The sequence below is a fragment of the Lagopus muta genome, chromosome 17 (assembly GCF_023343835.1).
Source record: "Lagopus muta isolate bLagMut1 chromosome 17, bLagMut1 primary, whole genome shotgun sequence".
NCBI lineage: Eukaryota > Metazoa > Chordata > Aves > Galliformes > Phasianidae > Lagopus > Lagopus muta.
Window position 1 is genome coordinate 309,388 of NC_064449.1, and position 143,606 is coordinate 452,993.

General features: G+C 48.1%; 1 protein-coding gene across 9 annotated transcripts; it reads right to left on the bottom strand.

Moving 5' to 3' along the window:
* Positions 1–42,209: 42,209 nt before the first annotated feature.
* TBX5 (T-box transcription factor 5) lies at positions 42,210–104,726 on the bottom strand. 9 transcript variants are annotated; one of them, XM_048964251.1, is made up of 11 exons: positions 80,480–80,820; positions 79,362–79,499; positions 78,106–78,170; positions 75,541–75,716; positions 74,239–74,333; positions 71,543–71,662; positions 70,841–70,988; positions 68,809–68,961; positions 61,417–61,508; positions 50,470–50,696; positions 42,210–43,246 (listed from the first exon to the last, which is right to left on the bottom strand). In XM_048964251.1, the coding sequence occupies exons 3-11, from the start codon at positions 78,122–78,124 to the stop codon at positions 42,663–42,665; spliced, it is 1,614 nt and encodes a 537-aa protein (XP_048820208.1). In that variant the 5' UTR covers positions 78,125–78,170; positions 79,362–79,499; positions 80,480–80,820; the 3' UTR covers positions 42,210–42,662. The 9 variants fall into 9 exon arrangements, with proteins under 9 accessions (XP_048820208.1, XP_048820207.1, XP_048820213.1 ...); XM_048964250.1 differs by lacking the exon at positions 80,480–80,820 and having other exon boundaries at positions 79,362–79,578; XM_048964256.1 differs by lacking the exons at positions 78,106–78,170; positions 79,362–79,499; positions 80,480–80,820 and adding an exon at positions 104,710–104,726.
* Positions 104,727–143,606: the final 38,880 nt, after the last annotated feature.

Genomic DNA, 143,606 nt, shown 5'->3' on the forward strand with positions numbered 1-143,606 from the left:
ACCTCCTGAGTCTATTTCTTCATCATTCTTTTAGCTGTGGCAAATGGGATTCTGCTCAAGGGTGCTGCTGGGGAAAACAGAAGCAAGAAATCTCTGACTGTTTTCCTCTGGAGATGTGAGCATCAGCTTACTGTGGTGATCCCTCAGTCCTGCTCTCCACTGGCTGCTCCCACTCAGAAAGTGAAGCAATGCAATGCTGCTCTTCCTCTGCCCTATCGCCTCAACAAAGGAAAACTTCAGGTGCCAGCGTGGGTGCAAGAGGACTGGATTAAAGAAACATGTGGGTTCTCTGGATCTCCACGGTTACTCCTGCACAGCAATCAGGTCTGCAACAGAAGCAGGGGAGAATCCCCTGCAGCAGAAAGCAAGCAGCTCCTTGGTTATGTAATAGAGGTGTATGTAGTGGGGAATATAAAGAAGATTGAAGCCAAGAGGAACCCCAGGTGGAGAAAACTCACATTACTGCCTGTTCCTGAAAGCTGAGGTCCTCACAGCCAAGCTTCTCCAGCCAGGAGACAAAGCAGTTCTGCCACTTCCCCTCCATTTGGAATGGGAAAATCAGACTGGAAAACCAACGGGCCAGATCTCACTGCTTCTATTATGGAGCTGTTACCGTGCTATTCATGCAAGCTGAGTGACCAACTGCTGGATGGCTTCCAAGGATTATTTAAACTTTTCCATATTTTGTAGGTCTTGATGTGAACGTGTGATTTTGGCATTGATTGATGTTGCTAAAAATGCTAGCAACCCACCCTCCAGAAAGTATGTGTTTTGGAATGTCTCTGCATTACGCGTACTTCCAATCATGTGCTCCTTGCTGGATATCACCAGTGCTTGTTGTTAAAGTAAGAGGATTACTTCAAAAGGTAATTCCCTGGGATTACCACACACTCTGGCTGCCATCTGGGAGTCTGAGGACAGAAGGCAAATTTTCCATGCTTGTGAACAGTGCAAGGAAAACACAAAGGTGTTCCTTAGCTGCTGCAGCCTTTGCTGCGCCTTTGTATCATGGCTGCAACATCTGCTGTCCCATAAAGCAGCAGCTTCAGCTGGAGCTCTGCCCAGGATTGGATCATTTTATTGCATCTTCATCCTGCACAGTTCCCAGGGCTTTAACATGGGTGGGACCACCAGAGTTCCTTACTCATCACCAGGTATCACTGCTTCTCCGTGGCATGTCCTGTCACAGCAGCATCAAATGATTGTCACACCTAATGGTCAACAGAGAAGTCATTGCACCTCTGGGTGGGAAGGAAGAAGCAGCACCTTCAGCCGTGCTATGTGGAACTGAAGAGTGGGGAAAAATGCTGAAATGGTGCAGCAAGGGGTTTTGAATCTGGGAACACAGAATTTGTTGCGGGACTGTGGTTTCCCTGAGTATAGGCAATGCAGCATCATTCAGCAGAACGGAGCTTGGAAAGAAGCTGGGCTCTTCTGGGAGACAATTAAACCTGACCAGCAAAAACCTGGGGTTTGAACTTCCAGAATTCAAAGCAGAGGTTGGATCTGAGACATGCTCATGGAAAGAGAAGTCCTACCAGCAAATGGCTGCTGTGCAAGCTGGGAATGGCAACCTTTCTATTTACATTTGCTGCTATCTGCCCGAAACTACATGTCAGCAAACAGAAAATATCCATAGTAAGTTCTTGAAGTTGGTGAACTTGAGATGTCAACACACTCAAGGCACAAATTCAAGATCATTTGCAACACTGCAAGACTCAAGGAGTAGAGTTCCAACAACCCTGATCTGCAAGAGCAGATTGCAAAAACCACGACTTGAAGGGAAGAGAAAAATTGAAATACAAAATCTAAAGGTAAGGTTTTCTTTATGTGGCTTCTGAGCTCACAAGAGGTCACATTTTCTGGCTATTCTCTGAAAATATGAGTGTTAGAAACAAGCTTTATTTAAAGTAAATGGAAGCTCAAGTAATTACAAGGCTTCAGGAGCCAGGGCTCTAAGAAAAACATTGAGTATTTCAAGAGCTGGCAACACTGCCTGTGGAAAAGGAGTGAGTCATGGCGTTGTTTTGGACTCCTGGGTGGGTGAGAGACACCAGCAGAGTGCTCCAGCTTGGTGGGGAGTTTTCTAAGCTGCTCACGTGGCTGCAGACCTACTGACCACCCCAACACAACTGTGATGGGGCCAGGGCCTGGTGTGCCCTGGTCCCATCACAGCAGGCTGGTGATGATGCAGGAGACCTTGCAGGACCAGGGTAGGCATCATGTGTCCCTCAGCTCCATTAGCATCCTCTACTGGGAAAGCACGGAACCAGTAGGCCCTGAGCTTTGCAGGAAGGTAGCAATCCCCTTCTTTCTTTTTTTTTTCCTGTGCAAAAACTTCAAAATGCTGAATTGCTCCTTTTTTAAAGGGACGCAAACAGAGCTATCCTTCCTGGTGCTTGTAGGACTCCAAAGCTTTGTGATCCCCTTGTGATGGTGAGAAAGAGAGGGCCTTGAGCCTATACAGGGCTTTAGGCACTCTCAAGTGGAGTTTGTCTCTCTCTGTGGGCTGTAGCAGGTGCTACAGCAGTAAAGATCCTCATACAACACATTCCTTAGGTGCATGAGCTACACTGGGAATAGGAAGACGCTGCCTTTTCCATGTGGGGCCGCACCAGATTTATCAGCAGTCTGGTTGTTGGCCTTGATGCAGGATCGTTAGCTACATTTGCCACTTTGCATCAGGCTCCACATGGTTTTCAGGAACCACAACGTGCCTCAGTTTCCCCATGTGTTAGCTGGGAGCACAGAGCAGATGTTACAGGGAGGATCAAGACATTAAACACATGCAGCACAGTGGGGGCAGGAGTATGTTATACTTTGCTTGAAGATTGCAATCAATATTTCAGCAGTTTCAAGCCTGGCTTGCTGTTTTTCTTGTACCTAATGTCCTTCCAGCCCACTGCCTTCCTGGCCCTCCTGTTCTGCTTTGTCCTGCAGATATCCCTGGTCCCAGTGCATTTTAGACAAACCACTTTTCCAAAGTAAGTAAGGCAGCTTGAGTGTGTCCTTAGCCCAGCCACACGCTGTTAGAGCATCTGCAGCAGCAGAGCCCTCTGTGGGCACCCAGCTCCCAGGCCGTGCTGTAATGCGTCTAGAGGAGATGTGGAGCAGCTCATTACAGGGATTACTTCCAGCCAGGCAGCTGCAAGGGTCAGTGAGCTCCTCATTGATTTCTGCCTGCCCTTACTCCCAGCAGAGGGAGTTTGGGAGATACTTCTGCATTGATCCAACCTGTTGTTTCCATAATGGGGTTTTGGCCAGATGAAGTTCACAATAAAACAAGATCAAAACAACAGCAAAAATCACATTATTTTCAGATGTGTTTAAGCTACCACTGCTCCCAGGAGCAAGCAGTGGCACCACGTCAAATAGATGATCCCTTTTTCCTTGACAGTCCAGCAAGCAGGGCGACAGCCTCACTCCTCTGGTATAACCATGTCATTACTGGTTCTGCCCAGTGAAATCTTAACATCTTTTAGGTCTGCGGTAATCAATGGCTATAATTCTATGAACACACCAATGCAGAATCAACCCAGAAATTCCCAGTGTCCTTTGTGCATTCAGTTTGCACACTCATGCTAGACCTGTTTGCAAAGGCTGGCACCAGCACCGCTCAGCCCAGGCATGATGAAAACAAAGGCATCAGAGGACCCCAGGGATCTTCGTGGCTCCAGTGGTCCCTGCACATGGGAAGAGTTGTCCCAGCAGAGCTGCTGCAAGCCTGAGGAGCAGTCTCCAGCCAGGAGCTGGATGATTTCATTGGGACCCTATGAAGCGTGCTCTCTAACTCATGTAACTCATGCAGTTGTTCCTTACTTAGACTAAACTAACTTCTTCCCTCATTTCCTTCTTTACCCCCAATAGGAGGGAGTGATACTATTATTTTCTGCTCAACAGAGTTCTATGTCTGTCTGCTCATATAGCAACCAAAAGCACTAACAACCTAGACTAATTGCAGAGTGAGCAATCCCTCTATAAGGAGAACAAGAGATATAATGGCATTATTTATGCCACCTACCTTGCTCCACTTGATGCCTGTGCCAGCTCCATTTGCTTTCTTTAGCAAGTACATTTCATTTCACACTCCTCACTGCCATCCCCCTTGTGTGTATCATTCAGAAAATTCACCACTTGTCTCTCTGATACCTGGAGACACGAATTAGCAGCATCAATTATGCTAATAAAATTTTCAGAATCATTAATTGTCCTCATTATTATTATTTACCTTAGCCTGAAGGCAATTCTTGCTAATGCCTCTCCCCTAAGAAGGATTTTAATGGCCTTACTGGCTTGGCAACACAACTACAACACCTTCTGCTGAGTTTCTTAATGGGGCTGGTTCTGCGTCCCTTGGTCTGGGGTTCCCTGCAGGGTGGTGTGCAGCCTGGGCTAGCTGTGCCTTCCTCAGTAGGGGCAGGAAGAAGTGCTTGGGGTGCATTTCCTTGCATGCATTGCTCCCATCACTGCTGTTGGATCACCCAAATAAATCCTGTGTCTCCCATTCTGTGTGCAGGAAAGGCCACACAGACAACTTGTCTGGGATTTTCAGGGCAGTTAAGCCTGCAAGTGTGAATATTTTTTCCTCTCTGGTTTATCTCATGAGCCACAGAAGTGAAGGGTCTGTAGAAGCAGTGCATAAATAAGCAAACAGCCTGGCCTCCTTCCTCACCTACCTTTCCTCATCAGGAAAGACAAATTTAGGGCATAATCTTTCACCAAAAATCTGGAAGCGATCTCTTGCTCCTGGAGAAAACCCTGAACAAGCAGCCAAGGTGAGCATTCCTGGTTTGGATAGAGTCCCTGAACTACAGCTGTACAACGGCATGCAGCCCAAAAAGCCAGCCCTCTCCTTCCCTGCTGCCAGCCCAGCAGCATCTCTCCACCCCAGGTCTCTAGGATGCAGGCACAGAGCTGTGCCAGCACCAAATCCCTAACCTTTAGTTGTGCCTGGAGTCTGTAACCTCCCACCCTCTCCTCCCGAACACTGTGTTCAACAGCCTATTAGTGGGAGAACAGCCTGTCCCCTGTCAAAACACACAAGGTGCCACAGTCCCCGCAAGAATGCTGGCAGCTGCTGACAGCGCTCTGGCGTGCCTGCCGGGTTCCCTGCCTGCACCACTGGGCCTGGGGACAAGGAACCAGGTACCCCTGGAGCAGCCCAGCACTCTCAGCTGCTCCAGATGAGAAGCAAAACAAGCCCTCCACACTTCTGCAACCTATTTGCAAACAGTAAGATTTCCAAATGGTAGCAGGAATATTTTTGTTGTTTGTTTCAGGGGAAAAAATGCAGAGAATTGGAGGTAAGCACTGAACCCCACATGATGCACTACTGGCAGACACCCCAAAAAACCCATAACTTGAAAATTATTCATTATTTCAATAAAGACATGGCCACACCAGAACTGGGATATGTTGGCCAGCATGTTCCCATGCTGGAACCCAGGTAATCAATAAGTCAACATTCATTTCCATGCTGTTAAACAATTGGGAGGTGAATGTCACCTGTCCAAGCCTGTGGTTTTATGAGGCTACGGTGGGACAAACACACAGTGAGAATCTCATGTTCCATTGCTCAGACCTTCTCCATCCCTCCAGGCTCTGGAACAGGCATCCAACAGAGCAGTCCCTGCAGCTGTGCTGCTTGTAACTCTTGGCCCAAAGTAGGTCTGATGCCTTTGTGGGGCTCCATCTCTCCTGTCTGGTCCCAGTAGTCCAAGTTTACCATAAGTTGGGTTAAATCCCATTAGAACTGAAACTCCTTCACTGTTTTTCCTCCACAAAGAAGCTTTCCTGTCCAGCTTCCCCCTGGGATGAAGCAGACCAGGTTTGATCTTAGCCCCAAACTGAATTTTTCAGTGATTCATAAGGAATTGTACCGACCCTGTGCGTCACTCAGCTCCCCCCAGTAATAATTTCAGAAATTCACAGTTCTGTTTCAAACAACTTGGATGGAAAAAGACCACAAAGCATTTGGAGTTTGCTAGGTTTGATGTCTGTAGGCAGCTGGATAAAATTCTACCTTTCTGCCCTCGCTGGAAGAGGGGCCACAGCCAGAGCTCAGCAGCGCTGTTAGATGCTGGAAAGGGCACATGGGAGAGAAGAAATACTTGAAAGGCTCCAACCTCAGGAAATGTTTCAATCAGAGCTCACACCTTATTAGGCATGTGATAATCCAACCGCGAGACACTGAGACACAGGAAACCAAGCTCTATAAGCCCTACTCCTCGCGGATCAACTTCGACCTTAAAAAAACACCATGAAAAGCCCTTCATAAAACAGAGACTTCTGGAGCAGGCACTTCATAGCCCTTCTGCCACAGCTGAGATGTGCACCGGGACTGCTGGGAAATGCAAACACCACCATTAAAACTAAGAGACACGTTGAAGAACGACAAGTGGGATTTCCATCTAGATCTAAAGAGGCACAAGGGTCCACTTTAATGAGACAATGCATCTCACAATCTTGGAGAAACTGCAACTACTTCAGAATGACTTTGTTTGAGAAGCAATTCTTGCCTTTATGTTTATCGTGGTTTTATTCTATTCCTGTGAAAGATGTTACATGACTACTGAAAACCTGGAATTCACATCACAGCCCCATTTTTTTATCTGGAGAAGGTCTCCTTTGATAGCATGCTAGCTACAAGCCAGTAGCTATGTAGGTTTGGTTAATCTGATCTTGATTAAGGCTCAATGACATTTTTTGGCCAGTCATGTTTGGAAGCAAAATAAGAGGAAATTCAGTCAGAGCAAACCATTCTGTTGTACATTTTTCTAAACACAAATAATTTGGTAAACTCAACAACGGCGAAGACCAAAATAATTTGTTTTGCTATTTTAAAGGACAGCCTTTAGATATAGTCCAGTCCTAATTAAAAATGTCTTCCCATTTTCTCTGAAAAATGATTCCCAGTATTTATTGAATGCAAACTGAAATGCATTTCAAATTGAGTAGAAGATTCTTGGATGAAAAAATATTGTTGCTTATTTTCTAAGTCAACCCAAAACAGAGCTCTGCCATCAGTCATTTTTCTGCCAACCAAACAGACACCAACTCTTCCCTTAGCTCTGCACTGAAGCACCAACAAACCCAAAGCCATAGCTAAACAGTAAGAGCTGATATAAGCTCTCAGGGTGGCCAAGTAGGGATTTGAAATCTACTTCCAATGCTATTTATTCCTCTAGCTGATATGCATGTATGCAAATACGTTGTTATGGGAGGGAGAGAACACAGGCTGATATTTTCATTTACTATGCCACTAACCTGAGGAGGCTTAGGAAACATGAGCCACGGCCTCCTCTTTCACATGAAGCAACCACCGCCAGGAATTCCCTCTGATTTCCTACTCCAGCCACTTGATTCCTCCTGCTTCCTTTATTAATACGTTTAACGATCCCTGACATGCTTTTGGCAACCTCCTCAGAGATAATCAGGTTGTAGCGCTTGAGACCAGCTCCGCTCAGATAAAGAATAAATGAGTGATAAAAGCCAGTGATGTATTTGCAGATCAGAGGCTGGGCAGTGGAGAGCACGTTGTGTTTTAGACTTTTGATCAGAAGAGAACGTGCGTTCCTCGTTACTGCTGTAATATGGCAGGCACAAGATTTTTCTCTATCAATTGTCAAGCTGGAGTTAGAGCTGGAGCCTGCAGCCCTGTCTGCGAGACTCAGCTCCTTCCCTGGTGTATTGTACACAGCTCCTATTTTCTACTCTCACAGATATTTCTCAGCAGAAATCATGCCAAATGCATTACATCCTTGTAGACCTCAACTCTCTCACAACTACCCTTCAAACCATAGCCTTCCCAAGGGTTAAATCTGAAAAGTTTTCAACAGAACAGAAATCTTAGAGGGGGAAAAAAAAGAAAAAAAGTAAAAGAAATAGAAATATGATCAAAAATAAAAGAAAAAAATAAAAAGAGGAGAGGAGAGGAGAGGAGAGGAGAGGAGAGGAGAGGAGAGGAGAGGAGAGGAGAGGAGAGGAGAGGAGAGGGGAGGGGAGGGGAGGGGAGGGGAGGAGAGGAGAGGAGAGGAGAGGAGAGGAGAGGAGAGGAGAGGAGAGGAGAGGAGAGGAGAGGAGAGGAGAGGAGAGGAGAGGAGAGGAGAGGAGAGGAGAGGAGAGGAGAGGAGAGGAGAGGAGAGGAGAGGAGAGGAGAGGAGAGGAGAGGGGAAGGTGGAAGGAAAAAAGGCACCACCACAGGTTTTCTGAATCTATGAAGATCTCCACAATGAGAGAACTCTATTGATTTCTCTACACCTCTGCTGCCTGACCCATTAAGCACGGCTCACTGGCAAAGTGTGAGATATCCAGTTGCACTTTGTTACATTCTACAACATCTCTTCTGTTTGGAGATACTCAACACCTCCCCAGCTTTTAAATGTTCTTACTTTAACAGAGCTCTGGGTGAGAGGGATTTGTACATAACCCAGTTTGAAGATTCTCCATTCTATGTCTGGACTCATGAGAGCTGGTGCTGGTTGGGAGTCATGCACATAGCTTTGGCCATCAACATTCCCAGGTCATGTCTGCAGGCAGAGGGAAGGAATGGGCTACTCAGGACATTTTTCTTCCCACCCAGCACTGGCTTGAAAGCACTGATCACTCTCTGCTGGTTACAGATGGAGTGTGGAAAACAGTTAAGAGGCAAAGGGAGTTACTTGAGAAGAATTGCTCCTCTTAGGCATAGCCAGCATCTCAGCAAGGGGCTCCAGAGGAGCTCCCAGATTTTTGTAATCAGTATACACTGGGACACACCTCAGGGTTACAAGTGACAGTCTTTCCTTCCAGTCATGATTACTGCCTCTTTCGGGGAAGGATTTGCTCAGGCACTTTTCCAACTATATATCTTTCCTGCAAAGAACTGGCCCTGTTTCTGTGCCTACATCTTACCTACATGCCCTGGGATGATGTCCGGTTTTCCAGGACATCAGGTAAGCCTCAGTATATCTGCAGAGAAAGCTGGGATCTCTGCCTCTGACGCAAGCACAGGGCAGGGGATTATCTACTGCTTCCCAGCAAGTGCGTGGTCCTGCACAGAGAGGCAGTAGGCTGACCCTTGTCCTTCCTGAGGTCTGGCTGTGCCCAGGACCAGTGTGATCTTGGTGTGATGTGATGGCCCAGAGCCTGCAGACTTTATCTCCAGCAAGATATCCAGAAAACCCAGACAGATATCTGTAAGCTCGAAACACATTCAGGTATCTTATGGGGAGAAATAAAAGGAAAGATATGGGCTAAACCTAACTGTATGCTAATTCAAGGATGTCCCACTGGTGTCCATTTTGCTACACTTCTTGGTGCACATCAGTGCCCTGCAAAAGGGTGCACCTGGATTGGGATTTCATTGGGACTGAAATGACAACAGTGAAGCAGAGGCAGGTACCTGCCTGGCAGGGAAGTACTGAGGCAGAAGGAAAATCCACCAGCTGCAGAAATTTCTTGTTTTAAGCTCTACCTTTGCAAAGGGTTGACATGAAGTCTAGTGCAATTCCAGTATCCTGCGTGCTCTGAAGGTAGTAAATCAAGGCCTTCTCAGTGCTGTGATGAAAACATCACAGGAGAAAACTCTTCCACAGCCAAAAGTACTTTGGAAACACTTGCCCTTATTCTGCAGCACATCCCAGAGCTTCCAGTGGGAGAAATGATCTGTCTTACCCAATTTTCATCCCAAGCCTCTCTGTATAATTTCCAATACATGGCGCCTTTTCCTGGAAGACGGTGAGGTCACTGGTTTTCCATATAGTTGATAATCCAGCCTCATGGGTCAACGCACAGATCTTTATCTCACAAGGAGTTCCCATCAGCCTGGCAGCTGGAGCTCTGGCTACCCGTAATGGATGTGCCCTGGCTGGTTTGTCAGCTCCACCCCCCCTTTTTATCCAGTGAATTGTTAGCAATGGTGAAAAAAATTAAGTGCATTTATCCTGTGGGCACGATTCTGGTAAAGGGCGCCATAACAGAAGGTGCTGGCTCACTGCAGGATTTGGCCTTACTGCATTTGGTCAAAAAATAGTTGTTGATAATACCTAAATTATTACTTCTGACTTCAAACAAACTATGACATGAACGAGGACAATTTGAGAACTGAAGGCCTTCAGTAATGCACACTTACTAGCATGCCCTTACTTGCAGAAGCGTAATGAGGTTTTTACACCTCAGACAGCAAGGTTTGAATATCATATTATGGATACTGCTTATCACTGTCCAGGGTCAGACACTTTGCAGAGGGAGACTTTTCCAGGCAGAAATCTGTATTTCCTTGTTGACTCCCCTGTTGGAAAGTCTCTCTTTCTTCCATTATTTTGGAGCTTCCATTGCTAGTCTCACCCAGACCCAAGTACTAGAAAAACTCTTGAAGCCTGATATGAAGGGCTGCTGTGGCTCTGGGTGTAGTTTACTATGGCTCAGCCTGCTCTAAATACACAAGGAAAGAAGAGGGAATATACTGGTTTTGCGACACCTGCTGTAATCCACCCTGGAATGCTCCTGAAGAGACGCAGGAGAAATTCTTAAGATATATTTCCCTCAGACCACAATATATTCCATATGCCCCAGAAGTGGAGGAACAGGGAACTGGTACGCTGAGCTAACTCTGGTAAATGTATCATTCCCAGCTGGGGGGACCAAGAGGAAGGGGGGCAGGGAGCACTTATCAGTGTTTTCTCTGACTTCACAGCTGGAAGAAATTTACAGCCAAACACACTCCTGTTGCAAAGGACAGCTAAGCCCTTCCCAATCGTGCCTACAAGCCGCTGTTGTTATCAGAGGATCAGGGGCTTTGGGCCCCCTTTCTTGCTGACCACCAAGGGCTCTTCTGGTGCCCACTTCTTGCAGAAGCGCTAGGCAAACTTCCCCAGCATGGGGCTGGGACACTGTCCTGCCATGCTGTTGGGGAGCATATCCATGAAATTTAGGTTACCCTGAGAAAAAACCATTTTGAAGAATAACCATATACATTTCGTCCCCTCTGTCTGATGCTCCCGTTTCGCAAACTCAGCCAAATAACTTTACCTGCATGCTGCAAAACTCCTTCACCTGGAACCCTACGTCACTGTTGCTTTCTTCTTTGTGTGACTTAGAAGCCAAGCACATCTAGGACACAAACTCCAGTAGCTTCACCACAGAATATTCTGCGTTTGTAACTTGCCTCCTGCTTTTAAAAAATTGGAAACCATCAAGGACTCAGCTACAGCCTTAATTACTGATAGGCATTAAAAATGCAGTGTGATAGGTTTTTTAATTACTTACTATTCAGTAGCTTTTCCCAATAATCAGTTTTTAAAGCCATTGCTGAGCGCTCAGCCCCATCACTTCCCATCAAGAGGATGATGGCTCAGGTGACAGAGGCTGAGACTGTGATTCCAACCTGCTGGCAGCTATGGAGTGCTGAAAGATAATTGTATGTTACCCAATTAATGACATATTCACAGTTAATTTAATCTTAACTTGTTTATATTTAATTAATCATCAATTGTTATCTAAATTCAAAGTAGGATAAACGGTGCTTCAAATCTTTGCATCTCTTCAACTCATTTCTGCCATTAAATATTGGACTTCACTAAAACTGAAAAAGTAAAAGGAAAAAAAAAAAAAGAAAAAGAAAAATATTTCACATGCACTGTTTTCCTTCAGGATAAATTTTTCTGCATTTAAGTTTGTCCAGCTACATAAAAATCCTTCATTGCTGATGAGTGACTCTGGGAAGACAAGCCTGCTGTATACCTGCACGTGGATGTGCCTCAGCATCCCCAAAAACCTGTTTGCCTGTAAGCGGGCGTTTGCAACCCAGGCTTTGTGAAAGCCAAATATGAAAACAAAGTGTGTTGATAATAGAAGAGAAAGTCCGTGAGGAAGCAGATGTAAAACTCCAGCTTTCAATTGACTCTAGCAAATAACCAATGAAAGAATAATGACTTGAAAGACGCCAGGCCAAGCTCTGCACTGGCGCAGCTCCATCAGAGCTGGTGGAGATGGGCCAGCAGCGGATGTTTCCCACTTCGTCAGTTGAATATGAAGAGTTTATTTTCCAAGTCACCCTCCTCTTAATTCAATCCCCTGGCATTGATCGATGGGTGTCCCAAAAACTTTGAGTGGAGAAATCTGCTGCTTACAGAGCTGGTACTTTGCTGAATGAAAACAAAAGGTCTCTGGTCTGGAAATGGCAAGGAGATTTCTTCAAGCAGCTGCCAGAAAAACAGATAAGAGAAAAATCATAAGCTAGAGGCTCTGCTTTCTAAGCACAGTGCCAATTTTTTAAAAGAATAATCCCAGTAGATACAGCATTATGTGACAAAAGTCCTGCTGTGGAAATACTGCCAATTTTTCAAACATTGGCTTTTTATCTCTTGGCAATGATACAAGTCCAACTGTGCTTTTGTTTTCATTTTTTTTCGCAGAAAATAATAACATATTTGCATACTTAATAGTAGCAACATATGTTCTGAAGAAGGTTGATTTGCTCTGCAATTAGTAGTCATTGGCCTGCAAAGCCACACACATTTAACAGGGACCAAAGCAGCAGGATGTCACTGCTGGCAGAGATGGAGCAAGGAGAGGGAGGGAACCTCTGCCAAACATCTGGATGTTTCAACCTGATTTTCTTTCCAGAGCAGTTAAGAAGGCAACAGGTTAAATCCCATTTTATTGAGACAAAACCTCTAGATTCTAAAATATGAGACTCTGATACTTGAAAATGATATTTAGCTCCTCTTATGTGTACCAGCTCTGGCACAGCTGAGCAAATAAGTCACCTTTTAAGAAGAGCTTAAGGTACTGGGAACCAGAGATGAGTTGGGGCAAGGCTTTCCCAAGCAGCAGAGAATGAAGTCACCAGTCAGCAGGAAGGAGGGTGGATGTGCTGGTGAGAGGTGAGGGATAGAGCCAAGGTGGAGATCTTGGAATGACTGAGAACACTGATGGGGCACTCCAATCTAAATGAGGAAACAAACACCATTACTTATAAATGTAACAGTCAACGTTTGGTAACGCATGGAAACGCATGGCATTATGGCAGTACCATAACAACGTAGGGAATTACTTGGTACAGACATACACATTTTCATCTGCAGTACATAGACCAAGAAGGAGCAGTATGCCTAATTGTGGCTCCCGCCCACAGCCTGCCTAGGACAAGCCAGGCTGCTCATTACCAAGCCCCAGCCCTCCCATCTGGACAGGCGACAGACTCGTGGGATTGTTCACCTGTCATTTTGGTTTCCTCCAAGCCTTTTGTACAAATGGGCAGGGCTGGCCACAGGAAGCTGGGCTTTGAAAATGGGCAGCCTCCTGCAGTGGGGATGGAGGCACCGGAGCCCGGTGCCCGCATGGCATCACACAGGGCATTCAGCTGGCAGGGAAGCAGCAGGAGCTGGAGAGCAAGTGAGCAGAAGGTCAGCAGGGTTCGAAGATGGAAGCTCTGCAGGGGGAGGGGACCATCACCGCTCTGCCTGGCTGTAGGATTTCCTGGGTCTTTTATAATGGTGCTGTTGCCCAGGGTTGTTCAGCTTTAATGAAGCAATTCATGTTCAGTTTGCTAATTGTGTTGGGGAGGTGTGGAGCTGCCTCCAGATCCCAGATCTGGCTTTGGGGATGGACATTTTCCATCCTAGCTGAAGGAAAATGAGGTGGGTTAGGCTACTTGTGGTGCACAGCCACTACCTGTGCCCAGGTGGTTGTGCAGAAGAACAGCACTCTGTCCCCAACAGGCCTCAAATGTCCAGAACATCAAAATATCTGATTTGTGTAGCTGAAATTGCTTGTCTGATGTTTATCAGGAGAAAGGCCCCTTTGGAAACAGGCTGACCCTGGGGAATGATTTCCAGCCTCCTGTTAGGAGTGGTTGGAATAATTTGAGTCTATAAAGCTTCAGCAAATAAAATCATAGAATCCAAGAATTGTTTGAGTTGGAAGGGACCATTAAAGGCTACTTAGTCCAACGTCCAGTAATGTTTTGTTCCCAGTTTGGCTGCAGTGGTAGTGCTGGCAGTGCTGGGACTTTGTCGTGGGCTGGCAGCCACAGCAAAGCTCTGGATGGAGCAGGAGCTCAGGGCTGCAAATCTCATCCACCATTCACACCTACCAGGAGGCAGCTAACTAAGGCCATGCAGCAAGAAAAGGCTCTGCACAGACCTGCGTCATCATCTACCCAACCTTGTAGAGGGACACAGGGAGGGGACAAGTCCCCAAGGGAGCACACCCACGTATATGGCTGCAGCAGGGGTCTCCCCACTACAGTGCATCCCCAAAATGACGTGGATTAGCAGCTTGCTTTCAGTCAGGCTGAACTATGAGCATAGTGCTTTGCTGGACGTTTTACATGAACCAGAAGATGCGTTATCTGATGAAAAATGCTTAATTTAATACCCTGGCCTGACAAGCAGTGAACTGTACATCTCCTGGAGAATTTGCCAGTGCAGATGATTTTACTTAGCTAGAAGGATTAAGGCAAACCCCTTCTTCTCCCCAAGTCTTGTGGCAGAAAGTGGCTGAGGTGAGCTCTTACCTGCATTTTGCCACTGTCACCACAGAAATAACTGCCTCGGAAGGGAGATAACCAGTGCCAAGAAGCAGATAGGATCCAGCCCTCAGAGCAGCACTGGTGTCACAGGACATGTGCCCTGCTCTCTGAAAACTAAACTCCAGAGGCAGATCATCCCATCACATTGCTCCAATAGATGGGAAACCACAGGACTGTTCCTCAAAGCAGGATGAGCTCCTCCTCACCTCAAAGAAAAGAGTAGGCTATTAATTTCCCAGCAGAGCTCTCCAGCAGAGCAAGGCTTTCCTGCACGGTCCTGGAGTAACAAGCCCTAGGCTAGACTTGCTTTCGTGAGGAAGTTCTCTCAGGCTGAGCCGAAACTGGGGAATCCACAGGCAGGTTTGGAACAGCTGCAGAACTGCTCCTCAAGCCTGCAGATTCACGAGGATACAAATGTCACAGGAGAAGTATCCATTACGCTGACCTTTCCCCTTAAGCACAAGAGACCACAGCAGCCTTGCAACAATGAATAAACTTTTCCTACCAACTGCTCCGGGGAAGAGAAAACAAACGGACAGCTCTGTGTAAGCCAGATCCTGACGAAGCACATGCCATCAGGCAGCTGAGAGATGAAGAATCCCGGACAGCAAACCTCTTCTGAAGGCCTCGCCATCAACTCATGGCACATATCTCCTGCACTTTGCTATCAGGCTCTCAATTCTGCAGGCATAATGCACAAATGTAATTATGTAGGCTTTATCCATGTTGGCAATCTCGTCCAGATGCAAGGCTTTTATTATAATTGAAGATTGGTATGATTTGTGGTTATGTTTTTAAACTGCACATAATTAAGTGGCAGAATTCATTGTCGTACAAAGTTGTGGAAGCCAAAAGCTTAAAATGGGTTCAAATAGAAATTAAAGAAGTTGAAAGATCCATCAAGGGCAGTTAAACAGAGGGATGCAAATATGTCAGGAAGTCCTTCAGCTCCAAATTGCCATGAGTTGGAAGGGCCATAGGAAGCAGCACATGGGACTTGCAACGAGCTTATATCTTGCCCTCAGCGTTTGCTGCTGGCTCCATAAGAGACAGAATAATGGTCTAGATGCAGCTTTAGCCTGAACCAGCATGTCTGCCCTGATGTAAGCATAGCAAGGCCTTTGACAGATCCACTCCTTCCGAAAGACAAACAGGCCAAAACAAGCTTAGGTTGTTGTTAGGTCTGAAAGATACAGACCTGACTTAGAAGCTGTATCTTCTCCATCTAGGAGGCTGTGCCAGACCCCAGTTCAGGAGACTGGAACAGCTTCCAAGATTCAGACTAGGAAGGCCTACAGAAGGGGAGATCTCACTAAATGATTTTTCATTGGCTGGGGAGAAAACCTCGAGAAACAAATGTTGCAATGCTAGTTACAGTTCTCTGATTCCCTGAGTTGGCAATGATTTAAAGAAAAGTAAGTATCAGGGGAGAATGTGAACATCAGCCGGGCTCACAAAATGCACAGCTGATTTCCCATGACTGTGGTGATCACAGCGGTCAGCAAAGCCAGAAGGGCAGGGTAGGAGCTTCAGCCTGGGGAAACACCTTCCTACATACATCTCCTGTTTTGCTGGATTCATCAAACAGTTCCCCTTCAAGGGAGAACTTGATGGATCCTCAGTCTTAAATCCTGATGGTCACTTTGTGTTGTCTCAGACAGACAAGGTGACAAAAGTTGCCCCTTCGATGGAGCTGCTCATTGACTTGGTGTAGCACTGGAGGAAAACCTCTTTAATTCTAAATGAAGTTACTAAAGAACGATACAGCCAAGCCCTTTGCTGCACTAGATCGATTCAGACATGAATAAATCAAAGAAACTACACTTTTTCATACCAGATGAAAATCTGTCTCTGGGGCATCTGTTGCTTAGCATCTGGCCTGGAGGCGACACTGACGATAGGGCAAAACTCCAGACCCACCTCCCAGTGAGCAGTGACTCACGAGGAAGCCCCCATAGCATGGTGAAAATGTAGGTTGCCTCTGCAGGGGCACACAGTACCAAGTGATGGAGCCCCCTCTCCTGCTCTCCTAGGTGACCTGAAACACTGACACTGGTAGTGAAGAGTCACTGCAAAGGGCAATAAAGGAGAAAGCCTAAGCTTCGTTTTTCAAGTGGAGCAGTAATTCATAAAACTTCATAGAGTCAAAAAGATTCCTGTTCAAAGAGCTCAAATCTTTATAGGGTGACAAGGGAAACTCAGCTAGATCCATATTCCCACAAAGGAGATGTGTCCATACGGCAACAAGAATTGTGCTGGGAACAAGCTTAGTATGTGAGATGGCTGGCAGCAGGGAGCAAAGGCTTACCTTACACCAAGGTTATGCATTTAGGCAGGGCTGACAGCTATCTTACTGCTGGGTGAGGCAGCAGCTGTTTACAGTCAGAGGAGCTCTAGGTGACCTATTAAAGTGCTTAAGCAGCCTAGAACTTCATCTGCTTGAAATAACTGGATAGAAAATGAGGCTGATTTCTCTTCAGCCACCTCTGAATGGATTAACATCGCTGTTGATACAGAAAGAAGCACAGATCTCTTGCTGGTTCCTTGTCACAGCACAAAACCAATGCGGAGGTCCAACCATAGCTGGGGAAAAACACGTCTGGAATTTCCCAGGCTCAAGGAGTTCTCCAGACACTGCAGATACTCTCTTGCACAAGATAGAAATCTATTTGTGCACAGGCATCTGATGTTGGTGAAAATGAGGTGTCTAGAAACCCTTGAGATCTTTGACAGGATCTGTTCAGCTATGTAGACATTGTGTAGGAGAATGGAGTGTGAAACCAAGCATATTTACAGACGTTTTTCAGAGCTGTAAATGATAGCACAAAACAAAGTACAAAGGAAAATCCGACCCTAAGATTCAGGCCTATGACTTTTAGTGGTGGGGCATTTTGCAAGGACAGAGATGTCATAATCAAAATTAGCTCCTCATCTTGTTCTTAAATGGAAATCAAAGGGGTAGTGTTGAGAAGGCTCAACATTCAGTCTCTGAAGATTTTCCACCCACCCACTGATTTTTTTGGCCAGCTCAGGCTTAGAGAGGACTTCCCCACAGAGTCTTGGGCTAGCCAGAGAAAGGCTTAACAAATAATAAATGTCAGACTTGTGGGTACGGAGGGATGGGATTCCACAGCACCTCCTTGCCATGAGCCCGGGAGCATGCACATCACATTAGGCAACACCAAAGGGGAGCTGACAGTGCTGGAGAGCTGCAGCAGAAGGTGGCAGGGGAAGTTGGCTGGGTGAGAGGATGGGCAGCAGTGGAGCCACAGCCAAAGTGAAGCATCTGGGTAGGAAGCAATGGCATGAGTTACGTGGGCTGATGTAGGGGCTGGCAAAGTGGACGGGACCCACTCAGGAGCGTGAGATGTAACAGACCTGAGAATCCCTACATGATCTGGGACACCATCCATGAATTCAAGCTCCCTGCATATCCTTGCTCCACATCCCCATCTCTGTCACATCTCACCTTCCCGTGCCCAGATGTCTCCTACTGAAGACCTGCGTCCAGCCTGCCACAGCCACAGTGCTCCATGCCAGTACCCCCAGTCCCAGCAAAGCAGCCTCCTTTTACCCAAATAGATCTCAGCACAACCCACCCTATCTGTGCATGGTATGGCCTGGGAGGCAGACACTGCTGGAAGCACACAGCTGCTGGAGAACTGCTTAGCAAAGATGGGGAACTTCCATTTTCCTTTTGCCGGGGATATTTGGAGAGGCCGCTTTTGTCAGCAGCTGCAAGACAGAAGCTCAGACTTGAGAACAAATATTTTGGGAAGTGAACATCTGTGGCACATAGCTGGAAACTGTAGTACTCTAGGAAGAGAAATATTTTGGGCTCATGAGAAGGAGGGTTTCTCTTCAGCCTCCCAGAGTTTGCAGATTATATTGGCCAGTTCACATACCATTTATCACCTTGGCCAGCGATTTACAACCCCACAGTCTGCTCTTTTTCTTGCTTTTTTTAGCCTAACAAAATGCTCTTGTCTTTGCAAGCCTCATTCAAATGAAGTTACAGAGCTGGCATGGGTCAATCCACCCTCTGCCCGTGCAGAGGTGCTGATGTTTGAGTAGCAGCACTGATTTCATTATTAGAAATATGCTCAGGCAAATGAGCCAGCAAAGATTTCCTATTGCTGTCCACTGCTGGGAATCATAGTGCTTCTGAAGCCATAGCTTCATAGAAGATCCTGGATGAAAAATCCCTGCTTGGAGAAGGAACGGGAAAGATTATTTTGTTTGTGTGGTGGATTTCCTCCCCTGCTTCTGATCTGATTGAACATGGAAGCAAGCTCAGTTTGTCAGAGGTGACTTTTTTTAGCCACAGAAAGGCTTTTTCAAAGGAACGGCCTTTCCCCCAGGCAGCCCAGCCATGAATTTACCCACTCCTCTCCCAGAATCAATTGTACAGCCAGATCCCTTCAGCCAAGAATGCAGACCTGTCAAATCTCAGGCACCAAGCTGGAGACATGCAATCTGCTCTGACCCTCTGCTCCCTTCCAGCACAGCCCTGCTCTCCCACCCTTGCCCCTGCCCCATGACCCCATTGCCAGACACAGCCCAATTCTGTTTGACCAAGCACCCATGCCTGGTGCTGTGCTGGAGCCCTTCTCTCTGCTGCTCCAGGATGCCTGATGCTCAGAAACTTCCATGACCAAAGCTCTCCTCTAGTGCCCTTTCCCCACCTTACGTGATGTGCATGGGTCTCTCCTTGCTGCATATCAGGGCTTGGTGTGGTCAATACTAAAGAAACCCCAAAATTTTCCTTCTCCACTTTGTGACAACTCGTATTCTATCTTGCATTGAGTACCCCAGAAAAATGCAGCTGTCTCGGGCCAGGATCATTTTTGTACAGCAGGAGAGAAGATAGACTCTTTCCCTTTCTTTTGCTGATTTATTTATTCATTGCATAATGGCTTGTCCACAAACATCCCAGCTTGTTCAAATCCTTGACATGTAAAACATTTCCAGAAATTCTTGCTGCCATCCAACAAGAAAAATGGGTAGGACTTGGCTTTTTTTTCCCCCCTCTTAAAAAAAAAAAAAAAAGATTCCTCCTCACTTTTCAGTTTTCTTCTTTCCAGTGCGACTTCATCTCTGGCTTTCCCAAAGCAACATGCTCATTTATCAGCCTTGCAAGTTCTTACGCATTGGCAGACTGCACGGCTTTCCGTTTGGCTCAGGGCTCTCAGCCACCATATGGAACGAGTTGCACGTTTTCACTCCTTATCAGAGTTTAAGATGGAAATATTTCCTTGATTCTTCTCAGGGTATTTCTGCAATTGCATACATGCTGGGAGTATTTAACCCTGACATTGCTGATGAGTAGCTGTTCCTATTAAAATGCCATCAAAGATTGAACTGAAAATCTTTAACAGTGGACTACGCCAGCAGTTTGATTCTGTTCCTGGTTACGAATAGTTCCTTTAATAGTTTTGGAGTTCCATGCGTATAACACAGAAAAATCTGGCTAGCTGTCTATTTGTCTGTCTGCTTGTCTCTCTAAAGAGAAAACTTTGTCTCCCTTTCTGCATACTGCTCCAGTTCTGCTGTAGGGCTGTTGTTACAGTGATAGTCTAAGGAGGTAAGAAGAGCTATTCCCTCTCCATCCTGCCTTTATTAAGTTAGATGACAGCTGAAGACAGACAATTTTTCAAACACAGATCTTCCATGCATAAGTCTACCACTGCTACATAGCTAGCTGAGAGATTTTTTCTCTCCTCCTGCAAGGACACACCTTGCACTCAGGGTTTATTCCAGCTCCCTTTTTAGCATGGGCAGCCAGTTGGCATGTTCATAGGATGTAGAGTGTGTGACCCATCCAAGACAGAATCAAAGCACAGAAGGGGCAAAAAAAGGCCTGGCTGATTCAGCACAGAGGAGGGATAACGAGGCACAGCCTCATTCACTCTTTAAGCTGTTGCTTACAGACAAGACCGGGGCTTTCTGTGTTAGATATCTGAGCCTAAAAGCTCTGGGCAAATACTAAGTTACACATCTTGGGTAGGACGAAGTCCCTAAATTCACATTCAAAGAAAAAACACAGCAAATCAAAATATGCTGCAAGATCTGTGTCATTGCTAGATTTACACTTCGGTGCTTGTTCTTGAACATCTCTGTCAAAGAAGTAAGGAACTTCTGCAGATTCCCACAACAAAGGCTAAAGCCTAGATCAAGTGAGTCTGCATTGCGTTTTACAGCTTGCTGCAGCTCAAATTCATCTTTGGACTCTGTAAGAGCAAACTTTTCCTCTTGTCAATTCTACTTTTCTCATTGTGATGTCTGGACATGATAAGACTGATTCGTTATCCCACAAAACTTAGTCTGCAGTGGTAAGAACGCATAGGCCTTCAGAGGGAAGGGAATTGAATACAAATTTAAGGTTGTAAGGAAGGCTGCCAGGAGATTGTAAAACAGTGTTATTATAAATGGAAAGCAGGGTCTGGCGTCCATACATCTGAAGTTGGATTTTAGCCCTCCATTTGGTTATTCTTGGTCAAATTCAATGTTTTCTTCCATATTGGCTTTACCTAATCGTATGGATGGCCTTAGAGCATTTCAGTGTGAGCACCAAGTTTTCCCATCAAGGTGAGTGTTCATCCCATGCTGATTTCCATGTCAGATCCCATGGTTTCAGCATCAGCACCACAGATTCCAACATTAGTTCCAACTGCCAGAATTCCACCTTTCCTGAGCACCATCAATCTCTGAAGTTGTTAAAAAATTGTTTCCACAGAAATCATTGTTGATACTAGTCTACCTGTCTGCTTTTCTTTGCTTGCTTACAGTTAGTATGCAGCATCATATCCTCTGCAGTAGAAGGAAGATCTCATGACCAAGGAAACTCTGAGATTGCTGGCAGAGGACAGATGGGATGGAATGGTGTAGATTCACTGAGGGTTTAGAAAGTAAGAGCACGCTTGTACCAGTGGAGCATCTACACCACCCAATGCAGATGCAATTACTCTGCTTCCCCATCTGAATTGGAGCTACAGCCAACACTGCCTGAAAATAGCCAAATCTGAGCTGGCCGAATAATTTTCCTTCTTTTTGTTTATAACTAAGGAACCTGTGAGAGCACTACAGTCGTGAACGATTTGGGCGCGTGGGCAAAGTCATAGGAAATAAAATACCAAATCATTTGCCAGCTTTCGGCCTCCATTATAGGACGGCCAAGTATTTTAAAAGTCTCATTCAGCTTCTCATGAGCTTGTCTCCTCCCACACCAGCCTGCTCAATACAGGGAGGAAACTGACCCAAGGGAGGGTTTGGGTTGAGTTCCTAGCAAGCAAATGACATTTCCCCACTGCGGTAAGCTTGGAAAGGCACTACATTAGCAATGTCCAAGTCAATTTTTTCCTTATGTTCAAAGGAAACCCTAGATGTGTTTTCTAAATCGCTTTCCAGCCCTTTCAACGAACAGGAGGTTTTGAAAACACATTCTAAAATCCTTCTCTTCATCTCAATGCATCTGTTCTTTTTCTTCACCATCTGGACAGCAGCACAGGTATGCAGACTAGACCCTGGCCTTTGGCCGACATGATCTTTCCAAGTAATTTTTGGACATGAAATGAGAAATCAATCCAAAGCTCACTCTGCAAAGGGCTTTTATTTCTATTTGAGTCCACTTCAAGGGGTTGCAGTGGGCTTAGTTTTGTTACTTTTCTCCCCTTTCCAAATTAATAGTGGATCAATCCAAAGCTTGGATTTGGACAACTATTGGACTGTTGCTGAAAAAAAAGGAGCCTCTTCACTTGTATCTCTAGAGTTGAGTCTTGACCACTAAACATACAAGAGATTAAGTCCTTACTGTCATTCTCTATTTCAAGATCAAACTCCTGGACTAACTTCAGACAGCTGCATTAGGCAGAAATAAGAGGTGGTGTAGACAAGTGATGCCGCTATTCATCCAGCAGGAACAGCAGACCTCTGGAAGTGACATTGGCTGGTACTGAGCAGGCACCTCTTGGAGGCAAGATGTGACCGGTAGCTGTGAGCTGCAACATTCATGGAATGAGGACAGGGCTGACGTTAACTTACCCAGCACAGATAAACTACTGCCCCTTCAGCAGTTACAATGCAGCATGGGGAGAGATGCAGTTGCCAAGGGGGGTGGAAAAGATAAGAAATATAGCATCACATCAGGTGCTTTAGGAAAGAAAGGATCATGTTTACCTGCAATTAAAAAAAAATAAAAGGAGGATCATCTCTGCCAACTTCCCTCAGACATCTATGTTCACTGAGCAGGTGTTTTGGCTTCTCACAAAACACTGCAGAAACTCATGGAAGGAACAAGTGAGTTGAAGTGTGGGAAACTGACAGAGCCAAGGCTTCACAGCAGGGCAGCACTGCAATGAGCTGGTAAAGGAAACCAGCCTCTAGCCTCACTGCCCTCTGCCAGGAACCTTCTTGCCAGCAGGTGACAGTGACAGCAGCACCCTGGGGTGGGGGAACTGGGCTGCTGGAAACACAGCTCTTCAGCCACCCAGGAATGAGGGCTGGAAAGGCATGAAAGAAATGAGCCTGGAGAAGGAGTGGGAAGGGAAGCACATCCATGTGTAGATGAGAAAGCGGGAGCTTGGCTTTCCAAAATAAATGCTTAGCCCTCCGAGCTTGACATCCTGCTTCCCCAGGCAGCCAGGGCACGATTCCTCCTGTCTAACAAGCCACCCTCTCTATGCACAAAATGGCTGCTCTATTCTCTCTTTTTGCTGCCAAATGACAGGAAGTCTTTACTGGTGGATTCAAAATGATCAGTGCCTTTTCCACTCCTCTTAGATTCTACCATCCCCCTGTGTGGAACCACTAGCATGACCTAAAATTAAACAAAAATTCCTTCTTTAAAGACAGTTTAAATCACTTCTTTTTTATTTAATCATTTACTTATTTTCCTTCTTTTTGAGTTGGAGAGGAGCATGAGAGGAAGAAAAACATTGGGATTTTAGCACAGATTATCAACCTCAGATCCAGACAGAACTGATTCTGCTCAAACATCAGCTTCCTATTTATTGGCCTATCCAACAGCCAGACCTTCTTCTCCTTTCACACAGTATACGGCCCGTTTTGCAGGAGATCTGATTGTGCATGACTCTTGCTGATATCCAGGTTGAGTACTAATGGTTAGTTCAAGTGCAGCAAAATTGGGAACCAGATCCTAGAAAGATTTTTGTGGTTTCTACAGGCAGCCATCCTCTTTTTCTCCCATGAATTGCCTTTCATGTTCATCTCTGAAGGCAAACAAAACCAAAACATTTCTCATCTTGATTCCGTGAAGCAAAATTTCTTTCAACTCACTTGGGCCAGCAAGAAAGTTTCCAAAGATTTTCTTACATCTCTTCTCTAAGAAGACAGAGAAACTATTCCTGGAAAGTGGTCCTTTTATTGCATGCTAAAATGTTTGCTTTGGATGGTAGAGAAACTTGTGTCAGTTGGGTGGAAAAAGGGGATTAGCTCTTCACATACAGCTATTTATCTCCAGCATTCACCTTTTTGAAAGAGTTAAGCAGGTGCATAACTGTATTTACAGCAGGAAAATGGAGGTGCATGGTGAGACATTCTAGATCAAGCATGAAAACAACACTGGTGGAGATGTAGTAGCATAGACCCTATGTGTACCCAAATCAGGGACTGTCTGCACTAATTGCCAGCTTGTGCAAGCGAATGCAGTGATCTCACCTTCACTTACTTCTTGGCCAAGAGCAGGATGGTCCCCTTGAGGCCAATGGATTTAAACAAATGTTTGATAAAAATTATTAGCATTTTTTATTGGCCTAAGGCTTGGTGAAACAAAAGTGCTCCCTAAGGCCAGTCTTTGGGCAGAGTTCTTGGCTGTACAGAGGCCATCTCCCTCTTCTGCATGCCTTGCCAAATGCAGGGAAATCAGAGAGTCTGGCACTCTCCATAGCTATGCTGGTCCAAGCCCACAGCTGCTGGAAACTTCCTCCACTCTATCACCTAGCACACTTGCCAGTCTCAGTAGATGTTGGTTTGGAAGGGATTTACCCTCAGAGGGATTAACAGAAAGAAAATGGCAGCAGTGGGAGCTGTAGCCCAAGTGGGGCTGTATCTGATGAGCCACAAGCTACACAAATCTCCTACTTTCCAAACAGGAGATTGTCTTATCTTTTGTTTATCATCATACCTGGGTGACCTGTAAAGCTTCCTGCTACACGAAATCAAGTTTGTCAGGACTTTTTCTTAAGGGCTCTGCTGTTTTTCTAATACTGTTAAGTCTACAACTGCCTTATACCTAAAATGAACAAATAGGGTTAGCCAAAACACAGTTGTGCCAATGCTGTGTGTGCCATTTACTTCATGATGCCTCGATCCCAGCACATCTGGTTAAAGCAAAGATGTTTGAATCACGACTAGCAAATTGAGCTTCTGACAGTCAGGGAGAATGGAAAATCTGCCCTTGGTTTGCAATGGTACATCGAACTCCTGGATGTTGAACCAGTCAGCCCTGGGGAAAGCCTGAAGCCAACCGATTTCCTTTTGTGGCACCATATCTCTCTTTCTATTTCTAGTGCACTTTAAAGTACAGGAGGCTGTGTGCTCCTTATCGCTCCCAAGCAGTGCTGTAGCACAAGAAGAGAGCAGCAGACATCCCATGCCAAAACATGAGTTAGGAAACAGGCCCAGTGTGGATTTGTTGTTGTTGTTGTTGTGATTATTATAGTTCATGGTCAACTTTGTCTCAGCTTTAAAAGAACGTAAGTACCACCAAGAGCAAATATCAGAATAGAAGCTGTTCTTTCTGTTGATTCAACTACTGTTTCTCATTCCTCTTTATCTTTCTGTCTAGGCTTAGGAGAGATTCAGCACAGAGGTCTGACTCTGTGCCAATGCCTTGTGATCACCCAAAGCCAGTACTTTGCCTTGCATTTCTAGGGCAACCCCATAGGCATGCACTTTATCCATATGTTTGCTGCAGAACGAATCTGTGGTGTCTCTAAGAACTAAAAGACATGCACTTTGCTAAAAGAAAAGCTGAATGAGTAGTTTAGATTCCACATCTACATTTTAGATGGCTGAAGTTAGATGACAAAGACTTCCAGCTCCAATTGCAAGGACAGTTGATCCCTCTGGGAGGCAGAGTTTTCTTGTGCAAAAAAGAATATCTAAGATGAGATTACATGGCCAGCAACCCCTTGCTGTCCCTGCAGATACAGGTGGCTGAGCACATGTGATACTGTGCTTGACAGTGAACTGCAATTGCTGGTATAACCTGGGTTATACCCAGCTCCCAAATCCTTGGTGATTACAGTGCATATGGGAATATGCATTGTCTGGATCCCAGTTCAAGATGAAGCTTGCAGGCAGGCACCCCACAAAATCTGCTCCACATGGACCTGCCCTCCTCGGGTCTTGGTTCAAGTTCGCCTCATACACAACAATCCAGAATGGAAGTTTGCTGGGAAATTTCCTTCTAGGTGGCATGAGGGAGGTCAGGACACAGATGACAGCTGACAGACATACAGGCAGTTCTCAAACAGAGCTGCAAGCCCCAAAGCATACCCCTGTTCCACATTATTGTGCCCTGTCCCTTTCTTACACTTCCACTCATTTCCTTCCAAGCTCCTCACACACAGCTGTTTTTCTATAAAAATGGGTTTTACATGCACATCATGCCTTTGTGTCCTTGTTGGCAACAGCCTCCATCGTTTTACCTCTTTGCCAGGAAGAAGTGTGGCTGCAGTTCCTTTTTTACTTACAGCCATGGCCCCAATGACTGCGAACCTCCTCCTCATTACCAGTGTGAGCCATTTATCTTTTTCATTCCTTTCCTAATTTGGAAAACCTCTAAGTCCCCTACAAGAGAATCCTTTGGCCCTGGACTCATCCTGATTGCCCCATCCGTAGGTCAGTAGCATCCATTCACACAGCCACACACATGTAGTTATTATTTCAGGTGTGCTCAACTCAAATTCTCTCCCAAAATGATGCCATACCCATATCTCATCTTAAGTTCCCAGTTAATCCCTTACTAAAGGGAATCCCAATGTCCCACATGCTTTTTCAGCCTGTTTTGTTTGTTGTTTTTTTTCCCACCCACTTCAGCCTTAGAGCTGAAGGCATCAAAATATTTGCAACTTATGCAAAAGCTTTGTGCCTTTCTCCTTTCCTTTTCATTCTAATAGTCCACCTTCTTGATAGAAAGCATTCTGATGTCTCATCACATGTTTTCAGATGTACACATTTTTATGCTGAGAAGCATGATTATTGACCAGGAATAAAGAAATCTTGTTATTTCAGCTCTGAAGAGCATTTAAGCTAGAAGGAACCTTCAAAGATCACCTAGTCCAAATGCCAGAAGCAGGTTAGTACCTTGTCTTGAGTAAGAGCAGAGGCTAGAAAGCTGTCTGCCTGCCTCACTCCCTTTTGAACACATCTTTCAAAGCATCAGTTCAGAGAGAGAAATTCCAAAAGCTACAGACTTATTGAAGGAAAGAGAACACTGCTTGGCCACCACCTGCCTCCAGAGAATTCAGAATGACATGAAAACAAGAAACTCGAAGATTACACTACAGAAATCTGTCCTAATGTGTTTGGAAGACAGAATATATCCAAGCCTGCATTTTCCAGACACATGGGTATTGCACACTCCAGGGATGCTCAGTCTCCTCTGTTTTGCCAACATTTATAATACATAACTTGAGGCCACTTCTCACACCAAAAGCCAAAGCCATCCAATTTCTCTTATCTGTTCTGCTGTCTTTACTCATCTGAGAGACATCGTGTATTCATTTTGCCGTCTTTCAGACTTTGTCTAACTATTAATCAAATCATGAAGTGGAGGCACCAGTGCCTTGGAGCTCTGAACACTTGGGAGAGGAAGGCTGGATGTATTGGAGCTGTGGTTTTCCACATGTGGCCTTCAATCCCTGGGGCTTTATGGCTCACTTTCAGAGGGAGGGCTGATGCTGGTGGGTCTGAAGTTCAGGACTGCACAAAACTTTGCAGAGACTCCAGAAAGAAAGGTGATCAAAATAATGGTAGTGGAAGAGAAAAAAGAGGGCAATAGAAGACGCTCAGTAGACATAGACAGGAGCAGAAATGGGAAAAGAGTGCATCCCAGCTGCATTTTCTTTCATTTCCATCAGAATTTCTGCATTTCCTCCACAGAGAACCAGTCTGTAGGGGCACCTTAGCAGACCTACAAAGCCACAGCAGTTGAAGCCTTTTCTTCAGTTCTCACTGCTCTAAACTTCCCCTGGGTGCCAGGCCTCCAGGTTGCATCCAGCTTTGCTTCTTGTTTCCAGCGTGCCAACTACCCAAAGGGCAGCTCACCGCCTGCTGCATCTCAAAACACCACCTCCTCATTGCAGCTTCACCACCTAACACAACGGAGACCCTTCCTTCTGCTCACATGGGAAGGCTGAACTCCAACAGGGCATCTTGGGAGTCCCTGACAAATCTCCCAGATGAAGAAAGCTGAGTGAATAGGCAGAAGGAGAGGCGGACGGACAGATGGATAGGTGCACATGCACACACTGGGTTGGATGTACAGAGGATTGCAGTGTCTTGAAGGCAGTTTCTGTCCCATAGCCCATTCAACCTCATATTCAGTTTCTTCTTGCTTAAGCTAATAATCTCACTTGTGGAACTGTATCAAGTGATGTTTGACAACCCAGTAACTATATTGCATCCAGGAGTATTTTGTCCTGTACCATAACAGCAATATCTCCAAAGAACTCCTACTAAAGCCAGGACCACTCCTCGTAAATCACACACTCACACTGGCTGTCTGTTAATCAATCTTCCCCAGGTGTTCCCTCACTCAACCTTACCATCATCATCTGGAGGATTTTCCTGGCAACTCAGAATACTTTTTTTTGCTTTTTTTTTCTCTCTCAAGCAGCCGCCTGGCCATGCTCAGGGCCTTTGGTTTTTGTGCTCCTCCCTGATAACATCCCACTTTACCGCTTTGCTGAAGTCTCAATGGTCCATGCAAACCTTCAAATGCCCAGTGAGGTCATTACTCCCACCAAGATATTAAATTGGCATCTTTGCTCAGTGTTTAGCTGTCCACCAATCTAGTAGATTAAATCTATAAGGTATTTGTAAGGTGTCCATAAAATATTTATCATCCCACTTAATTCTCTTTTCCTATCATCATGGCATGCAGCTACATATCTCCAAAAGCTCTTCAGTGGTACCCAGAGGAAGTTTTTCCTCCTGAAGCTTTTCTTCAAGGGAGAATGTAGTTTTTCAGCAGTATGATTGTTTTTATCTTAAGCTGCCTGACATATTTGAAGCAGCCAATAAATCATTTAAAAATTTCAAAGATTTCTTAGCACTGAATCATCTTGTAATGAAAAAGCTGAGTTTTGCCATGGCTTTTGTTTTGGACACATTTACTTATGTATTTATTTATCTATTTATTGCTTTCATCCGGGCCTTTAACAAAAAATATGCTGTCTGCAGATGAAACCTCTTCTACTTTTCATTGAAAAATAATAATAATAAAATAACAGTAATGGTAATAGAAGGCATTGAACATACTGTTAAGTCCTATTTTTGGTAACAGCGGATGCTTAGCGCCAGGCTGACAGAGCTACATGCCTCCTAGCACGGAGCTGGCTGACACCCAGCTGAGGGTGCAGGTGGAGAAGGTCATGTTTGGCATGCCAGAGAGCTTGTAGACCCCTGAATTTCCTGGCAGGTTCTTTGCTTGAAGGCACACAGAGGTGCATGGGGGTGCACTGCCAGCAGGTATGGTAACCCCAGCATCCCTGCAGCAGCATGCAGCAAGCACTGAGCTTCCTGAGACTGAGTTGTGATCTCTGGTGGAACACAGACCACTTCAAAGAGGTGTTCAAAGTGCTGAAGCACGGCTGGGAAGCCAAGTAGTTCCTCCAGAGCTGCTCTGGGTGGTCCCCACATAGAGGTGCTTCCTGTCTACACCAGGAGCATTCCCGTGCCTGCAGTGAGCTGAGGACAAGATGCTTCCCTCTCTGGCCACAGTAGCATTTTGGCATCTGGTGAGATGCAACTACTGTCACAAGGCAGGCAAAACCTCAAAATGTTCACTCTGCATTATTGCTCTGAAGTCCTTTGTGTGAAGATCCTTTGCGTGAAGGGAAGATTTGGGTGTTCTCAACCTGATTTTGTTTTATTCTGGCTGATAAAGCAATCACAGAATCATTAAGGAATTATTAAGGTTGGAAAAGATCTCAAAGATCATCTAGTCCAACCACCAACCCACCACCACTATGCCCACTAACCACCAGAGAAAGTGACCTCCTCCTCCTTGCAGGACCATTCACTTGGCGCTGCTGCTCTGAACCATTCCCAGAGCCCCGAGTCTGTTTGGGGCGTTCTCAAACAAAGGATTTCCCAGACAGAAAACAAAATTTTGTTTCTAGGCAGCTTTTGAATATAGTCAGAAGGAGGCCAGCTCTGCTGAGATGGAGGCTGTTGTGCCTGAAGTGTTAGCCACTTCAGATAGCACAGAGATGTCATGGTCCCTGCCCTTTTTATATCTATTGCCTAGTTCTGGAAACTATCCGTTAAGTAGCCACTTTGACTTTAATAGGATGAATCATTGTTAAACCCATCATGTGCTTATAAATGTTTACACGACTGGGCCTTAAATAGAGATACCACAGCAGGGGGAAGAAACAAAGCTGCACTGTAACTGAGTAAAAGACACTTGTCTGGAGGGCTTCAGAGCTGTCACTGCTTGAATGGAAACCTCCCAGGTACAGAATTCCTATCCTCTGCACCTGGGAAATCCCCAGATGTATTTCCTTCACTAATAAATGTCACCAGTAATGTTGCTGCCTGGTGCAGATATAGTAGCAATGGTGAAGAGGTAATCCAAGGGAATAAATGTAACCTGGCACTGGGAGTCACACCTCAGGAATGGTTCTGTGGCTACGAGAAAGCCATGTTCACTCAAAAGAGACCACTGAGAAATTGCAATGGGCAGTGACCTTCCCCTGAAGAACATCCAAAGCAAAAGTACACACGTGGCTTCCACTCCCATGGATGATTCTGCCCCATGCCATCTGCCTTCAGGAGAAACTCCCAGGACCTCCAGCCACCCCTCTGCCACCTTTTCCTTGCTCGATTCTTTACTCAAGGTATCACACTGCTTTTGTGTATGTGAGATCAATTTTAATCTTGGACCAAAGTTTAGGAAACTTTTGGAGGTTGTTCCTTGCAACATGTCGTGTTATTTTTACACAACATGTAGGCTCAGGATACACTGCTGGCATGTTTAAGGGCACGGTAAAAAAAAAGGCTCCTCGGGGTTAGTGGCATGATTCCCACCAAGTGCAACAACTGCCTTCTGTGAGATAAACTTCAGGCCCCTACCAGACTTCTCTGGCATGGGATCTGGGAGCTGTGCTGTTGGCTTTGAGACTTTGAAGCAGGGCCAAATGATTGCAGCTTCTGGTTTGGGGGAAAAGGAAGCAGAAAGGAACTACAGGCTTAAGGGATTAGAAGGAAGAGCTAAAAATAAAATACCAGCAATTCCAGACCCTAAACTTTTACTGCTTTCCTTGCAAAAGGATGGTTTTTCCTGTTGTTTTACAGAGAGGAATCTGCTTTCTGTGTGACACACAAGAACAGAACGCTGATGGAAAGCTTTGATATTTCCCTCCAAGATCAGAGCTGTTCCTGTTGTTCTTCCTTCTTCCTGGGTCTCAGGCTCACTAAATGTGGAGAAGAGCAGATGACACAGCCTCTTCCTGTTTCATTTCTCATACGCATCAACACACTTCAATAAAAAAAAAAAAATTACAATCCATCAATGCCAAAAGACAACATGATGAAAGCAATTGGGTATTCCTACTTGTGCAGCCCACACTCAGGACCCAGAGACACACTCAGGGTCCAGAGGAGGGCGACTAAGATGATCAAGGGGCTGGAGCACCTCCCCTATGAGGACAGGCTGAGGGAGTTGGGCTTGTTCAGCCTGGAGAAGAGAAGGCTGCGGGGTGACCTCATTGCAGCCTATCAATACCTGAAGGGAACCTACACCCAGGAGGGGAGTAAACTCTTCAAAAGGGCTGACAACAGCAGGACTAGGGGAAATGGTTTTAAGTTGAAGGAGGGAAGATTTAGGTTAGATGTTAGGGGGAAGTTCTTTACTAGGAGAGTGGTTAGGCCCTGGAACGGGCTGCCCAGGGAGGTTGTGGATGCCCCGTCCTTGGACGTGTTTAAGGCCAGGTTGGACGGGGTCCTGGGCAACCTGATCTGAATGTGTATGTTTGGTGGCCCTGCTAGGCAGGGGGGTTGGAACTACATGATCCTTGGGGTCCCTTCCAACCCGGGTGATTCTGTGATTCTGTGATTCTGTGATTCTGTGACCCAAGATCCGACGAATATGCTTCCTCCTGTGTTGCTGTCCATCTGCTCCTGCCTTTTTCTCCAGCACCATGCTGTACTTTTGATATCATCCAGACATGACACTGGGAAACAGAGGTGGAAAAGAGCATGTGGGAGCAGTAAACTGGGACACACCACTGTGGTTGGAAAGGATGTGGGATGGGGGGATAAGTAGTGAAGAGCATGCGGATGATGCTGTTCTTGAGATGGGTGCAGTCCCACAGAAACCATCAGCTGAAAGCACAGTGTCCCCTACAGACCAGGAGCCAGATGTAATTCCAGCTGCAGAGACAAGTGGACTCCTGCAGAACAGCAAGCCCAGCTCCTGGTGAGCATCAGCGCAGCTATGGGGTGTGAGCACAGCATCTACTGAGCTTTGGAGCTTCACTTGCTGCTGACATCCAAATGCACTGCTGTGTGAGGGAGAGCTCATGCCTGGGATTACCAAAATCCTTCTGAGCCTTTGGGTTCAAATCCCAGTTTTCAGTCTCACTGATCCAGTCTTGGGAGCTGGATCACCTTTTGGGGTCCTCTGGGGTCTTCCCTTCCAGTCCTATCCCAGGTCACCATAGACAGGCAGGTGCAGGTGCCACAGGGACAACTTTCAGCTTGTTAAAACTCAATGAAGGATTTTTCTGGGAAGGAAGGAACAGCATAGAATTGTGTTCAAACTGTTCCTTAGCAGACGGCTCACTCTTGAGAGGAAGCCCAACGTTTGGACCTAAAAACTATACACACAGAGATATGTTACATATTTATTCAAGGCAGAAATTGGCCAGGAAACGGCCATAAAACACACATTTTGAATAAAAAGAGGGAGATTTATGGCTCTTTTGCAAATCTGAGTCATATCTTTCTGCATCCCCCAGGCAGGAATACCCTAATCACTAACATACCCCCAAACATGTACACACAGTGGGCCGAGAATTGCTTCCTTCTGGCCACAGCTCCAGCTAAAGACGTGATAGGGATTGAGCTACTTTATCTGACAGTCGGTAAATGAATTGCCAATTCATTCTGAGCTTGGAGGGGGATTTTTTCCCCTTTAAAAAAAGGGTCCTTTTATATGTGTCTTTGATCAGTCAGGGCCTTGACAAATTATTTTCCTAGGAATTTCTTTAGCCCTAATGCCACAAGGAAAAAAAAGATTTGCTCTCAAAGAAAAGCTTTTATGTCTCAAAAAGTTACAGTGATGTAAGGGGCTTTCCTCCATTTCCCCCTCATCTCGCTTGCTTCAAGAAATGGAGGCAGGTAGCCTGAAGATTTTTCTGTCCCATCTAAAGGCAGAAGGGAGGAGGAGGATGGAGAGGGAGCACTGTCAAATCTCCCAGCCCCATTATTCCTGGTGTGGAAGAGCACTGCTTAACTCCAGCACTGTCTCAACCAAAAGGTCATGGCCATCACTGACACTGTTAGAGAGACACTTTGGCACTAGCACGAGCAATTGGAGCAGAGGACAGCTCAGGGCCATATCACCCAGAAGCTACTTACTTGTCCCAAACAGCAGCACTTTGGAAAGGTTGAGATACCAGGGAACATCTCTCCACCTGTATTGCCAGGTGCTGGGGTCATTCTGAAGTGAAGAAAACATTTGATTTTCATTAATAAAGTACAAGGTGTGGGGGGGAGCTGGTCGGGAAGGGAAGGGGGGGGGATTGGAGGGGCCTCTATTTTTGTCATATGGCAAGCATTGCATCTTTGATTGAGTTCCAAACAGTGTGGGCAATGGATGGCACAAATCATGTCTGGGGCATGACTGCACTTCATTATAATGAATTAATAAGGAAATAACTCACCCCCCGGTTACCCCATGTGTCCTCTCTGAGGATGGACTCTCAACAGCATAAGATCTCAGCAGTACAGTTCCAGAAGACCAAATTTCACCAGGATGGCTTAAGTTCAAAATACACACTTCCAGCCTGACCCTACAAGGGCACACACATACCCTGCCCATGGGAATATCCCCACTGGATCCCCAACAGTAACCCCACTGCTGGGGTACAGCCTTTTGGTTGGGGGTCAGCTGGTCCAGACAATCTTCTGCAGCTGAATTTCCCAATGAAATGTGCCAAACCAAGCAATAGATGCTGCCTCCTGGGAACCTTTCAACTCCTTCAACCAAATCGAACCACTTTCAACAAAGAGATATGACTGAAAAATTCAGGTGGGTTGCTGCTGAGGGTCCCCAGGAAGAAGGCACTGAGCTTGAAAACTGCCTCAAACTGTTTCACTTTTTCTGTAGTACCTGTTCAACTTTTCCTGGCTCACGAAGTCTCCAGACTTGGCTTTGGCTGAAGCCCTGGTGTAGGTTATATATAGCTACCTGCTCCTCTCAGACGCGGGGCCACTTCTACCCTTGGAAGTCCGTTCCCTGGGAAGAGACACAGTCGTGTGCCCATGGGCTGAACACAGTAAATGAACTGAGGGGCTCTTACCCTATCCATCAACAACTGATCAGGTTGTTAAAGTTGTCCTAAAAGCTGCCCCAGTCAGATGAGAAAGGAGATACCATGCACAGATTTCCCAGACTTTATTAACAGCTATGTAAAATCTGAGCAAACTGCCATTACAAATAATTCCCCATGAGGATCAGCAATGCCCTGAATGAAAAGCCTGCTCGGTCCAAGAGCTCGCTTCCTCACCAGTGCACATCTTCAAATGTTGTCATGATCGGGAGTGCGCTGACTGGAAGATGTGCACTAGGAAAACATTTAAAGCTTGTTTTGGATTTTCATTTTAGTGTCACAGCCTTAGAACTAGGAATGAGGTGGCCTTTTTTGTTACTGATGCTGACTTTGCAGTACTTCATTCTTCTTTTGAGTACTGATTGGAGCTGAGCATTATTTTGGGGGTGCCTTTTATCCCCTCAAAAAGGCAGATTAGATCAAATTCTAAAAAAAGCATTGAGTAACTGCTATAAGAGCTGCCCTCCTCTCCCATCCCAGCAGCAAAAAACTATGTCCATGTTTAACAAGCCTGGATGTCTCCTATTCAAGGTGATGCTTAATAAAGCATAGGAACATATTTTATTGTTTTAGGTGAGATGTTTAAAAATGGAGGAGAAAGTACAATTATTTCTCTGGAAGCTAAGCAAATGATGTCACCCATGCATAAGCAGTGCTTTGGTGCTGATTTAGTACACCAAAAAAAAAAAAAAAAAAGAAATTATCTGCATGGGTCCAGTAGTGCTACTTAATTTCCTTTCTGAAATGTTTGAAGGTCACCCAGCAATGCAGAGCAGCCAGATCTGCAGGCCATGCCATTGCTGTGCGCTGCTGCCTCCTTCCCAGCTGCACAATCTCCATGGAAGATACTTGGAAACGACCCAGAACAGGGTTTTATTATTTGCTCCCCACACAGGCAAGTGCTGAAGTCACTGCCAAGCTGGGTTTGTCATCACCACCTTGACTGGCATCAGCCCAATAGCAATACTGGTGCCTATCACTCAGCGAGGCTGTTAAAGCGTCTGGGTTCACACACACACTCATAACTCACTGACCAGCTCCAGACTGCCTTACAGCATTGTGGACCGGCCGTGGTCCATTGACCCATTGCCTTAAATTAAAAGCTCTCCAAGTCTGGAATCACCTCTCAATCCCTGCCTGGGCACGCCAAGCACCAGACTCAGGCAGGGCAGCCAGCACAACTTGAACAGCAGCAAATACATCATGCTAGTCCAGCTTTTCAACCAGCTAGGCTTCCTTTCCCCAGGTATGCACCCCACAAAAGCCATGTTGTGCTGCAGCAAGCTGCTGTGTTTCTAATTAAAAGCTCTGATAAAGAAGGTGCATGCAGACGCCTTAAGGTTTACAGAGATGTTGAGATGGAAACCCTTGGGTGATCTCCCAGACCATGCTTCTGATGAATGTAAGGACCTGCAACTGATGATCTCAAGAGAGATGGTATAGAGAAACATTGCAGAAGTGCACACAAATCCTGGCTTATCTAAGGATTTGGAAGTCTCCTATAGTATTCTCTCAGCTCAATTGACAAGTTATGGACTGGATAAGTGGGCAGCAAGGTGGGTAGAAATGTGGCTGTGTCATCAGGTGCAAATGATGCAAGAAGTCCAGATGTTGGCATCCTTTGAGGGTCAGAACTGGCACCAGAGTTTGTGAGCACCACTACTGATGACCAGAAAAATGGGGCAGAGCTCCCAGATTATACGAAAGAGGGAGCAAGCAATCCATGGGAGCAGCAGGGCAGCTGCTCAGAGGGTTCCCACTAGAAAACTGGGGTGGCAGGAATCTTATGCAGCTCGACAAAGGCAGAAGTGAAGCCTGGCCTCTGGGATGAGCTGCCCATGAGAAAGGGCAAGCAGCTTTGCAGACAACAACCTGGGCATTCTGGCAAAGAAGTCAAACAGAGCCAGCTATGTGTCCCCACAGCAAGGATTATCTGCACCCTCAGCAGTACATCCAGGGGAGTGACTCCTTTCCTCTGCACAGCACTCATGTACTGCCTACAGTGCTGCCTCCAGTCTCACTGGTCATAGGGATAAACCACAAGTCTAGACAACAGAAAGAGGAAATAATACTCCATTGTGATTACCTGGTTTCCTCTCAACAAGAACATTGCATCAAAAACCCCAAGTACAAAAATAAGTTCCAGATTCATTGCAGCCCAACGCTGTGAAGGAGCTGAAGTGCAAAGCTGGAGACTTGCAGTACCCTGGGATAAAGATGGGGATATTGGAACTGCACAGAGCCTCTCTGTGCTACAGACATGCACTCTAAACTTGTTCTGCATGTGCCAGATCACACAAAGCAGATGAAGAGCTGCAATATGTTATTATTATCATGATAATAAAAATAATAATTTACATGTTCAGCCCTAGGCAACAGAAGCATCTCAAACACCAGCATTTACAACTGTACTACTGGAGCTCTCAGTCCCTTGCTATTAAAGAGCGTGCCATGTGCTCCCCCTCCACTCTAGGTCTGCACTTTCCAGCCATAATTCAGGCAGTGTTTTTGTTTGGCTTCAAGGCAGGTTACTAGCCATTTTTTAGGGCTGAAGCAGAGGCCAGCTTCTTCCCACACACAATCACATAGCCCCAGGGAGGTTGCTTGGACCCCCCTTCGTAAGGATTGATTTCCATCTCCATATTGCAGCCTTGTTGCTTTACTCAGCCTGGAAGTGTGCTTCCCAGCAGCGCCTCTGCCCTCCACCACCATGGCACAACGGCTTGCCCATGTGATGGATCTCAGCAGGGCAGGAGATGCACGGGCAGCAGCAGCCATGAAGGCAGAGGCCTTCCAATACTTGAAGGGAGAATACAAACAGGAGGGGGAACAGCTGTTTACAAGGGTGGATGGTGATAGGACAGGGGGGAATGGTTTGAAACTGAAACAAGGGAGGTTTAGGTTGGATATTAGGAGGCAGTTTTTCACCCAGAGGGTGGTGAGGCACTGGAACAGGTTGCCCAAGGAGGCTGTGGATGCCCCATCCCTGCAGGCATTCAAGGCCAGGCTGGATGTGGCTCTGGGCAGCCTGGGCTGCTGGTTGGTGACCTGCACACAGCACACAGCAGGGGGTTGGAACTGGATGAGCACTGTGCTTCTTTGCAACCCAGGCCATTCTAGGATTCTGTGATTCTATGATTCTGATTCTATGATTCGCCAAAGGAAGGATGAGTGCTGCTGAGCATGGGGCTTCCCGCTGAAATACGTCACAGTTTCATTCTGAATGGAATGTGGGTGGAAAAAATTTCCATTGGAATTTCAGAAGAGTAAAAGGTCCTAAATATAAACAAAATATTCTTCTCTTTTTTTTTTTTCTTTTTTTTTTTTCTAGGGGCAGAAATTTATTCAGGCCACTTTCTGAACATTTTCCATTCACTTCAAGCTTTAAAGACTTTATTAGTCCAGAAAAAAAAAAAAAAAAAAAAAAAAAAATGCAGCAAAAGCATTCACTTTTCCAGGGAGAGCACATACCAAAAAAATAGAAAGCAAAATATTTTTGTCTGGTGATGAATCCTCATCCCACCTCCAGACAAGCTGCTTCTTTTCTGCCTCACTTTCCTCCCCGGTAAAATTTCCATTATTATTATGCAGCCTAAAACTGAGCAGAGAAAGGGGGAAAAAAAATAAAATAGCCCTCGGCATCCCTTGAAAATTTCATATAATCACAGGGCTCCAGGAACTGGAAACTAAAAAAGAGAAAAAAATTAAAATAAAAAAACACTGCAAATCACACAGGACTCAGCATAAAATTGTCGAAGTTGGCAGCACCATACAAATCTATGGTACTGTGGGTTGGATTTATGGGCAAGAATCCTGAGGCTTTGGACTGTTTTCTTCGCCCAGCCCAGAGGCACAGGGCTGTTTTCTGTCTGGGGCGGTGGGAAAGGCCTCACAGTGCCTCTGCCCCACTCAGGTGGCCTCACCCCCAGCAGGAACCTCAACCATGTCAGGCTGCCAGGACCTGCAAGTTCCACATGGAAAGCCAGCTCCTGCTAACAGCCCTTGTCCTTGCTGCCCAAAGTTGAAACAAGCTGATAGGGGCAAACAAAGAGGTCTCTATTAGCCCCCTCAGGGCATCTGCAGCTTGCCTAGGTAAAAACGACGGTGACTGCAGAGTGGTTTAGCCGAGGCAGGCAGCTGCAAAAACACCGTCTGTGACCACAGCCTGCATGTTGGCGTTTGCTCCTTAAAAGATGTTTTGAGCAGAGGTTGGGTTTCTCTCTCTCTTCCTCTGGTTGAAGGAATTGCACAGCCTGCATTTATTTATTACGGTTCATACAGAAAGCTCTGTTTTTCTGCCTAGGAATGTTTCATGGCTGCATTCCGTGCTGCCAAGGCAGCCTGAAGGCCATCGTCCCAACATGGTTATGGGCCACCACCACCTCCTGCACCCATCACACCACTCTCAGTGCCCAGGGCCTTCCTCTCTTGGGGACACCATTGGGGGCACCATCTGGGTGCTTTGCCAGGAAGAGGCACCAGCAAGTCCAGATCTCCAGGGCTCTTCAGAGAATCATAGAATCATTAAGGTTGGAAAAGACCACTAAGATCATGTAATCCAACCATCAACTCATCACAACTATGCCCACTAAACCTTATGGCCATATTCCACCCTCTCTGTCCCCAAGCCCACGGCAGAGGTACCCTCAGTAGTGCTTATGGTGAAGCCACAAGGCAGCTCTGGAGAGTGTTTGATGACAGCTGGAACTTGTAGGCAAAAAGGGAATTCTGGAACTGTAGAATCATGGAATGGCTTGGATGGGAAGGGACCTTAAGGATCATCCAGCTCCACCCTGCCTGCAAGAGGTTGGCTTGTGATGGCTGTACACACTCCCCCATACCACACTAGGGTATGTTTCAGTGTTGCTGAATTGTCAGCTTAGCTCTGGTTAGAGTTTAGTTCTTTCATTGACATTCACTTGCGTGTAATTTCTCCCTAGCTCTTGTATCATCATTGCCATGATTCTGCTGAAGATTAAGTCCTTAAGAAGAGAAACGAGGGAAATCCCTTCAGCTAATGAGCTGGGAAGACATTCATTTCCCCAGGCCCAGCACAGGCAAGGCACGTTCACACCTAGTCTGGGACTCACCGCAAGACTTTCAGGCATCACTTTTTTTCTTTTACACAGTCTCACCATTGCAGCCCTACTCACTCAGATTGAATAGCAGGCTGTGCTCTTGTGGTGCCACTGAGCCTGCTCCATGCTGTGCCGTACTGAGCTTCACCCAGTAGCCTACTCAAGAGGAGCAGAAAGCAGTGCTGTGTCCTCCCACCCACCCCAGGTTTCTGGTTTTGCCACTGTGATTGTTCCCATGGATGACCCTTGCTCCTCATACCCACGCAGCTCCCTGAAGAGCCAAAAAGGTAACTCGGGATGTGGAGGAGGTTAGTAAAGTTGAAAGCTTTTCCTCCAAAGTTTGAGAAATATTTTACCATATGGGTTCAGTTTCCTTAGCATTCTTTGAGATGCATGGCACACGTTTCTGGTAAGACCTCTCTCCTTACTTCGTAACCACTGGCCATTTAATTACATGTAAATTGCCATAAAGTGATAAGATGATTACATGATTAGCAGTGGGATGATGAAGCCTGGAAAGTACAATGTAATTGACAGCTAAATATGGTGCAATTTCTTATTCCTTAACTCAAAATTCAATTTACTCCATCATTAATCTTGGGTAACTGCAAATTCTGGAGGAACAGCTTATGATTTACGGAGCAGCGCAACATTTGAGCAGTTCCCTGAGGGTGGCCCCATGGAGACAAGCAGTTCTGTGTGTAGCTCCAGATCCTAGCCATGCCCAGACTATACAGTACTTGCATCTCCTTCTGCTGCTGCCCAGTGCAAGCTCCCACGGGGGCATAGCACTGCTTATTGACTCTGCATGCCCCATCAACACCAACGTGTGCCACTCACTTCTTGCATGCAGAGGCAGTGAAAGCAGAGAGCAGGTAGAGGTGCACTGCAGCCATCACCAGGGCAGCCCCAATGGATGCTGTTCCCCAAGTCCTGCCTGCAGTGGGGATAACTGGGTGGGAGCACCATTTGTCCCTGCTCACATTCTTTCCCTCAGCAAGGTGTCCCCAGCACCTGACCAACAATCCTGCTGGTGTGGGCACAGCTGGACCTCTTGTGTGCAGCCTATTTCAGTGCAATCTCTTTCTCTGGCTGTTATCTCATCTTTCTCCCACTCATGAAGTACACAGTAACCTCCCCTTTTTTGCTGAAGTTGGGAGGCAGCCCCAAATGCCTCTCCCAGGCCAGATATCCCCACCTGCATGGGAAGAGGTTCAGCTCCACCTCCATAAGGTCCACACACCCAGCTGGGTTTCCAAGGCTGCTCCTAATCTTCCTTGCTTGGAAAGCAACCCTGAGAGCCTTAGGGCTGACAAGGAGAGATTGTTGGGTGGGAAAGGCCCACAGACCCACACAGAGCTGTAGAGGCAAACCACACTGCCCTGGACCCAGCAAGTTCAGCCCTCTGCTGCCTAAAGGCATTGGGGTGGTGTAGCTGGTCCACCAGAAAGAAATGAAAATCGAACTTCTGAGTATCAAGCAAAAAGAATGGGGGAAAAAAAAAAAAAAAAAAAGAAAAGGAAAAAAAAAAGGTGGGCAGGTCCCTTGTACTTTGTAGCATGTGGTGTTTATTAGATATAAACTTCCACAAAAGAGTAGGAGAGCATAGCTAAGTCAGGATGCACGGTGAGGGTATCTGTCTGGGGTCCCTCCCGCACACACACGCATTTCTGTGCACTCACAACCATGTTCTACTTTGCTGACACACAGGTATAGCTCTTTTGTTGGTTAGAATTACTTTTAATTAAAAATATATATGAATTATAGAGTGTGGGCACAACTTGGAGAGGAAGAGGAAAAAGAAGAAAAGAAGAGAAAGCAAACTTCAGTTTCAATAAACTGAATCCTATGAGTCAGCCGCTTTACTGGCTTTGTAACACAGGAGGACTTACTCCAACCTCCATAAATAAACTGTACCAGGAAATGTTACACCTGAAGAGCCCTGCACAGACATTACATGAATTTGCTCTTCCTATTCTTCTTGCCTCCACCCCCCTCTGCCTGCCATGTCCATTTCTTGCTTTGTTAAAACACACTCAATAGCTCAGTATACCCAGCTATGTATTTCTTCTCTTTTTTTTTTCTTTTTTTTCTTCTTTTTTTTTGAGAGAGAGACAGGATGAGAAAGAATTTCTGATAAAATAATCATGGTTATCGATTTTCCAAATGCTGTTTCTCCTCTGTGTTTCTCTGTGCAGAGGCCTGCACACTCTCCTTCCCTCCTCCCCCTCCTCCCATTCCCATGAGCTGCAGAGCGCCGGCAGCAGCCAGGCTGTGGGCCCTTCCAAACCCTTCCAGGGTGTCTGTGGGGCAGCTGGTGGGCTGAGAGACCGGGAGATGGGCAGATGGGAGATGGAAGGTGGGAGATGATGGGGAAGGCGAGAGGGATGAGGGATTGGCAGCAATGGGGAGGTGCTGCTCATTGGCTGTGTGTTGGGGATGAGATGTTTTGGGGGAGTAGGGTCCCACTCACAGTAAATCACCGGCTGAGGTAGGTAGCCTGGCTTTCTTATTTGTGGGATAAAAGCACCTTTTTGCCATTGAAGAGTGATGATGACCACATCTATGGAAAAAAATAAAAAGAACACCGCTCTAAATTCCACCCTTGGTTAAAAAAAAAAAAAAGAAAAGAAAAGAAAAAAAGGGCTGGTGTCTTTTTTTCTTTCATTCTTTTTGTCTTTTTGTCTTTTTTTTTTTTTTTTTTTTTTGAGAAAATGGAAAGAAAATGTATATATATATTATTATTTATTATATAACATTGTCAACATCAACACCACAAAAAAAAAAAAAAAAAAAAAAAGTAACATCATAGTTGTTTTCATCCCAGCACTCTGGCCGTGTTGAGAAAGGCAGCAGGAGTCACATGTCCCTTTGGGAAGGAGAGGAGCAGGGGAGGGCCGGGCAGGGGAGGGCTGTGGCAGAGACACGGACTGGGGGTACGTGGGGTCAGCGCTCTACTCCCCTGGGTTTGCCTTCTGAACCAAAGCACCGGGGGGGGCACATCGTGCCATGGCCAATGAGTGCTCCATGTGTGCTTCCAACCGTTGGCACGGTCAGCGTCTGTCCCTCTCGAGTGCTGGTGGTGAACATTCGCTTAAAGCAGTCTTGCAAAACGCTCTCATTTTTGTTAACGATGGTGTGTTGGATTTTTTTTCCCTTTTTTTTTATTTTTTTATTTTCCCCTCCACTTTTTTATTTATTTTATTTTATTTTATCTTATTTTATTTTATTTTATTTTTTTTCCCATTTCCTTCGACTGCCTCGTTAGCTGTTCTCGCTCCACTCTGGCACCATGCCCACGCCGTGCACCGAGTGGTACTGGTGGGGCGAGAGGGTTCGAGGCACACCGTGGGAATAGAGGAACTCTGCAGGCTGCAAGCTGCTGGGGGGAGACTGGATGCCGGTCTGAGGTCCGCACTGCCGCACGATGGGCTGGTGAGAAACCGAGGTCTGGTGCTGGAACATGCTATGGGTGTCTCCTATCTGGGGGGACGTGTGGTTGGCCACGCTGCTGAGCCGGGGCATCAGAGGCCCTGAGGTGAAGTGGGCAGAGAAATGCTGGTAGGGTAACCTGTCCATGGGTTGCATGGCAGACACTGTGCAACTGCTGTAGGATGGCACGCTGGGCCACGTGTTACAGCTGATGTCTTCCAGGCTGGGCACGGGGTCCGTGGGGGGAGCAGAGCTGGCGTACATACATGCCTGGCGCTGGGCTGATTCAGTCCTGTACGAAGTGTTCAGTCCCTGTTGCTGGGGGTAACTGGACCTGTAGAAAGGATCCTCTTCCGCCGGTGAAGTTTCCATGTAGGGCTTCTTGTAGGGATGCTCGGTGGTGGAACATTCCTCATCTGTTGGGAGAGAAAACTCCTGTTAGCAAACAACAATGCCATGCCCTCAGCTGAACCTCCCTCTCTGCAGGCTGCCAGGACCGTCCTCCTTCTACCAAGGGCACAGCCCACGCAAGGCTGAGGCAGACATGCCCTAACGGCCATCTAGCTCCAGTCCGTCTGCTGCAGACACATCTCCCAGTGCTGTCACAGCCCTTCCTTGGGACTGTTCTGAACAGATCCCACAGAAGCGGCTCATCGTGCCTGCTGGGCTGGGGAGAGAGGGATTAGCTGGAAGCTCTGGGAGGAGAAGCAATGTAATTTGCAGAACGGATCTTGAGAAGTACTATTTCTGGTGATACCCCATGACACCAGACTCATCTCTGTTGGCTGCCAGCACATCTCCTGCCTGCAGACACAGCACCCTAACAGACATCCCCATTCCCAGAGCTGATACTGTTAATTAAAAGCTTATACAATTATACACTTCTGTGATAAGTGGCACAATAAAAATTCCACTGTGAGAGCACCAGCTATGACAGAGGTGAGGCAATCAGATTTAACAGCCCCAGCCTTCAGCTGTGCCAAGGGGAACATAAATCCATGCAGGGCTGCGTGCTGGGGCCAAGCAAAATGAAAAAGTGAATTTTTCTCCAAACAAGGCACAGCTTGCAGAGCCCTTTGTTTCCTGCAGCATCTCTGTGCCAACAGCAGGAAGGAGATAAACAATGTAGGTGAAATCTCTAGGGGGAGTAAAATGAATAAATGAATATGCACTTATTTATTCATTCACAGGGTCATCAAATGAAATCCAGCTCTGCTGGAATGAATGGCAGAGTTCCCAGGAACAAGAGCTTCACCGAGAGATTTTAAGGTCAGTGAGGCAAGGAGAGAAGAGCTTGTTCTGACCCACGTTAGCTTGGTGCTCCTGCTCTAAGAGCAGGATTCCTGGTGCGGGCAAAACATGGCACTCCATCTAAAGGCATAACAATTGGAAAGAATACCACCAAGAATTGACCCTTACTGCTGTAAGCAGCCATATGTTCCTCTTGGAAGCTGCACCTGCTCTCCTTGTAATATAACCCATCACCTCACTCAGGTGCCCGCCCAGTGCAGCCAGCACATATAGGCACCAAAGGGCAGGAGAGCCACGCATTGAAACAGCATCTTTGGCACAGCCAAAATGGTAAGTGGGTGCAGCAGTGTATCACTGTGCTCACTTCTGATGGGGTTTGTTGCATAGGTGAAGGTGACAAAAGCTGTGAGTCCTGGTTCTGAGCGTAGTCCATCACAAAAGGCACATCTGCAGTACCAGCCGCAGTGCTAGCTTCTACACACAGCCTAAAAGCTCTGGATCCTTAACCCACCACTGAGTAATAAGAACGCTGGGGTGGAAAAACAATGTCTTGTAAAATGAAGCATTGTTCTGCTAATAAAATTTTCAGCATTAAACCGCATTACTCTGCTGGCATTAGAAGCCGCTGGCTTGGGGTTTGACTGTTTATTTTATTTTATTTTTTTAAGTATGAAGCTCAAAACAGTCAAACCCTGTTTTTCCATTGTGCTGAAGTGTGCCTGACTTACAACCTGAGGCTGCTGATTTTTCCACTGAACCCAGACGTTCCACTCCCTGCTGCAGCACAGCCAGGCAGGGCTGCAGAGCCACAGGTCTGCTTCCAGAATGCATTGCAGGTGGAAAGAAGAAAACAAAAACAACCAGCACATGAGTGGAAGTCCTACAGCTGCCTCCTCTTCTTTATGAGCTCCAGCAAGTGCTCTGCTGTTCTTTCTAGACCCGTGCTCACTGATGTCAGATATGGGAAGGACACTGGTATTCTAGTTCTTAAGGACTTCGAGGGGACTGCACCTATCTCCAAAGAGGACGTTAACAGAGGATCACAGCCCATCCTAACAGTGCCTGCCTGCCCTCCAGCTTTTCCTCCTGCTGCTTTTCCACCTCTCTCACAGCTCTAAAAAAAGAGCTATCCCCATTCTGGGCGGCTCAGAGCCAACCCAACTGCTCTGGAGCCTGGACAGTGGATCCCCAGGCCACAACCCTCTTCCTAAGGTTCTCTCACATTCTCAGCAGGGCATAGTGGAGAAACCTGCTCTGCTCTGGCTTTACTTCTTGATGCTGGTTCCCTAACAGCCCCCCTTGTCCTTTTCCCAGTGTCACACCTTTGGGAGATGCTGGCCATCCTCTGTGTTCATTGCTGTTCTTGGAAGCCTGGGGTGGCAACCAGCTCTCGTGAGCATCCCCTTGATACTGCACAAATCTCCAACAGCAGAAAGTTCTGCCAAGCAGGGGAAGCTGCCAGAAGTGGATCCAAGGAAAATGGAGCCTGCAGAATGTGTGGAAACTGGCTCCCTCTTAGATGATCTATCTAATGAAGGAGTTTGAATGAGAGCATAAGCAGATCCAAGATTTCCGGTATTTACTACTTCCAGCTGGATTGTAAATACTACACAAATGACTTTTTAAATAGAATTTTCCCAATTCCAGGATTAGACCTATCCAAAATGAAATGCAAACATGTAAAATCTCTGGACTTCAGGGTACCCAGGGCCCACCTCTTCCCCTTGTGCAAATCCCCTGCAAAGGAGAGCTCCTTTCTAATTCATGACACTCATCTCCATGGGATAAAGGACAATGAAGAATGGGACCCAAATGTTTCAGTTTTTAAAGCTCATTCGCACTTCCCAGACATTACAGTAGGTTTGTCCCAACTTTATGAGGGACAGACAATGGCTGATTATCAATAATGCTGTTGTTTTGCCCATTCTGGTTTCTCATCTGAATCTAACATGAGTGGGAACAGCCAATCAAAATGTACAAAGCCAACTAGGGCTGTCAAAGAAGAGAAGGATGGACTCAACCAAAATGTGCATCCCTAAAGGGCAGACAAGTCATATTTCCTGGGACATGAAACCTAAGATGTGTTGTGGCTGTGGCAGTTATTTTAGCAGTCACACTGCTTGCAGTGGCTGCATTGCACTGCAGGGGAACACAGAAAGGGATACAGGGCAGAAAGAAAGAAAAACAGCACCAGAAGCTGGAGGCAGTAAATGGCTGGTACTGCCCGCAGAGGCACAAAAAGCATTGCCTGGTGAGGCAATGGAGTATCTGCATGAAGCACCACTGGCCTCGTGAACACCTCCTGCCCTGGAGGCAGGCTCCTCTGCAGCCCATTTCTCCAGGCTTCGAGCTACATCTGCTGCATCCTCCCAGGCTGCAGACACCTCCGGCTGTGAGGTAGCTCAGGGCTTGACCAACTCATTGCAACTCCTAAAATGCTGTCAGGATGAGAAGAAGGTCATCCTACAGCTGGCTTTTATTCAGCCCTGTTCCTACGGCTTCTCCAAGAGAAAGAAATCCCATCTCCCTGTGATGAGGGAGAAATCAACTTGGTAAAAGGTCGGCCTACCCTAACAGTGCCTGTTCTTGAGGAAAAGGGAGAAAGGCACTGCTGTATCTCCACCAACCTCAGCAGAACAAGAAGAAGATGAGTGATATATACTTCCCCATGGGCAGGGTCACATCCAAGCTGAGTGGCTGAACGACACAGTTCTTGCTGGTTGGAGCCGGTGGATTCTGCCACATCCCTCTTCTCCCTCAGAGTGCCAACATGACAACTTTTATAACCTCCCCCGGGAGAAGCTGTTCCAGTCGCCTCCTGTTCAGCATCACAAGCATCCCAGAAATCTGCCAAGTGGTTGGGATTGTGTAAGGCTGGGAGGGAGCAGAGGTTTAGAGGGATGACTTTTTAGTTCACAGGAAGTCTGAGAGAGAGGATAACACAAGGGAAAACAAGCCCTGATGCCCTAGTTGGGATGTGGGGCTAAAATGAAAGTCAGAAAGCCAGCTGCCTGCTGGCAAGTCCTTTTGGGCTTCTCAAGCACAGCAGTGAGAAAGGAAGAAGTGGAGAAAAACTAGAGAAAAGGCAAAGATTTAACAGATCTTTGTTGCAACCTAAAAATCCACATCAAGAGATGAGGCCACTGCTTAGGAGGACACAGTTGTGGAGTTCATCCATCCATCCCAGAGCAGTCCAGGTGAAATGCCATAGGCAATGTCAGTCTGGAGCTAGGATTCAACGCAGGACAATTCAAGCCTTCAGGACTGTTATTCCCTAGCATTCAGCATGTTCAAAAAGTGCTTGGAGCAGCAACCTGTCACATCATACTGGGGTCATTCCCAATGCCTTGACCCCACGTTCCCACCCAGGCACCAGGAATTGCCACATTGGTGCTCTGGGATGTGTCCTTCCTTCCTCACCCAGAAGGGGATCTGCTCCCTGAGACAGAGGAGCCTTCAGAGATAACATCCCTGCTGCTCTCCCCTAATGCAACTCCATATCAGATCTACAGAGTGAATCCATCTTGACTTGACAGCTAAGAACAACACTGTCAACCACAGAGTGAAATCTTGGTCTCAAGTCACCGAGAAAGGAGCAGTTGAATAAGGTGCCATTCATCTGCTCAAACAGACCCATTCTTTACCAAGCCTAAATGAAGAGTCACCCTCCTGATTAGAAGGGCTCCAAAGAAACACCATGAGATGTCAAAGCTGGATGAAGCACTATTCGAGAGCCTATCTTGGAAGGCAGGGCTGGTATTTGCTGCAGAAGATACAGACACCAGCTGGTCTTGAACACAGCCAGATTGCCCTCTGCCCCTAGGAGCACTTATCCATAACCATAGCCTCATGAGAAGGAAATCATCTGCTGGAGACAAATCCTAACCTGACTGAAGAAGAGCCAGTGCTTGAGGAGTTGATTGGAACTGCATACACTCCTACCTACACTTTTTCTCCGATGAGAAGACTTATTAAAATATATGCAGAGAGACTGCAGTAGGAAAGCAGGAGAGGTGTGAGGAAGAGTTTGGTATTTCGCTGAAGGAGGAGATGTTGCAAGAGGAAGATAAATATTATATATAATATTAGTTTCCCTAGTTTAATGCAGATCCTGTTCAGCACTAGAAGAAAGTGCCACACTCAGCCTGAGTTTGAGATGAAACCTTGGATCACGTTCTGATTTATCTGAGAAGAATTGCTCATCCCTCAGTTTTTGTTGTTGTTGTTGTTGTTTTAATTAATTTCACTTTGCAAAGCGCTGCTTGGCAGCTGACATTGGCTCTCTGTTTCCCATTAACTTTGTGTTTCTTTCCTTTAAGCCCCGTGACTGTTTTCTATTTGCTGCATGCATGGGAGGGGAAAAAGCACAGCAAGGGGAGCAGAGGCTCAGGCTCCTGAGACACACAGCTTGGGGAAGAAGGCGGTGGTGTCGGACAGGACGCTGCTTCTCTTTGATTAAAGCATTTGGCGGCTTTGATAAAAGGCCCTTAACTGCTTGTGCCACTCAAGCCATCGTGGAGATAATGAGGAGCCGTCGGCCCTACAGACAAGGACGTGCTTGGCCAGTCTCCTGCACTTCTGCAAGGGCCATGCAGGCCAGAAGGGGCTGGGGAGCTTATTATGGGGCAGATAGTCGTCTCTTTTGTGACAATAAGAGGAAGTGAGATAATTGAGGGATTGAGGGAAACCACCCATGGAGACACCACTTAGTGGGAATCCCAAAACTGGAAGGAAACCTCAGCTGATTCCTTATCACTTTACAATGTGGAGGCAAATGATGAATTGCCCTGCGGTGCAGGGACATGCAGATTATCCGAAGGGCCGCTGCCATTTGGGCCAGCTTGTTTTATTCATGTTCAGTGGAGGGGAAGAGGAACGTCAAAAGATCAGCTCCCAGGGCACCGAGGCTGGATCTCAGGCTGAGACACCAAGGGCCACTGTGACCTCTTGTCCCATTTCCACCATAAGGCTTAGTGGCAGTCCCCCCGTGTCCCAGCAGCTTGCACCCATCATTCTACACCAGGATGGGGGGAGCAAGGGTGATACAGCTCACTCGGACCTCAGGGTACACTCTGGAAGTGCACTGCTGTTCCTTACTCTCTACCCACCACAGCTTGGATACTGGCTGTATGAGAACTGGGGTCACCCCACCAGCTGGAAGACTGAGAAAATTATGCCTCCATTTCTCCCTCTTTGGCTCAGCTCCACAACATGAAAATATTAAGATTGCTCAACAATTTTTGTTTTGCATATATACATGTATGTCCACAGATGCAATGCTACAATACTTGGAGGACTTACCAAGGGTGAGACCTCTATTTCCACTGCCCTGCTGTCCCATCTGCCAGCACTTCCTGGCATCTGCCACTTTCACCCTGAGTCTGCACTGCACATCCCAGTGCCCCGGGGTTAGGATGCTAAAAATAATGGCATGTGGCTTGCTGATAGGACCCTGCAGGGAAGCAGGAAGATATCTGCTGTAGGAAGAGGCTACCAGGCTGGAGCAGTACTTTGTGCAGCCAAATCCTGTGGTGCGTGCTGTCTCCTTTTGGCTTTTCCAAATCCTGGAGAAAAGTGAACTGGGTAGGCAGCCACAACCTCCTGCCTGTCCCATAACACTGCCCTGGAAATTCCCTATTTTCCTCTGAGGGTCCGGGCCTGATCTCATGTTTTTGCTTTCCCAGTCCTGAAGCATTTCTGCATCTGGGCACACCCACTGCTCTGGGAGGGGAAGGGAGAGCCCACAGAGTGCCTGCTCCTGCCTGAGAACAATTATCCTGCTGGTACCCCGGGCTCTTCACGCCAGGACGAGCTGAGCAGTCAGTGTAAAGTACTCACAGTGTGATCCCTCAAGCTCTGTCAAAGCAGGTCAGTCACGCCAGAGGGGAATGAACATGGATATCATGATTTTCAATCCCATGCCCCGCTCATTAGACTGAGCATTTAAGTGGAAATGCTTTCTGCATATGGGCAAATGTCTTCCAGCCGTGAGATTTTTAGACAAAAACCACAAAATCCAAGCTGTCAAGGTATCTACACTCAGAGATTAACCCTAACTGAGGGCTACAGAGACAGATAAGTCAACTTTATCTCCGGCACCAGCTATCTTGCCCAATGTGGATTCAGCACGGGTGGAAGGTGCCAGCAGCTGCTCCCAGCCCAGGGCAGAGGAAAGAATCCAGGCTCCCACAGGTGAGAAGAGTTTTCTAGCCCTACTCCATGCTGCTCCCCACTTCTATTGCACAGCACTCAGCCCTTGCCCATCTTCAAGAGGCACCACAAAGCAAGCCAGAGCCTCCCATCCCACAGTGAGAGAGTGCTACAAAGTAATGGCCAAAGTCATGCTAGGGAGGGGGAAAGTCACAAGCAGCAGTATTGAAGGCCTGACCTTTTCTCTTGGTGCAGTGGTAGATCTGGCTGTGCTCCTGGGAGATTGGGTAGGGGTTGGCAGGTGGCAGCAGGTCCTGGGAGGTGCTTGACACCCCGTTCTCACACTGGTACTGGGAGCCCAGGTTGGAGGAGGTGGAAAGGACCCTGGTCTCACCACTGAAGGGGCTGTGATTGGAGGACACTTTCTGTCTCACTGTGCTCCTGGGAACAACTGGGTACTCTTTACTAAAAGCAAACAAACAAACAAACAAAAAAGAAAAGCAGAAAAGCAATCAATTAATAAAAAGAATTGGTGAATTAATAAATGAAGGCAGCACATTAGCGTCATGGTGTTGATGAGACTTTCAGAGAAATAGAGGCGCCCCTCCCAGGAGACTGCAGCCCCATCACATGTTGTCACTGCAGCATTCTCTCCCCTCTTGCTCTCCTTTCGGTATCTTTCTCCTTGTATTCTTGCCTCTTCACCACTTTTATTTTACCCACACTTAAGATAGATATATGAAGTCATAGCAAAATACATAAGATTTATACGTACACAATATGATGGCATTTATGAATCACTTCCTATTTATATCATATATATGAGCATGTATGTAAATAAAAAGCTCATTTCCGTCAAGTTGCTTACAGGGAATCAAGCTGATGTGATGGTGGATTAAATATTTAGGTCTACTTTTTCCCTGTGTGGTTGCTGTCCCCATTCCTTTTCCCCAGGCTCCTCCAGCCTGGTTGATCTGAATGGGGATCTCTGGACCAGAGAACAAGCTCCCTCCCAGAGTGCTCGGAGAAATAAAATATCACGAGGAGCCATTTGCCTGAGCAGAGCCGCTCCAGGAGGGTGAGCACTGATGGAAAGTGTGGTTTGTTTCCTTGTTTTGAAATCCGGTTTGAAGCAGTGGTGCTTTGCCAACAGTGGCTCCAAATCCCTCTCCTACAAGAGCATACAATGTTTTAGAGACATTTCTCCAAGCACATTGGCAACATGTGGCAGGACAAGATTATTCTCACAGGAAAGAGTAGGGGGCTCAGAGACCAGAGACCTCAGGTGAGACACTAACGTCCTCCACTTCCACAATGGCCAGGCACTTGCTGAATCCAAGGACTTGCTGGGCTCAGAGCAGTCTGAACCAGAGCCCAGATCACAATACAACTTCGCTCTTTGCAGCCACAACCTCTGCAGCAAGATGGCTTAGAGGTGCCCTGCTCACCTGCCCAAGGGTAGATCCTCCAATCCCATCTTGAACGGGCTCGCCTGGCCACATATGTGTGGAGGAGGAGCCCTGAATCTCCTCTTAGGCCTTTTAGAGAGGACCTATCATAGCAACAACTCAGAACTTATTTACAACATTTAACAATACCAATACAAAAACAATTATATAAACCTACTCTCAGCAGGGAGCTTTCATCCAAACCACTGCTGTGGTGACTTCCAGAACCATTAGCAACAGAGCTGTTATAGAGGGGAAACTCACCCAGGAGCTCAAAACCAAGTGAATGTGTTTCTCATTGTGCCACAAATGTTTTCCAAACCCCGGGTGCTGGTGACTTGCCAAGCCTACACCAAAGGTGGGGTTCTTACTCCACCAGCCCTGCAGCTCCTTCCCACAGCTGACCAATCATGCAGCTTTTTGCCTAAAAGTGAATTTCAGGCTGTGCATGGTGAACAAAAAGAGAAGTGGGCTGGTAGGAATGTGGGAGGAAGTGGGGACTCATTCTTTGGGCACACAAGGCAGTAACGGGTGCCAGGAGGTGCTGTGTGCTTCAGGAGACCTCTTCACCAGTGGGCAGCTAGCATCCATGATTCCACTGCATGAGCTCCTGCTGGAAGGTCAAGAGCTATTACCTTCAGACCTCCCTTCAGATAAACCCCCTAAGTACTGTGCCTCTCAGCCCTACCAGATTATAACTTTGAGCTGTCTGCTTCTGCCATGCTCCACCTTCACAAATGGGTCTTCATGGAAATGGTACCAGCACAACGCCCAAAGCTGCCATCCTCACATTTCCCTTAGGGAGACAAGATGCCCAAAGCTGACTCTGCTTCCTGATCAGACTGCTATGTGGACTAACTGATTCGTTCTTCCTCAGCTCACAGACCTCTCCCAAACATCATATAAACATAGAATCACAGACTTGCTCAGGTTGGGAAAGATCTTAGAGATCACTGAGTCCAACCACAACCTGACCATACTACCCTAACTCTAACAACCCTCTGCTAAATCATGACCCTGAGCACCACATGCAGATGGTTTTAAAACACATCCAGTGACAGTGACTCAACTACCTCCCTGGGGAGCCTATTCCAATGCTTAACCACCCTTTCTGATACCCAACCTAAATCTCCCCTGGCAGAGCTTGAGGCCATTTCCCCTTGTCCTATCACCTGTCACCAGCAAGAAGAGACAAACTCCGCTCTCCCTGCAATCACCTTTTAGCTATTTGAGGAGGGCAATAAGGTCTCCTCTCAGCCTCCTCTTCCCCAGACTAAAATGACACAGTTCTCCTTTTGTTTCCCCAATGGAGTGCCTATGAGCTGCCACAGAGGAGGGACACACTGTGGCCTGATGTCACACCATGTTTACTGTGGCTCTTTTGGAGGACAGAAAAGCTGAATGCTGCCACAGTTTCTCCCTTCTTCTGGGGTGGAGGTATTGGATGCCTCCATTGGATGCCCTTTTGCAGGTGTTTCTTCCAGTAACCTCTCACAGGAGTTCACAGGCACCTCCGCTTGCATCATGCTCTTGCTGTGCAAAGGATCATATAACACAGAGAAGCAGCCCTCACCCTGATGCTTCTCACCTATAACATTTTCCCTGTCACTACAGAGAGCTGATAGTTTCTTATTAATAAAAGGTATTTCCTATCTCTAAAGGAGCTATGTGCCTTAAGCTGCAGTATTTTTACCCCAAAGTACCCGGCAGAGGTGGTGTCAGGGTCCCACACCCCTGTTAAGCACTGGTTCCTTTCCAACTGCTTTTCCCAGGGAAACCACAGCTTCTGTGGCTGCCAGAGGAGCATGGTGCTCCATAGCATAGCAGGACATGTGCTGGAGGGAGAGCAGTTGGAAACACCACATTTCTCTTCCCAGGAGACAGGGACTTCTCTTCAGACAGAAATATTTCCATTTCAGTCAAATACACTGGGTGTTATTTTTGCCCCCAGAGTTAACAATTTGAGGAGTGAGAGACAGGAAACTAAATATCAAAAATAGTCTCTTCCTTTTGCTTTTTTTTTTTCCCTACTGTCAAAGGCAATTCTCTCTGTATTTCTATTTCTCTGTTCCTTGCAAGCTCTGAGTTCTAAGAAAGAAATTGCTTTGGTGCACTACGGTCATCTTGAAACATTTGTACTATTTCCCAAGAACACAATACACAGTATACACAGCCTCAACTATAGACTGCCTTTTGGTCTTTAAAAATCCATCCTTTCTTTCCTTCTATCCTTCTTTCTTTATTTCCTTCTTTCCTTCTCTCTTTCTTCCTTTCCTTCTTTTCCTCCCTCCCTCCCTCCCTCCCTCCCTCCCTCCCTCCCTCCCTCCCTCCCTCCCTCCCTCCCTCCCTCCCTCCCTCCCTCCCTCCCTTCCTTCCTTCCTTCCTTCCTTCCTTCCTTCCTTCCTTCCTTCCTTCCTTCCTTCCTTCCTTCCTTCCTTCCTTCCTTCCTTCCTTCCTTCCTTCCTTCCTTCCTTCCTTCCTTCCTTCCTTCCTTCCTTCCTTCCTTCCTTCCTTCCTTCCTTCCTTCCTTCTTTTTCCCAGTGAATACCTAAAAATCACTAATCCCAGAATAGCCAGTTGCAATCCTGGGCCACAGTTTAATAGAATTAAAGGTTTCATTCACTGCTGGCACACAATGCTTGCTGTGTCCAGAATTATTGCTGTCCAAAAAAATGGCTGAGAAGCTGGGAAGACTGACTGCTGTGGCGAGACAGGAGGTTGTCTGCACAGCAAGGGAGAGATTGCTGTTCCTGAACAAGCATGAGCAACAGTTCTATATGGGATCATTAATGAACTACATTTTAGTGAAGAAAAAAAAAAATTAGAAGAACAAAAAACTTTGGTTCGGGAAAGAATTTGCAAGGGAAGAGATGTGACTGATACACTTTGAGTTTGAGTTAGTGCTAATGAACATTTGGTTACCAAAGCTCGTGTATTACAACAGCAGAGAAGGACTGGGAGGAAGCAGGAGTGCTGTGTGGGGCACAAAATGAGCTCTGCCAGGTGAGATTAGCAAAATCCTTCCCACTGTCACATCTCATGGCATCTTCCCCCTTCCCTGGCCAAATGACACCCTCACCAGGACACGATGCGGTCACTTATGCCACCAATTTGTATCTAGAAAGGATTCAGAGGAGGAAGTTCAAGGAGGTTTTGTAATCTTAGAGTCATAAACCTGTGTGGCCTCCGCACACTAATAAAACCTGTGGAAAATGATAAATGTGTATCTTCACAGAAAATGATAACTGTATATCTTCCAGTTCACTTTCCTGCTTATCACTGTGTTGCAAAAGAATAGTGAATTTTCAACATATTTTCATGTGCAGACTTGGAGTTCCCTAATTTATAAGTCATTGCATAGTAAACATAGCTAGCAGACAAAAACAAGAAGTTTAAAATCTCTCCGTAAATTCAGTTTATAACTTGGAATCTTCTGTGTTGCAACATCCAGTCCCTGGTGGCCCTAAGCAAACGGTTCTACTATGGTTCTTCTGATATTTCTGCCACAAAGCAAGGGGTACCAAGCTTTTCAGAGCTGTTGTAGTAACAGTAATGAGAACACAAAATAGCCATTAAGTACCAGATCCCAAAGATTTTACAATATCTCTTCGGGGTCAGGATGAGACATGAGATGGAAGAGGATGTCCCTATGGTTTGCTGCCATGTTTTCATATTATCCTGTGGAGGCTGTAGGCTCAGCACCATCTACAACTTCTTTGTGATGGCAGCTCCTACCCTCTAGGCTGACCTGTGGTGTATCAGTGGCCAATACTGGATGCCTCTTCTCTCTTTCTAAAGCATCATAAAATTTAAGTCACCCACTCAGCACCGATGGATGCGGTGATGCAGGATCAGATCCTTACTCCAGATGTGCAAATAAAACTCAAAGTTATTTGATTTTGTATTACCCAGGCCACCAATTTTTGTCCTTCCTGCTGAGATTTGAGAGTAGGAAAGAAATGAAAGTAAGCCACAGAAGATATAGAGAGGAAGAGAACATAAGTGACTGCAATAAGTATAACATCTCCCAGGAAAGAAAAAATACCAGCAAACAATTGCCAGTTGTCACTGTGCATTCATTTCAGCTTATTTCCAACATGCTGTAATAAAACCAAACCTCTCTCAGGAGACTGTCTGGAGAGTCTGAGGTGGATAATCTACAGCGTGAGAGGACAGACTTAGAGGGAGGGGGACTACTGAGTACTTCCTTCAGTCTTAGCGCAGATCAAATATGAGCTCTCTCTGCATGGGGACTGCAGGCCAGCCCCACAGAAAACAATGCCCCAGACTGGATGTCTACTAGAATAAGTCCAAATATCCAGAGAAATATGGAAGGCTGTTCACAGCAACAGCCTCCACCAACACATCAGACGTCCTGACCTCCTCACCAACTTGTGAAGCGGACCAACACAGCTGTTTTGGGGGCACATCTGTGTTAGATACCAATGCCCCTGTCACTCAGTGAGCAGGGCAGCACAAAGAGCCCATTGCAATGAACCCAAAGAACCAACAGGTAAAATTGCTAGAAATCCAGAGCTCTCATCTTCGGGCAGATGAAAAGCTGGAGTGCCACAGACAAATACTGCTGTTCGTGTAATAGGAACTCGGGAGGGTAAGGAAAATGGACGTTGGCCAGAGACAGCATCAGCAGACATCAATGCTGGGCAGAACTTCTGCAGATTGGGTCCTGCTGAACAGATCCAGCAGTGGGAGAAATTGCAGTACCCTGTGAATATCTCACTTTAAAAGAACGGTGGATACCCTCCAGTGAAATCCACAGAGTCTTATTCTGGATTTCATCTGAATCTCATCAAATTCTGCAGAATTCAGCTCAAGACTATGGTTTCCACCGGGGTTTTGACCAGGAAACTTTCCTCAGGGACGTTTGCTGGAGGAAAACGTCATCTCTCCAACAGATGTTACAACCCTAAACCTTGCACAGAAAATGCTTCAGACAGTATGTAGCCCTTGGGAGATTTCAGTGATGGAAGATGGGAAATGAAAGTGGATGTAAAGATGCAAGGAGAAGATGCAAGGAGAGCGAGGTTGTTTGTGGTGGACTGAGACCTACTTGCAGGACACAGAACAGGGCCCATCAGTCCAACACGATGTCAGCAAGTTGGGGTATATCACATTTTTAGAGCCTAAAGGCTCATCCATTTCCTCTACAGGCAGGCATCTTCTCTGCTGTACCAGTTCTGAATCATGGCACTGTTTGTATATCCTGTGAGTCTGGCCCAGTTTCTGTTCTCAGTTACACCAGGAAATATTTGGAATCGTTCCAAAGATTACTGTCGATTGATGCCAAAGGAAGCAAGCGATGGCTCAAGGTCCTTGATGGAGAAAAGACATCCTTAGCACTGAGCCACATCTGTGAATCACGCTGCCGCTCTGCCCTTCGCTGAGCGCATTGCTCTGGGCCTCACTTAGAAAAGGCTCAGGGCAGCCACCACGGGGGCTGAGAGCCACCCTTCCACCTCACTGTCTTTCCACTCAAAAGCTTTCCCAATGAGGAGCTTCCAGGACTAATTGCAGCAATTCCAATGAATGGTAACAAGGGGTTGAGATTTCCAGAAGCTCTTCAGCACCCGTAGCAATCACAGCAGACAACAGGAATTGCAAATGATCAGTAAAGTTGGCTAAAGGGTTGAACGGAATTGCTCTGTCACAGTGCCCTAGCCCCAGACTCACTGACACTTCTCCCCCTCTGTCTCTTGGCAATTACAGATTAAAAAGATAAATAAAAGCCACAACTTGCATGCAATCTCCCAGCTCATTCTGTAGCCACAATCTATTAGCACAGCTCCTCTGACTGCCATGCATGGAAAATTGTTAAGGGTGAAGCCCTACGCTGGCATCTGCAATGCAGACCTCATCATCTGAGAGGATTTCTGCTGTGCATTTTGCTCTTTCTTCCCGCACCAAATTCCCTTTTCACAGGCAGACTAGCCAGAAGGGATTTCTGCAGTACAGCAACAGATCTGAAAGAACTAGTTCGCCTGATATTCCCAGCACCACAACCACGTGGTTCTATTCACCTGATTTATGCCTTTCAATTGCAGCATGACCACAGGATGCAGATGTAGTATAACGTATTCCCTATGCATTTTCCTGTAGTATGTTTTGTTTGGTTTGGTTTGGTTTTGTTTGGGTTTTTTTTTTCCTAAAATAATCAGGAAAGCAAAAAAAAAAAAAAAAAAAAAAAAAAAAAAAACTGACTTCATGCTTGGAAAAAAAAATTGAGAGTTAAAAAAAGAATGTTGTCCCAGCACACTTATCCCATCAGAGAAACAGCTATGGGGTCCCACGTGCATCAGGAAAGAAAGGGGGGAAATGAACTTGTGTCAGGAGTCTGTTTGCGCTGGAATTGGGATCTCTCGAGCTCCAGGCTATTTGTTCTGAATGAAATCATCTGCTGCTGAAAGGCTCAATAACACTCCTGAATGAAGTTTTCTACCTACACCGACTTATTAACTTTTCTTCTAGGAAACCAGAGGGGGAAAAATCACCACGGAGGTCTTGCAAAAAGTAGCCATGGAGAGGGCTGGGCTCACACACATCCACATCCGCCCCGCAGAACGCCCATCCCTGGGGGGCTCAGGACAACGTGCTGCTCTTTCTTGGCCACAGCGCAGATGGAGATGGAGGGAGAGCCCTCAACAAGGCACCTGAGACCTTGCTCTGAGCTCACACTTGGCTCTACAAGTTGTCTTCCTTCCCCACTTTGTCTTCCTTCCCCCAGCCCTTGCCGTCTGCCAAAGGGAGGTGTTCAGCAGAGGAATTGCCATCACTGAGAGCTGCTATACACCACTGCAAGACCTTAGCTGAGCAAAATAATGTTGGACCCAGCAAGCCAGCCTTTGTCCTATGCTCACATTTGCTGACAGCCACAGCTCTTCAGGTCCAGGTGGAGCTCCTCTCTCATAACTGTAGCTATTGAAAGGCAGACATTTACTCTAAGCACATTGTTCAGACTACAAGCAAGGCAGGAAGGGTTCCTCAGCCCAACCTACATCCATATCACTCATGACACTCATGTCATCACCTTCTCAAAAGCAGTTCTGCTCTCTGGAAGCCCCTTTTGCACAGAGAAAGCCCAGAAACCCAGCCAGGGGTCTCTGCTTCTGGATGGTATCTTCAGCTGCCACTGGGTCCGTGCCCCAAGAGACACAGTAGGATCTGTGCTGGGAGCACATCTCAGGGCTCAGGCCTCTCTCCAGCACTGCCCCAAGGCATGCAGGTGATGGGGGTGAGAAGGGGAGCACTCCAACCATGCTGGAATGGCTTTCCTCAAACCCACACAGCCTGCTGGCAGGGTTCTCAGCTCTGCTTTTGGCTATGAAATGTCCCTCTGCACTGGAAGTTAGGACACAGTTAAGACAACAAAGGTGCTTAGGCTTTCCTCAGCATGAAAAATTCATTCCCTCCATGGCTACACCCTCTAATGAGATGATCAGTGACCTGATGAATGTCAGGTCACCGCTTCCCAGTACTAAAGGCTGTGCACTGTTTTGTAAAAGCGTGGTTTTTTTTCCCAGCTACCTTCTTTTCCCTGTTATGAAGAAACTGCCCTAAAAGTATGTTCTCTGGGAGCACACGCAGCCATCACTCCCTCGAAGCCCATGTACCAACATCTGCCAGCCAGTGGAGAAAACAGCCTCACTACACGTGTGCATACACACATACATTGTACTTAAACATATATTTATATATGAAACATAAAACCACAAACGTAGGTTGAGCTTCTCTAACATACCCAGTGCTGAATGGTTATTTATCTCATGTATACATCACTTACATGTCTTGATATATTAATACATTTTGTATGGGTTGCAATACAGAAAAAGCCCACAAACGTGAGTTCTGATTTGTCTGTATTTACAACCCTGGGTGTGTCTTCATCATAATATAATAACCCAATCCTGCTCTCTTGTTAAAAAAATGACATCTTTGTAATGGTACAAAATTATTTCTGTGTAATCCGTATAGAGGATAAGTTATTAAGGAAACAAGCATCAGAAATTGTCCTATTAAGTCAAGGCTGTGGATTTTAACCCTTTCCACCATGTCAGGTCTGGGCATGTGTGTTTATATATTCCAAGTGCTTCTGTTCACTGTATCAGAGTATGACCACAGGCCCCACAGAAAAATGCCAAGCCATTTTTAGCACAAGCTCAGCATGGCTAGGTGCCATGCTCTTCATATGTCATGAAGCCCTTCTAATAGTCCTCACTGTTTTGCCTCCTCCCTCCTCCTTCAGAAACCCCACAATGAATGTAAACCTTCAAATCTTCCCATTGGCCATAATGAAAGGGTAGTTTAGCAGCAAAAAAAAAAAAAAAAGGGTGCCGGGACATCATTACTCAAGTTCCAGTAAAAGTTGGAAGGCTGGCACTGGGGGAGGGAGCAAAGTTATTTCAACTGAGTGCACCCCCCAGAATAATAAATAAATAAATAAATATTGAGACATTGAGACATTGTGCCAATAGGATCTGTGCAGAGGGTGGGCAGAGGGAACACCACCTGCAGGGATGGCATGGAATTAGAAGAGTAAGTGCTTTATATATATATACACAGAAGCTTTTTCTGATCTGATCCTGAGAATGGTTGCACGCAAGCAGACACTTGCCCACTCCATTTGGGTAAGCTTATGGGTGTATTGAATAAGGTTCTGGGTTTGCAGGATTACAGGCATCATCTGGTGCCCTCCTTTTGCATGGCTGTAAGATCTATGGGACACCAAATACAGCAACTGTACGACTTGTGGATCTGCATAAACATCAGCTCCCAAGGCAGCAGCAACCACTTACAGCCTGGAGGGATCAGCTCCAGGTTCCTGGGCTGCCCGTGGGTGGATGCCTCCAGAAGGCGACAGCATGGCCCCTACAGCCCTCCCCTCAAAGCCAGCTTTGCTACTTCCAGAGAATAAGGGATCTAAAGCACTCCTGCTCTCCTGGATGGAAAATGCTATATTGAGCCTCTACATCTGTCTTAGGTGTAATCACGGGTATGGCAAAGTTCCTGCAAAACATTTGCACCAGGAAGTAACTTGACACATGTATGAAGTTCCAAGTCAAGTGAAAGGCATGACGTTAATTACCAGCAGAGCTTGACATTTAGAAAAGGACTTTAAACAGGATTTTTAAACAGGATTTAGGCATAAGTTTCAGCCTACGTATTTACATCCAAAACGGAGATCCAAAAAGACCTCTTCAGCCACCACCTGGCCCTGAAGATCCCAACATTTTCTAACAGCTTCCTGTTTCACCCTGAAGTCACCATATCTATACCCCTGCTTCGAGAATCCAGGGCTGACCAGGAAAACACATCCTTTCTGCCTAAGACCCTCTGAACGTCAGAAACCAACACAATGCACCAAGTCTCCAGGGGCATCTGGAGAACTCTTAACAAAACTGCTCTCAGAACAGGGCTGAGGCCTTTGGCTCTACAGCACTACCAGCTGGGAAGAAGATATCTTCCAACTCTTCTGCAATAGCTCTGTGTTCCCGTGGCCCAAACCCTGCCTCTGCAACACAAGCATTAAAACTGGAGTGGAAAGTTGTGGATGTTGGCCTCACGTTGGAATGGTAGTTCACCAATTTGAGGTAAAATGCACAAGAAGATGCCAGAGAAGGGACTGTCACCACATCCTTGTTCACTCACCCACCAGTGACACACAAAACAGAGCCCAGAGCTCTCATGGGGCTGGAGATCCCCATGATGGTGGCATGCATTACCTCTGCATCCTGGACATCCTGTGGAGCTCCATGTCATCACTGCCGCGGAAACCTTTTGCAAAGGGGTTGTTCTCAATCTTCAGCTGAGTGATCTGAAAGGGAAGAAGAGCAATGGGTTCATTGCTAGTCCAAGGCATGGTCAGGGAGAGAGGGGATTTTGTTTATTAAACCCAGGCCAGTTAAGATGGTGGGGGAAAGACACTTTTGGGAACTCAAGTCATCCTTCAGCTCAAGCTCTGAGCACTCCAGATAGGGCGTCCTCCAGCTCTCTCCACTGGAATAGTATCTCCTGCCTTTCAGTTCCCTCAGGCTCGCCCCATACCTAACACACACAACTCTCGCTGGAGGAAAGCTGCTTTCTGAAAGATCCATACCGTCTTTTTACAGCTGAGATAGAAAGGGCTGCACTGAGCAGAGGGGCTGGTGATGAAGGTGGCATTACCCGAACAAATTTCACTGACACCAACAGATATTATCTCACCTGTGCATAACTATAACCAAAAACTCTCAAATCCTAGAGCGAACTCAGCCAAGGCTCACCCTGTCTGGTTACTCTGTCTGGTAGCGAGCAGCTATTCACACTCCAAGAGCACTGCAGTTGACATGCTTCCCCTGCCAGATGCACACTTGCAGCAACAGATTAGGAATGTTTATCTCCCAATTAACTATAGAATGAATTAAGGGGGACTGCTTTGCTCTCCTAGTTGGCTACTATGAGAATCTGAATTTAGCTAGCATGAATCTTCCTCAATCACCTAACTTCAGTCTTCCTGCAACACCAAACTTAAACATTTAAAGCATCACCTATAGAGAATGTCCCTCTATCCAAGCGAGCTCTGTTGCTCACAGAGATGCAGTCCTCTCCTACTGATACCTCCCCTGAGGACTTAGGCAAATATACAGGTTTTCTCACCCTCAGGCTGATGTTAAAGCAGATATCATCTGGCCAGCAACACTCCCCACCATACTGCTGATCTTTTACGAGCTCCCATTGCTGTGCCATATTTGCCACAAGTGCTTTGGTGGCTCTGCAGAGCGGAGCTCAGGCTGGATCAGGTGTGCGCTGCCCTGAAAGCCAGCCTGCACCAGCTGCTCCTCCAGAGCTGGCATGGCAAAGTGAAGGCAGCATGAGTTTTGGCTCACTTGACAGAAATACAGCCATACACTCACCGCTGTATGAAACGAATCTGTCTGCAGCACGCAGCCAGGGTCAGCAACCAGGGAGCACCAGCCTTGCAGGGAGAGGAGAGGTCCAGCCTCTGTGCAAAGCCCCATACCAACCTTCAGCTCATGTTATATCAAATACATAGGCAGCAAAGGCTGCAGTTTCCCTTCTTCCCTTTCTCCATCACTGCCAGGCAGTCCGAGCACAGGGCCAGAAGCAAGGAGAGCCCTGATCTTGGAGCAGCTTCGTGCACTCACCATCCTTCCTTCGCACTGCCGGTGGGCCAAAGGGAAGGGAAGCGCTTGGGATTGATGGCGGGAGAACAGAGAGAGGTTCATGCTCACCAAGCCGAGCACGCACAACTGGACCCATCTCTTTGCCAAAATTCAAAGAGAGAAATCTGGCCCGGCCAGTGTCAATAACAAGCACCGCCAGGTGTCTGCACGACCAGCTCATTTTGTTTTTTTCTCATCGTATAGCATATTTTTTCCAAAGGCTAGTTGTTTACTTGACTTTTTTTGCCTAATTTGATCCCAAATCTCACACAGCCCCCATCACCCACGTATGCACATCCCCACAGGCACTCCCATTAAGTCAGGACCTAATTCACCACATAAACAGGCGCTGCTTTTTTTTGTCACGCATTTCCAATTTCAAAGCAGAGGCTGAAAAAACAACCCATTTGGACCAACCTGCCATTTGAGCTGTTGTCTAGCAGTAAACCAGTGATATATTTCATAATTAAAAGCCCCAAACTGTTAGAAAGCAGCTGTGTACGTTGCAAAGTAACTGCCTATCAGTTTCCACCGCTGAGGTGGTGGCACTTCTGTAGTGAATAATAGACATTATTCAACTTGTGGAAGGTTCCATTTAATCTGCATTCTGAAATGCACTAAATGTACGGGTTGTCCTCACTTGCCGAACCCAATGGCAATATTTGCTTGCATAAGAGAAGTCCTTCATGGAGTGAGGATTTACAGTATTGGCACCAGCACACAACCGTACAAAGGCGCGGATTCATCCCAACCTAACCGAAGGCTCTTTAACCAAGGAGCCTGCACAGAGGACCTCAGCTCCCAGTGTTCCTGCTGGAATCAAGGGAGGAGATGGGGAGTGCTAGATGGCAGGCAGGCTCTGGGGTGGGCAGCATTGCCCAAATTCACTCTGTTCACTGAAGAAGGAGACGCCAACATGGGAGCCCTTTAGTTAAGCATCTCAGCTAACTGCTCTTTTTGACAAATCAAACCTTCAGTCCCCCACAGAATGTTGGCAAAATATCATACAAGACCTCCATCTTGCAAAAACATTGCTTTACTAGTAGAGAAACCTCCTAACTCTCTTTGGGAATGCTTAGAAACAATGGGATGAATGTACGTATTGCTAGCAGAAAGCCCCAAGTAGATCACCTGGAAATGAGAACACCTTAAAACAAAGGATCTGCTGCGTTGGAGGGGTCTAAGAGCTCTGGGGTACAGAAGGCTCCAAGTTAGGTCTGAGCTCAGTAGTGGGCAGTCTTTAGATGGGTTTCCAACTGGTTTCTCTAGATAACACTTAGGGGCATCAGCCCTAGCATTGAGTCTAAGACAGTTTTAGAAAAAAAAAAAAAAAAAAAAAGTGCAACAAATTAGAAAATAGAGAGCAAGCTGGTGAGCATCTGCTTTAGAAAACAGCCTCTGGAAGGTATTTTGTTTGGCTGCTTTTTGTCTGACTTCAAAACTATTCAGAAGTGGAAAAGCAAACAAATGGGTGGAAATTGCCTTCTTCTGGATCGGTTTTGCCACAGCAAAACTCTGTTTAATTGACTGCAATTCGTTGGGGGTGGGGACAAAAAAGCTGTCAGAAAGTCAAATGACAGTGACATCATTTTAAAATAAATAAATAAATGAATGCCACGTCCCACAAGGTCATTAAGATGGAACACTTGGGGCTAAATCACACAGCACGGATTCAACAAAAACATGGGGTTTTGTTTATTGATTTGTTGCTAGAAGAAATTGATGGCAAAGTTATGTTCTAGCCTCTGATTGCTGGTGCTGTTGCAGACCCCTGAGTGTCAAGCACTTTCCCAGTGCAGCCTTCCCAATCTGCACTTCTCTGTGCCTGTCTGACCTATGGGTTCATCTTCACTTTAACGGGAAGCGACAGTTCCCAATGAAATCTCAGCGCCGCTCCTCCGCGCCTTTCTCTGGGCTAACTGACCACAAAGCATGTCTGCTGAGACATTTCCAACGGCATCTCTCACTCCAGCAAGATAAAATTGAGCTTTGCATCTAGTTAGGTGGAAGAAATGCACCATCTTTGCATTTTTCGTTCTTGCCCAGCCTTGTATTTACACAGGTTTATGTCTCTAGATTCACGAGCAGCAAGGGTCAAATTACCACTCTGTATTGATAAGGTTTCTCGCCATTATTTCTAACCGTTAAACTTTGTTAGGGCTGAGGTGTCCCACACCAGCAGTTTGTTCTGGTCTCCTTTCTGTTTATGTTCTTTTCCTATCAATCAAACCAGTCCCATATTTTTTGAGCACCATAGCCAAAGGGAAGCACACCGCTCTGACCCTCTGGAGGCTATTGCAAAGCCATCCCAAAGCCGGACACTTTGGAAAATCCCCACAGGTGCTGGGAGTAACCAGGAGGCTGGGCTCCAGGCTTGAAAGCACAGAGCCTTTTTCTTCTGTGCTGTCACGTACCCCAGGTGGGAACCAACTCAGCATGCAGGAGAAAGCCAAACCAGAGTGGTGTGAAGGGAAGGACTGGATGAAGACAAGGTGGCTGCTGAGGCTGTGTGCATCTGGCTGGGGCAGGCAGAGCAGCTGGATGGGGAACGGGGACTCAGAGCCCAAGGGAAAGGCTGGCAGGGGGGAGAGAATGCTGAACCCAGAGGGCAGTGAAGGAAATAGGAGGGACTGTGAGCCAGTGACTGGTCAGAGCTACTGGTATGAGACAGAGGGGCCCATTGAGGAGGCTGCTGGCTGAACTGGGCGGCAAGGACAGAAGACAGAAGAAGAGACAGACCCTGCACAGTGCTTAGGTGGGGAGGAGGTGGGTCAGGAGGTGGGAGAGGGTGAGAGTGGGGAGAGCTGTAGTGCCCAGGGTCCCCTCAGAGAGGGAAGGCACAACCCCAAGGGCCCCAGGCTGAGCAGGGACAGGCTGGGGGATAGGAGTGGGCCCAGCCCCTACACTGAGGCACTCCATGGGATGCCAGCTGGACCACCATCTATCCATAGCCTCCGGCATCCTGAAGAGATGGATATAGTTCCCTGCAATCCAACCAGGAGAGCCAGTCTCTGAAATAAAGCATCCTGAGCCCCAGCAGCTGCCCTCCTCAAAAGAACAGAGAGCCTTCCCTGGTTGTCCACATCACTGTGGTGCCTGCAGCATCCCAGCTAGTGCTGATGTTACCCAAAAGGAATTTGGGCTACTGAGAATGATGAATAACTTGGGGGGAAAAAATCAGCATAAAACCGGATATCCTGAGGGAGGGAAAACTAATATAAAGCCCAAGTCCAGCTAACAGGGAAAGTAGGTTGTAAAAATTAATGAGAATAATTGTTGTGAATTCTTGCTTTTGAAAGAACCCTCAAGAGGGCAGAACCTTAATTATTTCTGTCTATTAGGGTTCATTTCCTGGTCCTAAGTAGAGACCTAGTACTTAATAACCAGTAACACAATGATTTAAGCTACAGCAAAATGGTACTTAACTGTAGGGGAAGTTAATATTTGGGAATCAACCTGATTGCAAGCACCCATTGTGTAAATGGCAAGGAAATGAAATGCGCATGTGACCTATTTTAACACCTCGATATTTCTGGGGTCTTTTTTCAGGGCTGCAGTGACGGGGGAGGTGGCCGAGCCAGCTGCTGACAAGTCCACTGAAAAATTAACAAAAACGTTCCTCGTAGCTGAGCCCTCCTTTTGGGGAGCGGGCTGGGGAGAGGGAGAGCCCAGTGGGCTTAAATATCTTTGCAGGCTGCCTAAAATATCAGGGGAAATAAGCACAAGGCCTGTATTGGGATTGCAGCTGTGCTCTTGAAATGAACGGACTGATCCGCAATCAGACAGGTATTTCTGTGGGCTGTGTAAGCATCGAGTCACATGCAGTTATGGACGAGTCGTGCAGGGAATACTACATGCTGCAACATCATGCAAGCATGACATAGTTTTCGAAAGCACACACATGTGTAGGCTAGTGTGTGCACCTTTGCATGAAATTGTGCACGTAAAATGAATCACTGCATAATAATGGTGTGTAATTGCACGGACAGGAGGATCTGTGTGAAGGGTGCTCTATGGCTGATGGATAGAAGTGAGAGAGGTGGCAGTAAGTGGGTAAGAATAGATAGTGCGCAGAGACACACGAGGATGGACAACCAGACCAAAGTTCCTTGCTGAGCTCCACAGACACAGCCTGTGATCACTTATGGCAATAGGAAGCATAACCCAGAAACACTCTTGGCCCCAAAAACACCCTGCTGTGACAGCAGAACTGGGGCTTGTGCCCACAGAGCAGCCCTACATGCAACGGACGTCACCATTCCACACTGCCAGCACCAGCTGCACCCTGGTGCTGCGCCTCCTCGACACAGGGGCAAGCTGCAGATTTTATTCCCTTCCCTGGAGGGAGATGCCATTTAGGGTAGATCACTCCCTGGTTTATTTTTATGGCCCTATCTTTCTCAATTGGGGCTTTATCTTGGGGCTACAGCCATTCTTTTTCTCGTTCCCCCAATGACTCAAGGCAAGCAAGGAGAGGAATGCGTGTGCTGGGGGGGGAGGGATGTGAGAGCATGTAAAATGTGTAGGGGGTGTGTAAAATATGTAGTGGTGTCTGTGTGCATGTGCATGTGTCTGCAGGGATGCGAGCGCGTGTGCGTCTGTAGAGATTCATGCGCTCGTCAGTGTGTGTGTTTTGACAGAGACGGATACGCAGATGTCATTCCTTATCAACCAGATGTTGTTGATTTACAATCAAATATCCCCGCTCCTCCTAATATGGCAGTTTTCCCAAACTACTGTACTTACATGTTTTTGCTTTGCTTTGTTTTATTTGCATGGTAATTCCTCCCCCCCTACATAACAGTTCTATTTTTCTTCAAAGGAAAGCAATTAAATTCAGGCCTGTTTTCTCACAGGGAAATGCATTTAAAGCAAGCAGTATGTCCTGTTTTATTAACTCCCTGTTCTATTAATATTATATTCTTTCTCCGAATCCATCAAGCAGAAGTTAAACTCGATTTTATAGCATCCACAACGGAGTTATAATTTAAGGCATAATTTGGCGAGGGCTCAACTTGGATCCAGTCTGCTTGTCCTGGCTGTGCCAGCAGCTCCTATTTTAAAGGGCAGGGAAGTATTTTCTTTTCTCCCTAGTTACGGTGAAACACTCTTTCTTCTCCAGCCCGCTTCTGCTTTCTGCAGCTCCCTGTCCAACCAATGGATGGAGGAAACACAACCATTTCACGCACATTTAGGAGCTTCCCCGTTACATCTCCAGGAAAGCATCCAGAATTCAACTAAGGTCTTATCTGACCTTTCTCCATTTGAAAAAATAACAGAATGCTTTCATTCAGTTGAGCATAAGAGGGACATTCTACCTGCCCACAAGTCCAAGCAAAGACCCTGCTTTCAATGCCATTAGGGGAGCCCTTTCGGGGGCACCCCAAGGAAGCCTAAATTGACACATCTTCACACATTTTGCTTTGTTCTGCTCGGGCAGGAGCTGACTCCAGCCTCAGAGCCTCCCTTCCTGCCAGGGTCTCACTGCCCTCGGTTGGTGGGGACGGAGCCGTCCCCAAACAAAGGGACAGAGCACAGCCAGCTGGGGTTATCAGAGCCCCGGCCACAGAGGGGAGCGCCCAGCTCCCTTCTCCAGCACCAGATTACAGCCTTTGACCGATGTGGGGAAAGAAGATAAAACCAACTTCCTCAGTTGGTCGCCTCCACTCTGAGCGAGCCATCCTGTTTGAGCTCATTCCCCCTTGGCGCGCCTTGAGCCCCTTCTTTGGATGCTTTGTGTGTACTGCCAGGAATAACAGAGGGGATGGGGACAGAACAGTTCTAGACGGATGGGGAGGGGTGTGGAGAACAGAAGGGAGCCAGTACTGTGGCAAGTGGGGAGGTGAGAGAGATGATGGTGGGGTGGGAAGGACCCGAAAAGAAACTGTGTCAGGAGGAAGTGAGGAAGAGGAGACACAGTTTGCTGGTGCGAAGGCCCGGCCGAGCTCTCACCTTGTGGTTTTGGTAGGATGTAACAGCGATGAAGGCGGTCTCTGGGAAGACATGGGTGCAGAAGGCTGTGTTCTTGGAGCCGAAGCCATTGTTCTCATCTGCCTTCACGATGTGGAGCCGGGGCTGGTACTTGTGCATGGAGTTCAGGATGATCTGGGCATGGGGAGAATGAGAGGACAGACCATGGGAATAGAGAGGGCACAACTCTGCGCATTCCCAACCCGTGCAACCTTCTCATGGAGAGAGGAGGCAGAGAGGGAACTGCTGTCCCTTCTCCAAAAGATTCTCCCACATCAGAGCTCCTCAGAAAGGATGGAGGAGGAAACACCTCTCCAGAGAAGCATTCCGCCACAGCCAAGGAGCCCATTAGGGCCCCTAACACATTTCCCAAAGCTGGAGGGGGCTCTCTTTCTCTTGCAGCACCCCCAGCAAGGGTACCTCAATCTTCCCAGCAATCCAACAAAGCAAGGGATGAGAAGCAGAGGAATTCGTGTGTCCACCCCCCCCACCATGCCACCCGCAGAGGATGGGGCAGGAGGGTGGTGGGGAGGGAAGCGCTGCGCTCAAGATAAAAAGCGGCCCCTGCTCGTACCGGGTTAATCTCCGGGGACAGTGGCGGGGATGGGGACGGTGGGGGAGGGGGGGACCCGCGCCGATAATGACCGGACCCTGGCGACAGCGAGACGCAACGCGCCCCAACGCCAGACCCCGACCGCCTCGCCGCCTCCCCCTTCCCGGGGGTTTAGGCAAATTGCTTTGACATCCGGGAAAGCCGTAGACATCAACGGTGAACGATCTAATGGTTTTTAATTTCATTACCGCGACTCTAATTGAGAGGCTCCCGGTGCAGCTCCGCCTCTGAAGTCCCTATTGACCCAGCAGCCCGACTCTGCTTGCAGGGACTTCTCCCCAGAGCCGCCTGCTCGCAGCGGGAGATGCCTGGCCCCGGGACCCGTCCGGATCCCCCCCCAAAATCTCCCCCCTCCAAAACAAAATTATATTAAATAATAATAATAATAAGCGAAAGCAGCAGCGCTTGCAAAGCGTCTTAATTCGAGTCCCAAAGGAAAAAAATAAATAGTAAATAAATAAACCAACCAACCCTGAATTGGAGAGGGAAAGCGCGGCTCGGACAGCGATGCTCAGCGCTCAGGTGCGCTGCGGGCTCGGCTGGTTTCCTCCCACTCCCCGCCCCCACCGGACAGGGTTTAGGAACACGAGGTTTTCAGTGTTAAAAAGTGAAAACAGAAGGAAGAAGAAGGAGGAAAAAAAGAAAAAAAAAAAAAAGCTTGGGGAAAAAAAGTGAAACCGAAGTGTTGAAATGAGACTGGAGAAAAATGGGCTCTTGGAAAAGGATGGTGGGATCTGGATTCATATACTCGCTTAAGTAATTATATATATTTTTATAGATATATATATTTATAATTCATAGACGCATATATACATTTGCTCAAAAAAAACCATGTCTTTGGAGACCTCCGAAGGTGGGCTGCTTCTGGCTGCAGAATTCACACAAGCTTTCACGGCCCCTTGGGTCCAACAATGGTTGGTGGTGCGATTTGGCTTTTCCTTTTTTTCTTTTCAACCACGTGGTTGTAGGTCCTATTTCCTCCAATAATTATGCCTGATTGATTTTTACCTGTTAGCCAAATTCATGGAAGCTACGGGCAGATTTTAAGGCTTTCAGACCCCCTTCGGGTTAAAACCAGGTAGCTGAGGTGTCACTGAAGCCAGGCACTGCGGTCTGTAATCAATTCCCACGCAGTGCTGTGAAATAGATCTTTAAAACATGGGCTACGTATCCTTTTATGGGGGGGGGGGGAGGGGGGGGTAGGAGGTCATCACTGGGGCTCATCCCGTCTTACCAGGGGGGAAGATAATACCCCAATCAGATAATGGATTTAGACTACAGGTTCGGTGGCTCTGGGCAATGCGATGCCACTCGTAGGGACCCGATTGCGCGTGGGATCCCACGGTCGCTCTGTGAAGCACAAATCCGCGTCTCCCGGCCCTATCCCAGCACGGTACTCACATGTCCGAAGGGATCGAGGTGGTTGTTGGTGAGCTTCAGCTTCTGGAAGGAAACCAACTGCCTCATCCAATGGGCTCCGGTAGCGGGGGAGTCGGGGTGCACGTAGAGGCGGCCGGGCATGGCCGGCTCTGCCTTCCCGGTCACGGACCTGCGTGGGACAGAGGCGCTGAGCTCCCACCCGTGGGGTCCCCCCTCCTGCCCCCAGCACCGTGGTGCCCGGCGGTCTTCGGAAAAAAAAAAAAAAAAAAAAAAGACGTTTACGGACACACACAGTGCGCGGAGAATTAATGGAGATCTTTGGCACTTTTCCCGTCGAGGTGGCCGTTTCCCCATTTAACCCCATCCTTCCTCCTTCCTAATTGCGGACACCCAAACAAGGAGCAAAGAAAACACCGCGTATCCATCCTTCAGCATCTCCCCCGCCCGGAGACGCTGCTGCCCGAAGGGTAATTAAACTATTGGCACCAGGATGGCCAAAGATCTCACCGTTATGCAGGATTACAGGCACTGTTCTCTAATTGCAACAGATTTGGCTCTCTCTTTTGTTTGTTTTCTTTTTGTGTTGTTCTCCAGAGGTGCTTCCCGAGACCCTCAGGTACAGCCCAGCATCCAGCAGCAGCATCTCCCACCCTATGCCGCCCCGGGATCGGGCAGCCCGACACGAATCAGAGCTCCCTTCCCTCCCCCCCCCCGAGTGCGTACCATTTATTATCTGCAAATTTGTATCTGTGGTCATCCGCTGGTACAATATCCATCAACAGTATGTACTTCGTTTTTGGATTGAGTCCAGTGACCTTCACTTTGTAACTGGGAAACATACGCCTATAAAAGAAAGAAGTGCGTAAATATAAAAGAGAAGAAGGGAAAGTTTCCCAAGGTGGATCTGTGCGTTGTGTGCGGTTTATCAGAAGTGGAGGGGCCCTGCAGCCAGGCGGGGGCACATCCTGTACGGGGGGGGGACTGGAGGGGGACCTGGGGGGACAAGGGACTTGAAGAGGCGGAATCGTAGTTACGATCCCAGCGGGTTGGTTTCTTCACCTACCCCTCAATTCGCCTATTTATTATCATTTCTTTCACCAATGCTTCAATTAAAAAATAATAATAATAATAAAATAAAAAATTAAATAAAAAATTAAACAAATCTGGCCGCGAGATCCCTTGGAAGCAACTGACTTTCCTGTTTGCTTAAACTGTTGGAAGAGCAGGGGAAATATGCCAAAAAAAAAAAAAAAAAAAAAAAAAAAGTAAAAAAATATATATTTCTGCAAAAGTACGCGTTTTAAATGTGCACATTTCTCCAAAGCTCCCGTGTGTATCAACCTCTCCGCTCCCAGAAGCTGAAGGAACACACGCGCTCAGGTGTAGCACCGAGGACGTGCATACAGAGACATCAGCAAACACACCTGACAAATACTTGGAAGCACGCGGATACACACTGAGGACAGCGGCTTTTCGAAATAGTTTCCATTACTGCAAGGCAGGGACTTAAAACACTGATGTTATTTTAGCTTGAGCTTTCCAAATATTTAAAAATAAAGCAGATGAAAACGTAGCCCTTGACTTAAAACACGCATAAACAAAAAGCCCCACACCTCTAAAAATACTGCGCACTTCGCCGGGGCTCGGGTTCTTATCTGTGCGATAGGGCATCTGGGCCGGTGTGTAAATTCACGTGGTAAGAGATGAAGGGGGGGAAGCCGGTGATTGATGGGGGGTTACGGGGGTAGACCAAGGGAGAAGAATACAAATTCCACCCGAACACGTATCTGCGCGTCCACCTCAAACACCTGATGGGCAACGGCGCGACCCCGGGCTTCTGCAGCAATGAGCATAAGGAATTCTATGAAGAGCAACTGTTCTGTGCCTGCCCCGGTGCTGCGTGCGCTCTCCCCTAAACACCCCGCTCTATAAATGTCGGTTTTATAGCTCTCCAGACGACGTTTCTATGCGTTACGCTATTTGTTTGAAATCTCCGCAAGGTGGTTTTTGTCCGTCTTCCTCCTTGCGCTGCTTTCTGAGAGGGGAAAAAAAAAAAAAAAAGAAAAGAAAAAAAAAGAAAAAATCTGCTTCTCTTCGCGAAGTTTCCGTGTCCCCGAGCGGAGGTAGAGCGCAGCCCGCGTCCCCGCAGGGTCTGGGGGCGGAAGGGCAGCGCTGCCAGCAGCTCCGCAGCCGCGCATTTCCCGCACAGGTCGCCCTTTCCAGCAGCAGAGCAAGGCGAGCAGTGAGACAGACCCACTCGCAGCGCTGTCTGCAGCCGGCTCTATTTTTTTTTCTTCCTCCCTCTCCAGGCAAATTTTGGAAGACCACAACAAATACCAGATGACAGAGCAAAATGAAAGTCTGACTTGGCGTTGCTTACTGTGCCCTCGCCTCCTAACGCTGCCATTCTCTCTTTGCGGGAGGGGTTTCCCTTTTCAGATCGAGCCTCGGGCAGCGCCAGGTACGGCAGTTCGTTTCAAACCGTAGCGAAAAGAGCCCCGAGCTCGCAGGTGATCGTTGCGCTGGATCCCCCTTGAGCAGCCCTCAAAGACGCTACTATTAAGGATAAAGCTGAATAACCTCAAACGCACTGCAGTACATCCGCGTACACACACAAATATCTGTGGATCGGGTTTGCTGAGCCGGCCATGGAATCCATTACGCACAGTCCCAATAAAGTTGGATTTGCGAGGCTGTATATTTTTCTACACACCCACGCAGGCGAGAGCACACATATAGAAATGTGTATGTGGACGCGGTTAGACACGCATGCTATTTATTTGCGGGCACATCTATTTATGCATCTAAACCGTTACGCTATCGGTATATAAACAGTAGCTTAAGACCACATATACTTTTAAATGGGACGGTGTGGGTGTTCCGCGTATATTGGCCTCAATGAGCGCGTAAGAAATTAGAAGGGTCTGGAAGAAAAAAAAAAAAGAAAAAAAAAAAAAAAAAGGAAGGCGTTCCAAAATCGCGGAAGGACAGAGCTGCTCCTTTAGTTAAAAATAATGGTAATATTAACGAGATCGCCCAGCGAACGGCTCTAAACAAGGTCAGCTTTTGGCCAAGTGGCTGCAATTCGGCTCTTGACTGGAAAGCTTCCAAAGGCCTTGAAATTGGGATTAACGATCCAACTGTTCTGGTTAAGAAAGGAGCCAGAAGAAACAATTTCTTCTCAATCCATCCTCGCAGGGGTGTCACGGAGACCCGGGGCAGCAGCGGGGCTGAGGCCGGGCACCTCCATTCCGCCGTGGGCACGCACTCCCCACGCACACGAGCACGCGTGGAGAAGCTCAGGGTGTGTATTTGTGCAAAATTCTCCCCGCAAACACCGACGGAGGAGGAGGATTCGGCCCCACGGACACAAAGGGCGTGCGGCTGCCTCCCCGCGTTGCACTGGGGTTGCTTCTTACCTTCCAGCCTTTGTTATGATCATCTCCGTCCCCACCTCGTGAAATTTCAGCCACAGCTCCCGCTCGTGCAAAAACACTTTGATCCCCTCCATGCCCTGCAAAGGAGAAAGGCAGAGCCATGAGCACCGAGCCCCGAGGAGGAAAAACCAGGGAGGGAAGCAGCCGGGCGGTGGGGCCTGAGCTCGGGGAGCGCTTCCCGGGCAGTGCCGGATCCTGCGGGCCCCGGTGCTGCGGGAGCGGGACGGCCGGGGCCGGCCGGGAGAAATCCCCCCTGCTGCGGTCGGGAGGCGGCCGGAGGAGATTCACATCCTTCTGATGAGTGATTTACACCCGCTTTTGCAGGCTGGGGCCCAATGCTCGCACCCCTTGGTCCTCACCTTGTTATCCCGGTCCGGAGGCATCGCTCTGAGCGAGGCGGGAGGGAGACCCACAGCCTGACAAAACCCCCAAACCGAGGACATGTACACCCCTAACGATAACAGAACCGAAAACCGAGCAGTCATCGGCCGTGGGATCTCCTTCCAGGGATTTACCTGCGGCCGCCTAAGGATCCCGGCGAAGCCCTACACCCCGGCACCGAGCTCCGGGGCCAGCTCTGAGCGCTGCCGCAGCCCGGCTCCTTGGCCCGGCCCTGCCCTCCTCTGCAGCGTGGGGAGAGCAGTTTGCTGCGGCCTGCCGGTGAGCCCACGTGCGTAACCGCGACTCGGGGGGGTCCGTCGGGTGAGGGTTGGTGGGGATGTGCGAGGGGACCCCGGCTGTGCCCAACCCCCAAGTGGCTGCGGGCTGCCCACGCGTGACACCCACAGCGTGCCCTGGAGCCCAATGGCATGCAGAGCAGTGTGTAGCCGGGGTACACAGGCACAATGTGTTCACGTGTACGTTTTCATGTGTATATATGCTCATACGTGTCTTAAACCAATCCACACAGGCACATAGCAAATACACAGCTGTCTGAGCTTGCATCTGCATGTGCGTTTCTACGTTCAAGCACTGGCTGTGTGTGCCTGTCCTTGCACAAACGGGTCCCTCCCTGTGACATTCACTGCGATTTTTCCCTGCATGCCCCCCCCAGCACTCAAACACACTGCAAAGAACAGCAAAGCAGGAAAGAGCCCACCGCCCTGACCATCAGGTGAGAGCTTTCCTTCCCGTGAGGCCTAAAATGACTCATTCCTGCCCAGCTCAGGAGTAGAACTACAGCTGGGATCGGGGGGAAAACGCAGAAAATTGGCAAAAAAAAAAAAAAAAAAAAAAAAGAGAGAGGGGGACGAAAGAGAAGGGGAGCTGCGGCCGGATCCTTACCTGCTGGGTGAAGGCTGCCTGCGGAGAGGTGGGGGCCTTGCTGGTGGTCCCCAGCTGGGGGTCCTGCTTGGCCTCAGCCTGCAGCTCCTTGCCCTCCGAGTCAGCCGGCGTGCTCGGGAGCCCGAAGCCTTCCTCGGTGTCCGCCATGTTACGAGCTTCCTTCGCCGAATCCCCCACTGCAGGCACACATCGAGGAGAGAGCAGAGATAAGAGGCACATAAGTCAAGGCTGACGCTCAATCAAATATATATACATTAACGATACACATGCGCTGAGCCCGGCGCTGGGCAGGGCGGGAGGGCGAAGCAGCGCTGCTCGCAACTCACTTCCAGCAGCCCGGGGAGAGGACAAGGCCCTTTAACTTTTGGAGAGGGAGAAATAAAGACTTTTATTTATTATCGCAGCCCGCAAGGGATGATAGGATTTGGGGTGGGGGATGGGGAGAGGGGAGGCGGTATTATTAAATGCATCTTTTGGACAAGGTAAACAGCCGCCTTCCCGCAGTCCGCCCGGCAGCGCGCACGGGGCACCTTGCCGCGGGACCGAACCGCTCAGCACACGCGTGGCCGCGAGGTGGGGGTGTCCCGGGGGGGGGGGGGGGGGAGGGCTGGGCCTCCCCATCCCCCGGGCCGATATCGGGCTCTCTGGGCCGGGGAGGCTGGAAGATCCCCCCGTCCTCCCCGAGTGGTAGGAGCCGCTTTCCAGCAAGCGAATGCCACCGCCACGTGAAGGCGTTTATATAACCCCAATTCCAAAGAAAATTCAACTTTGTGCACCCCTGTGAAGCGCGACCTTTCCGCCAAAGTAAAATAAAACGAGTCTTTTATCCATCCTCCAAAATCCCAAACTCAAAACGCTGTCCCGAATAGTTGCAAATCAAGTCGGATTGGACGGACGAGACGATTAAAAAACATCTAAAAAGTGCGAATCAGTCCGATATGGTGCAAAGTAACGTGCGCATGGACTGCACATGCAGTGAGCTGAGCCCTAACGGGAGGAAAACTGCACCGGCAGAGCCTGAAAAATCCGCCGCTTACATCTGATGCGAGCAACAAGAGGAGTTTTAAAGGCGGTGTTTTGGTGGAGCTTTGAGGGCTCTATCAGGACTGGTAAAAGTTCCAAACAGGAAAAAAAAAAAAAAAAAGAGAGAGAGAGAGAGATAAAAGCAGTTCAATTATCTGTAAGTATTTTTTTTTTTTTCGTTTGTTTTGAGGAGTTCGGAGTTTTAATAGCTTTTAAAAAACCTCTCTCGCGTGTTTCAAAGAAGAGGATTCGGTTTTGAAAGGCCAGCCATATGGAGACAATATTGGTCTTAAGTACACGAGAAAGGTTTGAAAAGAGCCCTCCTCCCTGCAACAATATTTAAAAGCCTTTAAAAGAAAACATAAAAAAGGCAATTCTCCTTTAAATGCGGAGGAGAATTGGGAGTGGAAAGGAGGGGGAGAAAATGCTCTTCCCTGCTAGTGGTGGGTAACGTATACATACACGTATATATAATTTAAGAGGACAAAAAGCAAAGGGACTGCGGGTCCACACCTCCGGAGCTAAAGATCATTGACAGAAAGGCCCCCGTCCCCGGGTCCCCACCCCCCCTCCCCTCTCCTGCGCTCCCTTCCCACACTGCGGGGCAGGAGAACCGCGCCCGGTGGGACTGCGCGGAAAATGCGCGGCTGGGAACCCGCGGACATCGAGTGCAGCCCCGCAGCTGCCGAGCCATAGACCATAAGGGGTTTCTCTTCCCCTCCTCCTCTTTTTTTCGAGGTGTTTGGGTTTTTATTATAATTATTATTTCCTTTTCTTCTCCCCTCTCCTTTTTGCTATAGCCTCGGAAACCCTCGCTATCAATTTCGAATCGATCTTCCTCCAGCGAGGATCTATTCCTCCCCTTGAGCCGGCAAAGTTAGGAGGCGGGTGGGGGAGAAAAGGCACGTTTATTAAAACAAAGAGGGACCCAGATATGGCAGCGCAGGGAACGAGCCCCTCTCCCCGTGTCGGCGGGTCAGGGAATAATTAAGCAGATTAAAAATAATAATAAACCGAGGGGTGACGGTGGAAAGAAAGAAAGAAAGAAAAAAAAAAAAAAAAAAAAAAAAAAGAAGAACCCAACTACTAAGAGCAATTGGCGAGCTACGGATGCTGATTTTTTTTTTCCCCTTTAAAGAGCTTCTGAGAAGAAATGGAGCTTGACAGAACCAGGCCGCGATGGCTGTATGAAAAACGCATCCCGCTTCGCTAAAGTAGCACCGAGCTGGTTCGCAATATATATATCTACATAAAGAAAAAAAAAAAAAAAAAAAGGAAACCCAGCCCACCCTCTCCTTTTGTTCCAGGCTGCTCTCGCTGCGCCCCGCGCCCCCCGACCCCCCCGGCCCCGCACACCGCCGTGGAGCCCTGCGGAGCGGCCCCCCCCGCATCCCGCGCCTCCCGAGGCCTCGCCGCTCCTCGGCACAGACAGTTTGTGTCTAACAATGACCCCGGACAGCCACTTTCGCTCTCTCTCGGTCGCACACGCGCACACGCACTACAGACACCGACGGACATACATGGCAATGGAAGAGCTGTTACCTTGCTTGTTGAATTCCATGCAATCAATGCATCTCCATATGTATATATATGTGTATATTTTCCCCCTTGGCAATGGAAATTACAATGGGATCAGGCTTCTCGTGTGCATATTTCCTTTTATTTATTTATTTGCGGATCAGCATGTGAAAACCCAGCCTGGAAGAAAAAGCTCTATCCAACGCAAGCCGCCTGCCTGCCTCTCTCTCTCTCTCTCTCTCTCTCTCTCTCTCCTGCTCTCTCCAAACACTTCCAGGTTGTCAGACGCACCAGAGAGGATCCTGAGACCAAGATAAAGCCCCCACCCCCACCCTTTTCTCAGCCTGATCTGGAAGATGCACTTTTCCCCACCCTAATCTTTCTACTCCCCCCTCAAAATAAAAAAAAAAAAGCAATCATTAAAAAAAAAAAAAAAAAAAAAAAAAAAAAAAAAAAAAAGGGAGGGGAGAGGGCTAAAGAGAGGAAAAAGCCAACAGCACCCCCTTCGAAAAGAAAATGGGGAAAAAAAGTTCCGGGCGGGATGGCAGCGACCGCTCGGGGCTGCGCGGAGTCGAGCGCGGGGTGCGGAGCGGAGCGCGGAAGGGACGTGGGCCCGTCCAGCTCCGCTCGCCAAGTGCCGGGACCCGCTGCCCAACCAGCTGGGATCCTGCTCCGGAGAGACTCCCTCACCCAACCCTCCCGCCCGCCCCCTCCCCCCCAGACCTCCTTTTCCAGCCTATTTTTCTGGCCGGCAAACAAGAACAAGGCACAAAGACAATCGCCAAACTCCCCAGCAGCCCTCCCCCTCTGCCTTACCTCCTTCCCTCCCTCCTCCATCCATCTCTCCCAACCAAAGAGAAAATTCAGCGCCTGGGAATATCCCCCTTCCCCCTCACCCCTTTAAATAAATCGCTGGCTCCGCTAACCTCACACCACCCCCGCCCCCCCCAGCCCCCCCCGCCCTCAGAGGCTGCCCAGAGGTGTGGATGCGAACCCATCTCTATCTTTGCTTACATAGGCCTTAAAAAATAATAATAATACAAATCTATGGGAAGGGGGAGAAGGGGAGGGAGGGGGGGGAGACCCCTTCAAGTGGACCCTCCGTATAAGCAGGGAAAAAGGATGGAACACGGCGGAGAGGGACTGAACCCACCAAGGTGGACCCTGCAGTGCATGTCGTCCCCTCGAGCCCCTCTCTCCATCCTCTCCCCCACCCCTCGCCTCGCTGCCCGGCCAGGGCACGCAGCCCCGCAGCCTCCGCTCTGCTCAAATAATCAAACCGTCAGCGAGGAGCGGGGACGTGGCTTTATCTGCGTCTTCCTCCTCTCTCTTCTCGCTCTCTTTTTAATGTATTATTTTGAGGGTAAAGTTGAATAGGTCAGCGCAGGGTAAACAGCCTTCCTGTGGCATTCTGCAGCCTGAAGAGAACCAGATTGGCGAGTCGGATTTTTGATAAGACTCGGAATAAATGGCATGTTTTAGATCTGCTCTGCCCACCTTCCTTCTCCTTCCACCCCCTCCCCTTTGCTCTAGACTCCCCCCCCCCCCCCCAGCTCTCCCCAAACCTCAACCCTTTTCTGCCTCTCGGCCGTTCCTTTTGCATTTCGCGGAAGTTTCAGCAGAGACACAGCGCTGCTCAGCTCCGCTGGGCTCGGGGACGCCGCAGCGTCTGCGAGTTGCAGGAGAAAGCAGCGGGCGAAAAGTCCGGGGGGTGAGCGGCCGGGGGGGCGTGTGTGGGTGTAGCTTGGCATCTCCCAAGGCCCCCCCCGGTGCGCTCTACCGAGGAGAAACAGCGAACGGTAAACTGTTGCAAATCAGAATAATAAAATAACTGCACTTGTAGCCGCGGAGAATTAGCCAGCGAGCGCTACTTAAACAAACAGAACAAAGCTTGTCCCGTCTTACATTATTTTTAGAGGGGAGAGAGCCGAGGAACCCTTCCAAACACAAACAAACGAGCGAACAAATCGCGCCGTGCTTCCGCGCGGTGCCGCGGCCGCTCCGGCCTCGGCCTTGGAGAGAGCGGGCACGGCCCCGGCTGCCCTCCCACCGCCACGGAGAGGGGAATACAAGCAGCAGAGCCCGGCCGGGCTGCGGGAAAGCCGGGTCGAAGCGGGGGGACGCGACTGTTGGGAACGCGCCCCTGCTGAAAGCAAGCCAGAGGAGAATTATTATTATTAATAATTATTATTGTTTCATTAAAATATATCCAAGCAACGAGGTAAAAGCTTGCCTGCATCGAGGAAAAAGGCTGCCCGCAGCTCGTAGTGAGGAAGAACGCGACCCTCCCCTCCCCTCGCCAAAAAGAAGGCAAAAGTGGAAATCTCGAAGTTTGCGGAATCGCCCTCGAGCGCGGCTGCCGCCCGGGCAGCGCTACTGGCTCGGGTCGCGCACTCACCTCCGCAGCGCCAAAGAGGCTCGCAAACACCTCGAAGACAAGTTGAAAACGATGCAAATAAATCGAATTTATTTCCGTCCGCAGGTTGGGGGGTGAAGAAGAAGGAAAAAAAAAAAAAAAAAAAAAAAAAAAAAAAAAGCTGGGAAAAGGAGCGCGAGCCCAGGCTCCCTAGGACTGTAATGTCAAGACGAGGGAGCCTTCCAGCTAGAAGCCGATTTGTGGTCTCAGACAAATTAAATATTACTGTTTATTACCAGCCATACTCCAATAAAATAAAGAGAGTTCAAGGCGATAGCTGCTATCTCACGAGCTTTGCTCCTATAGGACACGGAGACGTCACCAACCACGCAACTGGCCTATTCTGTCATGGTTGACTGCAGCAGTAATGGAAGGTTAATTTGTATTATTCTCCTCTTTTAAAGCCCTATCAGTGAGATTCCTGTGGGTTTTTTTCGTTTTTTTTTTCCTTTCCTTTTTTCTTTTTTTTCTTTTCTTCTTCTTTTTTTTTTTTTTTTTTTTTTTTTTTTTTTTTTTTTTTTTTTTTTGCCTCCAAAGAAACCATTCGGCTCTATGCAAAATACACCGAGGCTGCGCGCACCCTCTGCACGTGTACGTATAGACACGAATCCATCACACAACGCAAGCACACGTACATACGTGGGAGTGAGGGAGTGTGTGTCCTGCACGAGTGTGCATCACCAAAGAGAGCACGGAGTCGCTGGAAACTCCGGGAAAATCCGCTCTTGGAGTGGAAAAGAGGGAAACGAGTAGAAAAGCTCCCGCCTCACCAGGAGCAGCTCGCTTAATCCAGCGGTACTGACACTACTTAGCTTAATTTTTTAGGAAATCAATTAATAATAATAATAATAATAACAACAACAGTGTTGGAAAGAAAGTTGTCAAATGAATGCTCAGGCGCCTCTGGAAGCAACAACAGTCTGGGCTATATATAGTAAATGATAACCTGGTTATTTGCACAGATTCAAGTGTGCTTCGGGAACCAATTGTTTGCTCTGATTAAGGGGGAAAAAAAAAAAAAAAGAAAAAGAAAAAAAAAAGTAGGAAATCGAAGCCATTATTTGCCAGACGAGATTGACAAGTTATAAATAAATAAATAAATAAATAAATAAATAAATAAATAAGATAAAAGAAAGAAAGAAAAGCCGCAAATCCCCAAATGCCTCCGAGTGCAGTCAGTGGCTGCAGAGGAGCCGCCGCTCCCAGCGCCCTCTTCCCCTCTCCCATCGCTCCCTCAACCTGCGCGGGTTTTGCGGCAGTTTTCGCCAAAGATGCTCAACCGTTGTTTCCTCCAACAGAAAGAGAGAGGAGGAGGAAGAAGAGGAGGAGGAGAAATAGGGAGAGAAAGAAAGAGCATCACCTAAGGAAGAGAGAGAAGTTGCTGCAGGACTGGGTAAGTGTTCCCAGCAGGGCCTCAGGCGGCTCCGGCCGAGGGGCTGCGGGCAGCTTTCCCCCCTGGCACAGGCCCGGCTGGGTGTCCCTTGCTGCCTGCCTTCCACCATTCCCCCCATGCCACTCCCTGCCCCATTCCCAGCCCTGCAGACAGCCAGGCCTCGGCGCAAGACAGCAGCGACGATGGCAAACGGGGGGCGGAGAGGAGAAGCCCCATGTCACTCTGCAAAACCAAAGCCAAAAACAAACAAACAAAAAACACACACACCAAAAAAAAAAAACCCCAAACCCCGAACCCCATCGGGATGCTGCTAGGGGGCGGCTCCCCAATAGCTCCCCGATAGCCCAAGGAGGACCGCGCACTTCGCAACGCTTTCTTTGCTCTGCTTTGGGGCAGCCGAACGCACCCCGCATGGGGAAATCCACACACGTGCGTGTGGGTGGGTGCGCGCAGATGCAGCGCGCGTGCACGCGATGCCTTGTGCAAACGGTGTGAGTGCCCTGCGCGTGGAGCGCGCCTCAGCGCGGAATTGCAGAGGTGGGTGAATGTTGGCGTGTCTTTCTGCGTGTACAGAGCGCGCATCACAAACACGCGCACTTCGTGAGCGTGCAAATAGCGAGACGGTCGTGCACACTCGCACAGCAGCACACGGGCCCCATCCGTTACACACACCCGTGGCTACTTACGTCCTCCTCCATACTTTACGCCCACATTTTGGGTGCGCGCAGGCATAAATCCGCCCTCACCTTCAGCACGGCGTTAGAGCCCGATCTCTCCCCCGGGTGCGTGCAAACCCGTGCACACCTAAAGGCACGGCCGCGTACAAACGTACTCCATAGGCTCCCGCACCGCATCCTGCGGCGCCCGCCCCGCGGCCACTTACCTGCGTGCGCGGGGGGGTGCGCGACTGCGGCTCCTCGCTGCGATGCGGACAGCAGGGTCGGCCCCAGCTTTCCTGCCCGGAGGAACCCCCGCGCCGTAGGGTCGCATGGCCGCAGCCCCCCGCCCGCTCGCTGCCCTGGAGCTTTCTCCTTGCGGGTTTTACCCAGGAGAGGTGGAGGGAGGGGGGTGGCCGGGGTGCCGGCTTGCAGTGGGGTCGAAATGTCAGCAATAAGAAATAGTGTCGAGCGTGAACTCGCTCCCCCCACCCCTGAACACACCCTTTAAAACACCGCTTCTGGGGTCGGCGGTAGCACAGCGATCGGTCCCCGCGTTCGGCCGCTGCTGCTCGGGAGAGACCGCGCCCGGGGCCGGCAGCGCTGTGCTCGCCGCCCGGAGCCCATAGAAAGCGAGCACTGCTTTTTTTTTTTTTTTTTTTTTTTTTTTTTTTTTTTTTCCTTCTCTTCCCATAGATTTAACTCCCCTGCAGCAAGAATATTCTTTTTTTTTTTTTTTTTTTTTTTTCCTTGAATTTTTAGGCATTTTACTTCCACTCTCTCCGATTAATTTTTCCCTATTTTTTTTTTAATATACGTATATAACTTTTTTTTTTTTCTTTTTCTTTTTTCTTTCTTTGTTTTTCTTTTTTGCCTCACACGCTCTTTGGAGAAATACGCACCAAGTATATGAAATAATCATCCTCTCTGGAAATACTTTCATCCATTCACTATTATTTTTTTTCCCCCCTTAAAGAGTCGGGGTAGTGACGCCCTGTATCGACCAGTGGGTTTATCGGAAAGATATTTGTCTCAAAGTAACGCCAATACGGTTCTCTTCGTGTCAGTATTTCCATCGCTAAAACCCCGCATTTAGTACAGTTCTACCCCTCCTGAGTAGATATCCGGGTCGAGCTTTTTGTTTTACATTTCTCAGCTGCAGGTGAACAGCATTTTTCTTTAAAAGTTTGCGGTTTCGGTCCTATTTCCCACCCTTCTCGTTACTTCAAAAAAAAAAAAAAAAAAAAAAAAAGTTTGCAATTAAAAAACACCCCGCATCCCCCCACCCCACACACACAGCCCATTCATTTCCCAGGCGAACTGCGGACTTAAAAGCAGTGACGGGAAGGAAACGCAGCGGGCAGAGGCAGAGCTGCGAAGCCCCCTCCTCAGCTTTTCCTCTGGGCACAGCGCTGCCCAGGTGAGGGGCCATTGGGTTTCCTTTCCATTCTCCCTTCTCACAGAGTACCCCACGATTTCCTCCGTGCCCCCAGTCGATGGCTCCTGATGGAGCGCCCCGTTACAGATGCCGGAATAGAGCCGCTAATCTGGTATTGCCAAACAGGGTGTCAATCAGGACTTTATCTCGGGCCGAAGGAGAAAATAAAAGAAGATAAGGCCTCGCTCTCGCCCTGGGAAGAAAGCTAAGGGGGCAAGAGGGGGAAAGTCTTCAGCGCCCCGTGCCTTTCCCGGACAGTGATCTTGCAGCGACCTTGAGCTGCGGTCGGGGTGGGCAAAGGGGCCCGAGGAGCGTGGTTGCTCCCATCCTTTGCCCGAGGGACACCTGCGATTTTCATTTGTCCCCTCCTTTGCCCCGAGGCGGCCCCACCACCGCCCGCAGGAGCCGACCCCCAGCGCCGCGCAGCCCCCTGCCCTGCTTCCTCTCTCCCTGACTTCCTTCCTATTTTTTTCTCTTTCTCATTTTCCCCCTTTCCAATCCCTCTCTTCGTCTTCCTTCCTTTTCTCGTTTTTCCTTTCTTTTTTTGTCTTTTTTCCCCCCTCTCCCACTTTCCACTTCTTTCTCCGGCCCCCGTCCCTGCCCTGCAAAGCAAAAACGCAGACAAGCCTGGTAGAGCTGTCACGAACGCATCCTTCACCTTAACAGAACCTCACGAATTTCGGGACTCTCTCCCAGCCCCATTTTAATCCCCTTTCCCAGCCCCATTCCCAGCCCCGCGGCGCGGACTGCGGCCGTAACCCGGCTCCGTGTGGCTGCCCCGGGCATCCTAGAAATACGCTCTGTTCTGACGGTGAAAATGCACATTATACGTGTCACCTAAACTGCTCCTGAAAAGTTTGGTTTGTTTCCTTTAGCTCACGGTAAGCGCAAAAAAAAATAGAGATATCTACAGGATGGAAGGGGCATTCCCGTTCACCAAAAAAGAGCACTCCCTCCCGGTCTGTGCCCTTGTCCTTTGTGCAAAGGTTGGACGAGACCAACGTTGTAAACGTGTGTATCTGTACGTCTGTGTGCGCGGAGGGGAGTTGGGGTTGGGACGGGCAGAACCAGGGGCTGCAGGCGGTGAGGCCGGGCCGCGCTCTGCTGCCGGGGAGAGGAGATGCTCGGAGCTTTCCCGAGAACTTTCATCCCTTCAGAGGTGAAGATCCGGGTGCAAAGAGCCGCTCTGGTTGGCACAGGGCTTGGTGAAGCTGGTGTCTCGCAAGGACACGTGCACGCGCACCTCTACATCGCTGTAAGAATTACAGCCGTTCCACGTGTAGCGAAACGGATGCGTGCTTGTCTCGTTCGGTCTGAACGGAGCCGTAGTTGTCTGCACAGAAAAACGCGCTTTGAGAGAACACTCGGAGCTCATTCCGTGCCCGTCTGTTTTCTCTGGGAGGCGAACACGAGCTTTTACCTGCTGGGCTGCGCGGCCGCGGGCTGAGGGAGCGGATCTCCTGCCTTCGGGAGCACATTTTAGGCACCACGCGATTGGAAACCATTCGTTTCCACAGAATATTTTATTTAAGGGAAAATAATCTGCTCCGACTTCAGTGCCAAAGCCTCCGAGCAGAGAGCCGGGCATTACCTGCGGGTTCGGGCTCCGGATCCCCCCCACCCGCACCCGGGGCCACAGCAGCGCCGCTCGAGACAATGCCTATTTTCTGTCATTAATAACTCGTTTCTTTAAGGAAAAAAAAAAAAAAAAATCTCGTTTGGATCCAAGATTGTTTTTTATGATTCAGTTGGACAAGACGGAACACATGTTAGTTTAAGCAGGTTCATGAAATAGCTGTAAATCAAATAAAGTTTACGAGTTTAGCAGGAAATACTGAATAGATGAAAAAAAAAAAAAAAAAAAAAAAACCCTCCGCCGAGGCAGAGAACAGCAGGCTGAAAGAGCTGGTGGAGTTTGTCCTGCTCTGTGTTTCTCTCTGTTCTCTTGTGCATCTTGCCGATTAAAGGCCTCGAGACCCCGTGTTGGCGCCAAGTGGCATGTTATTAATCAGTTATCCGTAGGTTCAGTCCACATAAGAGAGAAATTTAATCACCAGAAACCAGACCCGACATAAAAGAGAAATCTAAAATCAATTCCCGCCCGCCCGCCCCCCCACCTCCGAAGCGATCACAACGAGCAGAAGCAATCAAGATCTCGCTCCTTCTCCCTTAATTGCACCGCGCGAAATGCGAACTTCTTTCGGCTTTACCCCGAAGTGCATTAAGGAAAGAAAGAACAAAAAGGAAAAAAAAAAAAAAAAAAAAAAAAAAAAAAGAATAATAAAAGGGAAAATAAAACAATCCAACAGGGAAAAAAAAAAAAATAAAAAGAGGGGAAAGAAGAAGAAGAGGGAAAAAAAAAGATTAAAAATAAAAATAAAAACACCCAAAGAAACAAGGACCCGCAACCACGAGCGTGTCCTTGATCTCACTGTAAAAACGTGATGGGGGAGAAACAGCCCAGGCGGAGCCTTTCATAATGAATATATATATATATACATATATATATTCCAACGAATCGCGCAGTTAAAATGATTTTTGAAGGCTCCCAGAGAGCGAACCCCCACCCCAGATGCCTGCAGGGGTTCCAGCCCCGGCCCGGCTCTGCTGCCCTCAGCGGCGGAGGTGTCCCGTTGTTCCCCCTCGCCCCCACCCCGAGGGATCCCAGAATGAGAAGAACCCCGCAAGGTTCTGCGGGCTGACAGCAGTGCTACTGGGAAACGAGCGCCCCAAAACTCTGACCCTCCAAATCCCGAAGCTGAGCGCTTCCTTTGGGCATTTCCTCTCGGCAGCAGCACCATAGTTCTTTCCTCTAAGGCATTTTGGGTGGAACTCCCCGGTTTTTGGCTAGGCCAAGTGCTTAGATGAGGAATCTCTCGATCCTCCTTGCTGTCTCGGTAGCGGGACAGGAGGGGATGGTGACCTCCTTCGGGAGGTGAAAGCAGGGGAGAAGGACCCGAAATTTCAAACACGGGGACAACATCCCGTTATCTCACTCAGAAGACCCCAAACACTTCCCTGCTTGTACCGCTGGGACCGGCCCCACACTGCTCCCCCAGCAACCGGGCACGGAACCGCAGATCCCACGCGTGTTTTGCGTGGATAGCGCTATCCTCCCGCCGAAGCAGGGCTGGATGAACCCCCCCAGCTCCGGGGTACGGTTCGGGGTAGGGATGCTGCGTCTGTCACCGCTCCCACTGCATCCCTCCTCACCTGCACGGGGAGCCGGCGGCCGGAGAAGGGCACCCGGGGGAGGCTGAGGGGGGAGACGGGCGCTCCGGGGATATATTTGGAAAAGAATTTCCCAGCCTTTCCAGCAAATCTGTGCGAAAGGTACCGGCCCGACCAGAGAGGCTGCCCTGAGGGCTGCCCTTCCCCGTGCCCCACACTGCCCGCACTGCCTCACCTCGCTGCCAGCTTCCGTGTCCCGCACCAGCGGGGAAGGCATTTATTCCTCGAAAGGGGACAGGAAGACACACACACGCACACACACATACGTATATGTACATATTTTGTTCCAAGTTATGCGTACCCACGTGCAAAGAGAAGCGCTTCACCCCAGTCTGCCTCCAAGCCCCACTGGCTAAGGTTAAAGCAAACAGCCCCACTCGTGACCGCGGGGTTCTTCGTGGAGGGGTTCCCACCTTGCCCGTGCCAGCCAAATCTGCTTATTCTGCCTTTAAAAGGAATTTAAAAAGCAACAAGGGCTGTTGTGTGGTCTCGACTTCGGATGGTCAAAGGGTGAGGGAGAGCCTCCCACAACCCGAGGCCCCACCTGAGCAAGCCCGCTTAGGATGGCTGGGTGAAACCCGTCGTTTTCCCTGCGTTTTCCCCAATATTTTGCCTCCACCGACTTTCTCCTCCAAAAAACCTAGAAAGCATCAATTTGGCTTTACTTGCCTGACCTTTTTTTCCCCCCTTCACGCTGTATCTGATCGTTTTCTTACAGCCCAAATAGACTGGAAACCACAGAGAAAGTAATCAAAGTGCAGCATGTTTTCCCACAGTAGGAATGCATGTTAGCACTCTCTCCACGTCTTGATCCTCTGTTTGCGTGCGGGTATTCAGACGGAGATGCGTTCGGGGCAGATCTCGCACAGATGCAGAACGCGTTCGTGTCATCCGTGCCCCGATCCTGCGAGAGCCCGAACAGACGGGGGGAGGGTGGGGGTGATTCCGTGTCCTCGGGGTGCAGAGTCTGAATTTTTGTAGGAAACACAGAAAAAAATGGGCGACAGTGGACTCCCGGCCAACGCTGTATCGCTGTATTCGTGCGCGTCCCCACTCGCGCACCGCCTCCACCCGTGCCCGTGGGTGCCACGGCACCACGCAGCCCTGCCCTAAGAGTTCATCCCGTGCCGAGGACAGGGATGGGAAACAGGGGAAGGGGATGGGAAAGTATTTGTTCTCCTCGGCAGAGACCCGTGGCCCCGATCCACGGGCGCGGGTCCCGCTCCGTGGGGAGGAGGAGGAGAAGGAGAAGGAGGAAAGAAGTCTCCTTCTGGAGCAGAAAACAGTTTTCCAACCCCCACTCGCCGCCGAGCCCGGCCGTAACCCCTCCTCTCCCCTCCTCCCGCAGCTGCGCGGCGTAGGTAGCTGCAGATAAGTGAAAGTGGTATTTTTATAGGCTGATAAAAGAGACTTATCTCGGCTTTCCCGAATCTGACAAAGATTCCCTAATTGGTCATTTGCCCACTGAGGCTTTCCCAGCCCGGAGCGCGGCTATTTTCAGCCGTCCGAGGGGTGTCGGCCCCGCTCCCATCCCCGCTCGGAGGAGTTTCCCGGCCCGCTGCCTCTCGCACCGTCACCCCTCAGCCCCAGGCCGCTCCGTGCTGTGGTGGGGGGAGCGCATCAGCTGCTCGCTGGGTCCTTCCCGACAACCAACGCTTTCAAGTAGAGCTGAGGCTCTCTCTTGTGTGTGGACAGAGGGTAAGGATGCACGTTTTTGCGCGACCCCATCCCCTCTGACTTATCGGGTGCGGTGATGAAATAGAGATTCAAGTTGAAAATTAAACGGACACTTCAAATACAAAATTAAATAGACCATTTAATAGAAGTTTGTTTTCTGTTTGTGCATCCCGGGGCACCCCTGGACCCCCACAGGGCTCAACAGCTGCTACCCAGCCCAGAGCAGCATCACCAGCCTTGGTTCACTGCTCGCAGCTCCACTTTCTTCCTCTCATGTTACAAAAACAAAAACACACACACAAAAAAACCACCAAAACAAAACAAACAGGAAAACAAAACAAAACAAAACAAAAAAACAAAAAAACAAACAACAACAACAAAAAACAACCCCAAAACAAAATAGTAACCCCAGAGCACAGAGGAAATGCACTCATTCCTACCTACCCAGACCTGGCGGGCAGCTCACATCACAAGCCTTGAAGTGAGCTGGGAAGTCACCCACTAAACTTATTTCTCATTTTCCTTTTCTTTCCTGTGGAAGGGGGCAGGGAACTGAGGGATTAACGGCCCATCTGACCTACCAGTGCCGTATGCGCATGAATCAAGCACAATCAAAGGGCCCAGTGTCAGCATTAGCTTGACCCCTCCGACTGGCGTGGGGCTCAGTGCGTGAGGAGGCCTGTTCTGGCCAGAGCAGCAGAACCCTTCCCTCTGGTTATTAATGCCCCCGAGGGCCCTGCGCAGCCTGCGGGTTGGGGTTACAGACACTCTTGGTTCAGGGATGCTGGAAGCACAGGGGGCTGCCTGGCCAGCCTCACTCCAGCAGCACCAGTAGGATGCTCCCACTCCTTGGAGTCCGAGCATTGATTCAAACTGTCTGCTCAGAATCACAGGAAGAAGGAAGGAGAGTGTTTTATTTGTTCTTATTTTATATATACATCTTTTTCCCTCGAGAAAGTGCAGAACATTCTGTCCTTGTGCTTTTTGTCGTTTTGTCATTCCGTGACTTTGTAGGCATGATTTCACTGAGGTGATATGAAGGTAGAAGCTCAGGTTCCCCTTGGATGCTCTATGGCTGGGAGCCAGCCCAAAGCCCAAGGGAACAGGCGGAGGCCCGGCCATGCCGCACATTGAGCGGGCACACACAGCGTGCTCCAGGTCCATCCCTGCTGCTCATTCTGCCTTTGTGGATCTTCCCAAAAGGTCCTTTAACCAAGTCTCCATCAGCAGAGCTCTTTGTATGAGCTGAGTCAGGTTCGAGAACTTCAGAAGATACCCCACCATCCCTCTTTCCATCAAACATTCCCCACACTGTGAATTAGCATGTGAATTAGCAAGCAACCATGGGGAGCAAAGCCATCACTCTGCAGGAGATGGCTCTGAGGGGATGTGCACAGTCCTGTCAAAGTTTCAGGTTCGCCCTCCATTTAAATGTCACATTTAATGGAAATAGTGCACCCTTGTCTCCTCTCCTAGTCCAACCTGGGCTATTTTTATTTCTTTCACACACATTTTTACTTAACGCTGACTTTTGCTTTTAACCTGTTCCTTCCAAATGCATACATATAAAAAATTCTCCTATTAAAGAAATTGATGTCAACACTCTCTCAGCAACATTTGGCTCTTCAGCTGTAATGGGTTCACTGTCATTAAATCTTGTCATTTTTATTTTTGCCAACCAGTTGGGTGAGAGAGAAGCCAGTGGGAGCAGGGATGGATGATGTGGGCTGGGAGGGCTGGCACGCTGTTGTCCTTGTCCTTGTCCCAGCTCTAAGCTGTGCTGCTCCTGGCTCTCAGCAGTCTCTCTGCCACTAGGTTTTGGAGGAGCATCAGATGCTGCATCACAAACTGCAGACAGCACTGCCCATGAGCCATCATTCTGGGGACAAAGCCAAAGCAGAGAGGAGGACACCAGGCAGAGCAGGAAGGACACTCACCAATGGCAAGCACTGCAGCTGCAGGTTGCACCCTCACCCTATGGAAGTCCCCAGCTGGGACCACAACTTCTTGCTACATGGCTGTACCAGGGAGTGTCCTGCAGCACTGGAAATATTCATCTCCCATGGATATCACTGATGTCATGATGCAATCATGGGATGGGATCAACAGTTAGATGTCCACTTCCGTGTCAGTTGAGTGGAGATTCCTACGTCCCCGCTGGCTTCCCTTAGCCCTGAGATGTGGCTCACCTTGTTAGGTTGCTCCTGAGCTGGTCTGGAGGTGACTGCACACTTTCTAATGCATAGGTGTTGTTATTACAGAACCAGCACACGCCCCATGCTCTCAGGCGGTCCCCTGGTGAGCTCTGGGCAAAGGCTGGGTGCATCAATCCTGATCCCCACACCTGCTAAAGGACACTGTGCCTAAATAGTTGCCCAGGAGCTTGGAAACTCCAAAATCGAACAAGTTTGGAGAGATTTTTTGAAGAATTGTGGGACCATTTGTAAAATGGTATGATCTAAAAGATCGAGAGAGCATATATCCATCCCTTCCTAGCTTCGCTCTTGACTCTCTCCAGACCACGTAGCTGGCTTCATTAGTAGTGCTGGAGACTCAGCAGCATGTCATTTGGGTAAAATGTTCTAGGAACTGCTCAAAAATCCATCAGCTTCTGATTAAACTGCAGCCTAGCTAGCTCTCCCTGCAATTACTGCCAGAAAGTCATATCAAAGAGAAGGAAAAGAAAGAAACTGGGTTGGGACTGCAGGAAACAGAAGCAGATTTGCCCTGAGAACAAGTCCTTCAGTATCCGCAAGTTGGGTTTAAGTGGCACTTAGCACTTTTACAAGCCCTGGGCATCACAGAGCATTTCAGCGATGGCAGAGAGCAGCTGCATTATTCAAAATCAGCCACAGCAGTTGTACCAACTCTGAGCAGGGTTCCTCAGGCCAGGACCTCAAGTAAACCCTCCAAAAAGCTTTGTCTTCCTTTCAAAAGGAAGGAAGAGACTGAGACTGATTATAAGCCATAAATCCAATGTATCATAGCTGTCCAGGGACCCTGGCAAGGAAACAAAGCAGCTCGAGATGCCGGATAGCTGAGGTACCTGCAGAGGGACCTCTAGCCAGGTCACAGTGGCAGGCACCTTACTCATAGCAGTGCAAAACAAAATGAAATAAAATAACCTTTCGATTTCTACTTCTATGGGAAGTCCCTAGCACACATTTGGCGCAGTTTATGGGATGATGATGACAATGTGTTTCTCCTAAATAAAATCCATTTTTAAAGACTACATGTGCAATTACTTTGAGTTTTGGCCTGTATTCAGGAAAGAATTTCCCCTCGGGTCAGATTTGGCAGGGACTGGTGAGGTTTTCTTGCTTTCCTCCATAGGGTGGGCTATGGTCCACTTCCTAAGATCATCTGGACATTTTCACCTAACAATTTCCCTGCTACTGCTGGGAGCTGGGACACTGGCAGTGCCCTTGATCTCTCCTGCATGTTAGAGTTTTTGTGGCTTTTGGTCTTTTGTACTAACGGTCTTAAATTTGTTATAGGGTGTTGGGAAGTGTTTTATGGCCTGTAGTGCACGCAGTGGATGTTCTGGGGACCCCTCTGGATTAAGCAGCTATTGCATGGTCACCTGTAATTGCAAGTGCCTTTGCTCACTGAGGCAGGTGGTCCCTCCCTGCGCTGTCACTCCTCCCTCACCTTCCAGTAGCAGGGCTCTGACATCCAACTGCAGGGCAGTCTCACACAGAGCAGTCACATGTGACATCCCTCCTTTCTTTTATTTGAAGAGGGTGCTTATAAACCAAGGTGATGGGGGGGGGGCATTAGGATAATAAACAAGGTGGAAGCCCTGGGACTGGGAAATTACAAAAGCTGGGCTCTGCTCCTGCCTTGCTACTGGCTGAGGGCAAGGCCTTCCCTCCTGCACACCTCACTGGATACACATTCAGACCGTTGCTTAACCCTCTCAAATCAGAGAGACTAGAATGGGTGTAAAGACACTTCCTGTAATGGTAGAGTTGAATACCCTACATACCCTACATATGTACCCACATAGAGCACATAGAACCTACACTAACAGCCTGAACTGTCCAGTTGTTTAGAACTGTCAGCTCTGGCTAATGCACACAGTGAGCATATTGCCATGGTTCTGAGCTTGGGCAGGTCTTCAGAGCTCCCACAGAACAGGCAACAAGGGCACATCCATCCTTGCTAAGTACAACACTTTTGAAACCAAGCATTCCTCCATGCTTCCTGCTGTGCAACACATATTTGGGGACATGGTTCATTCTTGGTTATATCATTAAGGTATTCATGCAGCAGAATCCTAGGCATACAGTAGAACGGGCGCTACTGTTGCACCGGTCTTTTCCAAGAGCTGAAGGTGACAGACAGATTTCCTGCATGGCAAACTGGTGTTCAGTGACTAAATTTAAGCAGGTAAAAATCCCGTTCCATAAAGTATATGAAAAGAGAATATTTTTATGTATGAAGTTTCATGTTGAAGCTCACACCTGCCTGATCTGGGTGTTTCTGCTACTCACTGATAGCACATCATTCTCCTAAGACCTCTACTCCTACAGAGTGCCCAGACGGCTTCGGGACTGCCTTCAGCAACACCAAATACCTGATGGGCAGAATGGCTGAGACTCCTTTGGGATCCAGGGGGTGTGTGCACTCAAGCCCTTGGCCATGTTCTAAGCCCCGTGTCCTCCGACATGAGCTGCACAGCCAGGAAATCTGGTCTGAAATGAGCAACAGAACCCCTGTCTCCCTCTCTCAGCCCCAATGTGCAGCGCAGATATATTCCCTCTAATCCTCCAAAGAGAAAAACAAACAAGCATACAAATGCCAAAACATTTACTACTCCCCAGATTACTCAGACTACTGCTAATTAGTCTAAATTTACAGCAGCTGCACTACTGGAAGTGAGCTCAGCCGTTAGCCCTGGAAATTACTAGGACATATAACTTTTTACAGTTGTTTTTTTTTTTTTTTTCCTGAACTTATAGAAATCTACAGGAATGTTCCAGCATACTAACTAACTTCATCAGCATTTCTAAGCCTCCTTTATTCTGCACACACTGGGGTAACCATGAAGCTCACAAGCATGAAATCCACACAAATGCATTCGATCTCACAAACTCTTGCACACAGCAAGTTCAGCCATGTATGTCCAGAGAACCACATAGGAGAGGGCGTGGAGCTCCCCGGCCCTATTCCTTACACCTCGTTCATCAGCTCTTACTGATCAACACAGATCAGTGCTGAAGGCTTTGGAGGTGTTCACTGTGTTTGGATTTCATTTCTCCGTTTCCTGGCGGAATTACTGAGCCATGATTTTCGGCGTGCGTTATGCAGGCTGGGTCTCAGCAGAATACAATGCAATGCATTTTCTGGCAGGACAAGCTCTAGATCTGCTTGTCACTGCTCTTCAGAAAGGTGGGAAGTTGTTCTAGGTGATACTAGCCTGGAGCAGCTCAGGCTTGCAGCACCCATTAGGGCTTTACTACCTTCTACCCACCCTTACATCTACATGGCTCAAAGAGAACTTCTGCTGTGAGTAAAATTCAGCCACAGATCCCACATAGCACCAAGCAGCAGATTAGTTTGCTTTGCTGATTCACCAACTGCTGCAAGCTAGCAGAATTTCCTCCTTGGGTAATTCTCATCCATTTAGATCCCCCTTACTGCTCCAGATCCGGAGGTAAGATCATAAACAGTTTATTTGCACCTAAAAATGGATAGTGCAGAAACAGCAGGTAGGCAGACAGGTAGACAGACAGACAGACACGATGATAAGCCATACATCTGGCATGTAAGTATCATGGCAGTGGAATTACCATTCCCCAGCCAAGTTTCACGCTTTGGGGAGTTGTTTTGACGTGCTGTCAATGCAGCACCAGAATAACCTGATTTATTTCCCCTGTTCTCTTTGAAAAGGTCTATTTGGTGCCATTTATTTTGCACTCACTTACTCGCCATCCTATCAGGAGGCGGGAGGTCAGGGGGGTCACTCCTAAGAGAGTATCACGTTCTGCACAGAATAGAGAAAACGCTCGAAGTTAGTGGGAAGGGAAGAATTCATGCTGGGGCCTCCTTTCAGCCTCTGCTCTCCCACAGTGGGCTCGTATACCTCTTCCCTTTCCACATCCTTGCTCTTCCTTTCAAATGGAAAAGCCAGGACCATTTTTGCTGTTATCCCACCAGCAGCAGTGCCCCTCCACCCAAACAACCTGCTCCGGTCTCGCTTCATTTACGCCTCCTCCGATCCTTGGCTGGGAATTCTCAGGATTCCCACCTCAATCCGTCCTCCCCGTGTCACACAATAAAATCCTTCAGGCTTTTCTGTCTTTGCCTATAAAATAGATATCAAGTCCCAAGCGGCTGTAAGAGGAACTGAAGCCACAGCAGTAAGCAGAAACCTTGCTGGTTTCAGAAGGGATTGGTACAACGGGCTGAGTTGTTTTTAGGCAGAAAGGATATGGTGAATATCTGTATCAGCATACACACAGCTGTAAATCTAGCACTCATGCTTAGTCCGTGTGTCAGCTCTACACTGGGACAGCAAACCTCACACCCCCAGAGCTCACCTCAGCCCAGTGGGAGAGAGCTGGGCAGAGCTGTCTCTGTCCTGCAGAAGCACAAAGCTGTTGTGACAGCAGATCTGAGACACTTGAAACCCACAGAGCACTGCAGCGAAGTGGACTTGGTGGGATGGCAGCTGAAATGCAATGCATTCCATGACAGACAGCATCAGAGAGAACACGCAGATGGGTACGTGACCTTCTTCTTCTCTTGGAACGTGACACAGATGGGCAAAGCTGGAACAGGGATGGAAACAAAGCCTGATAGATGGGTCTGCAGCAGGAAGAACAGCCTGCCAAAGCAGAGCTCAGGCAACTGTCCAAGTCCACTTCAGTGCCACAGCAGCAGCTCAGACCTGCCCGGTAGCAAGGCAGGATCCCCTCCCACTGAGTCTCGCCTGCTTTATCATCACCTCCTGCACACAACCAGCCCTGTGCACTCCTCTCTCGACTGTCACATCAGTCAGGAATACTGCCTACACGTCCTCCAAGTGCAGCCACAGCTCTACCAGGACAATTTTAACCAACGGCTCTTCACCTCGCACCTTTGCTTTGTTTAGTTCATTAGTTGGGGAACATCCATGCTCAGTGCTAGGGGGTGACTGGCCTGGGCATTAGATCATGGAATAACACGAGCTTGGTGTGCAGCTGAGAGCCAGCACTTGACACCTGCCTTCCTCCATCCTCCCAGCCTGGTACTGCTGCTCTCCCTGCTCTGTTCATCACCCTCACACATGATAGCTCCTGCCTACCCGGCTGTCCTCATGTTTCCAAACACATGAACCCACTCCATTGCCTTGGTTCTCCACACCAAGCAGCAGCATTGCGCTCACCGCATTGTGTGTGTATCAGAAATCAGAGCACTGAGAGTGTTACATACAGTCAAGAGGAGCAGAGAGGCAAAGAACAGACTTTTCACAAAGATCTTCCCCCAGCAGCAGGAGAGGCACCCTCACTATCTCAAAAAATCATTTAAAAAGAGCAGTAAGAGCAATTGAGGATTCCTATTAGGAGTGATAACAGGATCCCAGGAGTAACAATCAGAGAATCCAGTACCACAATCTAAAGTAATGTAAAAAGAAGCATGATGTCCAAGGGAAAGAGGGGAGATATTCCAGCACACACTGCAGCATTTCCCCCTGGAAATGCAGACAGGTTTGCTTCATTTCCTCTTAAGATTTTGCTGAAATATCAAACAGCACAAAAGACCCCTATTTGCACTGAGAATATGACTGTTGAGTGCATAAACTCTCTCCACATCACATTAGGCACATCTGCATTCGCCAGCCAGCCTCTCTCTGCTCCCTTTCCTAGTCTGAAAAAGAGAGAAATCTGAACTGAGGAGCTGGTTCTGACAGTCCTTCATTTGCAAGTCTGCTTGTCTTTCGCAGGCGTGTTAGCTAGGGAAGCTCACCAAATGGGAGCACAAAGCTCTCAATGGTTCTTATGTCTGTCTGCAGAGAGGACTTCCGCAGAGCAGGACCAGGGCTTGGCAGGGAGGCACTGCCCTTCTCCCCACGGATGGGCCCTCTTTTCCCTTGCCCACTATTTGGTCTGAGCCCTTTCACACCCTTGCTATTTAAAATCCAGCTGCTCTCCCAGTCTCTCTGACCCAGACCTGTCTCCTTTTCCACTCCCAGTGTGGGGAAGGACTGCTTGCTGTGTGATCCTACACAACTCTACTACCTGGAAACCAAGCAGGAGGAAGAAGAGCAGCTGGAATTTAGAAGAGCATTCAGCCTACAGGCTGAGAGCAATGTTGGAGGAGCTCTACAGCAGGAAGGACTGAAAGAGAGGAGGGAAACCTTGCACACTGACAGCCACATCACGCTAAACCAATGACAGGCTGCTTGAAATCCCCAAACTGAATAGCTTTAGGAGGGTGCCTACTAACTACCATTTTATTACCAAGTTTTAGTTGCCTCAGATGCTTCGGGAGTGTGTGAAGGGATTAGGAAATAATGCTTTCCTTTGTTAACCTTTCTGTCAGCTTTTGCTGCTTTGCCAAGACCAGACATCCTCCAAAACAAACAAAATAAATGAACAAATAAAGACCTCATCAGCCCTGAAATGTACTGGAAAAAGAGCGGTGTGAAAAGACTTGATCGCATCAAACATCAGATCAGGATGAGACAGCATCTCCAAAATTCCCAATACGGATCTTTTACAACAGAGATCGACTGTGGGAGTCAGACAAGACCCTTCCACGTGCAGTTCAGTCTGATTTTCTGCAGCTCAGAGGCTACGTGCTGCTTCTTCAGCATGGCAGGGCAGGTAAAACCCAGGAGAGAGTGCAGCGTAATGCAGCTAGCAGCGCTCCAACTGTTTACCTTGGCCCATTGGGGATCCACAGAGGACGTCCCAGCAGCCTGAGCCTGGCTTGCTACCTGCTTTTAATCCTTGCTGCCATATGCCAAACCGTAATCTGGGCATCTAGCACAGCACAGCCTGCTCCCCTAATGGCTTTCTGTGAAAGCAAACACTGCTATGGGGACACTGCAGCCTCAGGCATGGAAGGAAGCAGTGCTCAAGGCTGAGAAGTCACCTCCATGACACCTTCCTGTTACACTGTGGGGCTTCGAAGATGCAGGAAAAGGATGGTCTGAAAGGTGACAGTATGGACCAGCTCCTGCCGTGACAACGCTTTTGTGCCCTCCACAGGATGGCAATGGCTTCAAGCAATTGGGGCAGCACAAAAGCCACCTCACCCAGTAGATTTTCTCCCCGTTTTTTAATTCCACTGCAGCCCCGTTCCTTGTCAGTTTGCAGAAGGAGAGCGTTTCTCAGCACCCAAGCCCCTGAGATCTTTCAGAGAGCTTTCTGCTGCCCTCCCGAAGTCTCTTCATCAGCCTCAGAACTAACATAAAAGTGGCTGAGGTTAATATCGGAGAAGCCAAAATTTAAACTGAGAATTAGCCTAAATAAATCATCGCCTATGAGGCCAGGCGGGGAGAAGAGGGGGAAGGCACTGCTGGGACCCCGTGGGACTGGCAGTGGGGTGACACAGGGTGCTGGCACCACGGATGCACACCCAGAGGCCCCATCCAACTGGTTGGTAGAAACCTGGGTGCAGCCCCACTTTGGGGACCTGGCTCCCTTACAGAGAGCCTCTCCCCCCACCCCAGGGCCGCTTCCTCTCTCCCTGCGGGAAATGCCCCTCTAATGATTCCCCTGCTCTGCAGTTTGTCAGGCCGGCTGACTTCAAGCCATCCTGCATCTGTTTCGCCTAGAGAGCCGCGCTCGCCTACATTTTAATAAACCCTATAATTTACACATTTCCCTCATACCCTGTAATTTCACCACCCTGAGACACGGCAAAGGGAGAAAGCACAGAGCTGGGAGCGCTCGTAGAAAGTGCTGCCAGAGAATCAAAAATAAGTAGAGGGCTTAAATCTGCAGCAGTAAAATAATCCAGGGGAGGGAGCCAACAATGACTGAAAAATAAACATCTCCCCCTGCACAGCCGCAGCCGATCCCTCTCCTCGCAGCCAGCCCTGCCAAGAGATCGGGTGCGCTGGGAAACGCGCCGGGGGACTGCAGGAAAAAAATGAATGTGGATTATATGGACCCCTTTTATAAGGCAACTGCTAGCAGTAACTACATTTAAATTTATATGTTCAATAAAGTCCCTCTTTTTTTTTTTTTTCCTCCCCTCCCCAACCCCAAGTGCCAGAACCACTCGAGGAAACCGACACACGCTTCCCATTTGAAAATGTGTTATTTGACCATTTTTATTCTCTGCTTTTGTTCTCAGGGCAGCAGTCCCTCCAAATGCAAGGGGGGGGGGGCACTCCTGTGCAGAGATCAAAGCAGCTCTGTGTATACACACACTCTCACAAATTATGTATTTGTGATCAAGTAACACAGCATCAGGAAAAGCTACGGGGGCATGTGGGAGAGTGAGATATTTACACAGGCCTGGCCAGAGGCAGAGGCATTATTTTAATTGTTTTTCGCCAGTGCCAAGTCATCTGTTCACAAATGCATGTGTGTGTGTAAAGATGATGGAGAGACCATCCTGCAGAGCCAGGAAACGTGGCACTGACCCCCCAGGTCCCCAACATCTCTTGCGTGGCCCTGGATCCTGCCGTGTTCCAGACCCCTGTATCCCCCACTTTGCTCGTGGCTGGACACACGCAGGCCCCTTGTGCTGCTCCGATCACGGCTTTATGGCTCACGTAAAGGAATATATATATTTCCCCTATAAAGGCGCTGCTTAACCGAACAGTCTTGAGCTCTTTGGCAGCAGAGAGGGGTTGAAAAAAGAAAAAAGAGTGATTAAAAAAAAAAAAAAAAAAAAAAAAAACCAGGAGAAAAAAAATCTAAATTTTGTTGCAGATTCTATAGATGACAAACGAAACGCTGCCCCTTGAATTTTGGGTTGTAGAGAGAGGAGGGGGGGATGAGAGCTGCTGGGGATGGGTGTCGTGGTGGAAGATGAGGGACTGAGCCCTGCCCGTTGCCCCCTGTGGGGAATATTCCCTCGTGCCCCCCCCCACCAGACACGGAAGGAAAGACTCCCCCCCCCCGGGGCCGGAGCCTCTGCGCATCCCTGGGGACAGCCGGGCCGGGCTGGGGGGATCCCCCAAGGCAGAGCTAGTGGAAAGCCAACGAGCTCCGAATCAGTGAAAGAGGAGCAAGAGAGAAGCCAAGTCTGGCGGTGTGTTTACGATGTAAAATCATGATAAAACTTACACTGAAAATATTTCAAACCCAAGAAGGGAGTGGGAAGAGAGCTCAAATGGACTCGAAATGTCCTTTGCAGGCGCGTGGCTGCAGGACGGTCGGAGGAGAACGGATAAAAGTACTCCGGGGAGCTGTAAAGCTGGAAGTCTCTCCTGCTCGCCAGCACGAAGCCTGGGAGGCGCAAGGCAGCACGGAACGGCTCCAAAATCGGGCGCGAAGCACGGCGCAGCGCCTTGGAGCTTCGCGCGAAGGTAGGGGAATGGGAGACACCCCCAGCCCACCTCGAGTGCGGTGTCCGGGAGCTACGAAGGGGGCTGCGGCCCCGTGCGCCCTTCCTCGGTCCCAAAAGTGCCACCGGCAGCCCCGGCGGCACCGTGCACGCAGCTCGGGCCGGCTGCGGGGCTTCGTCCCCCACCCCGTCCCCCCACTCAATCTGCATTATTATTAGCAGTATTTTATCCTAGGAAAAACAAACGTCTCCCTCCCTTCCCATCACACGCGGGGGGTTGGGGGGCGGGGGGGTGGTAGGGGGTGGCAGGCCCAGATAACAAAGCAGCTGGTGTGGAACGAAGTTGTAAGGAAATAATTGATATGTAATAAGGTTGAGTGAATCTATCCCAAAGAAAATATTGCGTAAGCGGTTATGATTAAACATGCCCGGGCGAAAGGCGCTCTCATAAAGGAGTAATGGAGCTAAGGAAACAAATGATCATTGGGAATGTTAAACACAGAGGGGCATTTCATCACACAAACATAAATTCAGCTTGAAAGAGACTTAGGGGGAAAAAGTCCCCCCTCTACCCCCAGGTTGTGCGATGGACGCCGTTTGAAGATGCTGGGAGCCCGCTGCTCGAGGGGGCCGGATCCTGCCCAGGCTTTTCAGAGCCGGAGCAAAACCTATTTTTCCTCCCCACAAAGGGTTGTCCCCGCTGGGAGCGCACCCCGATCTCCTTGTACCCCGAACCCGGGTCCATCCCTGATTTTTGTTAATCAACGAAAAAACAGAGCGAGATTATCTCGGATAAACGAAAAACAGAGCAAATAAACACCCAGGCCCTCCCTTCCTTTTAGCATCGCTCTTCTCTCCCGGGCGAATCCCATTTCTAGAGGCTCAGAGGGCGTTCGCACGGTGGGAAAACTGTGCTCCGTTAATTCTCGGTCCAAATCTCCGCCGCTGGAATTGTTTCGAGCTGGCAGCTGTACAGGCAACAACGTGCTGTTGGCTGAAGCCTCTCAGCCAGCCACGGGAGTCCGGGCTCGGAAGTTCGTTAGGAGGGAAATAATTCTGTTTGGGGCTATTTTAGTTCGGGGAAACGGCCCGAGCACGGCCGGTACCGATCCCAGCCGCAAAGCCAGGCGCTGCGGGGAGAGTTATCGGGTATTTACCCCCATGCGACGAGCAAATCAAAGCTTCGCATTCACTTTCCCCCTCTCTAAAAAGCGGGGGGCAGCTCAGTCGGTCGGTGTTGCAGAATCGGCTCTGTCCCAGCCCGCTTTCGTTTGAACCAGAAATCGGGGAACAGGAGATGGAAGGGGAGGGGGGGGGGATGGAGGGGTGAGAGGGGGAGATATTTGTGTAGCAACTTGAAATAATTTACCCCAGAAAAAAAGAAAGGGGAAAAAAAAAAAAAAAAAGAAAAAAAAAAAAGGAAATCTGGGCAAGAGTTTATCAGGCAGTTCTCTTTGCCAGCATGTTTAAAATGTATAAGTAATTTTAAAGTGTGTCTTCACTTAATATATTTTCCCCTTTCTCCTTCAGATGACAAGGAAGAGCAGTGATTGCAAGATGTCTACAGATAGCGCCCTTTAAGAGTTTCCACATTGTATGGTTAGGGGGGGAAAAAAAAGTGTTTGTGGTTCTTAGTGCCTCCCGACAACTTTCTTATCCTCGTCTCGTTTATGGCTCCCATTGTTCGGGCTGCGCACGGCGGCTTTTAGATCACATTCGTTCTTCCCGTCGGAGCGGCACCCCTCAAAACGAGGGAAAAAAATTTCGGGTTGTCTGCGTGTGTTTCATGGGAGAGAAAAGGATTCCTTCTAAACACACAAAGCGGAGAGAAAAAACCCCACATCTCTGTTCCAAGCGGCGAATGCAGCTTTACTGACTTCGCATCGGTGGAATTGGTGCATCGGGGGCTTGTTTTGGTGGGAGACGGGGCTTTGCTCCTTGTTGGTTTGCTCGTTTCTTTTAATGTCTTAATTGATTTTATTGTATTGTTTCCGCCGGCGCGGAGTCGGGCTGCCACGGCCTCGGTGCCAAAAACCCGAATCGGGATTGCTACGAATTCTGTGACAATGTCGTGCGACAAATGACAGCGGCTTCAGCACGAGAGTAAAATCATCTTTTCCCTTTAGGAGGAAAAAAACTAAAACATTCAATTTCCCCCTTTTCCAGACAGGCACATTTTTCCTTTCTCCGTAATTTAAAAGACGGATGCCTCCCGTGCCGGGGAGCTTTCGCATTGCACTTGCTGGAGCGAACCCGCCCGTGCCTTTGGCCAGGAGAGCTGTGAGTGTCCGAGGAGGTTTCGCAGGGCTTTCTCCGGCTCGGAGAGAAGATGTTTCATTCCTGATTTCCTCCCCGCCGCTTCAAAAGCGCTGTTAGCCGCAAGGCAGCCCCCTCCCAGCCCCTCGCCCCACAGTCCTGCTCTCGAATCCAAGCTTCGAAAGCACCTGGAGAGCCGTAGGAGGAACGGCCCGGTTCGTTCCCTTGGCTTCGTGGCCAATGTTGGGTCAGTCCGGACTGGTGCTGCGGGATGGGGCAGCTTCACAAAGGGCAGGACGGGGGAACTGATCTCTGCTCCACGAACAGAACCTCCCAACCGCGGAGTTCGGGCAGCAGGGACGAGAGAGGCGGGTTTGCAGAGAACTGTGTGCGGAGACGCGGTCAGCCCCGAACCTTCCGGGGCACCAAACGATCGCAGCGATCGGGTACTTGAGTTGTGCGACTCTTGGTTAACTTCGGCATCCACTCCTAAAACCAGTGCTTAGGAGCTCTAATCCATTTTTTATCCCGGCGTCAAATGCGGATGTTTGCGTTTGAGCCGCGTTCAGAACCCCGAGCAGAACCAGCGCTACGTGAGTTTCTACCCCGATGTTAATTCCCCAGTCACCGTTTTTATTCCCAATCGACACTGCTCATAAGGAGCTCTAAGGATTTCTTTCTCCCCCTCCTCTCCCCCTCCACGTAACGATCTATCCCAGCCCGACCCACTGCTTTAAGAATTTGAGGATTTGCGAACGGGCAGGGATGCATCACTCGGGAGACGCGAATTTCATCGAAACGCGGTTATTCCGGCAAAAAGGAAAAGGATTTTAAAAGATCTTAAAGTGGGAGAAAACGGCCCTTGAATCCCTCCCTTACTGCCTTGTGCACGGGCTCTGTCTGGGGGCGGTGGGGCTCATCCCAAACCTCCCAGCTCCGCACCCCTCTCTTCGCCACCTTCTGTGCTTTGTAGGAATAATGGTTCTCACGATTTCCGAGGTAGGAGGGGGGTAGAAATGGGAAAAGAAACACGTATTGCTGTAGAGCGATTTTTTGGACGTGGGCAGCTGCAAATGCTGAGCTGCAGAAAAGAGCCCCGAAAGAGCACTGCTCTGCTCCGGTGCAGCTTCCCCAGTTTCTCAGTAGAGACCGCAGAGCTGGGAGACCCCGACACCACCGGGGCTGAGCTCTTTTCTGTCTATTTCCTCCCCTGTTTGCTCCATTCCTGCAGTCGTCCAGACGGAAAAAGCAGCCCTGCAGAACTGCGGGACAAGTTACTGATGCACATCGCCCCTAAGGCATCTTAGAAAACACAACGGACCAAAAAAAGTAAAATAAAAAAGTCCCGAAAATTTGTGCCATCAACAATCAAGGAGTGCCAGATCCTACCGACGATGCAGGAAAGGGGAGGCGGGGAAGGGGGTGGGTTTTCCTTTGATCAATTCCTAAACAATTCCTATTATTACTTTCTTTGCCAACCAAGGCTGAATACAGGGTCCAAATGGCAAGATTTGCCTTTCAAAGAGTAACATGAAATCAAAACACCTGTTCTACATTAGCCCTCTCCCACTTCCACCTCCCCTGTAAATGAAATCATTTAAATTGGGGAAAAAAAAAAAAAAAAGTGTGCGGGGAGGAATAAGAGAGAATAAGCTTATTGTTTTTCTTATTTGACGCAGAGCTGGAAAACCGGGCATCACTTCAGGTGGATACATGAGTAATAAGGCTTTGGCGAAGTGATGAGATGAATTCTACCACAGCATCTTCGGGCATTTTTGCATGCGAAACCCAAAGGAGGCCAGGGGCAGCCCCAGCCCTTCTGCCCATCGCAGCCACCTGGAATGCAGCAAGCCCAGAGGCAACCACCAAAAATACCCACGGCTCCCCCAGCACCCTCCTCACCCTGGCGCGGAACCCATGCACCCCTGGCCACGTGCCCACCCCCTCGGCTCCACCCTACGCACGTCAAGCCAACCCCACGCGTGCCCACCCACCGGGGTGCCCCCACTCACGCACCCCTGCCCCCACTCACGCCCACCCTACAACCCCGGGCGCAGTCCTACAGCCTGCAACGGAGGGGAGGGTGGGAGCGGGGGATCCCTTTTACCTTGGCGGCGGACAGGGTCTCATGGAGGCCGTGGTGCCCCTGGCAGCAGCTGGGTTGGCTACCGGCCCTATTTCCGTTTGTAACTACGAGGGGACCCAATGCGTGTCCCAGATAAGGTATCACGGTGTCTCTGCAGTCCACGATCAGCACCTCAGCTCGGGGCTCGGAGGCACTGCTGGCAGCCGTGCAGGACAGCGGGGAGATGTCGAGGCATTTCTGGGAATAATCACATCACACAAATGCTTACATTCTGGCTTCCTTTCTCTTTACCCTACCACCAAGTTTGAAGTCACACCTTCTACCGGATTGTTTAAGGTCTCCGGGTTGGAGTGGGGGTGGGTGGCAGTGAAGGAGTGTGTGTGTGTTGGGGGGAGATTGCTGGTTGTTAATCTATAGGGTTCCTGCAGGCCAATAAAACTAGCGTGGTCAGAAATTTCTCCCTTTCAATGGAAACGTCTCCCTCTTCCCCCCACACCCCCCCAGCCCCCAACCCTCCAGCCCCTAACCATTGATGTTTGTTTTGTGCCTGGACTTCAGGGTCTGCCAGGAGCACTGCTTGGTTGGGAGCACTGAAACTGCTCAGGCAGAGCTTAAAAGTAACAAAAAGACTTTGTTTTCCCTATAGAGTCACATAGGGGTTCTTGTATCTGCATACACATTGTGGTAAATGCACCTGGAAAGGGGACTATATATAAAACCACCCTATGCACACGTGCCAGGTTGGGTCTCCTGAAATGCAAGTGAAGGCCTTAAACCTGCAGCATCCAGAGGGCTCATGTGCCTGTTGGTATAGAAATAAAGCTTGCATGCATAGGGGCCAAACATCCAAATGTGGAGACAGAAGTGCAAATACCTCTGCACGTATCTAGCACTCACTTTGCATATACGGGCAATTAACTTCATTAGCTTCAGTGTTTAATGAATGCTAAAGGTGAAGTTGGGACTGGTATCCCAGGGCTGCAAGCCGAAACTCAAGCCTTTCTTACAGAAAGTCACCCATCAGAGTGATTCCCATCAGCATTTCATTGTGTCCTCCCCCTGCTCTCTGCAGCTCACCTGCAGTTTTGTGCTACCATCTACTGTATGCTGTGCTCACCTCTCCAACCTTCCCATTTGAGCAGCAGCTGGAGATCTACTCAGAAATCTTAAACTCAGCCTGGTTATTGATGCGAGTAACAGGGCAGCAGAAACAAGCCCTGGTGCAAAGTGCTGGCAGGTCAGCTCCATCCCTCTGCTCATGTTTTATATCAGGCACTCTGCTTGTCTACCAAGCAGCCCAGCAGACAAGGGCTGGTTTATAGCTTTCTGTTCATCCCCCCCCCCCCCCCCCCCAACACACACACACTTAAGATGCTCAATTTTACATTTACAAAAATGGCAACCTCGGGCATTGGAAGCACATCTGAGAACATGCCCCTCCTGGGCTGATCAGGAAGGTATCCAGCACTCGTGGTTAATGGGAAAGGGAAAAGCCAGCAGATGGAGAGGAGCGCTACCTGTCTGAGAGGCAGCGTGGACCACTGCATGGCTACTGTCAGAGGGCAAAGCCTTTGGCAGCACCTTGATCCCACTGTCACTCTTCTCATCCTTCATTTAGGTCATTCTTTTCATAGTGGAGCCACCCCAGGCCTCTTCTTTATGCAGCTTTCGGACAAAACCAGGACCCCCATCACGCTGGGATTCTGCTGTGTCCTCATAAATAGAGCATGTGTGCACCATGCCTATCGCCACAAAAGCTGCCTTTTGGCTTGGCTCTCTGCTTATCTCCTAATGCCAATAATAATAACAATAATAATAATAACACGAACATTGCTTGGCGGATTCGAACCTGCCAGAAAGGCTGCAAGCCAAGTATTACACTTGTGGGAGGTATCTTGCAGAGTACTCCAAGAATCTTTTGTTGGGCCTGGTCTTATTTAATATTTGCATTAACGGCCCTGTAAATGGGTTACACAGCCCATTAATAAAATTGGCAGATGCTACCCACTTAAGGGAACTAGTGAAGAGCAAGAGAGGTTTAAAAAGAGGGAGAAGGAGAACAGAGAAAAATAGGAGAAAAAATAGAAAAAAAAAAAAAAAAAAAGAGAAAGAGTACAAAATAATATGTGTGGATTAAATTCAGGAAAGGTGACAGGAGAACTATTCAAAATCCACATTCTTCCATTGTGGTTTCGTCTAAAACCCAGTAAATGTAACTGATTGGTCCCAGGGAGAGCGTGGGTCAGCAGAAAAGCCCTCCCAGCATTCTCTACCAGGCTGAGAGGTGTCACAGCTCAGATCAGATCTTTAACATGAGATAAAGCTCACAGACAAGAAGTGGATTAATCAGGTACAAAGAAGAAACCGGGGGAAAAAAGGATGAAGAATGTGATGTAATCAGTGTTGCTGCCTCTCCTACCTCAACGGATACCCAGGTGGGTGCAAAGCATGGAGCACACGGCCGGGGGCTGCACACCTGCTAGGAAAAGGTGCCACCCAACAAATGTATGGGTGCCCAGAGCCTTTTGTCAGCATACATCATTGGGATTAACCCCCACCAGGGACAGAGTTGCACCACAAGGGTAACTTAAGGGGATCACAGGAGGTTCAGTGCCACCATGAAACCCACTGCATGGGATGGGCTGAGCATCTGGTGCACTCGGTATTAAGAGCTGCTCATTTGTCCTGCTTACAGAGACAGGCAAGCCCACGTGTCCAAAAGTGCTCCCTTTCTAAGCTTTAACAGGTAATTGCATGCTTGACTTCTGAGGATTTGTTACGCCGGAGTCTGGGGCTTGATTCATCTCTCAATTCATCTCTTTTTTTTTTTTTTTTTTTTTTTGAGTAAAAATGTCAGCACTGCATCCAAAAGGCAAAGAACGAAGAAAAAATAACATAGGATCCCATTTACCTCTGTATTTCACCTTTTTTACATCTTAGAAACACATCCAAATATATATGTATTATATATATATGTATACTTGTATAAAACCAACTTGTATCAAGAAATCAAATTTCTGTTCTAACTCAGTCCATCTCAGTGACACACAAATCCCCAAACCATTGAGCATTTTAACCTTTTCCCTCTCAGCATTTAAATGCTAGGCTTTGTTTTTTCCCTTTTTTAACACAGGCTCATCACTACAAAACCTCAGCCAAGCGAGATGAAGGCATGAATATGGCTGTGGACTGCTGGTGTAAACAGGCAGGAAGGGGTAAAAGAGTGTGTGTGTGTCTGTGTGTGAGAGAGAGGGAGAGAAGGATCCAGATCCAGTTTATAAACATCCATCTCCAGTAATGAGTCCTCTAGGAAGAAATGAAAAATAGCCCAGGCCTGGTAAAGTCAATTAAGTTGCTTTTAAATAAGAGGTTACCCAGAGAGGCCAAGAGTTAACATGTAAAGGCTTATTGCCAGTGCTGTAAAAAATAAAAGGAGGCTTGAATATTTGAAGACATTTGGTTGCTATTATAAACAAGTGGATCTAATAGTGTGGGTACATTCACAGACTAACTGTAGAAGTTGGGCATCTTATAAGGACACATTGAAAAGAAAAACTGCAAGGTTCCCTGGCTAAATAATTCCAAATGGGTCATTATAAAACCACTGATACAACACGTGTGGTTGGGACACAGGGCATTTATAAGGAAAGCTTTTCAAACCAACCAATAATGAGCAGCTAACAACAAGAGCGCAGCCAAAGGTGTATGTAATCTGCAGAGAACACATGGCAAAGCTTTACGGTGCAAATTCTTCTAATGACCTGGAGAGCAGATGGTCCTGACACCAGTTCAAGCTGCTTGGAAAAATCAACTAAGGTTTATCACATTCTTGAGATTCAGAATTGGGAAAGCTGAACTTAGTGAAGGCATCTTCCAGAGAGGAAAGGGCCCTATTCCAAGATGCAGGAAAAGAAAACAAATGAGACTTGAGGAGAGCATTGATGCTCATCTTTTCTCCTGCTCACTCATCTAAAAGGTCTGAATTTCTCTCCTGAAAGCAAAGATTCATTTTTGTTTGGGTTTCAAGGATGATCGTGGTGGGCTGTTGACACATTCTAGGCACAGAATTTATTCCGGCAATGAACTAACCTGGAGGTGCAGAGGCATTGTAAGCCCAAGCAGTAAAGTCATCTCACAGAGATCAGAGCTGTGGTGTGATTTCCACACAGAGGAGTTCAGTAAAATGTTGGAGCTTTTGCCTTTCCCTATTGAAAGTGATGGCAATGGTGCTCGCTGCACCAATAGCCCCATAAGGACCGGCCCAACCCACTCCATGGTGCCATCTGGGATGTAGGAATCCCACCAGTACCAACAGAGCTGCGTTCACAAGATTTGTCCATTTTTCAAAGGAAAACAATCACAGCTCCAGTAACTGACAAGCAGCCACTTCACCCCTTTCCAACGGAGATCAATGGCACCTGGCAGGACGTGTGGCCACCACAGATCCCACTTGCAGAGCAGCTCAGAGCTGCCCACCTGTTCATCCTCTACACAGCTTATTTGAACCTCTCATCACCCTATCATACAAGTGAAGGATGGCAGTTGGGGAAATGGGTTCCAAAGGAACAGCAGGAACCACCTTTTTCGGCCTTAAGGAGGAAGAGAGACAGCAAATGAGGGAGCACTCGGATGGACTGACACAAACTTGAGTTGAGTGTTGACTTCATCACCCGACAGAAACAAATGACTTCTTTCCTTGTTGGATGCAGAGCTGAGGCTGCTCCAGAAGAGGCTGATACAACTTTCCAGGAGACCCACTGTCCATGCATGGGTTGCACTTCATCAGCACAGTGAAAGGGAATAGCAGATCAAGATTCCCATCTTCGAATTCAAACCTCAAGAGCGGATCCTCAGCAAGGAGCACTTCTCTCCCACGTGCTGAGCAAGCAGCTGTGCTGGGGACCACCTGCCCTTCCTTCTCCAGCCTCCTGCCTGCCTCACACCTGCCTGTCAGCTGCCAGGGAGCACGAGCTCAGCAGACACGAGGTCAAGCGAATTAACGTCACCAGAAAGGAAATGGGGTCAGAGCTGAGCACCCTTCCCCTCACTGACTGCAGCCTGGGAGCTTGGATGGGGACAATTAACTCAGCAGCTTGATGAGGAAACTACACCTTCTGTTCCCTCTTCCTTCAGAGGGAGGGGAAGGAAAGAAAAGGCCATTGTCAGGAATGGTTGCCATCTGAGGTACTCTGGGAAACGCAGCGCTCATGCCCCTGACTGTGGGCAGAGCCCAAGTGAGTCCATAGTGAGGGGCAGTCACACAGCTAAATCTGCCTGCAGAGCACAGTGTGAGATGGAAGCAAAGGAGGAGAGAGGAGGAGTGCAAATCTGCCTCAGTTTGTTTAAGCCACCAGTAAATCAGCATTGCAAAGCTGCCAGCCTCACCCTGTGGTTTCAGGGAGATTTTTTCTGGCTTTCTGGTCTGGGGTATAATACACACAGGTTTCCTCTCTAGCCCTTGATAAATATTTTTGACCAACTACTCAGGAGGAACAGAGCTGGGGGGAGGGGGGGGAACATTCCCAAATCCCAGTGCAAAAACCCCAGTGCCTCCCTGCTCATGTAAACACTGTTCTGGTTGCAAGGGTCCCACAGGGCTCCCTGGGGGACAGCCTGCAAACACAATGCCTGCATGCTGTGGGGTGCAGCGAGGCCTGGGTCCAGGCTCAGCATTTTGTGGTGCACCAGAGAACAGAATCATCGAATCACAGAATGGCCAGGGTTGGAAAGGATCTCAAGGATCACAAGTCTCCAACCCTCCTGCAACATGCAGGGCCACCAACCTCCACATTTAATGCTGCCCAGGGCCCCATCCAACCTGGCCTTGAACACCTCTAGGGATGGGGCATCCACAGCCTCTCTGGCCTGCCTGTTCTAGCACCTCACCACTCTCATAGCAAAGAACACCTGAGCTCATTGATGCACTTGTGCCAACACCATCAGAGCTTATGAGATCTGGGGTCACTGCCAAGGAGTTCAGCTTGGTGTGATCCTCTCCAGGACAAGATCCCAGTGCTCAGCTTGCTTCCCTGAGGAAAGTAGGTGAGTTCTGCATGCGCTGCTTTTCTGTTAGTCTCTTTGTCTCCCTTCACAGCTGTAGGATGTTTTGTCCCACTTCCACCAGATTTGGCAGCCTTACAGAAACAAAGCTCTTTTGCTGCCTGGAAAAGGAAGAAATCAGTGCCCTCACTTGACACAGCCACACTACGGGACATCAGAGAGCCCAGATGAGCTCACCATTAGAAAAGCTACGTATACAGCAAGACGTTCACTAGACTAGACACCAGATAATCCCTCCCTGGGAATATATGTTTGGCAACCGAGTTTCTCCCATTTCAATACCCATTTATCCTTTCCCAACATGTTTTTGAGATCTCTATTACAGCTGAATACTGCAGCAGAGGTGCCACATCAGACTGAAAAGTTCCTCCAGCAGAAGTCTTCCAGCAGCAGCAGGAGCAGTGAGCCAAGCCACTGTGCACTCCTTGCCAGCTCCTTCTCTTTCTTCTCTCCCTTCCCATGGCAAGCAGCCCAGCCCCACTCTCTGGCACAGCTGGCAGGTTGTTTGTCCTGCAGCACTGAAAGGCTCAAGCCCACGCTGTGGCTGTGCTGCTCCCAGGTAACATCTGTTGCACAAACCTCTCTATCTACATCTCAGCCCGCCTTCCCCACTCACAGCACCTCTCCTGGATTCCTCCTGTGCTAAAGCACGGCAGCAGAAAGAAAAAAGAAACAGAGAAGTGTGTGTGAGTTGCAATTTGGCTCCCGGGCAAAGCTGAGGCAGGTCCTGCAGCTGGAAGGAACTGGATGGTTGTATATAGCCTTGGATTTTCCTTTCTGAGGGAAGAGCAGCTCTCTGCTTGACTTCACTAATGCCTCCAATTGCACTTCCAGCCATTCCTGGGATGCTCTGCATGTACGATAGGCAGAGCCCAGTGCTACTCCTTGGTTTTGCTTGCTAAGTGTGACATGGACTTTCAGCTGCAGGGACAGCAAAGGGTTGGCTCTCAGAACTCCCATCCTTTACTTTCGAGTTTCCTGATGAGCTGAGATGGACTTGATCCTCAAGGATCCTTTCCAACTCAAGATATTCTATGACTTTTTACCCCATCCGCAAGCAGAAAACAGTGAGTCTTCATGCAGAAGAAAGAAAATCTTGCAACAAGAAGGAGGCAAAATCCACACAAAATTGCATCAAAAAAGGACAGCTGTCCCTAGTAAGAGACCAGCCAGTACAGGGCTGTCCTTCTACCCTGAGTATGTCCTCTAAGCAAACCCCAGAAGGGCACGCACAGATTGCTTTGATTACATCCTCCAGTGTGTAGCTAACAACCATTTCACTGCAGTGAAAGCCCATAGGTTTTCATAGTGATCCCATCTGGGATCAACATGGGGAGCCCACACCCACCAGGGATGATCGTGCAGTGGGGCCAGACCCCAGCCCATCTGCAGCCCGTGTCCAGACAGGTGCATCCCAAAGGGCAACCACAGCCCTTTGCTGTTCATCTCTTGGGAAAGGCAAAGGGCAGAACTTTATTGCACTTCACCTACGTGTAAATAAAATATTTTACTCTCTTTAGGATTAAATAGATACTAGATACTACTATCAGGAATTCTCTTCTTTGTAACTGAAATATATGTGCCTGATCTGCCTGTTTATTACTTCTATGCTGCTGGTCAGACATCTCCCCCAAGCTGAGGGGGAGGGATGCAGCTGAGCTGCCCATTAAAGCCCAGCTCTTGTTAAAGGCACTATTGTAAGGAACAGGATAAAAAAAAAAAAAGAAAAAGATAATTCTGTCAGCACAAATGTCTCCTACGCTGAGGGGTCTGCAACAAAATAAAACCTGAGCAGCTCTTAGACCGTTTCCAAAGTTATGGACTGTAAACAAACAGAATGAAGCCATTCTCCCACCTATAACATACCACAAGCCAGTGGGCAGCACTGACAAGCTTGAGTCTTTCTGTAACTGGCTTATCTTTCTAATCCTCTGGATTATTAATAGTAGTAGGGCTGTGATGGAGACCAGAGGCTGCACTGTGACAGGGCACCACTGTGTGAAGCATCCAACCCAGATGTGAGGCTGGTCCTGCCTCTCCTGTGGTCATGGTGCAGAACGGTGGAGGCAAGGCAGCACAGGGATAGGTGAGGTGCCCAAGACCATGTGCCAGATTTCTGGCTAATCTACTTTCTCCCAAGCTGTTTGCCCATTCCATCAAACCTAGAGCAGGATTCTTACCCATCGTATCTCCCACTTTCTCCTCCAGCATCCTTTGGCTACGTAGTTAAGGTATTGACATCAGCCTGCTATGGCTTGATCATGGAGCACAGACACTCTCAGGTCAGGGAGATGATCCAGATGGTGTAGGACCCAGCAATGAGGTGGTCAGCTCACCACCTGAGCTGACACAAAATCCTGCTCCTTGGTCGTATTTTGCACAGGGTTGGTCTGCCATTGGCTCAGCCTGGTGAACCTGTTCACCCCTCAGCCAGACTGTGCAAAGTCTGCCAAAAGGGAAACAGTAGGAGCTAAGCACAGATAGGCAAGGCGAGGAAAGGATGAGCCCACCCACAGCAGCTTGCATACACTTGAACTGAGCTGGGACCAAACTTGTGACAAGTAGCAATAAACTAAGTTTCATTAAGCTGCCCACAATGTGAAGGAGAGTCACTGCTCCATACTGGTGTTTTCTAATTGTTTTGGCCCCCAAAAGCCCTAAAGTTTGTGCTGAGTGGTATACTGGGACATGGGGATATGAGCAAAAAACAATAGCACCGTGCAGCATCTGCTGTGGGCACAAGTATGTGTGTTCAGCACATGCAGAATGCCGAGAATCATCACCTGTCCTGGCTTAGCCCATCTGAGAGACTGGTCCCAAGGGCTGCAGCATCTCACTGCTGAGATTGGAGACAAGAATGAGAGGTGTCAGGAGGGGTAGATGCCCTCTGAGGTATGTGTTCTTGTTCTTTAAAAAGATAATAAATAATAAAATAATAAATGAGCTTTCTAAGGTGCAGGGCTAAGGGCAGCAGTAAGAGGAGATCATTTCTGCTTCTCTCTTCACTGGGGTGCTCCAGGGGTACCCCAGAAAGCTGCTGAATGTTCTAAAGAAGAGCCTGAAGTTCAGTGGGAGCTCACAGCAGTGCCAAGCCAAAATCTCTGCCTGCCTTCTGCCCTCCTCTCTCTGGTCTGGGCGAGACCTCTCGCTCCAAGCTCTGCCCATCCTGCTGGGACAACACAGAACTGGATGAATAGGGCAAGTCTTCCTATGGACAGATCTCAAACCCCCAGGGAGATCACCAACCTGATGGCTGTTGCAATGCCAGGCCCTTTAAACACCTCTGCTCCCATCAAGGCCTTGGCTGAAAGTCCCCTCCACCCTCATTCCTACATCCTCCCACCCAAACCCACTGTCCCTGAGTGCATTCCCTTTCCCTCTTGCTCATTTGACTTGGCTCCTGCACGGATACCCACAAAGCCTTGAATTTCCTGCTGGCTCAGGGCTGCTCAGGCTCAGCCCCATTTCCTCCAGAGGCAAATGGGTGCATTCAACGTAGCAATAAAAACTGAGCAACGTTCTGGGCACAGGGCCTAATCCAACTCCTAGTGAGGTGGAGGAGGGTTATTCCATTTTGGGGGTACTGAGGGCAGAGGCCGCAGGAGGAGGATGGTTGGGACCACAGGGATGGGACAGCAGTGTTGCCACCCAGGGGACCTCATCCGAGGTCACCACTGGGAAGGCAGCAAGTGGAAAATACTTTTTCCATTGCCTGGATGCCCCCTTGTTCTCATTCATGTTTTCTCAGCATTAGCTTGTGCTTCTAAAGCAAGCCATAAATTCAGTCATATGGGTTTTCTCTGTCCTCTTTTTTTTTTTTTTCTGACATCCATTTAATGATTTTTCTCTTTAATATATGGCAGGCATTTTCCTTCTAAAATACCTGAGGTTTAGGACAGGTAGTAAATGGAGACCTCTCACAGAACCACTGGCCCAGAACCCAGTCTTATTGGCGCTTAGAAAAGGAGATCCATTTTTCCTCTCTGCTCTTCAATTAGCTGTAATGTTTGCCTTTAAAACATAAAATTAGAAGCCTTTTTGGAGGCACAAAGCAATATTATACTGCAAAACACATTTTTATTCTCCCCTCCCTGCTATAAGTTTAGCACAGTAGATGTATTAGACAGCTGGTTTCTAGGCACTGCTCTCTTCTGAAGATTTAGGGTCCAACTTTCAGTTCCTGTGAAAATAACGACCTCTCTTTTTTTTTGGTAGGTCTGTGCTTGATCCTACTAGTATTAGCAGGATCTGTCAGGTTGCATACTACAGGGATTAGTGTGGGAGAGCAGAGGTATCAAGCAGGCAAACATCTCAAAGTCCATCCAGCTGAGCCATTCATAGAATGTATCAGTCACTGCTCAGTACTGCCAGGGCCTACCCAAGAGCCACTTTCATGAGGAAAGGCACAGCACAGGCATTCTCACCCACACAGATATCTCTCGGGGAAGGCTTTACCAGTGTGGGAAGGCTCTACCATTGGACTCTACCAATGGGATGCGGTGATGGAGACCTCAGGGCTCCATCCCCAAACAGAGCCTCAGCCCATACTCCCACCTGACTCAACCTTTCCAGCAGCAGCTTCAGCCCCCATTTGCCTCTCCATGACAAAGCTCATACACCACAGATTGGCTGCTGTTGCTTAAAAAGACCAGACCACAATTTAGCATTTCTGCTAGACTTGAGCTCACACAAAACCCTTCCCATTCAAACCTCCATACACACCTTTTGCTTGCAGTCTAAAGCCACTTTGATCCTCTCACTCTACAGGGTAGGCAGCTTGGACTCAAGCTACAGCTGACACTTTTCTCTCCAATTCCCCAGAGGCTACGGCCACCCGTATGCTTCTGCATCTTTAGTTGTGTGGTATGACAAAAGTGAAGCTAAACAAGCTTAGAAGAAGGACTCCATTGGTGGTACTCACCAGGGGCATGCAGCTGGTCCATGCCATTCTCTTCCTGGCACTAGCATTACTGTCACAAATCCATAAACACACACATTCAACAACCAAAAAAAAGTTGACATTCATGTTTTCTTAAAGTGGTTCAAATCAGAAGCGGTAGATGAGAAAGAAAAATGCCCCAGGATGGGAGCTATTGATCTCAGAAGGCAGTGAGTTGTGCTCCATGTTGGATCAAAGGGGAGTACAAAGCAGAGCAGCCACTTTCTCCACCACACGCCGATGATTTTCCAGATGTCTTTTATGGGAAATAATGGCCCTCAGAATACTGTTAACAAAAAGCAGCCAATTCAAGGGAAAGGGAGCCTTGACTCTTTTATCTCACTAGTGTTACTCATCCATCTCTAGAGCAAGCTGATAGTGGAGTGATTGATTCAGAAATTACTTTCAGGAAGTAGAAGAGGAAAAAAAAGTCAATGAAGCCACTAGAACTTTTTAGCAGATATACCTACTCCGGTAGTTGTGCCTGTGCCCCCAGCTCCCCTTCACCTTCTCCATCTGTTAACATACATTTGGTGGCAATTGCCTAGGAGCAGAGGAGGTTGGATAGCTCAAGAGAGCTTCCCACTGTGCTGGGATCCCGGTGCTTTAGAGAGCCCATCAAACAGAAAAGTTGATGAGAAGTCATGACGTGTATAAGTGAACCCCTCATGCTTACCAGTTCTGAGTAACAGAAAAACCCCCTGTCGTCCTTCTCTAAAGAATGTGCCAGCTGGCATAAGAGAAAGAAGGTGATTTCTCTTGCCTTTTCTCATTTTTACCAGGAATTTCATTTCCTCACCAGCTTTCTGGTCTCTCTCACCTGAACAGACAAGGGGGTGGGCTTCAGGAAGACAAAACACCAAAGCAAAACACCAAAAAGAAGGTGCATTCCAAATGGCAGAGTGTAAGATCTGGTGGCAGTGCGAGCCTGGAGGTGCCCCGCTCTGCTCCTAGTATCCTCCAGCACGTGGCGACTGGTGGCTGAGTCCCCTTTCTCCTGGTGATGGGAGGTGGTTTGTGGCAATGGAGAAACGCAATGGGAGCCCTTCTGGGGCCCATTATGAGAATGCAGGGCCAGGGCTGAGTGGCTGAAGTGGTTGCCTCCGGACCATCTAACATAAAGCAGGTGTGCTAGCCCTACTGCTCTCAAACCTTTTGAAGTTCACCAAATGCCTGAAGTCCTTTATTTCACTGAATGCAGAAGTCGTTTTCCTGCTTCTCCAGTTCTTCCCTAAGAGGAAATGGTAAAACAGCTGAACTCAACTGGCAGCCCAAGTGCCCAGAGTCACATTCAGGCAGCGAGAGCAAAAGGAGTGAGTTTTAGAGGTGGTGAACGAGAGCCGTCCTCCTCATCTTTGTTGAAATCTGTGAGGGTTCCTCACTTGTGAGAACAGCTCCATTTATCCATTTGGTGCCCGAATTCATCCGGAGCTGCAGAAATTTTGGTTTGCCCCTCGGAAGCCTTAGCGTGTAGCTCCACATTCAAGAGCTCATTGAAAAAACATGGGGGCTTTTTGTGTATTCATTGACATGTCAGAAGAACTCCGGGTTTTCCATTCCCTCTGAGTTGTTTCAAAACTATGCGTCTTCACCAAAACCATTCACCCAAAACAAAACAAAACAAAACAAGTGGGCTGTTTTCTGTCAAAGTTTCTGAAACGCCAACCCACGGCGCTTACAAGACATGGCTTAAGAACAGCTTAATTAATGGAAATGTTAAATCGGAGGGAAGAGAAAAATCTTCGGGAAAACTGAAGCGAAGTTAAAAAACAACTCCTTCCGGAAAGAGCATTTTAATTAAGAATAATATCCCTCTGGATAATTTATGTTTGGATGTAAGGATTTAAATTGCAGAAGCAGCAAAGTGGATTTTTTAATGCCATCAGCATCCAAGAGTGGAAAACATCAGATTTCAAATTCTTGCATTCTATATTTGAACATCTTGTTCCTATTTAATAGAAAAGGCCTCGTTTCTCCGGGTTCTGCTCTTTTTTTCTCTTCTTTTTTTCCCCCTTTTTTTCTTCCTTTTTCTTCTTTTTTCCCCTCTTTAAATTCTCTTCTTTCTCCTTTTCTTCTTTTTTTGCATTCCTCTTTTCTTCTTTTTTTAATTCTTTTCTTCTTCTTCTGTTTTTGCCTTCTTTTCTTCTTTTTCCCTCCTTTTTTCCTTCCTTTTCCTTCTTTTTTCCCCTTTTTTCTTCTTTTTTCTTCTTCTATTTTTGCCTTCTTTCTTTATTCTTACTCTTCTTTTTTTGTTTATTTCTTCATTTTTTCACCTTTTTTCTTTTTTCTTTATTTTTTCTTCTTCTTTTCTTTCTTTCTTCTTTTTTTTTCTTTTTTTCCTTCTTTTCTTCTTTTTTTCTTCTTTTTTTCTTCTTTTCTTCTTCTTTTTTTCTTCTTCTTCTTTTTCTTTCTTTCTTTTCTGTTTTTTTTTTTCCTTTTTCCTAAGACATATAATTCATCCTAATACATTTCAAACGACACGCTAAAAGAGCATGCCCGGAAAATATTAATAATGGAATTCAAATGAGTTTTTCCTAACAGTCTCTAGAATCGAGGGGAGAAATTCCTAATGCGTTTGGGAAGGGAAAAGCCGGGGGGGGAGAACGGAGACCGACATTTTTCCAGGCGCTGTGCGAAGCGGACCGTGTGCCGTGTGGAGTCTCTCCGAGCGCGACAGAGAAGGGATTAAAGCAGGTGACACTTTGAACTTAGCTTAGATAAGTGACCCTCAAAATCAACAGTCCAAAAGTTTAGTACACAGATTCCACGGACCCGTCTGCTCGGCTCTTCGTCAAAACCTTCCCGACTTCAGTACGGCAGATTAAAGTAAAGAAGACAGGTTGCTCGGGTTATCTCCTAATATTGTTTTAGCCACTTATTAGCACTAATGGACAATTAGTGGCCTGCGGAGATATTTTTCTGTAATACAAAGCAGAGGGGAAAATTCTTTGTTTGCTTCTGTGTGCGGGAATTTCTTCTGCGGTTGAATGTATAAAAATAGCAGCCAGAAAAGAAGTGTGAAAGACACTGGTTAAACAGTCCAATTTCCAAAGAAGAATATAGTTGAAAACAGATCCTTCTGCAGAGTTAAGAAATCCTCCTGATGCACTTGAAGCATAAGGAAGTCTGCACTTTATAAACAACCAAATATATGCCCAGGATAAAAGGCGAGGCTTTTTGAACTCCTAGCTGGCGTGTTAGGAAGACCTTTAATGACATTAGCAGTTCTTCAAAACCAGAAAGGCCACATTATTTCTGATCCTATATGGTCACCACATGTAGCTTTATAAAGAGGGGGAAGGAAAAAAAAAATAATCCTCTCTTCATGCCAATAAATAACTTGCCAGAAGAGAAAATATTTACCACCGCTTTTCAAAAAAATTCTTTACGCACGCAGTAAAATCCTCTTCTGAGAAAATGAGCCCGTAAAGAAACCCGAGGCGTTTCCTACAGCACTACCGGCGCTGCGGCCCGGCCGCCCGCTGCCCCCGCAGCCCCGGGAAGCCGCTGCCAGCCCGGGGAGGGCACCGGCAGCACTCAGAGCAAGAGATATTGATGGAGTTATAATTGAGGGCTAACAGACACCTCCGGCCACCTTTGGTGCTCGGCAGGCGTCATGGCTTCCTCTCAAAGTGCCTCAAAGCCGGACCGAAAATCGAGAGCAATAAGAGAGTTCCTCCCTTCGCTTCCCCAGCTCCTCCAAGCCAAGGATTTGGGAGCAAAAATCCGAAAATATCTGAATTCCCTGGCTCCAAGCGGCTAGAGGAATCCCCTGCCAACCCCCCTGCGTCCCGGCTGCGCGGGCGCGCAACTCCCGCGGTCCCCGAGCGCGCAACCCCGTCCCCCTCCCTCCTCCATCCGGCACCTGGTCCGCGGGCGCGGAGCATTCCGGTTCCTTCCTCCCGGTGCAAAGCGGAGAGGCGAACCCTCCCGCGGATGTCTGCGCCGGCCGTGGGCTTTTCGCTTTTCGTGGAGATCAATGGTTTGTTTAAGTCGGAGGGGGAACGGATTCGCCCAAACACACAATAAATCACCCCCGGCCCGGCTGCGGCGCGGGTCCTCCCGGCCCGGGCACGGCCCTCGGGCTGGCGATGCGCGGAGCCTTCACTCCCGTTCCTTCCCCGCAGCCGCCTGCAGTCGCACGGGCCGGGGGTTCCGTACCTGAGAACCTTCACCAAACATCTCCGATGCGTTTGCCCTTTTTCTAACATTTTCTAATCACTGCATTTCTTTCTCTCTATTTGTATTTTCTCTCAGTCTGTGCGAATTCCTTCTTACAAATCTACCGAAAATAAAAATAATAAAAGTCATCCCCCCCAAATATCCCCCCCTCCCTCCCCAAAGCTGCCCTGTGCGAACAGCGGCTCTCCCCACCTCCGCGCTGGGAGCCCAGCAGCGCTTTCTGCGGACAGCAGAACGACCAGCGAGCCCCGAGCGGGCAGCAAACTTCTTCCTGGGGAGCGGGCAGCTCCCGTCCGAGCATTCACCTTATCGGCTCAGCGGGACTCGGAAATATATACACACACAACGAATGAAGAGAAAATGTAATATAAAATGTGGACCGTTATTATTATTATTGTTTTACTCCCGCAAATAAACAGAGAAGGAAGGAGAGAGTCACAGCTCAGAGTGGCCAGGCATCCCTGAGAGATCAAATGCGTTTTTCCCCGTGCCCAGCACAGGGACACAGCCTCGGGGAGGGGATACAACGCCGAAGGGGCGCGGGGGGGATTTTGACGGAGCAGAGCGGCTCGGGAGAGGCAGAAGAAGCTGCTCTGCCTGCGCAGGGACCAGAGGCGTAGGTACCCGCGGGAGGTGACGGGACACGGGCACACACATCCACGAATAAAACCTGCGCTTTCGGCTTAGCTGGATGGGTTTGGTGTTGTGCTTTTTTATTTTGTTTTATTATGATGATTGTTTCCTGAATATCAGTCTGGCGAGTTGGAAGGGCCGGCTCTCTCCCCGCGGTGGGGGAGCTCCCCGGTCTGCGTTCCCTGCGAAGCCAGGAGCACCGCCGCGCTTCGTGTTCTCCGTCCTCGGACGCAGCGAGGGGCAGGAGAGCGCTGCTCCATCCCAGACCGCTTCCCAGGGCAGAATTCACTCTTACCAAGAGATTCAGAAACCAAAACGACCTCCTTTTTGGTTAAATACTAACACACACGCGAGCATTAAGTGGGGGATGCCCCAGAGCTTTGCGCTGCAAGTGTTACATTCCCCAAAGCCGCGTGCAGAAGCTCGAAATTGCCCGAACAACAAACGCATCTCTTCTCCTCGCTGCCTTCCTCTGTGCCTCAATTTTGGGGCGCTGCTGCCGGACTTTCGGCAGCGCGCAGAGTGAGGACGGGTCCGGCAGCGCTGCCGTGCGCTCAGCGGGGATTGGAAGCGTTCTCCCTCCGCTTCCCCAGCGCCGACCTGGCCCTGCCCGGCCAACTCCCCCGGCTACTTTCCAGGAATAGGAGGGAGAAAGTTCTTTGCCAAACTATTCACAAGAGCACTTCAAAATAAATGAGTTGCCTACTAAAACTTAATGTTATACAAGTTATCCATTTGTCTATATTAGATTTTAAGCAGCTGTTCGTACGCTCGAATCCGCCCCCCTCCAGCGAAGAAAAAGTTTGAGCAGAAGAGGAGAAAGCGAAGAGATAAAACAGAGCATTGTTTGTTTTCCTGGATCCTCTCGACTCCGCTTTCCCAAAGCGTTAGAGCGGAGCCCCCGCGTTCAGGCTGCGCGGAGCGGCACCAACAGCGGCACCGGGAAGGGGGGGGGCGGGGGGGGGGGAGGCGGGCCGCGCATTCTCTTCGTCCGCTCTTAAATTGTTCCTTTGTTCCCCGAAGTGCCCTGAAAAAAGGGGGAAAAAATACCAACAAACCCCAGAGACGGGGCATGGGGAGGAAAGGAGACAAAAGAAGAGTGCGGGGTCCATGCCCCCCCGGCCCGGCAGCCTGTGCCTGCGCAGCGCCCGGCTTATCGGAGCCCAGAGCTAAGAGATAATTTGGGCCGTGAGAGCGGGGCTTTTTTTTTTTTTTTTTTTTTTTTTTTTTTTTTTTTTTTGGTTTTGGTGTTTTTTTCTGTTTTGTTTTTTAATTATATTTTGTCTTCCTCTCCTCTCCTCTCCTCTCCTCTCCTCTCCTCTCCTCTCCTCTCCTCTCCTCTCCTCTCCTCTCCTCTCCTCTCCTCTCCTCTCCTCTCCTCTCCTCTCCTCTCTTACTTTTTCTCCCTCCGCACCCGGCCCCTCTGTGACAACCCGGCAAGAATCGCCACCAGAGGGTAAAACCTCGATAACCAAACGAGTTTTCGCTGGAACAAACGCCGGGGTCAGCCGCACAGCCGCGGCAGGCGGAGGTCGGGGAAGGAGGCTTCCTTTCCCCCAAAAAATCCGTCCCAAAACGGAAACCTCAGCCCCATCTTCACTCCTTCTCCTGCCTGATTTCCTTTCCCGCTGCCCTGGGCCCGTTCCGTTTCTGTGGGACAAAGCTCCGGAGGAACAGCTCGCAAAGAGGACGCGGAACCCCCTGGCCGGGCTCGGTGCGGGCTGCTCAAGTTGTTTTTTATGCACCCTCCATTGGCACACACGCTTCCTGCCGCGCCGAGCTGCACCGCCACCATTTACTTCGTTCTGTCTCCAGCCCTCACTAGCCTCGCTCTCCAAATTAAACCCTTTCCCTTCTGCTGCGAGGACTTTCGCTCCTTTCTTTTTTTTTTTTTTCTTTTTTTTTTTTGTGTGTGTGTGTGTGTGGAAAACGAGGGTGTTTTCCAAGCTGTTTGCACGCAGCACTCACCAGGTCTCAGCGCTCCCATCCCCTTTCGTGTTTCGGAAGGAGGGATGGGACCCCTACAATTCTTTCCCCGCATTGTTCGGTAATTAAAGAGCCGAGATCTACGGGGACAGGTAATAGGCTTTTTATTAGTCCAAATGACATATCGATGGAGGGGAAGATAAACTTGCCGACACACAAACCCTTCTTCAAGTTCTAAATGTTTGCTCCGAGCCAAAATCCGTTAGTCTTTACTCGGGGAAAAAAAAAAAAAAAAAAAGCAAAACAACAACAGAACACCAAACCAACACCCTACAAGCGGGAGGTTAATAGCTTAAATGAGAGACTCGGGCGAGGAATGCGGATCAGCTCTCTCCCCTCATTAATAGCCTTAAACGACTTTGCATTTTTATACCCGGAGTTGAGTACTCGAGGACTCTGAGCGTGTTTGTAAGACTAGAAAGATCTATTGAGAGGCTTTCTTTTTTTAACAGTGCATTAATGTTTCCCAAGTCTTCGTATTAACTCAGGAATCACTGAAGGTCGATTTGTAAGTGTCTGGACACTATAAAAGCGTTTGTAAAGCCAAGTCAGTTGCGTGCATTAAAATAAGGAGGTTCCTTTGTGAGATTTCATGCCAGGCCAGGAGCCTTTTAAATGCTATTCAACTGCCTCATTAGAAGGAGCTAACAGGAGTCAGGCCTCCTCTTTATCCCCCCACCTTCCCCCATGTCCTCCCCTCAAATCAGCTCTTTAATACATGGGCTGGCAGATTAGGGGCTTTTAAAGCTGGGTCTGTCCCGGATAGCTGGTTTCCTATCCTGCTATTGTGACAGCTCTTCCCTGCTATCAATTACATCCCACCCCACGCCGAACGCCCTCCTTTCCCTCCCAGGAGCACCTCCACCAGCTGAGCCAGAACCTCCTCCCCTGGCACCGCGCTCACCCTGGCATCCGTTCCCCAGAAGAAGTGCATCCCTTCCTTTCTCCTTTCAGCCAGGAAAATAAAAACAAAACAAAACAAAAAAAAATACATATACATATACATATACATATGCATATACATATACATATACATATATGTATACGTATACGTATACATATACATATACATATATATATGTACGCCTGGATCTGAAAATCCATTTCCGAATAGATTAACAACCCCTCCTGTGTTAACACCAGCTCTGTTCTTTTTCTTATTAGATCGCAGAGATGAATGGGTCGGTGGGGGGAGAAGGAGCGAAGCGGCGGGGGAATGTTGGTCACCATTATCTGCACTCCACATGTGCTCTGTGGGTATATATAAAATATAGGAATGGAGTCCCCTTTAAGTAGTCCTTTTATGACTTGTTTTAACAGAAAACACAGAATAAGCCAATGTTTGATATTACAATATAAAACACATTTGTGGTATGCTGGGGGCTGGCTTGTTCCTCCCTCCTTCCTCCAGGTCGGTTCCTCACCCAAATCTGGTTCAGACCCCACCCTTCTTAACAGAGCAGGCACGGACATTCCGACCCCTGAAACATTGTGTCCACCCTGCTCTGCAGCCATGCACAGATTCAGTCCCTCGCAAGAGAATTTGGGCTCGCAGCTGATATGAATACGAACATCCAGTTCTTTATTATTATTGCTACTAGGCATAATGTTAGAATCATAATTCTCCATTTATATGGGGGCCTGGATTCAAGAAGCTCATTGGAGCTGGATGGAGCAGAACAACATATAAATCTGAAATCAAAGCCAAACATGTCCTAATAAAAACCAAGCCAATGCAGAAATCTGGTGGAGAAACAGCAAACGCATTCTCGCTCTCCTGCACCAAACCCCCAATCCATTACTATACAACAATAATTAAAGAAAAACCAAGCCCTCAAGCTGACCACAAATGCCATGCACAATCTCGGGTGTGTGGGCTGAAATTCCAAGTGTCAAGAGAAAAAGCACAGTCGAGAACTCGCTCGGGGCACTTGCTTTTGCAAACACTCTCAGGGTTGCTACCCAGGAGCGAGAGCCGTTGCACCCAGGCTGAGGTCCCATCTCTGTCCTCAGTTCAAGCAGAATTCTCTCTCTGAAAGTCTGCACACTTCTCGCTAATTATACTCAGTATTGCAAGATGTCCCCTTACAATGGATAAGTCTATCAGGGTATAATTAGAGCCCCTTGCAAGGCATCACCTTGTCATTTAAATTCAATAAGTTTGCTTTCCACCGCTCTGCAAGGTTAGAAGTGAGGTCCCTCTTCAAATCAGGGGAGGAAGTTTTGCTGGAGATTTGTCCCATGAGGAAGCCCTGGGAGGTTCAAATGCAAGATAGCACAAGTCCTTGGGGACAAAGTGAGGACGCATTTGCATTGATTCGATTTTTAATCTGGACTGCTACTGCATCAGGAACTCTGATGTAGGGCTGTAACCAACCAACCTACCCTAAAAAGTGAAGTAGCCTTGCAGTAGAATTCCCTGCCCTTGCAGAGAATAGATACAATTCCTGATTTTCAGGGCAAATATTCCTTTCCAGACACATGAGCCCAGCACCCAGCCCTGATGACAGTCATGTCTTAGCCTGGAAGGCCCCAATTTGGAAATGTACCCCATCAGCAAACCACTTCAGCACCTGCTTAACTTTGGGGCTGGATTAAATCGCCTTCCAGAACATGCTTTCAATTTATTAATAGCTTAAAGCAGCAGGAACAGATTGGGGGGTGAGAGGGGCAATTTAAAAGCCATGTTATATCGGGATTTCTATGGAGGAGAAAGAACTAGGAGGAAAAGAAAAAAAAAGAAAAAAGAAAAGAAAAAGAATTATTCAGGTGCAACTTGGGGGAAAAAAAAAAAGAAAAGAAAAGAAAAAAAAAGGATGAAGGTCTCCCTAGATAGATAGATTTTAAAAGAAATGCCTCTGTCCATCCCCTCCCCCTGCTCTGCCAGCATATTTCAAGCACTTTGGATGTTTGTGTCTGTCTTCCTTTCAAGGAACCCTGAGCACATGAATGGGCAGAGCAGCAGAATGAATGGGACACTTCAAAGAAAATGAAAACCATTACTGGGAAATCTGTTTATAGAGAGGATGAATGATTATGAGAGAAGATGCCAAGTGGAGAGAGAACACAAGTGTGCGTGCTCTCTGCACAGTGCACAACAAAATACCTCAGGGGTGTTCAGAGCTTTCTTTACAGTTCCTTTGTGTAGGTTTGGGGTGAAAGAGCCCCCATCAGCCTCCCCAGCAAACCTGGACCCCCTCTGATGCTATGGGAATGGTAGCATTCCCCATGACCCCCAAGCACCTGCTCCTGAGCCCCAGTGGGGTGACTCCTCGCTCCCTCCCAGTGTCAAACTGGGATATATAAAAGAAATTATTTCCATCGCATGGTGTAGATGAGGAATGGATAAACAGCATGTCACTCGCCTTCCTAGTGGGTAAACTCCATTTAGCCTCAACACCACCACGTAGAGACCCTGCCCTGAGAACTGCAGGCTTTATCTGAACCTTGCAACATTCTCACAGAGTCCCATCCATCTCCACTATTGCCTCGTGCTCAGAAATTGTGGAGAAATTTCCGCTATGTGTGCGCTGCCTAGGGATGAGAAAATCGGTGCTGTGTGCTCTAGATGCAGATGTGTTCTATCCCCAATCCATACAAGACAATTTTTGGCTGCCAGATCAGCAGCCTGGTCTCTGTCTTGTAGGGGAAAGATGGGAAAGTAGGGACGGGGTTCTCTGACAACCGATGCAATCTTCTGCATGGGGATCCTACGTGATTTCCATCCCTCTATCCAGCACCTCGGCAGATCTACCAAGACAAAACAAATGGCACCTTGTCACCCCCACTGCCATCAGCCTTGCTCAGCAGAGCATGCGTGCCCAGACACCGACAGATGGACAACATTGGTTGCCCAGATCAGCACCATGACTGGTTCTTGCTCTCTAACAGATACAGGAGGGAAATGCAAGTGGCATGGACTGCAGAAACAGTGTTATAAGGCCCCATTTAGGAATCAGAGTCTTATGGTAGAGCATGGAGGTGGCTGCAGAAAATAGCCCTCAAACACCCTTGTTATTTTTGGCAAGAAGAGTCAGAAAATACTCGTGCTTTTTCGAATACTGAGAATATTTATATCATGACCAGCATGGTTTTCACAGCACTCTCAGGAGATGTAAGGAGATGAATGCTGACATCCCTGGGGTTGGGCCAGTGGCATGCAATGCCCTAACACTGCAGTCCTCCAAGAGCCCAGTGCTGATGTAGCATCAATCAGAGTGCCTGCTGATGGAGCCACCAGTTTTTCCCATGCTGCCGACTTCTTCAGGAGACCTTTCTTAGACATGCCCCAGATAATAGTAGACTGCAAAGAAGTTTGATACTTTCACACCAGAAGGTCCTTTATCCTCTGGGGTCCTATCAGAAGGCAAGACCACAGGAGGCTGGGACCACAGCATCACCTAGATTATCCCCACAGTCTCAAAATAGTATTATGCTCAAAGGAAAAAAGGGGTCACTGACAACTGCAGCTGGGAAACTGCCTTCTAAAGAACCTTCCTCAGAGGCTGTGACTGGGCATTAGCCTGTTCCCTTCCCCTCCATAGGATCTCAGTGCTGGCCACTTTGGCACTGAGCCACTCGGATCTGCTGCCCACCCAGCTTTCCCAGTGCAGCCCTCCACCGCTTCCCACGTAGGTGGGCATCATCAGCTCTCTGCCATTCTAATCATCTCCCATTACAACTTGGACTTCAATAATCAAAAGTGAAACATGAAAGTAGGCTGAACTCCAGCAGAGCGTGAAGGCAGCAGCCGTGCCAACTAGCTTTCAGTGCTTGTTTCATCCCCTCCTCTCCAGGGAGGGACGGGAAGCACAAGTCGGCGATGAATCGGCTCAGTGTCAGTGACCCAATGCAGATGCCCACTTTTTCATATCTCTCCCTTAATCCCCTCAGGATCTTGCCACAGTGATTATCTCTGTTGACCATGTCTATAAAGAGGTACCCACTTATTCTGACCCACTTAACTCCACATGATTTAAGCTGCCCATCTTATAAGTCCAGCAGATAGCATCCATTCTGTCCAAGCCCAGCCATGGGTTGGCACAAGGAGCTAGAAAATCCCTGCAGCACCAGGACAAGAGTTTGCCTAGCAGCCTCTTTGGGGTTGGATGCACAGCACTCCGAGCAGGCTGCTGCAGCATTTCAATTGCCTACCTCAATTTCCTCCCTAGGAGGCATCTCCAGCTCCTTGCAAAAGGCCTTTGAGATGAACCAACCACTGGTACTGCAGTGCTAATGCCATCTTAGAAGTGCTAGCAGAGAAGAGGGAGAAGAAAACGCAACCATTTCCCATCACTTATTTTCAGAGCAGCATCCCACCAGCGTCTGTCAAGGTGGATGACAGCACAGGGAAGCTGCTGTCCCCCTCTGCGCACCAGCCCAGCAATGCCATGGGGAAGTACTCAAGCTTCACTCCGATGGTTTGCCACAACATCATCAAGCCCCCTAACAAATTTATCTAATTTATATGACAAATAAATGATTGGAATAAATGATTGGAAACCACAAACTGTAGTTTGTAGTTATAAATATGTCCAGAGAGGTGACATCGTAACAAATGAGAGTACATATATCCAGTGACTTACATCATTGCAAACCCTGGATGTATATATATCCTTGGATGTAATTCCACATCTATTTTATTGGGGCAATTGTTCATCTTTTTCATTTGAAATAAATGACAAAATTTTTTATCTTCTTCCTCTCCATTGTGCTCGTCTTCCAACCTGAGGCCCGGCTCCCCTGCTTACTAAATACTGTCTGTATTTCAGAGAGAATCGCAGAATGGCCCGGGTTGGAAGGGACCTCAAGGATCACGAATCTCCAGCCCCCCTGCCACATGCAGGGCCACCAACCTCCACATTCAATACCAGCCCAGGCTGCCCAGGGCCCCATCCAACCTGGCCTTGAACACCTCCAGGGATGGACGGGGCATCACAGCCTCTCTGGGCAGCTGTTCCAGCACCTCACCACTCTCTCTGTAAAGAACTTCCCCCTGACATTCAACCTCAATCTGCCCTCCCTCAGCTTCAAACCATTTCCCCTTGTCCAGCTGTTATCTACCCTTTCAAAGAGTTGAATCTTACACTAATGTAGCCTCTGCTTTCAAGAAACCAGTATCAATGAAAGCTAGGGTAAGCATAGGCTGACTGAAAACCAGAAAAGGATATGAGGACATGGCAAAGTTATGAGATTGTTCCTATGTGGTTTGAGAATTATTATTTTTTTTTAGGATGGTGGAAGAGAGCACAGAGAAGGGAAAGAAACATTTTGTTTACTCAGAATTTTATTTTGAACCTGTAGTACTTGGACTTGGAGGGATGCTGAGCATCTCTGGGTTTCATTAATTTCCTAGACTCTGCAGGGAATTCAGGATTACAGACCACTCTCGAAAAAGCAAAGATTGAAGAAGTTTTGAAAAAGCAAGTCTATCTCATGCCAAGGCATTGTTGGAGGAAAAAAAATCAGCTAGCAGCTTCCCCCATCATAGTTCTTTCCCGGGGATGCTGGGTGGGTTACGTACTGACAGAGTGCAATGGGGGTACGGTGCCCTTGAGCTGGGGCAATTCCTGAACAACAGGCTGCACCATCTGTGCCAAACCTGCAAGGACATTCTTCTCTCTTGCTCAGCTCTTGGATGGTTTTCCCAGAGGATACCATGCCAGCCTGGTGTGCCAGCTCTGGAGTTTCTTCCCCATGCTTCACACATGTTCTCTGGGCATATCCAACAGCAGAAGCATCCCCAAGTGGAAACTGAAACTTAATCCCTTTCCCCTTCAAAGCTGTGCAAGAGGCAAGAATTGGCCCACTGGGTAAAGTGAAGGATTGAAAGCCTTTGCCCTCAGCTTTCTGCGTCAAAAGAATACAGCTGGGTCTACATTAATGCTGGAAATTGAATTTACTGACAAGAGATTTTTATTTTCTTCTTTTTGTCTGCAGAGCCAGTTCTGCAAGCCACATGCTGGCCCAGGTCTTGGGAGGCCACATCAGTGTTTCCACCCTCCCCCCAAATAGACTTCCCATGTGACACGGGCATGTTCTTTAGCACCTCTGTACAGGCAGGGAGCTGTGGCATGGGCTAAACCCTGCGGGGATTAACACAAGCCAGATTTCAGTCCGAGCAGCCAATGTGCATGAAAGCCTAGAGAGCTGCAGCCCAAGTTCTGCAGAGTAGTCCTATTCCTACGGCTGGACAGCACCAAGCTTCAGCTCAGCCCTTGCCAAGGAGGATCCCAAACCCCAAAGCCGTTGTTGCTTCTGCCCCAAGCCATTGTTACTTCTGCCCCAAGCCAAATGTTCAAGCCCTTCCAAACTTCAGTGAAGCTCTACCCCAAGATGCAAGCTCTAGGGCCTGGTTTTTGATGGTGTATTTACTGATGAGGTGAAATATGAATCTGGTTTTGACTTTAAAAAGCCAATTGTATTTTGGGGGAGGAGGGAGGGGGAAGGGGTGCTCTGACCTGACCTGCTAATCTCTTTTTCTTCCTTTAAAGTTGTCTTCTAAATCTGAACATTAAAGGTGATTAGATACCTAAGGGACTTCCCATGTCATTAGTTAATACTTTAGAGCTTGTTTTGGTTCCAGCTAGCAGTAATGCAGAGCCCTTTCGATAATACATCACCCTGCTCAAATATGCCTGCACAGTCTCCAGATGATATACCCCACCAGTGTCTGCCTCTGTACAGCTCGCAGATTGGAAGGGTCGGAGACGAGTTTAATTTAAAGATGAGCCGCCCTTGGGCTGCCAAAGGAAATGGCGTGTCAGCTATGTCAAAAATAGATACTGTTGTGCAGATATATGGAGGGAGAGATGGACGCTGCCAGTGCTATCAATTACCTGGATTGCCTTTAAATGTCAAAGCAAATCCTTACCCATTCCTTCTCTAAAACCTAAATCACTGAGAGAGACAAGGTCAACCCAAGCAGGCTGGAATGCTGGGAGAGGAAAACACGTACATAACGGTGCGTGTGTGAGGGGGTAATTTGTGCGTACAAGCACTGATTGAGCTTTAAAAGCATATTGATTTGGGGATTCACATGCTGAAATGGGGTCGCTGGGTTTTTTGGGCACCATCCAGAACACGAGTCCCCAAAAGAAAGATCCTTTCCAAGACAATAAGTGGCTTCCTGGACTCGATATATTTTAAATTCTCGTGTCACTCCTATTTTGCAAGGCTGCAGTATTTTCTTCTTCCATGGGAATATAGGTGCCTTTGACAGATTCAGAAGAAACCACACAAATCTAAACTGCCTCTGGGAAAGACCAGACTGAACTGCATCTCTGTGTATATTTTCTGTCTCGCTGCAGCACAACCAATATCAGCAAAACATATGTGCACCTATCTATCCGCATCCTTCAAGGCAGACCTCATGGGAAGCAGCCTGAAGTGATCCCTTGGGAAGGGCCCCAGTCCTTTCGGGAACAGGATATGGGGAAATTGAGGAGTGGGAAAAAGGGGAAATCATCAAATCCTACAGGTGGGTAAATAAAAGAAGACAAAGTTTATTACAATAGCAAGGCAAACATAAGGTTTAAGCTTGGTCTCTTAAGAAATGAGGTTTATGCAACCAGTCTGCACGTGGGATACGTATATAAAATATAAATAAAATAAACATACTCATCTCCCCTGCCTCTAATAACTTCCAAATTTGCTGGCCAATTCCAACCCAGCTCTGCAGAGGGGAGGGGGCAGAGGTCTTACAGTTCTTATAAGTTTTATGAAAATAGGGCCCTCTCCTGTATCTTGAGACCTATTAATGCCCACACTGAAAGAAATTGTTGAGCTCATGTTGCAGCCTATTAGCAATATTATTAGACACTGGAGAATGCACAGGGGAGAGAGAAATATTAAGAATGCCCCAATGGCAGGAAAAGCTCCAGTTGGAGTCAGCGCCTTCTTGGACACTAGAGGATCCAACCACAAGACACCAACTGCTTGAAACCCACCATTTTTTTACATCTCCTGCTGATATCCACTTCTACATAAAGATATTTTGTGTATTCTCAGCCTGGCCTCACAGCCAATTAAGCTGAGCTGTAATTTACAGCTCCCTGCTTCCTTCTCCTTCTTCCTAGGAGGGATTAGTTAGCGAGGCTGAGACACACAGAAGAAGAATGTAATCACAGGGGTACATTTATCACCTGTGTTTGCACTGGGGCACTGAGCTGATTTCTGTTCTCTTCTTCCTTCAACAGGATCGTCTCCTCTAGATAACTGACGGGCCAACCACCAGGCATACAGTAAGCACTGATCTCAGTCCTGCTGCTTCCCATGCATGGGACGAGGATAAAAATGTAAGGAATTTCAGATAAACGCATTTGGAAAGCCACTTAGGGCTACTGGACAGACGAAGGCAAAGAAGGCTGGGGAACATTTTTGCAGCGAACAGGCAAAGAGGGTCACTGCTCATCTTGTGAAACATGTTAGCAAGCTGCTTTTTAGTTCTAGACCCTGAGTTTTGGCTGTCAAGGTAATCTGCAAGCACAGAAGCCTTTAAATAAAGGATCCCTTTAAGAACGGAGGGGTGCAAGTCACAAAGCTGTTCTGTACTAAGACCATCACTGTTTTAGTTCCATTTATCTTGCCAAAAGAGAGAAAATATTCAACACAAGTGTGTGCACTGGTGTGCCTTGGTGTTATGCAGATGTTGCCCAGAGGATCAAGCACCATTTGTATTCCCACATACACATGAACAAAGGCAGTCCCCAAGGCAAAGGCAATCCTCCTGGAAGGTTTCCCTTGGTTTCCAAAGGAAAACCAGGAAAACAGTTGCAGGGCTTTAGATGACAACCATATAACACAAAAGACTACAATTCAGACCTGCTCCCTGCCCTACAGCACATCGCCAGCATCACTGGGCAGCTGCTTGCAGCACACCAGCCTTGTTGTCCCCTCTGCTCTCTGTTCCTGCAGCTTACCACTCCTTCCCCTAGCCTTTCGTCCAGGTCCCTCTGCATACAGCAGGATGAATTTTTAGGTGCTTTCTATACAAAAAGAGAATTTTTAAATGTGTGCATGAGCGTTTGTCCGCAGACAAGCAGCATGAAGCAGAACAAGCATGAAGCAAGAGCTGCCCCATGCTGCTCTCTCACAGAGAACCTCCTCTTCCCACAAGTGGAGGCTCAAAGGAGCTACAGGAAGGAGAAACTTGTTACTAGACCAAAGCATCAGGCTGGACCATCCCATGGGAGCCAGCAAGCAGTGCCTGTGATTTCAACAGGGCCGGGATCTGTCCTTCCCTCTTGCCTCGGGTTACTCAGAAGCAACCGCAGCCCTCCAGCTCTGTGCAGCAAGTGCCGTGAACCCACCTGCCCTGAGCACCCTGGGCTCAGTTCCAGCCTCCAGAAACCAGCTTTGAGGTCAATGGGAAGTTCACCTTGGTCCTCAGGAGAGCAGAATTTGACCATCCAATTAACAGCTAAAACACTGCTGCTTCTTATAAAGTGTAAAGTCCCAGCGGCATTGGGGTCTCTATGAGTAATTGATGGCCAGATGGAGCTGTGGTTATCAGTATGACTGCAATACTGTGCTGGGAAGAAACTTCCAGTCCATAAGGAAGAGAAAGTGACTCCTTTCCATGTCGTGCAGCAATGGCAGGACCCACAGTCGTACTTGCTTCTCATTCAAGCCTGCTTTCACACATCAGACAGGCCTCCACGATGCTCCACCAGCATTTCACCTGATATGGGCTCAATTCTGCAGTCTCAAAGTTGCAATTTCCCCAGGAATGCCTGGAATTTCCCCCTTTATGCAACACACGTTTGCAGGTTCCCGCTTTGATGAGTGAATATCTTCATTTACCAGTAGAAATATTCCCACACACATGCTGTCTCTTTGAACAGCCCAAGCCACCAGCTTAAACCCAAGGCAGATGGATTACCCTTCTCAGGGCCTCTAAAGCCCCTGGGATTTTTATTTTTATTTTATTTTTGAGGGTGCGTGTTTTGATTTAAACCTCACAGCTCCGAGCTGATTCTGCCTTTCCTTCATTTGCTTGTTTGCCACTTTGCAGAAAGCTCTGGGTTTTGCCAACTGGGAAAAAAACAAATCATTTAAATACTGAATGATCAAACCTCACCAAGAGAAACCTTTCTCTTGAAGGGGATGCTCCCATTTCTCAGTTTATTAGTTGACAGAGGAGTTGCTTTTACACTGTACAGTTTGGTAAAAGACTACATCAAAGAGAACTTGCAGGCTGGGAATTGAAGATTCATACTTTGGGAAGAAAGAAAGAATCTGAAGAGCAGACCTGTCCTCTGTGTTTGTTACAGACTGAGGGGCTTGAAACTTCTCCAGCCCAAGTGTGTTCTTACTGGAATAAATTCATTTCATTTATTTGAAGATGAACAGTCAGAGCTGAGAAATGAAGCCATCGGAGATGTCAAGCAATCAGAGATGTTCAGTGCTCACGATGGGTGCAGTCATCGGATGTCTTAAACATGTTGCTATGCAGATTACATCCAGTGTTACGCTGAAATAGCACTGTGTCATGCCGGGATTGGTGGGGGCTCTGTTGAAGCCACCCATCCTCAGCTGCACGCTTTATGAAGTGCCCTGAACCCAGTTACTCTGTGGCACCCTCCTCTTCCCAAGGCCCATAAGGGAGATGTGAGCATGTACTGCAGCAATTCCTTCCCTTTAGGCCCTACTACTCTCTGAGCAGGGAGCTCGGTCCGAAGGAGATTGAGCTGATCACAAAGGGAATTCTCTGGACCAGATCCCCACCTCATGCCAGCTGCTTCTGCTGTGGAGCCTTCAGAAATTGTATACAAAAAGCGAGAAAAAAACAGCTTGTGGGAACAGAGCCACCAGCGATTCTGTCCCCCAAAGGCTCCATCTTCCAGTGCACCTCTTGCCTCTCAGCCACAAGCTATGGCTTTAAATACTCATTCAGGCCCTTTTTTCCCCCATTAAAATTCTGTCCTGGGCCATCTGCTGGGCTGCAGTGGGGTCCATCCCTGAACTGGGCAGGAGGCTGGGAGTCAGAGCACTGCCATCAACAGGGGAAGGGAGAGAACTGCTGGGACCAAGTGGATGATCCAGATCCGTACAGCGTGGTGCTGGCTTTTGCTTTTTAGCTAGATCTAACTGATGTTTTGCTGGGAGAATTCCCCACCTGAGTGCAGCTCTCAGTATGCTCACTGCAGAGACCAAAAATATTGCCTCTCCACGCTTGGAAATTCTGGGCAAAATCCCTGAGCCATCCGCAGTTCTTAAGTCCTTTTTAAAGGGGAAGAAAAAAAAAAAAAAAAAAAAAAAAAAAAGGTGATGATGGTAACTTTCCTGAGAGTCTTCCCATCCGCAGAACACAGAGTGCTGTTCAGTGGGACTCAAGCGTGTACCTGGGTGCTTATAGCACCCCGAGCACTGAGAGCCCAGCTGAAGAAAAAGAAGGAGACTGCCTGGGAGTGAGTTCCAGCACAGCAAAGGCAAAATAGAATCAGAGAATCCTTAGAATTTGAAAGGACATTTAAAGGTCATTTACTCCAGCTCCCTGCAGGGACATGCTCAGCTCCATCAGGTTGCCCAGGGCCTGATCCAGCCCTGCCTTGAAAGTCTCCAGGGATTGGGCATCAACCACATCACTAGGCAACATGTTCCACCCTCATTATAAAAGATTTTTTTCTGATATCTAACCTAAATCTCTCCTTTGTGATCTTTAAGCCATTCCCCCTTGCACTATCAGTTTGTTCCCTTCTTTCCTGTAGCTCCCCTCCAGACACCGACAGGCCGTTCTCAGGTCACCTCGGAGCTTTCTCCATCACTCCATCATCCCACTGCAACACACCAGCGAGATCAGAAAGCCAACATAATTGAAGCGGAACCCCCCCAGCAGCTTCGCCGGGAGCTCCGGGAGCCGCGGGGAGAGATCGCGCCGCGTTGCGCAGCGTTGCGGTGCCTCCCTGTGGCCGCCGCCTCGCACTGCAGCCCGACCCCCCGGCCCCGCACACCGCGGATGTGCGGGATGACGTTCCAGGCAAAGCTGGAAGGATTCGTGTTATTTAGGGGCTCTGTTCAGGCCGATGGCATCTCAAGCCTGTTTTTTTGGGTCTTCCCGCAGCAGTGACGTTCCCTGTCTTGTTGAATCTTATTGAATTAAAACGCCTCTTTTCTGCCTGCTTTCTGCCGCAGCTCAACCTCTTGGCATGAACCCCTTCCTGAATGGCAGGACTTCCACCTAGCACCAGGCACACACCTGCCCTCGAAGCCTTGTACAAACACCACCCTGCAGCTGTGTCCTTCCACGCTGTCCACTGGTGACACAGAGCCCACGCCTGGAACAACAGGTCTCCATCAGTGTGCAATGCTGCAGGCTGGGAGCACACAGGGTAAAGCAAGAACTCCTGCCTCTTCCCTCTGGTCACAGCACACTGCAGGCATTGGGGGAGGTCAGCAGGTGGGGGCTGCAGGAGAGGTGCTGCAACCACACACAGGTGTTGCCTTGGCTGAAAGGAGAGGCTCAGGGAAGGAGCCAGTGGTGAAAGTCTCCCTGAGGACCTGCCAGATCTGATAACCTGGTGAGAAGCACAGCTCGTACATGCAAGGAGATGAAACAATGTGCAATTAGAAAGAGATGCTTGCCCTAAATGGAAAGACAGCAGTATGGGCCCTGAGAACCTGCTTCTTTGACCAAGAAACCAAAACATCTTCACTGCTGTCCCACTTTCAAGTGGCAATTTGAGTACAGGCTGCTCAGTCTTAAAAACCTGGGGAGCAGACACCTAGGCATGACCTCGTCCTTTCCTCAGGGATAACAGCAGCATTCAAAGCTTCATGCTGTGCTTGGTCTTTCCTGCTGTTCTGATCTATTTATGACTTGCTCTATTTCCACAGTAGCAGGCCTGAAAAGAGGCTTTGCTTTATGAAATTCCATGTAATTCTAACAGCATCAACACTGTGTGGTCCACAGTCAACTCAGAGTGATCTCTCTTGTCTGAAGACACTCTTTCCTCCAGATTCATGGCAGATAAACGTGCACGATTGACTCGATGATCCTCATGGGGTCTTTCCATCCCAAGACATTCTGTGATTGTGTGATTGTGTGGTTAGAAACTCCAGACTAAATTGCAGGAGAACTGAAATTAAATCCAAGCTTAATCCCACTCTGGGGGTGCATGACTATAGACTTACCTTCAGGAAGATCAGACCCATCCTAGCCCACAGTCATAGAATCAGAATCACCGAGGTTGGGAAAGACCTCTAAGATCATCCAGACCAGCTGTCCACCTATCACCAAGTTAATACAAAGAAAATCCATCCTATGCAGTCTCTCCTTTTTCACTTACATAAATAATGATTTCTCTCGGCCATTTAACTTTTGCATTCTTGTATTTTGTATTTTTCATATTCATGACAGCTGCAAATCACTTTTCAAAATCAGCTTCACTCTAATGTTTGAAATCAGAGCAGAAATGCATACAGTGGAGAGAGAGAGAGACACCCTCAGTACAAGTTCAGCTGTTAGTCTATATGACTAAGGAGGTACACCTTAACCTGAATATTCACCTGTCATTCCCCTCCCAGATCTGTCAGAAGGATTGGTCACCTCTCCGTGAAGTTTCCCATGGAAATAATAACAGAGTTGTGCAAAAACTTGTAGTGACCTGTTTAGATGAGGAAAATTAGGTAGCCTTGGGATTCCTCCATGAGAAAAGAACTCTTTTTAAAAATATTCACAGTTTTTATTCATTTTTTGCTTTTAAAAAGTAGTGTTCTCTGTGTCCCTCTTCACCTCCCCCTGCCCACACACACTCTAAGTAGAAAAATGATTCCTCTTGTAATGATTTGTCATTCAAAGGGGAAAAGAATTTGTGCTGCCTGCTGTCAGACAAGGAGTTTGCGTTGCTTCTGGACAGGTGATCAGCTAGAACAAGGGATTCCTCTCCTTTATCCCTGCCTCAAAAAGCAAGAATAGAGGAAGAACCACAACTTTGTATCTTCGGTTCACTCAGTGACACTTGAACACTTCAACTTCCTCCGCATCCAGACAGAAATTGTTTATTCCCTGTCACTCACAGTGCTGGACACAGAGCTTCTTCTGTCTGACCTGAGCAGGAGACAGGGCAGGACTGAGGCCCAAGCTGTGTGAAAAATTCGGGTTCCACCCCCTTTAAGCCAGTCTAGGGCTTGGTGCGAGCCCGGAACAGGTTTGCTCCTGAGTGACGTGGGCAGCAGGGTGCACTGACACGTGCCCATGCACTGCCAGCAGAGAATCCACGCAGGGAGGAGCGAAGTGAGAACGCTTTGCGCAGGCAGACCTGTAGTGCCAGTTATTCAGCAGCCATACATAGAGCTGAGCCGCGGGCTACACTCTCACTGCTCTGCAAATTTCCCACTTTTATGCATTTCTTCCAAACTTTGATGAAGGAGCTACTCCTCAGATCTAAATCCCTGCCCGAGGCGCGGCAGGACGGAGTGAAAGTTCCCTTCTGAGGATGCATTTCACTCTCTCCAGTCTGTTCTTGCAGTCCCACCCACTTCCCAGCCCTTGCCAGGAAGATGGGTTTCTGCGTGCTCGTTCATGTGCAAGGCAAAGCCCTGGAAATGTCAGAAAACACACTTTGTTCCCAAGTTCTGCCTAAGTGAAGGCTGGGAATGGAACAGGACACGCCCAGGGAAACCCAACATCATGCAGCAGACCCGGTCCCCAGCTGCTCATCACCAGGCTGCCATGTTCCCCAGGTGTTTTCCAGCCATGCGGAACAAACAGGGAGGAGAAGTGGTGCTCCTGAGCATTGCTTTATGTCATCACCCACTCAGGGCAGCGCTGGGGCAGGAGCAGGGCCCTGGACTTGCAGCTGGCCCTCTGCACAGGTTTGTTCTCCTATGCTAGGTGGCTTCAGGCAATTCACCATGCGTCACCAAGCACACAACAGAGTGGAAGTCCTTTGGGATAGGGTCTCACCCAGACTTCCCACCAGATTTTAAACCTGTCAGTGCCCAGCCTGCTCGGGACAGCTTTTGGGGTCTAATCAAGCTGTTTGCAAAGTCTGGCTGCAGTCCTGCTGGATGATGAGTGGAGGAGGATCCCTTAGGCATCTGGAGTGAAGCAATGAGCCATAGGGTGCTGGGGGATGCTCCCAGGCTGTGCACAGCTCCGAGCCATCCAGCAGCCTCACTGATGCCATTGGGACTGAGGTGGCTTCCCTGTGTTCCACCCAGAGCTGGAGGACAGCAGACACTTCCCTGCAGAGCCGAGCTCACCTACAGCCCCTCCAGCTACACAGCCACCAGGCTTCCCAGATAAGAGATGAAAAGCAGATGCCACGAAGCAGCTTGGAATTGGAGGCCTGTGAAAGCAGAACACCAAAAAGGAAAAAAAAAAAAAAAAAGAAGAAGAAAAAATAAAAGAGGGTTTTTTTTTTTTTGGAACAGCAGGCCTTAGGAAGAACGCTGAGAGCAGACGTGCTTCTCAGAGCTTGCCTCCAGGCCTCCACCCCTCACTTGGTGCATCTCTAACACAACTGTCTGGATCCAACATGGGCTGCATGCTGGTGGAGGTGGTTTGCTGCAGCAGCTCCTGCACTCCCTGCAGGCTAAATGCACAGTGCAGACAGAGGACAGTCCCAGTAATAAGATGCATCCATGGAAGAGGAAATCAGGTTGTCCATGGATATAGCCTGAGGAGTTCAAGCGTCAAAATGTCCCACCTGAGTTCACATACTCGGCTGTTTGAGACTTCTTTGAACATCCTTGCCTTTAATTATGAGCCTTCCCATACTTCTGTCTTCTCCATGCACTGTGCTGTGACTCACAGCTTGGAGTCACAGGGATTCCCATGATTTACTGGGACTCTACCTACAGCCCCAGCAACAGGGCTCCAGCTGTGCACCACACTGGACAGACAGATTTCCTGCCTGTATGGCAAAGAGGCAAACAGGGCTGTGCTTTCTTTGACGACGTGGCTTGGATACAACTGGTATTAAAGTTTTTCTCAATGCTCTGCTGGTAATGCAAGCCATATGAACAAACTCATCTACTAAAGGTCTGAATGCTTTTTGTTCATCCCCAGAGCCTGTTGAACATCCCATGTTGGCAGCATGTCCCCATAGTCCCAAACACAATTTCTTTTCCTCATGACCCATCTGTGGCACAGGTCCCAAGCTGCCCGCAGCGCCTTGGAAGCCACACGACATAAAAGCAGATGCACACTCATCCAAACAGCAGTGACCAGGACATGAGCTGTGTTCTGGACTAAGCTGGCACTCACTGCTTCCAGCTTTGGATAATGAGAATCCCTAGTGAAGTACCATTTTGCCAGACTTTGCCCAAGAACCGCATCCACCCCCCGCTCACCCATGACTGGACTGCTTGTGACAGGTTCCCATGTCCTGCAATTTCCCAGATGGAGATGTCTGGACCATTGATTATAACCTTGGATCTCTTCCCCTAACCACACTGCCTCAAAATAAGCTAAGAGGCAGAAATCCAAGCTATTTTCATTTCAGGCTTCAAAGAGGATGCTCAAAACTAAAGGGAACACTTAAGTAAAACATGTATAAACAGGGAGCATCTGGTATTTTCCCTGGCAGCACCAAGTCTTGAGATATGCAAGAAAAAAGTTACCAATAAAGGTAACAAAGAGGGTTTCTCTTTACTATTACACAGCAGTGTCTGGGCTGATCCTTGCTCTGAAATCCTATTCACTTCCATGACCTTAAACAAGAGGAAAGTCAACACAGTTCAGCCCATTCAAAGCTAACATCTCTGCTTCCAGTCCCAGTGGGCGTGCAGCACTTTGGCAGAGCCTGTTGTGTGTTAACCTCCTTCCTTTATAAAGACAAAGCACCATGCAGCGATGCGCACCTGATCCTGCTGCTAGCATTTGTTTCTGCCTTTGCTTCTGTGCAGCTCTTTGTTCTCCTCTGCTCAGACAAAGGAGGCAGGCAGCCTTCTGCTTCTCCAGGGATACGGATCCACAGCAAGACACTGCGGCTTAATGGAAGTGTTCCTCTGGGTCAAGTGGCAGAGCCAACTGCTGCCTTCATGCAGTGATCTTCATCCCAGAAAGGAAGAGAATCAATTAGCAGCCCACAAGCAGGGAAGTCTCCTGGTGAGCAGCCACATTTGTCTTAAAGATGATACGCCACGCTTGCTTCGAACACAGCTTTTTGCGTACTTGGGCCAGTCCTCCACACCAAGCCCAGCAATAGCATCACTGAAACTTCTGGTCTTATCCAGGAGGTACCAGAAAACCTCAGAGAGAAGCTGGGGTCCCACTAGAGCATTTGCAGGAAAATAGACACTGTCACTGTAACAAAGCAGCCCTTAGTAACACCAGCTGCTGTACAAAGATGGACAACAACATATCCACAGGAGAATTCCTTCTCTCCCTTCTGTCATATCCTGGATGATTTTTTAATTATTATTATGATGATTATTTTTAATACTTCTCCATCTTACTCCCCAAAGTTCCTATTTTTACAGTTCAGATATGAATGAGTGAAAAGATGCCTCTGTTCCTGGCTGCTTGGATTTCTGTTGAGCAAAGCTGTCCTGCAACCCAGTTCATCTTCTGAGAGACTGTTTGGAAGCATCTCAAAAGAAGATGCTCTGGCTTTGCTCAAGCCACCTAGAAATTCACTTGATGCCTAATTAACCTTATTAGAAAGCTACAGCAGCAATTCCTTACAATACCAGCAGCATTATTGCTTCATCTCCATCTTAATTAGCAGCAAAGAGTCTGGGCGCGTATCTGCAAACTAACTGGTGATTAGCTTATGCTATCAATATATTGTTCCATCTTAGCCAGCCCCTTTGTTAAAAAAAGAAAACAGTTTCATCCAGTGTAATTTCCAAACAGAACACTAAATCACTGAAGTCACCAAGCAGAACTTATTTTGCAATTAAGCCTTTCTATAACAAGGAGCCTTTGTTCCATTGCAGTAAGTCAGGAGATCAAAACGTGGCCTGCAGTGCTAAGCTTGGGTAACACCTAGGAAATATCAATACAGTTCTGACATTATCTTAATAAATAATGAACATGGTATAGATAAGGTGATTGTAGACACGGTGAGTCTACAGATGTGTTAAGTACAACAAACCTGTGAGGTATGATTAAGGGATTTAAAGGTCTGTTTGTTGCTCAAACAATTAACTCCATGGAGAAGAAGACAGCACACGTTTAGTAGCAGTGGTAAATACCAGCCTTTTGAGATGGCAACCATTGATAGAGAACAAAATTGAAGCAGAAAGATGTTGAATAAAGTAACTTAAGATTGCCAGCCTAAACGAGGAAGACTGCTACAACCTCCTGCATGTGTCAACAAATTCCTAATTGTACAGTGGATTTTTGGAGTGAAGAAACCCTATGCTGATATTCCAGGAGACTGCAGCATTAAAATCATTTCACAGAAATGCTGTACGACCATTTACATCCATTTATCAGCCCTTGTTAAGAAATGCCACTAATTTTAATGTTGCAAATGCATTGCAAAAATTTGCATCCTTGGCATAAGGCACACCTCCACGTTACGCTCAGTGCCTCAGAAGATGTATCTGCTCTTGCAAAGCTGTGACTGTGTTTTTTGGGTTTTTTTTTTTTTGTGGGTTCCCATCCCCATCACCAGGGTGAGGAGGGATGCAAAGAGCAAAGGAAGACCAGAAACAGAGACAAGCAATGCTGGCTCGTGATGCGTTCATGATATGAGCCTTTATGCAGGTGGAAATATTTCCACAAGTACTTTCTGAAGCAGAACAGCTTCTGTATGGGCAGCCCAGGCCCATGCAAGAGGAATACCTAGCACACCGAGAAACAGATGTGCTCCAAAAACCTAGCCTGCAATTCCAACCGATGCTGGTGAGTTAGCATTTCACACAGCAGCTACTGGTGCTATTTTGTATGACTGCTGGTGGATAAAATATTCATGCGGTGCATGGGAGACCCAAACCCAGTTCCTTTCAGAGAGATCCCCGAATGTGGCTCAAACAGCCACTCTGAGCTTCGCCTAGCTCTGTCCCCACTGGGGTCAGTGAATTCCCAAAAAAGTGAAGGAGACACACACTAAGCCAACACTTCTAATACTAGATCCTGCTTTATAAAAAAATAAATATTCCTCATTTTACTCTGCTTAAACCTTGCAATACCGAAATCACTTTGTCTGTCACTCAAGGCTCTGGTGTTTTAGCCAGTGCCACTGAGCTGTGGGTGAAGGATTGCTCAAGTCCACCTGAGCTCTCTCCACCAACAGTTTCTGCTGCCAGCCTGCACTGTCATTACATGCCCACCACCATTCCACACAGCTTTGTGCTCACAGAAGTGCCAGCTTTCAGGAAGGGCTCTGAATTCCCTGGAGCATCTACAGCTGGCCTCAGCCCCTTTGAGGATGTTTGCATTTATCTAGATTAAAAAAATTCATCAAATAATGGATTTGAACTGAAATGTTATCACACCTCTCCTTTCCTCTCAGTTTCCTCCCTTTTCCCCCTGCCTCCACCAAAGAGCAAGGAGAGGAGCCTCAACTTAGCTTCTATTTTTGTTAAAAACAGACATCAGTTTTGTTTCCACTAAAAATGGAAACCCAGACATGGGTTTAAGCAGTAACTAGTATGTAAAGAAAGCCGCCTCTTGCCAGGAATTTGTGCTTCTTTAATAACTTCAAGAAAAGCAAAAATCTAATGATGAGCCAAAACATATTGTTTGGTCTCACACGGGGTCTGATCAAACATCTAAAGGCAGTCAGATTCCAGGAAAGGAGAGCTTCCTCATTCTTAAGGAATATTACAAAATGTGCAGAAGGAATGAATTTGTTTCTATCAAGTCCCTTATGATTTACCTCCTTGATCAATATAATCCAAGAGCTTTGAAATAGGCTGAGTATTCCAAGCATTCACCTGCAATCAATGGGAGACATAGGAAACCATTCAATTAAAAAATAATAAAGCATGCTACGTTTGGTATTTGTTTGTTTGAAAGTCAAAAGGGTTTTCAGATCTCTGTGTTTAGCCTATCTTCTGCAAAAGCTATACATTTCCCTCTTAGAGCTAAACCAAACCATATTCTTTTTTTTAATCATATGAATGAGCTCAAGGAATTTGTGAGCAACAGCCCTCTTCTTCCTTCCAACTTACCCTGTGGCCTCTGACAAGGAGTGTGCTAGGGTTGAAGAAGACAGTT

Excerpts from the sequence above, each read along its gene's own strand:
- TBX5 (XM_048964248.1), bottom strand. The coding sequence starts at position 75,759 with ATGTGCCTCTTATCTCTGCTCTCTCCTCGATGTGTGCCTGCAGTGGGG. Across the intron at positions 74,334-75,540 it reads AGGCAGCCTTCACCCAGCAG|GGCATGGAGGGGATCAAAGT; the intron begins GTAAGGATCCGG and ends TCTCCTTTGCAG. Across the intron at positions 50,697-61,416 it reads AGGATGTCCAGGATGCAGAG|TAAAGAGTACCCAGTTGTTC; the intron begins GTAATGCATGCC and ends GTTTGCTTTTAG.